General features: G+C 38.8%; 9 protein-coding genes across 21 annotated transcripts in view; 6 read left to right on the forward strand and 3 right to left on the reverse strand.

Annotated features, from left to right (window-relative positions):
• LOC108682505 (rab GTPase-activating protein eat-17) overlaps positions 1-1,964 on the forward strand; it is a gene marked incomplete at its 5' end in the record, with an annotated part of 7,205 nt that extends 5,241 nt beyond the window's left edge. The window contains 1 exon segment of the mRNA XM_018171680.2: positions 1-1,964. This exon segment is cut by the window's left edge and continues 384 nt beyond it. Within this exon segment, the coding sequence (XP_018027169.1) occupies positions 1-171 (171 nt within the window).
• Positions 1,965-12,690: 10,726 nt separating this feature from the next.
• On the forward strand, positions 12,691-43,710 carry LOC108682503 (probable phosphorylase b kinase regulatory subunit beta). 7 transcript variants are annotated; one of them, XM_047885100.1, is made up of 26 exons: positions 12,691-13,129; positions 13,728-13,863; positions 15,474-15,681; positions 16,112-16,308; positions 16,904-17,063; positions 17,673-17,759; positions 18,970-19,080; positions 19,472-19,563; positions 19,628-19,674; positions 20,838-20,911; positions 21,647-21,826; positions 23,819-23,863; positions 25,891-25,908; positions 29,456-29,548; positions 31,202-31,339; positions 32,336-32,523; positions 33,681-33,796; positions 35,539-35,681; positions 35,997-36,129; positions 37,115-37,257; positions 37,834-37,926; positions 38,829-38,938; positions 39,887-40,085; positions 40,390-40,560; positions 41,004-41,111; positions 41,829-43,710. In XM_047885100.1, exons 1-26 carry the CDS (start codon positions 13,051-13,053, stop codon positions 42,054-42,056), a joined length of 3,297 nt encoding a protein of 1,098 aa, XP_047741056.1. In that variant the 5' UTR covers positions 12,691-13,050; the 3' UTR covers positions 42,057-43,710. The 7 variants fall into 7 exon arrangements, with proteins under 7 accessions (XP_047741056.1, XP_018027164.1, XP_047741057.1 ...); XM_018171675.2 differs by lacking the exon at positions 19,628-19,674 and having other exon boundaries at positions 19,472-19,610; XM_047885101.1 differs by lacking the exons at positions 19,628-19,674; positions 25,891-25,908 and having other exon boundaries at positions 19,472-19,610.
• A 3,946-nt stretch (positions 43,711-47,656) lies between these two features.
• On the forward strand, positions 47,657-67,338 carry LOC108682504 (poly(A)-specific ribonuclease PARN-like). Of its 2 annotated transcripts, none has more exons than XM_018171679.2 (14): positions 47,657-47,734; positions 56,051-56,217; positions 56,365-56,500; positions 56,669-56,755; positions 57,489-57,625; positions 58,723-58,817; positions 59,267-59,725; positions 60,056-60,258; positions 60,505-60,692; positions 60,904-60,967; positions 61,837-61,892; positions 62,324-62,410; positions 62,652-63,672; positions 64,595-67,338. In XM_018171679.2, the coding sequence occupies exons 2-14, from the start codon at positions 56,199-56,201 to the stop codon at positions 64,971-64,973; spliced, it is 2,931 nt and encodes a 976-aa protein (XP_018027168.1). In that variant the 5' UTR covers positions 47,657-47,734; positions 56,051-56,198; the 3' UTR covers positions 64,974-67,338. The 2 variants fall into 2 exon arrangements, with proteins under 2 accessions (XP_018027168.1, XP_047741055.1); XM_047885099.1 differs by having other exon boundaries at positions 62,652-63,719; positions 64,595-64,656.
• A 713-nt stretch (positions 67,339-68,051) lies between these two features.
• On the reverse strand, positions 68,052-74,952 carry LOC108682507 (mitochondrial 2-oxodicarboxylate carrier). Its single transcript, XM_018171682.1, has 7 exons — positions 74,819-74,952; positions 74,180-74,388; positions 73,296-73,346; positions 72,511-72,602; positions 71,386-71,563; positions 70,175-70,356; positions 68,052-69,255 (listed from the first exon to the last, which is right to left on the reverse strand). The coding sequence occupies exons 1-7, from the start codon at positions 74,892-74,894 to the stop codon at positions 69,132-69,134; spliced, it is 912 nt and encodes a 303-aa protein (XP_018027171.1). The 5' UTR covers positions 74,895-74,952; the 3' UTR covers positions 68,052-69,131.
• Positions 74,953-78,919: 3,967 nt separating this feature from the next.
• Positions 78,920-87,001, reverse strand: LOC108682499 (UDP-glycosyltransferase UGT5). The gene is made up of 8 exons (XM_018171667.1): positions 86,945-87,001; positions 86,016-86,196; positions 83,480-83,740; positions 82,567-82,794; positions 81,757-81,921; positions 81,086-81,302; positions 80,593-80,812; positions 78,920-79,349 (listed from the first exon to the last, which is right to left on the reverse strand). The coding sequence occupies exons 2-8, from the start codon at positions 86,193-86,195 to the stop codon at positions 79,067-79,069; spliced, it is 1,554 nt and encodes a 517-aa protein (XP_018027156.1). The 5' UTR covers position 86,196; positions 86,945-87,001; the 3' UTR covers positions 78,920-79,066.
• Positions 87,002-89,111: 2,110 nt separating this feature from the next.
• Positions 89,112-96,406, forward strand: LOC108682500 (UDP-glycosyltransferase UGT5). Of its 6 annotated transcripts, XM_018171672.2 has the most exons (9): positions 89,112-89,207; positions 89,912-89,999; positions 90,679-90,859; positions 91,583-91,837; positions 92,951-93,181; positions 93,496-93,660; positions 94,185-94,401; positions 94,764-94,983; positions 95,776-96,406. In XM_018171672.2, the coding sequence occupies exons 3-9, from the start codon at positions 90,680-90,682 to the stop codon at positions 96,059-96,061; spliced, it is 1,554 nt and encodes a 517-aa protein (XP_018027161.1). In that variant the 5' UTR covers positions 89,112-89,207; positions 89,912-89,999; position 90,679; the 3' UTR covers positions 96,062-96,406. The 6 variants fall into 6 exon arrangements, with proteins under 6 accessions (XP_018027161.1, XP_018027159.1, XP_018027157.1 ...); XM_018171670.2 differs by lacking the exon at positions 89,912-89,999 and having other exon boundaries at positions 89,144-89,207; XM_018171668.2 differs by lacking the exon at positions 89,112-89,207 and having other exon boundaries at positions 89,790-90,156.
• Positions 96,407-100,141: 3,735 nt separating this feature from the next.
• Positions 100,142-107,724, reverse strand: LOC108682502 (UDP-glycosyltransferase UGT5). Its single transcript, XM_018171674.2, has 8 exons — positions 107,609-107,724; positions 106,904-107,084; positions 105,205-105,459; positions 104,383-104,613; positions 102,659-102,823; positions 101,267-101,483; positions 100,609-100,828; positions 100,142-100,291 (listed from the first exon to the last, which is right to left on the reverse strand). Exons 2-8 carry the CDS (start codon positions 107,081-107,083, stop codon positions 100,189-100,191), a joined length of 1,371 nt encoding a protein of 456 aa, XP_018027163.1. The 5' UTR covers position 107,084; positions 107,609-107,724; the 3' UTR covers positions 100,142-100,188.
• Positions 107,725-113,294: 5,570 nt separating this feature from the next.
• LOC108682506 (eukaryotic translation initiation factor 4E-binding protein 1-like) lies at positions 113,295-121,341 on the forward strand. The gene is made up of 3 exons (XM_018171681.2): positions 113,295-113,608; positions 119,484-119,624; positions 120,687-121,341. Exons 1-3 carry the CDS (start codon positions 113,467-113,469, stop codon positions 120,785-120,787), a joined length of 384 nt encoding a protein of 127 aa, XP_018027170.1. The 5' UTR covers positions 113,295-113,466; the 3' UTR covers positions 120,788-121,341.
• A 5,685-nt stretch (positions 121,342-127,026) lies between these two features.
• LOC108682498 (E3 ubiquitin-protein ligase TRIM33) lies at positions 127,027-142,218 on the forward strand (the record flags this gene model as incomplete). The annotated part of the gene is made up of 14 exons (XM_047885105.1): positions 127,027-128,758; positions 130,060-130,262; positions 131,751-131,870; positions 132,247-132,326; positions 132,996-133,175; positions 133,850-134,044; positions 134,426-134,562; positions 135,585-136,222; positions 136,460-136,749; positions 137,889-137,997; positions 138,037-138,825; positions 139,365-139,465; positions 140,093-140,196; positions 142,117-142,218. Coding segments are annotated over exons 1-14 (4,672 nt in total), but the record flags the coding sequence as incomplete, so codon positions are not given.
• Positions 142,219-144,179: the final 1,961 nt, after the last annotated feature.

The following is a 144,179-nucleotide window of genomic DNA, read 5'->3' on the forward strand; positions in this document are numbered from 1 at the left end:
AACCACAACAGAGAAATGACCATCAGCAGCCCTCTTAGGAAGCGCAGCAGCAGCAGCGAGTGCAGCATCGACAGCAATCCACGCGAGCCCATCTCCCGACGTACCTCTCATACGCTCGCTGAGGCATTCTTGGAACAGCTGCCTGAGGTCCGCAACTCTAATTCCACGTAGGTTTTGTCTACTGCCTCGGTCATTCAGATGAACGCACTCTCACAAAGTCAGATCATCAACCTAAACGTCCAGACGCCTACGTGTTTCATTGTTTTTACTGCTAAACAAACTAGACTTCAACTCAGTGGCTGCTGCAGAACGCTGGCGAGCGTGTCGACACTCGAGACAAGCTCACTAGCTCACTCCACTAACTGATGGTTGGACCAAATGCCCGTCGTACCTTCCCCTGCGACACGATGTTTTGAAGTGTTTCACATCTAACGTCTGGGATCTGATTTGATTTTACGTAGTTTTAGTTAAGTGCTACAGACCAAATGATGTTGGGGTCAGCGATGTGGACTGCCGGTTTCCTTGAAACTTGTTTGGACTTGAGGAGGAACGATTAACAGATCGTCCTGTGTTGTAGGAGTATAAAAGCCTCTGGGCTCACATGGCTCAGTAGCCTTTTTTCTACTCACTAAAAGAGTGTTCTGAAAATCAGTCTTGGAATTCTTCTTGGCTTGTGTCGCGCGTTGCCGTAAGAATGATCAAAGTGCATTGATACATCATGCTATGGCTCTCACCAAGTCGGTATTGTTCATCCCATGGAACGCTTCACCCAGCACACATCTCGTCCGTAAACGTTACCTGTGTGCTGCTGTTCTTCAGACTTTCTTCAAGATTTTTCGGACATCAATTACGTTTCATCCGTTGAGGCAAAATTTACTTGCTACATCTGTGAAATGCTCCTTTACAAAATGTTATGATTACTCACAACGAAGTTGATCAAAATGGTGTCTGTTGCATTAATGGTCTTTTTTAATGGCAGGAAGATTAAACAAAACCGCTTACTCGTTTTTGTGTCGCTTTCCAAAGTCTGGATTAGATGCGGTGCAACGTCAGCTTAGAATACCTACAGCAGCATCGTTCTAATGAACACGAGTCATAGAAGCTAATAAGTTATATGCACATATTGTGTTCTCGACTTAACTTTCTGCTTCTACTAAAAGTGAGATACATGCTGCAGCCAGGCTAGGAAAATCGGTTTATCATCTCCTGCTCTGATTTTTATTTATTCATTTGTTTTGGTGAGCCTCTTCAGTTATGATATCTTCTAATTTCATGTCTTTTCTCTCTTCTCACTCTGACTCCACGTATGCTTTTGTTCAATAATTATGATGGAATATGATGATTCGAGCCCTAATATTTAAGATTGCAATATAAGTTAGTTTTGTGCAATTTATGTTGAGAATTTATTCTTTGTTATTCTTTCAATGTATGAAACATGTTCTAAAAAGTATTAATTACTATGGATAAAATCTGGTGAAAAGGTTGTAGGTTTCCCTGTACACAAGCGGCAGAGGCTAGTCGCTGCTACAGGCGTCTCCTCCACTGCATCTCAATGCAATAAACCTTTAATTGTCTCAGACTACTTTATGAAATATTATGAAACGTGAAGAATATCTCTCTATTTTATATTATAACGTGCAAACAATCATGTTTACGAGTCAATGCTCCGCATAGCTACTCGTAGTCGGTCGGTTTCTCATGATGAATGACTAGCAACTATGGCCACTGAACTAACTCATGATGAATAAAATCGTGGGTGTCGTTCAAGTCAATTTCCATGTTTATGTCTTGTAAAATGATAACCGATGATGGCTGTGGGTTTTATTGTCTCATGCGGTGGCCATGCTCGTTTAAAATAACTATATGCCGATGTTTGGTGCTGTTTTGGCATATGTTGGCAAGGCATACCGTAGATAAATCAAACTCAGAAGCAGCTATCATGCTGGTCTGTATCTATTTTTCTGGAAACTAACTGTTGCCAATGGCGTGTATCTTACTTGCGGCATTCAAGAACATATCTACTTTCTATCATCTCCGATGACAAAATATCAATCATTCATCGGAATCGAGTTAGTAATCCCTGCGTTCGTCTTCTTTGTGGGGTATACGGCCGATTGCTGATCGAACTTCCATGAAGGAACAATTGCTACTTTTACCATGGAGGAACAATTGCTACTACTAAGTGGAAAGCGAATTAAAGCTTAAATTATAACGTCGTCAATGCTTATTTTTTATACCATCTTTCGATTTCATTTAGATTGTTCTTCTGCCTATTATTAATGACAACCCAATAGGCCGGAATGTCTGCCGGTATTATGTGGTTGATGTATGGCGACGTCGTAGCAAAGCTTCTCTGCGTCCATGAAAGCCATGCGTACGTTTCTTCGAATCTGGCATTTTTCAAGTACTTAATGTGAACTCGCAATTATTTGTTTACATAATTGTATTGCATGTAAAATATATTTTAGACAAATTATGTGTGAATCGCTCTACAGAAGCAAGTGAAGATGTCACTGCTGCAGCTGAACTGGATGAAGGCAGTTTCTCCGGTCGCGGTCACTCGTTATACGAATTTGCAGTTTGAAGTGTCGAGCCTGTAGCACTTTCAAATGATGTACTGTGACATTAAACTATGGTGGCTGTATTGAATTTGCACTACTACGGTACGGACTATGAAACTAGATTTCGTAATCGGATGTACGGAATCGTCTGGATAGATAAAGAATTTCTGCTCTTCTAAAATTCGTTACGCAAAATATGGTGCAATCAATCGGAGTTCAGGGGGCTAATGTTAAAACGTAGATATTTTCATCTGTATTAATAGTTAGTGCAGGCAAATTTCATACGTTTTATGCGTATACTTAGTATAATTTGTTGGTATGTATTTAGCGCAGCTATAGTAGAGTTGTTAGTCCATAGCTCTTTGATACTTCACCAGGTTTGTGAGAGTAGATAGCGTTATCCCAAAGTTCTACATCTCTCATGCCTGCTGCTGAACGTATCTAGTTTTTCAAGACGGTGACCAATAAATTCTGTAATTTACCAGACTGCTGGTTGCAATTGTAATATAATGACAATTATGATTTTATATCAGTTAAACTTTTGGTTCTCTTAATGTTAATTGTTACTAAAAATTACAAGTCGAACATGTTGGTTTCAAAGACTCAACGGGAATATTTTATTGCCTTCCCTCAAGCTTACATATTATTCATGTTTTATAGCAACTTATAAACATAATTACGCCGTAAACAATTGTGTCTTAATTAACGTTGCAGTTGAATTTTCTATTGTATGTTCCTTGTTAGGATCTTATGATGTCAAATTCCCGCTTGTCCCGTGAGATATCTGGCCTTAAATTCTATATTGAAGCAATAGACTTGAATGTCGCTGGCATTCAACCTTTGTTCTTTTCCATTGCCAGAAGTTAAATTCTAAATTAATTTTATATTGAAGCAATAGACTATAATGTCGCGCTGGCATTCCACCCTTGTTCTTATCCATTGCCAGAAGTTAAATTCTAAATTAATTCTAAATTGAAGCAATAGACTTGAATGTCCCGCTGGCATTCAACCCTTTTTCTTTTCCATTGCCAGAAGTTAAATTCTAAATTAATTCTATATTGAAGCAATAGACTTGAATGTCGCGCTGGTATACCATCTTTGTTCTTATCCATTGCCAGAAGTTAAATTCTAAATTAATTCTATATTGAAGCAATAGACTTGAATGTCGCGCTGGCATTCCACCCTTGTTCTTTTCCATTGCCAGAATTGTGATCTAATTATATCTTAGAATTCCCTTGTAATTCGCACATTGTTGAGGGAGTTTCTCAACGAACTCTCTTCCTGATCAGTTCATATGCAATTCTGCGAATTTTATTTGGTAAAGCGATAGCTCCATTAACCCTATTTTAACTACTGGCTTTAATCTCCATCATGCTGTCGCTATAAATATTTTCGTTAATAACAAACATTCATTGTCATGTTCACTTGTCCACGATTGTTTGTGACCGACATGGCGTCTCACGTCAAACAAACCCAGATTGCACGAAGCAATTTAATTACAAAATTAAAGCAATTCCTAGAAAAGATTGATAGTCCCCTTTTTCACTCAACTGTTACGTTGTAGTCTTCACTCACGGGCCAGGAGTTGCCCCTGCCACTTCACAACCCTGCTCTGAACCTCCTTTAATTTAACTTAACTAATACTTTGCTAACTTCGGTTGCAGTCAGACCCGCACGATGCTTCTCTTTTTCTGGCTGCTCTTCTCGTCACCAAAGTTACTAAGCTTATACTGTATTATAATATTTATTTTAATGTACATTGTTCCTTCTTGTAACTAAAATGTGTTGATTTATTTCAACAAGTTTGTAATGGATGTCATGGGCGGTGCTGCACGCCCGACACAGGTCACTTGTATCATGGTTGAACTAGTATAAGGTTGACCCATCAGAAGCCCATTACGGATGTAGTTCGTTGTTAGCCTGTGACGTCACTGATCTCAGTGACGTCACGGGCATTGACCAATCACCGAAATGCGATCAAACCAGTCAACCAATCCGTCATGGGAGTAACGGGATTGTTTACGTTTCTCGATTTCAGTGACGAAACTGAACTGAAAAACTGAACTGAAGAAAATTGAACTGATAGGCGGAACTTCTCGTGGGTCAACCTTGTATAGTTCAACCATGACTTGTATTGTCTGTCTGTGTTGTGCGCGTCCAACGCACAAATTACACGACGTTTCCTTCTTCAGTTTCAGTCCACCCATGATCCAGATTTATCTTTTATTAATCACTCTGAGAATTTTTAGCAGAAGCCCAAAGTCTTAGTAAAAATTTACGTCTCGCTTCTTCTATTCTTCGTTGGCAAAATATTATGCATATTTGGCCACGCTAGTAAGCTATGTTATTGATCGTTTTCGCAGATTGTGATTTAGTTCGTAATCCTTATAACGCTTGCAGAATATTTTTTTTTAATTCAATCAACGCGTTTGTCCACTTAACTACATGCAATTGTACATTCTTACCGTTAAGATATTTGAAAGTTTAATTACCAGCTTTAGTATCAATACTCTTTCCTATACGTTGTAGTAATATATTACTCAAAGATATTTCACCCCGAAACTGTAACTATAATTTGTCATTATTCTCATTTTGCCTAACCATTATTATGTTAGTAGTGGTAGAGATTGACAATCCCTCGTGCGGTGACTTCATTTCCCCATTGAATGTGATACTATGGTTAGCATTAGCCGTAACTCTTGTATATACTCCTACCGCACTTACCCTCTCGCATACAGCGTTATCTTACCACAGAGTTTTCTATTGAATTTTTAAGCATAAAATATCGGTTTGATAGTCCAACAATTTTTAACTAGATAAAAAATGTGAGACATTGTATCATTAAAGCTAAAATTGTTTCTTGCTTTATCCAGGGGATCCACTCGACGGTCAATGTTGTCAGCTATCGTCCACGTTATATTGCTCCCACATAGCTTATGTATCGTCCATATTTGGAATAAAATAAATATATGAATATATATGTTGCTGTGCTTACTGTAAAACGAACCTGTAAGATTTCTGTCGTCACAAACTGAAGTCTTTTTGGCTTCGAGTATTTTTCAAGAATGTGCTGGCACGTCAGACGTCGCGCGCGTTTATCCGATTGTCTGTCTAGCTTACGATAGCGGTGGATCATCTCTGTAGAGCTCACTTCCAGGAAATATTGTAATTGCATAATAGTAAACCACATTCCGTATTTGTTTTCTTTTCACCTCTTGCTGTCCTTTTTATCAGTTCTCGACGTTTCCCAGAAGCTTGATCACTAAGAATGTGTCTCAATTATCGGCTAATTGTACTAGCAATTGGAGTATCCGTTCACAGTTAGTTTGAACTAAAAAAAACACACTTCAACGACATGTTTCAAAACTAAAAATTAACCAAAGCATATCATTAAATATTGTGATATTCTAATTTTGACTCCTTTTCATATATCGTGAAGCAATGATTATGAATCCAAAGCAAATTGTTTGTGTTTGGTATCTTAGTGTAATAATGAATTAGATTTTTTAACCTATTTGAGTGCACTGATCGTTGCAATATAGACCCAGTATATGATGAATGTTCTGCTATACAACGAATTAGAGAAGATTTCATCAATTTAGATTCATTTTAAATATATTAATCAACTATATTGGAGACGTAGCCTATCGTCGAGATATTGATTCAATAAATAAGAGCAGCCTCCATCCGTTTACGTGAATGACGGAAATAAGGGGAATTTTATCTACTATGGGGACTTTCTGCAATGTAAACAAAAATAAATGCAGGTAGTGACATTCGAAAAGGACGACGGTGAAATGTCAAGGGCGAACCAAATTTGACAAATGAACGGCAATTTATTTGCTGAACTTAATTACCTTATAACTTATAAGGTATTTATACGTACACATTCCTATCCTTTAATACGTTTGCTTGATGCTAGACTGAAAATTTTAGAATAATCCACCAGCAAATGATCCAAAAACACTCATGGCTAGTGGCACTAGGCTACTAGCCATCTAGCCGAGACTAGCCCTAGGCACCATAGTGGCAAACCAGTGATTTTCTAGAATCAGTTCATTTTTAATTTCCTCATTTACTCAAGATTTTAACAGATTTCTTATGTATGATGATTCTGGTATCCAAGATACTTTACTGGTCTACTTATAGGACTCAAAAATGAACTTGAGGAAGAGTCTAAAAAACTCTCTGCTTTGCCACTATGCTAGGCACTGCGCTCTGGCGAGTACCTGTGATTTTTAGACTCGTCCTCAAGTACAATTTTTAGTCCTGTCAAGTAAACCAGCAAAGTACCATGGATACCAGCAATATTATATATGAGCTATTAGTATAAATCTTGGGTAAATGGGAAAATTTAAAATTAACTGATTCTAAATAATCTCTGGTTTGCCACTAACAGTCTAACACTAATTCTAATTTGACTAAAGGCCCACTTATTGCCCACTATATTTTGATCTTATACATGATAAATCAGAGACTTTATTACTATTAGACTCTTCCTCAAGTTTATTTTTGAGTACCATAAGTACACCAGGAAAGTACCGTCAAAGGGGTAAAAAGGGACGGGTCGGTTTTGAGCGTTTTTTGTTACTAACTTCTTACCATGAAATATTTCAGAAACAAGTTTAGGCTCATTTTATAGCTCTTTGCAAGGGCTATCTGCTATCCAATGGCATCTTCAAAAAAATTTCATATGCTATTTGACTATTCGTAAGGTGCCACACGCAAAATAAAACTGTCCCGATTTACCCCTGGGAACGGGGTAATCCGGGAGTGCCAGGACACTTGCAATAAAAGTTAATTTTAAAATGTTTGAAGCATGCAGAGTGTACTCATCTATTACCATGGTCCCACGGTCAGGAAGATGTGCCAGGTGCGCGGGAATTTGTATTATCGTTGCATCAATTTGCGCCGTGCGCCGTAATATGCCAGTAAAAAAGTGCACCGTGCGCCAGCCTGCGCCGTGCTACTAAAGTTGTTTAAAGATGAATGCGCCATACCCAGGATGGTGCCGTTTTCCGCGGATTAATCCGGCGTAAACGAGACTCCAAGCCCTTCTACTGGCGTACAACGCGGCGTACAAAGAGCTAAAATAACGTTATTGGCGCACACGCCCGGCGTACGTCCGCATCTGGCTTGTCTTGACCTCGACGTACGTCTGCATCTGGGCGATCTGGCTTGTCCTGACGTACCGTACGTCCGCATCTGGCTTGCCTTGGTGTACGTTTGCATCTGGCTTGCCTTGGTGTACGTTTGCATCTGGGTGATCTGGCTTGTCCTGACGTACCGTACGTCCGATTAGGCATCTTCCACTTTGATCGTAAAGAGCGCGCAATTCAGTATTGATCATTGGGCATCGGCTATATAGATCGTAAAGCACGTGTGTTTGTGACGATCGCCAGGCATCAATCGTAAAGTACATGTGCCTGTGTCAATCATGCAGCATTGGTGAGGGTTACACTTCCGTTTTTAGCAAGCATATTGGCAACTTTCTTTCCTGGCATACTGGCGTACATCCGAAAACGAACCTCCGGCGTACACGCTGCACCTTCCTGACCATGGTGAATGCGCGGCAACGCTATCACACACGAACAAATATCTGCATCACGTTGACTAGATTTCTAACGTGTTAACTCAGGTTCTAAGAGTTGGCAATGTTCTCAATAATTATTCATAGATCACAATTCGGTTGGAAATTAATTACAAAACTGAATAGAAGAAGGCAACAATCCACATGGCTTGAGATCAACTCCTTTTAACGAAGGACTTACTTACTTGGTTAAGATACGGCGCAGCACCGACGAAGGTATTGGCGCCCAACGAAGGACTGACTTTGGCAAATAGTACAAACCCGAATGTCAATGTCAGGAATACGTTGCGTTCCCGACATCCTCCCGGCTGGAGAAATGGGTTTGTGCGGTGCAAACCCATTGAAAACAAAAATACATGCACTGCACTTTTTTTATATTGTCAGTTCTCATTTTTCGCAACTTTGAAGGTTAATTATATAGACTAACAACAAACATTAATAAAATATGAATAGCTTCAAGGGACTCGTACGTCTCAGACAAATTTACGGCCAGACTTTGTACCTGAAATATCTCCCAAAGTACTGAACATAGCTTGATGAAACTTGGTTCACATATTCATTATGGCCTAACGGTGATGTCAAGCGCGTGACAATTCTTTTTAATATCGCCTACGTTCGTGAGTTCTATGACGAAACGTGCCGAAATTTGCAGTGTACCAGATATTTCTTCTCAAATACTGAACAGATTTGAACGAAACTTTGCATATAGAAACCTAACCTCCCAACGGTGTGATGTTTAGCTCGTGACAATTTTTTTACGTTTTGCCTTTGTTGGCGAGTATTTTTCTCTTTTCCCTCATTCGTGATTTAAAAAGTAAATTTGTATTTAAATTCGCAGTGTACCAGAGATTTCTTCTAAAATACTAAACATATTTGAATGAAACTTTGCATAGAGAAACCTAACTTCCCAACGGTGATGTTTAGCTCATGATAATTTTGTCAATTTTGCCCGTTTGCGAGTTATACGGCTTTATGTATATGGCTCTTGGTCAATGCAAGTTCAAAAATTGGCCTGAGAAATGCTGGTCGTTTCTCCATATAACTCGCAAATGAAGGCAAAATCGAAAAAATTGTCACAAGCTAAACATCACCGCTGGGAGGCTAGGTTTCTATATGCAAAGTTTCATTCAAATCTGTTCAGTATTTTAGAAGATATCTCTGGTACACTGCGAATTTAAACACAATTTTGCTGTTTAAATCACGAGTGAGGGAAAAGAGAAAAATACTCGCCAACGAAGGCAAAACGTAAAAAATTGTCACGAGTTAAACATCACACCGTTGGGAGGTTAGGTTTCTACATGCAAAGTTTCATTAAAATCTGTTCAGTATTTTAGAAGAAATGGCTGGTACACAGGTCTCAGACAAATTTACAGCCGGACTGGCAGCCGGTCTCGCGGCCAAAAGGTTTTCTTAGTGTTTTTATGAGTTTTTCTAGGTATTATGTGTTTTTAATGGAACCTGTTCCTAACTGGACCTAACCTGCAAGGTTTTCGTTGATTGGCTAGGTTTTTTCTATGTTTTTAGTCCAGCGGCCGCGAGACCGGCCGTAAATTTGTCCGAGACTTAGTGGTACACTGCAAATTTCGGTACGTTTCGTCATATAACTCATAAATGAAGGCGATATTAAAAATAATTGTCACAAGCTTGACATCACCGTTAGGCCATAATGAATATGTGTACCAAGTTTCATTGAACTATGTTCAGTACTATTGGAGAAATTTCAGGCAGAGTCCAGCCGCGAAACCGGCCGTAAATTTGTCCGAGACGTTATTACATGACGATGAAGCAGCATTGCGTAAAAGTATGTAAAGACAATGTTGGGAATTTCTGATGACAGTTACGTATGTCAGGACATATTTTATTTACAAAAGATTTCGCACTCAAAACTATTTTCCCATTAATTACAATGATTAAATTATTTCTGACTCCTTTCATTAACCGTAGAATCTCTAATAACCCTATCAGCGCAATAATAGTATATATAGAACGAGCAAAACCTGTCATTTAACACTAATATTTGTTTACTTCATATGTCCAATTTCTGAGGACTTGGTTATTCACCACTTGCCTCACGTCCGGACTGAATATTGCCTCACGTCCGGACCGGAGGGTCTACGGAAGGTAAACAAACACAAACGATGTTCACCAGTTCGTATAAGAAATTTGTAGAAAATTTCTTCGAAAATAAATTTCTAGATTTTTGCTTTTACAAAATTTCCATATCAAGGAAAATCATAGATTATTGATGGATAATTAGATGCATATTAATTATTAAGTATTATACATTTTCTGTCTCTTGTCCCTTGACAAAATGTATGTGCGCCCTACGCCGACGCTTGCACGCGCTGCGCCGACGCTTGCACGCTCTGCGCCAACGCTTGCGCGTGCAAGCAGGGATGGCCAGAAGTTGCACCAACTGTGCGCCGCAATAGCTTGAAAAAAGTCAAAATGCGCGGGAAAATTCCCTGAAAACATACATAATCCTGAGTGTGGCCATGGTCAGGAAGATGTGCCAGGTGCGCGGGAATTTATATTGTCATTTTAACGACCTGCGCGGTGCGCCATACTATGCCGGTAAAAAAAATGCGCCGTGCGCCAACAGCGCCGTACTTTTAGAAAGCTAAAATAGTTTAAATATGGACGCGCGGCAATGCAAATTACGTAATCACACTGTACCGTACACACAAACGTGTATCCGCACTGTGTTGTGGTTGGATACGAGTTAACTAGATTGCTACCGAATGAAAACTTGCGGTAAACTTGCGGTTCCAAAAATGGCGGGAAAGCTCTAATCGCGCCGCTCTGAAGGCAATTTATATAAATAATAATATAATCCACGCCTACGCTGGAGGAAGTTAAAACTTCAGAGGTGGAACTAAATGCAGTAAATTTGCAGTAAATCAGAAAATACCAGATTTAGGCATATATACCAGATCTAAAATATTCATACCAGACAGTCAGACACCTTTTGAAAATACCAGATTTGTGAAATCTGGTATAGAAATATACCATCTGGCAATGCTGGTTCAGCGTTACTTGAAATCATCTACAGACGATGTTGCCATTCCATTCAGATGCAAACTGTGTCTAAATCAGAACTGTGTCGCACGGCTCCGCGGCCCGCGCCGAGTGCTGCGCGGCGCGGAATCGATGACCGTTATTTGCACGAGTCTGCGCGAAAAAAATATAATTAGATTGATTTACGCGAGAAATTTCCCCGTTTATATACATCTTCCTGAGTGTGGATCTATTAGTATTACTAACAGTACTTTGAAGTCCTCCTCTTCCATTGTAGATGATGTAGATGTAAAATAAATGACATTTTCAGATTTTCTGTGATTTTTACTTGTTTTTCCTTTATTGTTATTGATATTATATAACCATATTCATTAATTACCGTATTATTAATGTGATATTACTATATCCATGGACATGCCATTGAGCATTGACAATGACCTTGTCCACTGCAAGCTTCTTGTCAGCAGCCATGTAGCATTTCTTCTGTATCTGTAAGCTTACACAGGTTGATTATGCCCCATTTTCTAGTCAGGTTTGCCACTATGCCATAGGGGATGGATTCGACTGCATTTTTCTGCATTTGCTCCATATTCAGGAAGAGCAGATTAGAGCATTGCAATGTTTCTGGGTTTATCTGTAAATAATGTTACAGAAAATTGACAGGAATTGAGTTTCATTGAGTGGAGAAGGAAAAATAGAACAAATTGATCAAATTAAATATTTATTACTTTAGAATTTCGTAACTTTACAAAGTTCAGAAAGAACTTATTTGTAACTTTAGAAAGTTTAGAATGATGGTAGTATTTTTTTTGGCTATTTTAGAATCTTAATTTAATATATTTCAACATTTAGCTTATTAGTACCTAGTTTTTTTTAACTTGTATTATTGAACTGTATGCTGGTCACCTTAATTTATATTATAGGTATATACCTTATGTGTGAGATTCATTTTGCCTATACATGACTTGCCTCGTGATCTGTTTGTGTACATGGTATTACATATCTATATAAATTAGCATTAGATGGCATTTTTTCTTATTGAAATATGTATAAATAATGACCAGTAAATGCAATCTATTCCAATTTGCAGGAAATCAAAATTCTTCAGATGACGTTAATAGATCAAATACTTATGTCCACCAAAATTTCCTTCTTCAATGCTTCTATTAACTTGAAAATGAATGTTGATACATTCGAAACCTTGTTAAACATACCGGTATTATAAATCCTTGCTGAGACCTGCGTTTTGATCTATTAACATTGTCGGAAGAATTTTGATTCCCTGCAAATTGGAATATAATGCATTCACTGGTCATTTTTTCTATGCGTGTCTATATAAATGTAAATGCTTGGTTGCATGGCTACATCTTTACCTGCATTGCTGTGCTCAAATGTTCAATTTCATTTGCTCATTGTATTTTTTTTAATGAACAGCTATCTATTTGAATTTTCATTGTCCTAAACTCTAGTCATCCTGTATCAGAGTTAAGTTTTTCTAACTTAATTATCTCAAAGTGCCAGGGCACAGGACAACTAAATAGCTGATTAGTCAGCTTGTTAAAAATATAAGTGTTATGCAAATTTGTATCTTCAAAAGAAAAACTCATAATTGACTAAATTAAGCTCTCAATCATTCATTATAGGTTTTGTAGGGAATCAGTGGTATGTGCTATAAAGAACATGAAAAATGTGTTGTATGGAGTATTTTTTGATAACATCAGCAAATTTTATGCACAAATTGTGATAGATTGGCTTCTGAATTAAATTTTCATCTTTAAATTGAAGTTTCCATGAGAACACTATCAAGTATTTTATTTCACTTAAAAAGTTTTTGTGATTGTTTGTATTGAATTAATGTCAGTATTGATTAAATAAAGAAAAATGGATGTCTCCTCCGTATTGGTTCATTCTACAAACTACAAGAACACAGTTCGGCAGCTTGACTACTACTATGGTGTTGGTGAGTCTTTTAATCCTTAACATTCTGAGATGGCAGCTCACAGAATTTGGAAATTGAAATAGAATTTATTCCATTACCTGATGATTGATTGTTGACAATTATTTCTATTGAGCTGTTTGTATAATCTTGAAAACATGTCAAAATAAAATAAGCTTAAGATAACTTCACTGGAGTAAAATGATTATGAATACATTACAGATTTATTGAAAAGAGAAGGAATAGATAGCATTAAATTTAATTTATTATAGTCATGATTTGTAACTTAATTATATACCTACCTATCCAAAATAATTCATGTGTTCTAGGTGTCAACTCAAATTAGCTAAGATTTTTTTGAAGAAAATTTAATCTGACCTTGATTGTAATGATGACTATGCATCAATTTTTTTCCTGTGTTGAACAGAAGTTCTTTTGCTAAATTAATCCCTCTTTTTAGCGCATTTTCTCATTTATGGAAAAAATGCATTATTGTAGCGCCATGTCCATCTGTCTGTCTGTCTGTCTGTCCGTCTGTCCGTGACCTCAAGTTTTTGTCAACAAGAAAATGCGCTCTCTGTCACTCACTGCAGTGAGTACTGAGTTATATTTTTTCCTACAGTTAAGCGGCAAATCCTCCACTACCAGAGCCCAACCAACGGTCTGTTCCCTGCCTGCTCTAGTGACACTCATGTCGCTGACCTCAGAACAAGCGTCTATTGCTCCATGGCCATCTGGAGCCTCTATCAGTCATACAGGTGTAATACTGAGCCTTCATATCAGTTGATAGCTTTAGTCATAACATTATGATATATTGTGCTAAATTGTTTAAAGTTGAGTCTTTATCAACCATACAGGTGTACTGAGCCTTCATATCATTTGATAGCTTTAGTCATTACATTATGACATACAGGTGTACTACTAATGTAGTACACCTGTGTACTACTAATGTACTACTAATGTAGTACACTACTCATACAGGTGTAATACTGAGCCTTCATACCATTTCATACCATTTCAGTCATAACATTATGATATATTGTGCTAAATTGTTTAAAGTTTTATGGTTCCTCTATCAGTCATACAGGTGTACTACTGAGCCTTCAAATCATTTAGTAGCTTTAGTGATAACATTCTCATATATTGTGCAGAATTGTTTAAAGTTGAGCCTCTATCAGTCATACAGGTGTAATACTGAGCCTTCATATCAGTTGATTGCTTTAGTGATAACATTCTGATATATTGTGCAAAATTGTTTAAAGTTGAGCCTCTATCAGTCATACAGGTGTACTGATCCTTCATATCAGTTGATAGCTTTAGTCATTACATTATGACATACAGGTGTACTACTAATATAGTACACCACCTGTAATAATAAAGTTAATAATTAAAGCTACAGGTGTACTACTAATGTAGTACACTACTCATACAGGTGTAATACTGAGCCTTCATATCAGTTGATAGCCTTAGTCATAACATTATGATATATTGTGCAAAATTGTTTAAATTTTTATGGTTCCTTGACAATTCTAATTAGTTTTGAGGGAGTAAATCAAATGCTGTAGGTAAGTCAAATGTTTGATGCCAATATTTTGCAGGATTAAAGTTAATGAATATAATTCTGTTCCAACTTGTAATAATATTAGAAGTACCGGTAAATAGTTTTAATATTAGAAGATTCATAACTTCGGGTATAAGACATATAGATTTAAGTTAATCTAGTGTAATTCATATACTGAGCAAGTTTAATTGAATACCAGAGAATTTGTTTTATTGACAATTTACTTATTAGTTTTTCAATATATTGAACAATATTTTTTGTTTGCACTGGTAAATCAATAATCAGGGAACCAATGGACATTATTCTTTTGAAAACAACATTTTGAATGTACGTATCCATCATTCATTATCAAGTTACAAGACGCATTGAGTGATGACATTTGTATCAACATAAGTAGGTACAAAATCATGTAAATAGGATACTACTCAGATCTTCATATTTTCATGATTTTGTGTTTATTTCTAACCAAATTGATAGTTAGGCAAATAAACAACTGTAGTCTAAGTGTCCAGCAATTATTACTTAATATTCAACTTATAACGACTTCATGTCAATCATCAGAACTTGAAAGAGCGATTGTGTGCCTGAAACAAATTTTTTAATAGTCCTCACCTAAATATAATTCACACTTCTACCTGCCTTCATGCTCACTATTTTCATCAAGTTAATTTCCTAAGGATACTATAATTCATATATCTACCTGCCTTCATGCTCACTATTTTCATCAAGTTAATTTCCTAAGGATACTATAATTCATATTTCTACCTGCTTTCATATTCAGTATTTACATCAATTTAATTTCCTAAGGCGCATTGACGACGACCATGGCAAAGCCTACGAACTGGGCGGATCGTGCGTGAAGTGCATGCGTGGCATCCTGAGCTGCTGGATGCGTCAGAGCGAGCGTGTTGAGCTCTTCAAACAAGGCCAGGCTGGCAAGTACGCTCTGCACAGCAAGTTCCATCTCATTACTGGTGAAGAAGTCTGCTCAACTGGCCAGTTTGAACATCTCCAGGTATTGCCAGAGTGATTCATAGGGGTTTCAAATTGAAATAAAATTGTCATTTCTTGCAAACATTGACTACACCCTATCACTTACTTGCCAGAGTGATGTCATCGTTGTTTCAATTTGAAATAATCTGCCTATGCAACTCTTGCAAACATTGAATTGTTTCAATTTAAAAATAATTTGCTCTTGCAAACATTGTCTATATGTACATATATACACCCTATCACTTACCTTTATATCTATTTGCATGCGCAGTGTAGGCCATGAATGACTCATTTAATCATATGCAACAGCTGGACGTGATAGCTGTGTACCTGATAGCGCTGGTGCATGCAAACATTGACTATACGTATATACACACTATCACTTACCTTTTTATCTGTATTTACATGCGCATTATTGGCCATAAAATAACTCATATAATCATGTGCAACAGCTGGACGTGATTGCTGTGTACCTGATAGCGCTGGTGCAGCTCACGGCGTCAGGTCTACACATCATCTACACGATGGACGAGGTCGCGTTCGTGCAGAACCTCGTCTACTACATCGAGCGCTCCTACCGCACCCCGGACTTTGGCATCTGGGAGCGCGGCAGCAAGAACAATGATGGCACCCCTGAGCTGCATGCCAGGTTAGAGGGGCGGCGATGGCACCCCTGAGCTGCACGCCAGGTAAGAGGGGCGGCGATGGCCTAGAGTGGCTGGCTTGTTTAGTGTTATTAATGTAATTTAAGATCTTGAGGAAGTCGAATAATTTAAGCTGAAATGAACGAATTGGATACGCTTTATGGTTAGCCCCTACAAGGAAAATTAAAAAATTATTAGGATTCAGTATGAGTAGCAAACCTTTAGTTGATCATTTAAACTGGCATCGTACAGTATCATTTAAAACACTTGTGACTCCATAACTTCGTCAGCCAATCGCCAACGATTTAACCTGCTAACCAAGACATCACGGATGGCATATCCGACCATACTTATCTTATCTCCCACAATTAACATATACATATTCATTAGCCTGTCTCACAGTATGTACATCGTACACTCTAAGACTGAAAAACCTTGTTCCAAGCGCGTGCACATTTTAGTCTCGCTCGTGTATTAAGTTCTCTACTCTGAATTGTCAACACCACCATAGCACTTGTATGTTTTCCTATTCAAAATACATATCATCAGAGCTCATAATTTTAGCCTAGCTGCATATTCTATGTCCAATTCTGTGAGCAGCTCCATAGGCATGGTGAAGGCTGCTCTTGAAGCCATCAACGGATGCAATCTGTTCGGTGACCGCGGCGCCTCGTGGTCCGTTATCTTCGTGGACATCGACGCGCACAACCGCAACCGCAGCATCTTTGAGACGCTGCTGCCCAAGGAGTCCAACTCAAAGGTGACGACACTAGCGGGCTCTTGGGGGACTTGTTTAAATGGTTCTCTTTAATGTTTGTGGACGCTGCTGCCCAAGGAGTCCAACTCGAAGGTGGTAGCGGGCTCTTGGGGGACTTGTTTTAAATGGTTCTCTTTTAAATGTTTAGAGACGCTGCTGCCCAAGGAGTCAAACTCGAAGGTGGCCACTGGCGGGCTCTTGGGGGACTTGTTTTAAATGGTTCTCTTTAATGTTTTGAGACGCTGCTGCCCAAGGAGTCAAACTCGAAGGTGGCGCGACTAGTGGGCTCTCGGGGGACTTGTTTTAAATGGTTTATTTTAAATGTTTTAATTTACGAGTATCTCACTGTCGGTTAATTATGTGTTTGAATTATATTGTTCATATGAATTTTTATATGATTTTATGTACTTATAATCTTCACGACTGGTAATAGTTTAGTGGGAAATCGATTCTATTATTCATGTTATTAAAACTTGATAAACTATTAGAAAAAATATCACCAATTTAATTAACTTCACACAGTGAAGTTAATGCCCTCAGTATGACCGAAAATATTGAAACACCTCTCAGCACCAGAACACTGCCGTACTAACGCGTTCCCTTTTATTCCAGAACGTGGATGCATCGCTGTTGTTTGCTCTCTCGTTCCCCTCGTTCGCGACGCACGACACCATGCTTTACTCCACCACCAAGGAGAGGGTTAGTCGGGCGCTGGGTCCTGACCAATATTGTTCGATTGCGACTGTTGTGATGTCAGTCGGGCGCTGGGTCCTGACCAATATAGTGTGTTGATTGTGGCTATTGTGATGTTAGTCAGGCGCTGGGTCCTGACCAATATAGTGTGTTGATTGTGACTATTGTGATGTCAGTCACACGCTGGGTCCTGACCAATATAGTGTGTTGATTGTGGCTATTGTGATGTTAGTCGGGCGCTGGGTCCTGACCAATATAGTTCGATTGTGGCTATTGTGATGTCAGTCTGGCGCTGGGTCCTGACCAATATAGTGTGTTGATTGTGACTATTGTGATGTCAGTCACACGCTGGGTCCTGACCAATATAGTGTGTTGATTGTGGCTATTGTGATGTTAGTCGGGCGCTGGGTCCTGACCAATATAGTTCGATTGTGGCTATTGTGATGTCAGTCTGGCGCTGGGTCCTGACCAATATAGTGTGTTGATTGTGACTATTGTGATGTCAGTCGGGCGCTGGGTCCTGATCAATATAGTGTGTTGATTGTGACCATTGTGATGCTAGTCGGGCGCTGGGTCCTGACCAATATAGTGCGCTGATTGTGTCTATTGTGATGTCAGCGAACCCTCTCATCCTCACGTCTATGTCAGCCTCCTGAACCAAGAGCAGGGGTCGGCTACTGTGCTACATGGCCAGCTTCGTTGCTGCATGAAATGCACTCGTCTTACTAGTGGCGCTATAGTATTAGCTTTAATTGTTGTGTAAGGAAAGATCGGAGTTAAGAACAGATAATTTGTACAATTGTTCAGTGCTGTTCATAAGAATCATAGGAGTCAGATTTGTGCTACAATACAACTATAGTTCTCAAATTTCCTGAGCCAGATTCACTGCGTTCGAAACAATGATCAATGCAAGGACCCAATCTTTTTGGAGGTTTTCCTTTATGGGTTTCTCATCAGGAATTTCCGAGCGTTAAACCTCCCTGATGTCACGTTGGTCTGGTACTTAGTTAAGTTTCCATTCTTAAGGACCCAATCTTTTAGGAGGTTTTCCTTTATGGGTTTCGCTACAGGAATTTACGAGCGTGAAACCTCCCTGATGTCACGTTGGTCTGGTACCTTGCTAAATTTCCATTCTTTCATCGAGACGAAAACCAACTTCTGCCTCACTACTTCTCAAGTTCGATGTTTGATCTTGCTAATTTATTCTGAACTACAGATCGTGAGGCTGCTAAAAGGCAGCTATGGCTTCAAGAGGTTCGAGAGAGATGGCTTTGGCTCGGTGCTGGAGGACAAAACCCGCCGCCACTACCACAAGGGAGAAACTAAGGTCTGTATTGCTCGAACAAAAATTACTATAACTAAGAACATCTGATGTACTTATCTCTTACAAGGTGATCGCAACGGCATCACTAACTTCTCTGAATTCCCAATTTCAATGTTGTGGCTAGCGAGTTTTGTGCAAAATCTATGAGTATCTGTGTATGAAAACTGCATTTGGCTAAAGTCTTCTAGATAACCTAATAAAAATTATAAGTAATCTTTACTCTAATGATGGTAACGACAGTAACTCGCGTTTCCAGACTACCAGACCTCTCGTTACCATCCTTGGCACCGGCCAACTCATTCGTAAACAAAATATTTTAGTCCTAAGAAATATTAAGCTTCTCTATTATTTGCCATGGTTTATTTTAGCCTTACTTACACTGCTCCCTCATCAGGAGTTCGAGGGCGTGGAGTGCGAGTGGCCGATGTTCCTGCTGCTCATGGTCATCGAGGGCGTCTTTAAGAACAACGAGAAGCAAATAGAGGAATACCGCAGCGCTCTCAAGCAGCTCTACAAGACCGACAAGAACGGAGGTGCGTCTATACTATATATACCGCAGCGCTCTCAAGCAGCTCTACAAGACTGACAAGAACGGAGGTGCATCAATGACTTCTATGCAAATCTTTATAAATAAACCTGTCGGGATAATTCAAGTTTTCATGAATAATTTCATTTAATGACGAAAATTTCAGTCTTAGCAATTGAACAGGACCAAAGAAAGCATTGACTCGTTAGAAGTGTACCGGCATGTTCCCTTGAAGTGATCACACACGTCACTGTGTGAGAGAAAGGTCTATTCTGACGCCAGTTAAGGTCCCTATTGTCAAGATTACCTTTATAAATTTTATTGCAATTAATGTTCTGGAGAACCATATCGCTATTCCTGTATGCATTGTCAGCACAACGTCTTCATTTATAGGCTTCATTTACACACTTCGGTAAAATACTTGAAGAAATATATCCTCCCATGAACAGTTATGCTGGCTTGTCATTTTGCTGTCCAATTAATTTTATTTGGGAGATGATTTCGGTGTAAAATTATTTTTAATTCGCATCTTTTATGTGGGATAATTGCCTTAGTTCTCCTATTATTATCTGCATTTGAAGGCTTTTAGTAATACTAGTTCTCTGTGCTGCAGCATCGATTTTTAGTTTTACGCTTAGTCCTGGGGAATAAAGTTCTAATATAGAATGATGTGTGGTCTGTATTGTGCAGACGTGGTGGTGCCCAAGTATTACTACGTGCCTAAAGACTATGATAAACATGTGTATTGTGTGTGGTCTGTATTGTGCAGACGTGGTGGTGCCCAAGTATTACTACGTGCCTAAAGACTATGATAAACATGTGTATTATGTGTGGTCTGTCTTGTGCAGACGTGGTGGTGCCCAAGTATTACTACGTACCTAAAGACTATGATAAACATGTGTATTGTGTGTGGTCTGTCTTGTGCAGACGTGGTGGTGCCCAAGTATTACTACGTACCTAAAGACTATGATAAACATGTGTATTATGTGTGGTCTGTCTTGTGCAGACGTGGTGGTGCCCAAGTATTACTACGTACCTAAAGACTATGATAAACATGTGTATTGTGTGTGGTCTGTCTTGTGCAGACGTGGTGGTGCCCAAGTATTACTACGTACCTAAAGACTATGATAAATATGTGTATTATGTGTGGTCTGTGTTGTGCAGACGTGGTGGTGCCCAAGTATTACTACGTACCTAAAGACTATGATAAACATGTGTGGTCTGTATTGTGCAGACGTGGTGGTGCCCAAGTATTACTACGTGCCTAAAGACTACATCGAGTTGGAGCGAGAACAGCCGGGCACTCAGGTGAGTATTACTTGTGCTCGAGGTCGTGGATGGCCTTATGGCCTTATGCAACACACCACACGGTATCATGTATACCCTTATGGCCTTATGCAACACACCACACGGTATCATGTATACCCTTATGGCCTTATGACTGCATGATGAGTTCGGGACTTCCTAGTCCCTGGTCACGCTGATGCGTCGCCTTGATAGCCATGATTGTCTACATCAAGTTGGAGCTGTATTTCCTAAAACAGGTCATAGGTCTAAACAAATTCTAAATTTCCTAAAAGAGGTCTAAAACAGGTTTTTCCCACGCGTTATCAAGTTAGTACTGCTTTCCTCAACGTTAATCCTGTTTTCCCGAAGTTAGGTGACTTCTCTTGTTACAACACCCAAAATCTTATGTTATAATTTCCATAAAACATACGGTAATGTTCTTAAAACAGAATATCTATCCCCTAGTATTCATAATACTTAACAACCTCCTTCAAGGTTATATCTTTACTACTTTTTTCTGCCTATTACAACTTATTACGATGTTGAGAGTACCTACCTTATTTAATGAGAACAATGTTACTGCCTATCACAACTTATTACGATGTTGAGAGTACCTTGTTTAATGAGAACAATGTTACTGCCTATTACAACTTATTACGATGTTGAGAGTACCTTATTTAATGAGAACAATGTTGCTGCCTATTACAACTTTTTACGATGTTGAGAGTACCTTATTTAATGAGAACAATGTTACAGTTACGCATGGCGAGCGTGCACGGCAGCGCCACGAACCTGTTCCTGATGGGACAGTCCCTGTTCCTGATCGCTGAGCTGCTCACGCACGACCTGCTGCACATCAACGAGCTCGACCCCATCAGGAGATACTTGCCCTCCTACAACCGCCCTAGGAAGGGAGGCCGCTACTCTGCCTTCCAGGTACTGCCGTGTTGTGGGGCGTGACCATAGTGTAGGGCAGGTGTTGTGGGTGCACAGGTGTTGTGGTGTAGGACAGGTGTTGTGGTGCAGCACAGGTGTTGTGGTGCAGGACAGGTGTTGTGGTGCATGACAGGTGTTGTGGTGCAGGACAGGTGTTGTGGTGCATGACAGGTGTTGTGGTGCAGGACAGGTGTTGTGGTGCAGGACAGGTGTTGTGGTGCACAGGTGTTGTGGTGCTGGACAGGTGTTGTGGTGCAGGACAGGTGTTGTTGTGGTGCAGCACAGGTGTTGTGGTGCAGGACAGGTGTTGTGGTGCAGGATTGTGGTGTACAGGTGTTGTGGTGTACAGGTGTTGTGGTGCAGGACAGGTGTTGTGGTGCAGGACAGGTGTTGTGGTGTACAGGTGTTGTGGTGCTGGTAGTTCAATCAACAAGTCTGTAGACATGGCTCTCTGCCACCTACCAGATGCCATTTAACACAACAATATCCAATATGCTTTGATCTTAAAATATTATTCCTGTACAGCGGACACTTGCTTGGTCCTTGACAGACAGATTTACCTGATCTTCCTCTTATTTATTCCTCAGTGCTAATGTTGTAAGTGGAGAAGTCGTCGGGTGCAAACGTCGCAGCAATTGTTCCTAAGGTTGTTCGTCCTAATTTTTTCCTCAGTCAGTCCATTCACAAAGAGGAGTGAAATAAATTACCTTCACTATTTCTAAAGACTTCTGTACTAACGTAGTGGGGAGACACGATGTTATAGGTTTTGTTATTCGGCGCTAACGTCAAGCTGCTATGCATTCTGTGATTTAGTACAGTAATGAAGATATTTAATTTCGTTGTTATTTTCTTTCTTAGCTGTGTACTGTTTGCGAAGCTGTTGTGTAAAGTTTTTGAAGATGATTCGGTCAAAAATTGAAACTGAACAGAAATTTTTTCGAGTTCCTTATACAAATTACGTTTCTACTGAATTCCAAGCTTTGCTATCGTCAATTGTCGGCAAGAGTTTTACCAATCCACCCGTGATTCTGCAGCAATTCTTGAGCTACGATTCAAATTCAGTAAAAAAGTAACTAATGAAATTAGAAGTAATTTGTCTAGTGGAAGCTGAAATTTTGTTATTAAGCTCGTTGAAGTCTTAAGAAGACCATAAAATGTTAAATAATCAAATGCCTTCATCACATTTGCTTGGTTTTGCTGAAATAAGTTCTGCACAGCTATTGTACAAACAAATTCATGCGAAAAATCTTATGAACTTTTATCTCCAGAAACATCAGCAATAAAAAATATTATTAAGTCTAAACATGTGGCCTAAGAACGAACTATGGCAGCTTCAGAGCGTTCACTTTTATACTCGATACTCGTTAATTTCAATTACGGCTAAATTGCTTCTACGTTCTGCTAATTTTAAGGAAATCTTGATATCACTACATTTTTTCCTAGAAAATTATTCCTCTAATTGCGCTTAAAAAAATTATATTGAAGATTGCCGTCAGCATTTGCAGCCTCGTTGCTATAAAGTTTCTACTGAGCCACGAAGTCTTAAAACGGCGTATTTAGCTCAATGCGTACCGTCAACTGGGGTGACTTCGGCCGCCGGGGTGACTTCGGCCGCCGGGATGACTTCGGCCGCGTTTTTTATTTTGTTGTGCAAACAAAAACGGGGTCGTAAACGCCGGGGTCATAAACGCCAGGGTCGTAAACGAGGTCATAAATGCCGGAGTGACTTTGGCCATCGTTTATGACCCCGCTTTTGTTTGCAAAACAAAATAAAAAACGCGGCCGAAGTCACTCCGGCGGCCGAATTCACCCCAGTTGACGGTATAGAACATTTTGCTGTTGTTCATTCTCCATGATCGAAGATTTCCAAAAAGTCTTTCTTTATAGTAATGACAAAAACGTCGTTGCTGACCTCAGTGAACTTTGTCGAATTTGTTAAGACTGGCGCTCGCTCGCTGCTCTAATTTTTGCTTCTGGTTTTATAATCTTCAGATGTTTAGTAGCGACGCTGCGTTCCGACCCAACGATGATAGGAAGGTAAAGTTTGTTAACACTAATAATATTGAACTTTCCTCGAATGAGTTCAGCTTCTTCACGCCATTTTGTGTAGCTCTTGTTAGGATATTTGCACTGCGATGCTTCTCATAATTAATAATAATAATTAATAATAATTATTATTATTAATAATTTGTTTAACTTGCCCATGGACATCGGAGCCGCTCACTGCGAGACATTTTGCGACGCGAGCGAGTGTGCCAGTACAAGTGTTTCAACAATGATCCCATGTTATGTTTAATGCCCTGTCTTGATAATTAATCGTTATAATGTCTTGATAATTAATCGTTATAATGTCTTGACAATTAATCGTTATAATGTCTTGACAATTAATATTTATAACACCGCTTCACTTGGACAACCCCAATCAACTCTCGCTTCTTCTGAGGTCGCAATTCATGTTCCTTGTTACAACTTACATATTACTTTCACTCGTGTGATGTATTAAAATAATTCTGCCTTTACTTTATGTTTTGCTACTATGGTGTAGCGGTCCAGGTATAGCGACCAGGTGAGCTTCAATATCAAATCTCACAATTGCAGCGTGTGGCACTCGATACCAGAGCTCCCTGTGTTCTTAATGACGCTCAATATCATTTATCATCACTCTTCACACCTGGGCCTATACTTTCAAAAAAAGTTAAGAGATCGTAAGTTCATCAGCCAATCATTGACGGCCTTTCAAGCAAAATCCACCAATCATAGACAAGAAAATATAGCGTTAGTACTTACGTTCACTATACACTATACTTTCAAAAAAAAGTAAAGAGATCGTAAGTTCATCAGCCAATCATTGACGGCCTTTCAAGCAAAATCCACCAATCATAGACAAGAAAATATAGCGTAAGTACTTACGTTCAATTAGCGAGTTTTGAAAGTATATGCCCTGCATTCTTAACTGCTCGCCATACTACGAGTTTTCGCGTTCTGATCACATTTTTTCCCTTTCGCTCCCCTGGACTTGTCCAATTCTTCCGCTGAAATGATTCTCGTCTTTGCTGCACTCGGTGTTGCTTTGTCGTTTACAGGTCACCGGTCTTTTGTTATTAATAATAATGGTCACTTTTATTTACGAACCACTTAATGTACCGAACATTTATTCAAGTTTCAGCATGTTGCTTGCTTTGTTGACGTCTTAACGTTCATTGCGTCCGTTCGTTATCTTCATGAATCCCTTGCAACGCTGATAGTTCGCTGATAGATTGCAACACTCGGTCGTCAACGATTACTAAGTCGTCAACGATTACTAAGTCATCAACGATTATTCAGTCGTCAACGATTACTAAGTCATCAACGATTATTCAGTCGTCAACGATTATTCAGTCGTCAACGATCAGTCTCAGTCAATGATCACTCGCTGCACACTGCGCTCTTAAACCACTCAGTTTCGCCCCCAATTTCGGTTGAACGAAATTTGCTCTGACTCTCCGAATCTGGAAAATGTGAAATGCTTTTAACTCTATTATGATCTTGTGGACAATTATCAACACGGCGATGTAGTCCTCAGTTCAGGGCAAGATTTTATTGGCGACAGTTTTACAAAGAAATTCGTTATTGATAGTCCTGTTCTGGCGACCCTCTTGGAAGTGATAAAAAATTACAAGTGTTGTTTGAACGGCGTGCTGAAAAAATGTTGATTTATCTCGTTGTTATGATACTAATGCTTCTTTATTCAAAACTAAAATTTTGAGAAGGAATTTTTACGCAACTGAGTTAATGATTTTAATTTTATTGATTCTTGTGTGGGGATATGTTCAGTTATTTGTCAGTATATATGTATATACGAGCTATTTGTCCTTTCTGTTAACTACTCTAGTATTTATAAAATATTGTTAGCTGGATTTCACTGAAATTTTTATATACATCTTTTAAATTTCCTACACGTGCGTTTAGTAAACGGGCGTATTTTTCGGGCATATTTTTGTTTATTTTGCTTACTTGTGGTTGAGGTTTTTATCAATTTTTACAATATTTTCGACTCTCCTTGCTTCCTGCCTCGCGCGGAGCAGTCCAAGTCAAACAAGAAGGTATGAAGTCTCCTGGAGTTTTGAGTCTCCCTCTTAGATGGTGACTTAAGAATGGTCGAACTCTTCTCTATTCTATCACTCGGTATTCCTTTCTCAGCAGTGCGTTGACATATCGTTCAGTGAACTATATAAATATATACACGATCTGCAGTTGTGCCTTGTAAAATTATTATCAAAAAGTCAAAATGTTTAGGATCATTGCTGTTTATCCTGCCAGATTGTAAAATAATTATAAAAAAGTTTAGGATCATTGCTGTTTATCCTGCCACATTGTAAAATTATTATCAAAAAGTTTAGAATCATTGGTTGTGCCTTGTAGAATTATTATCAAAAAGTCCAAAAAGTTTAGGATCATTGCTGTTTATCCCACCAGATTGTAAAATTATTTTCAAAAAGGTTTAGCAACATTGGTTGTGCCTTGTAAAATTATTATCAAAAAGTCAAAAAAGTTTAAGATCATTGGTTGTGCCTTGTAAAATTATTATCAAAAAGTTTAAGATCATTGATTGTGCCTTGTAAAATTATTATCAAAAAGTCAAAAAAGTTTAAGATCATTGGTTGTGCCTTGTAAAATTATTATCAAAAAGTTTAGAATCATTGGTTGTGCCTTGTAAAATTATATATAAAAAAGTCCAAAAAGTTTAGGATCATTGGTTGTGCCTTGTAAAATTATTATCAAAAAGTCAAAAAGGTTTAGCTTCATTGCTGTTTATCCCGCCATATTGTAAAATTATTATCAAAAAGTTTAAGATCATTGGTTGTGCCTTGCAAAATTATTATCAAAAAGTCAAAAAAGTTTAGAATCATTGCTGTTTATCCTGCCAGAGCTGGGATGCTGAGTGTAAGATTAGGGAAGGGTTGCCATTCATGTTAATTGCCCTGCTTGTTGCTGGCTCTCCGACTGCTTCCTTCCATCTATTTTATACTTGTGACAATCCAAACTACAATTTGTCCCTTTGACATTTGGTTAATCTATTTAAACCGTTCATTGTTTTGATTAAATTGTTGTTTTGGATCCGTTTGATAAATATTTTTTGTCCCTTTGACATTTGGTTAATCTATTCAAACCGTTCATTGTTTTGATTAAATTGTTGTTCTGGATCCGTTTGATAAACATTTTTTGTCCCTTTGACATTTGGTTAATCTATTCAAACCGTTCATTGTTTTTGATCTGTTTGATAAACATTTTTGGTCGTAGTAATGTTGAAGTGTATTGTTATACATTGTTTGGTGGGTGCAGTTTATCAGTGATCATCACTCCTAATATTGAATAGATCTTAGTAATATATAAAAAGCCTACATGCTTGGTGGTGTTTATGTTGCAAATAACGCTGCTACTTTGGTCATAACGTGTAATGTTGCAAAATAATATTAGTAGTTGAGTAGTTACACAAAATAACGCATAACTAGTATCGTACATTAGCTCAATATCTGCAAAATAATATTAGTAGTTGAGTAGTTACACAAAATAACGCATAACTAGTATCGTACATTAGCTCAATATCCTCGTGACTAGTCGTTTGGCGTCTAACTAACCTACTTACAAGTCCTGCTTGCATAACTCGCGCTCTGTTCATGGGCTGCATTCGGTGACTAATGGTATAGTTACTAATTATTATTAGCACTTATTTGATTTATTTAGTATATTATTAGCACTTATTTTTACCTGTCAGTTATCCCTCAATGAACATACGGTATTAAGTATGTCGCTTAAATGCTATTAAACGAAACCATCTCCACATGTTGTGAATCGTCTTGGCTGGCAAAGTTGAAAGCTTGTTTTTTAAGTTCGTTTATTAGCTAATTCACTTGTGATTTTTGTAATATATTGCCAATAATAATCTTTTTCAGAACTACCATTGCACATTAAATGCATCTTTGTTCATAATGCTTCTAACACTTCACTTGTCCTTGCGTCTGCCCACCGTTCTAACTCCCTTCACAACACCGCTCTATTTTTTATTACACGTTCAAGTATCGTATTCAATTCAAAGCTTGCCTAGGATCAGTGGGCCCATACTTTCAAAAAAAGTTAAGAGATCGTAAGTTCATCAGCCAATCATTGACGGCCTTTCAAGCAAAATCCTCCAATCATAGACAAGAAAATAGAGCGTAAGTACTTGCGTTCACTTAGCCACTTTTACAATTATTGATGGCCTATCAAGCAAAATCGACCAATCATAGACAAGAAAATTGAGCGTAAGTACTTACGTTCACTTAGCCACTTTTACAATTATTGATGGCCTATCAAGCAAAATCGACCAATCATAGACAAGAAAATAGAGCGTAAGTACTTACGTTCACTTAGCCAGTTTTGAAAGTATGACCCCTGCTCTCTGGTCCAAGATCTGCCTTCGCACTTTGGGGGAAAAAATTGCTTCTAATATAAGATTTTTTGTGTCCCTGTAGGCCTCTTTGTGTTCGTGTTCATTTTATTCGAGTGTGTTTTTTATTCGCTCGTAGTTCTAGGACGAAAAAATTGCGCAATTCAGTTATCCTTTAATTGAATGACACCGTATTTTCTTAGCCGTACTGATGTTGCAAAAAAAAATTAAATACACGGCTTCGTGGTTGTAGGTAATGTTTTATTTTGATTTATTTTGCACTGCAAGTTAGACCTACTGGATTTTGACGCTCATTCTTGGATACTGCTGATTGAATATTCTATGTTGTCTGAGTTATTGTTGTCTTAAACGATATTGTGAAACATCACCGGAGCGATGTCAAACTTTTAGCCGAAGAGTACTGAACGGATCATATCACTTAGATCATCCAGTGACAGTAGATCGCGTATCTTGAATTGAACAATTCACCGTCTTTACTGTGATATTGCCTTCAAAAATAATGGAGGACAAAGCACATCAAAATAAGAAATCCAGATTTATTACTAAGATTACGGTGGAAGCTGGTTTAACTCATCAATTTCATCTGCTACTATTTGGCTTGGCTTATTTCAAGTAACATTCCTCTTCAACATTTTCCATTTAATTCTCATTCACTGCGTTGTAATTTTTCATAGAAGAAAGTTAGTTGTCAATAGGAAGCTCCTTGTTCTATATCCTACCCAATTAATAATTGAAGCAGTGTTTGATCCGGACTAGCAGGCTATAAGCAGTGAAGGGTAGTATGTACGGTGTAGGCATGTCATTTTTGAGCTCTATATTAGGGCAGGCTGACGGGACAAAACTTAGTTCAAAGTAACCGAGTTGAATATTAGGGCTGGCTGAATGTACAAAACTTAGTTTAAAGTAACCGAGCTTAATATCAAGGCAGGCTGACTGAACAAACTTGGTGTATAGTAACCGAATTGAATATTAGGGCTGGCTGAATGTACAAAACTTAGTTTAAAGTAACCGAGCTTAATATCGGAGCAGTTTGACTGGGCCGAAGTTAGTTCAAAGTAACCGAGCTCAATATTATGGAAGGCTGACGGGACAAAACTTATGGTAAAGTAACCGAGCTCAATATCATAAAGCAGATTGAAAAGAACTTAGTACAAGGAAGCCATCTCTGGTTTGTGTTGATGCGTCTCCTAATTTGCGTGCAGGGCACAGCGAGCGACCTGGTGGTGCAGGTGGTGCTCATTGCGGAGTCCATGCGTCTCCAGGCCATGATGGCCACATATGGCATCCAGACACAGGTCAGTTGTTGCTTCTACTGCTGCTTTTGTTGTTGCTAGTGTTTTTATTGTTGCTGCCGCTGTTGTTGCCGCTACCTGTGTTGTTGCTGCCGCTGCTAGTGTTAGTGTTGCTGCGGCTCTGTTGAGGTGTCGTTGTTTCTAGGGCCGATAGTAATACGGGTGGGGAGAAAAGCAGTCCTTGTGATGGACGAAGTGGTGCCGCCGGAAGAAAGAAGAGTTTAGGAAAGGTGGAAAAAGAAAGGCCGCCGCCTACACGGGTCTGTGTCACAGTGAAGTTACTCTGAGGGTCGAGGGGAAGGAGGGCCTGACAAAAAGACTCTGAGTGGACTGGAGGGCAGGCAGCCCTTGTAGAGCGCCCCATATAACGTGTAGAATGCCTGGGCACTGTGGTAGTCTGAGCGGAGCTGATCTGAAGGGTGGAGGTAGAGAACGAGGTCTGTTCAGAGGCGGTCGGGGATTGGATTGCGTGGCATTCTTCAGGACTTTGCTGATCAGCTTTATCAGCAATGAAGGTGGAATTATCCCTGCAGTGAAACTGCCTTGCCTTCTTATAAGAGCTTGCGGGTGTAATGCCGGCCATTAGAGAAGGGCCAAACACAGACTTCAATGTAGCCTTCATTGGTCCGTGCGAAAGAAGGGGGCAACGATGGGAAAGGAAGTGTGGAGGGCGCTGACCGGGAAACACCATCATGCAAAGTCCAGGTGGGAGGACTGATGAAGGATTCCTTGTCTCAGTATGAATGTGGTCGATTAGAACCATTTTGATGCATTCTTTTGCTAACCTCAGAGTTGAGTTTTGAGTAGTTCTGTAGGCCTGAAAAGGCGATACGAGAAGCTATCTGGTACCAGGAAGGGACTGAGTATTGTTGAGGTCTGGGAGCGTGACACAAACGATGTCCTCTAAGAAGTCCCGCTTATTGCTTGCCGGGGCTTTAAGGATGCGTGGGGTGCCGAGGTGTTGAAGGCCTTAACATGAGGTGCAAACTAATATTGGCTGTCTAGCAAACTAGTCAAGTGACTCGTAGTATTTTTAGCATTCTGTCCGAGGCGATAGCAACTCAGGAGATCGTTACGGAAGGATACGGATGTGATTGAGCGTCGAGTTTTTCACCCCTGACACTTGTCAATCCTGCGGCTTTTGTTATTATTTTTTGTTACTGCTTGTGTTGCTGCCGACATGTATATATGTTAGCAGCAATTTATGTATATTTCGCTACGTCTGCTGTCGTCTACTGAATTTGACGACTGTGTTTAATCTGTTGCTGATTAGCATTCACATTTTACAAATTCGTTAGATTCGAAGTTGAAAATTTTCTGCATGATATTTTCTTTGGGGTGATGCATGGACATTTATGCTGATATGTTAAATAAAAGTCTTGTGTTATGATGTGGCTGCAAATGTGGCTATTCATCATTATTACAAATCACATGATCACGTAATTTCAGAGTAAATAAAACAAATTTCACGTTTTATATAACCATTTGCGTATCTACCTCCTAAAATATCTATACCGCACCTAACTAAAGGTGTTATGTGTCATATGATCACCTATTTTCAGAGTAAATAATAATAATTTAGAATCTTATTTAACCATTTGCGTGTCTTGCTCCTAACATGTCTATACGGCACCTAACTGAAGGTGTTGTGTGCAGACCCCACACGAGGTAGAGCCTGTACAGATCTGGCCCCCCAAGGAGCTCGTCAAAGTTTACTGTAACCTCGGCCTCAACAAGAAACTTGGCCTCAACGGCCGCCCCATGCGCCCCATCGGTGCACTCGGCACCAGCAAGGTGAACAGCTCAGAGATATATTTTTATTATCACCTATCACCTATACATTATATTTTTATCACCTAGCCACATAGAAACATATTGGCTTAATAATTCAATATATTTAGCACCTAGCCACATAGAAACATATTGGCTTAATAATTCAATATATTTACCACCTAGCCACATGGAAACATATTGGCTTAATAATTCAATATATTTCTTGCCCAGCCACATGGGAACATATTGGCTTAATAATTCAATATATTTCTTGCCCAGCCTCATAGAAACCTTCAATTCAATATCGTTCAAGAATTCGTTCCTGAACGAATTCCTGAATTCGTTCAATATAATTGAACCGTTAATAATTATAATATCATAATAATAATAATATAATAAACTGTTAATACTTTAATATTCTCATCCACTCAATTTAAAAGTGATATGCTTGATTAGGTAAATTACAAGGAAACTTATTTTATATATTTTTAGTATTTAATGTTGCTTATAATGTAGTGCATTTACCGTCTGTAGACAGAGAGATAAAGTTTCTAAAGCACTTGTAATACTGTAATAGATGAATACAAATATGGCAGGTATTCATGGCTTATCCTTATAATAAAGTGCATCTACCGTCAGTAGACAAAGAGATAAAATTTCTATTGTTATTAATGAAAACAAACATGGCAGTTGTACCGCTCTTCTTTATAATTTAGTGGATCTACCGTCTGTAGACAAAGAGATAAAGTTTCTAATATTGTTATTAATGAAGACAAACATGGCAGGTATTCAATTCATTCATGGCAGGTATTCATGGCTTTTTCTTATAATTTAATGCATCTACCGCCAGTAGACAAAGAGATAAAGTTTCTAAATTATTTCTAACATTGTAATTAATGAAGACAAACATGACAGCTGTACCGCTCTTATAATTTAATACATCTACCGCCAGAAAACAAAGAGATAAAGTTTCTAAAGTATTTCTAACATTGTAATTAATGAAGACAAACATGGCAGGTATACCGCATCTGTGGCCAGACGGTGCTGTGCTACCCGCTGGTGTTCGAGGTGAGCGACTTTTATCTGTCGCACGACATGGCGCTGCTCATTGACAACATTAAGACAGAACTGCACTTTGTCAGCAAATACTGGCGTCTGTCTGGCCGTCCTACTGTCTGTATACTCATCAGGGAGGAGCACATGAGGTTTGTCTTGTGTTAATAGACGTTATATCTTAATGGACGTTATAAGTAACTTATAACCTTCTAGTGATGAGCCCTACTGTCTGTATACTCATCAGGGAGGAACACATGAGGTTTGTCTTATCTTAATAGACGTTATAACCTTATGGTGATAAAGAAATTATCATTTTAAATAAAGATTATCCTTTGTAGTTGCAGACCAGTTTATACTCATTAGGGAGGAACACATGAGGTTTGTCTTATGTTAATAGACGTTATATCTTAATGGACGTTATAAGTAACTTATAACCTTCTAGTAATGAAAAAATTATGCTTTTAAAATAAAAATTGCCCTCTCTGGCCGTCCTACTGTCTGTATACTCATCAGGGAGGAACACATTAGGTTTGTCTAATCTTAATCCTGCAGTATAACCTTCTAGTGATGAAGAAATTATCCTGTTGAATAAAAATTATCCTTTTTAATTGCACACAAGCTTAAAGACTGTAAGAAATAATTAGAAATATAATAGCTTGATAAGAGACATTAAAAAATATGATTGGTTTTTAACTTTAGAAATTAGTCTAAGTTTTTCAAGTTAGCTAAAGAATTGAAATGCCATTGGCTCCGAACGTAATTTTGAGTCATGCTTGCAACTTAACATGAAAGAATAATAGTAAAACGTTGCGGGCGGCTCGACGGTGCGTTGCAGGGTCTTTTTCCCGGACAAATTCCGCGATTTAGTTTGTTTCAATTGCATCTGTCGAGGAAAATTTCTGATGACAGAACAAGCTCATTAAGTTTTAAAAAAGTAAGGAAAAATAAAAATTTAATTTTTGCACCAGACCTACTACTTTTGCCCTGAACATACTATTTTTATTCGAGGACTTGGCCGTTTTTAGGCCGTTAGGCAGCGCTGGTTGGTCGTGGCGCACTCGACGTGTTGACGCATCTCCAGGCAATAGCGGTTTCTGTGTATCATCGTCCAGCTTTTGACCCGCCTCGATCAAATGTAGACGTAAATATCAACTGAATTATTCGCGATCGGATGAGCGAGACGCTGTCATTAGGCTTTACGTTAATAACTTGAAATATTAATTGATATCTAGCAGTCTACGGTGCTGGGTTATCACTAATCACTTCAGTCTTAGCAGTTTTATTAATTAAAGAGCTTCTCTCATAGGGACATCCACTTCCGCGAGCTGCTGGACCTGCTGGCGTCCCTCAAGTCCGGCCACTGCGACGGCCTCAAGGTGCGCACCGGACGCCTGCAGAACCTCATCTCCTCCTCCTGTGTTGGTGAGCCTGTCTGTGTTGGTGAGACTGTCTGTGTTGGTGAGACTGTCTGTGTTGGTGAGACTACTGCCGTCCTGTTGGTGGTATGTCTGTGTTGGTGAGCCTGCCGTCCTGTTGGTGGTATGTCTGTGTTGGTGAGCCTGCCGTCCTGTTGGTGGTAAGTCCGTTACTATGTGTTGTGACGAGACTCGCACTAGACTACCATATATCATATTGATATCCATGTAGGTGGTATACTCTAAGGACCAGATGTTAAAAAGACTACAGCGTACTTTCGGCGCGCCAGTTCACTTTGAAACTTATGCTCATTTGCAAGCTTTGCACGGGCTCGCTCACGGCCACGCTCATGCGCTGCCTACAATCCATTTTTCCATGCCAGTAATCAGACCTGAGCTTCCTGTTTCGGGTTCGGTGATTATTTTTTTATCTCGTTGTTATCTAAGCTGGTGGCATCACCGCAGTGCTGTAATGTCAGATAGGCCGCGTCTTGCTCATTGGCTACCACTTTGTTACTCAGTAACATGTTATAAGGGGCCCAAGCTTTTTGTAATTTCGGTACTTACGGTTCAGGTGATAGCAGCATTCTAAAGAACCCACGTTGCTTACAAAGTTTTATCGTTTCATGTTCTTCAATTTTGTCATAACCTTTGTGATTGCGATGCAATAGACTCGGGAGTTACCTGTCTTTTTTTTGTCATATAAAGTGCATAAATTCTATTGAAACTGAGATCTTCATCAATTTGATGTAGGTATTCATTTTTGTGTAAACCATTAAACCGATCTCTAATTCTACGGACATGTAATTTAGAAATAATAATTAATAATAATTTTAATGAAGCATCTGTCCTAAGTATTGCAGATCGACTAGTTTTTTAATGTGCCTTGCCTAATGCGCCTTTGGTCCATCATATGCCGATCATTTGGGTCACTGAATTAGATCAACTTGGCGTGGTAAAGCGCATTATTAGCGTCACCAACTGTACGTTGCACATCACTTGCTATTAAGATTAGTAATTACCTTTTACAGTAGAGCAAGCGGGAATACCGAAAAGACTCGCGCTGTTGCAGAGCACCTCTAGGAACAATAACACCCATGCCGTTGCAGAGCACCTGCAGGAGCAATAACACCCATGCCGTTGCAGACAATAACACCCATGCCGTTGCAGACAATAACACCCATGCCGTTGCAGACAATAACACCCATGCCGTTGCAGAACACCTGCAGGAGCAATAACACCCATGCCGTTGCAGACAATAACACCCATGCCGTTGCAGAACACCTGCAGGAGCAATAACACCCATGCCGTTGCAGACAATAACACCTGTCTCTTATACACATCTAGATGTGTATAAGAGACAGNCAGGAACAATAACACTCATGCCGTTACAGAACACCTGCAGGAACAATAACACTCATGCCGTTGCAGAACACCTGCAGGAACAATAACACTCATGCCGTTACAGAACACCTGCAGGAACAATAACACTCATGCCGTTGCAGAACACCTGCAGGAACAATAACACTCATGCCGTTACAGAACACCTGCAGGAACAATAACACTCATGCCGTTGCAGAACACCTGCAGGAACAATAACACTCATGCCGTTACAGAACACCTGCAGGAACAATAACACTCATGCCGTTACAGACAATAACACCCATGCTGTTACGGACAATAACACCCATGCTGTTACGGACAATAACACCCATGCCGTTACAGACAATAACACCCATGCCGTTGCAGAGCACCTGGACTTCATGAGCAACAGCGACGTGGACTGGGACGTGCAGGCGTTCGAGCAGCTGCAGCACGCGTCTATAGGCTACCAGTCCCTCACTGACGTGCCTCAGGCCATCGCCTACGCTGAGAATAAGACCGACTTCAGGGTTAGTGCTGCCCTATCTAATTAGCAAATATCTTATTATCTTGCTTGCTATTTGATCTATAGGATCAAATTGATAATATAGCCTATAGATGCTGCAGCATACAAGAATTTCTTTATCTAAATATTATCACCTGAGAGACACACGTAATGTTTGTTTCTAATGCCAACTTTGCTGTTACGAGAATTCCTTTATCCAAATATTAGCACTTAAGAGATACACGTAATGTTTATTTTTAATGCCATCGTTGCTGTACAAGAATTCCTTTATTTAAATATTGTATTATCACTTAACTTCAACACGTAATATTTATGCCAGGACATGGAGCACAGCGACACTTGGACGCTGAAGGAGACGTTGCGCTCCGTGACATCGCTGCGTGGCCGCACGCAGCTCCTCGGCATGATCCTCGCCAGGGAGGGACCTGACCACCAGCTCGATGGACAGTCCGGTGCGTTGGTGGCAGAGGCCGGTGTCCTGTGGTGGCAGAGGCCGGTGTCCTGTGGTGGCAGAGGCCGGTGTCCTGTGGTGGCAGAGGCCGGTGTCCTGTGGTGGCAGAGGCCAGTGTCCTGTGGCTGTCTCTTATACACATCTAGATGTGTATAAGAGACAGGGCCAGTGTCCTGTGATGGCAGAGGCCGGTGTCCTGTGGTGGCAGAGGCCAGTGTCCTGTGGTGGCAGAGGCCGGTGTCCTGTGGTGATAGAGGCTGGTGTCCTGTGGTGGCAGAGGCCGGTGTCCTGTGGTGGCAGAGGCCGGTGTCCTGTGGTGGCAGAGGCCGGTGTCCTGTGGTGGCAGAGGCCGCTGTCCTGTGGTGGCAGAGGCCGGTGTCCTGTGGTGGCAGAGGCCGCTGTCCTGTGATGGCAGAGGCCGCTGTCCTGTGATGGCAGAGGCCGGTGTCCTGTGGTGGCAGAGGCCAGTGTCCTGTGGTGGCCGAGGCCGGTGTCCTGTGGTGGCAGAGGCCAGTGTCCTGTGGTGGCAGAGGCCAGTGTCCTGTGGTGGCAGAGGCCGGTGTCCTATGGTGGCAGAGGCCGCTGTCCTGTGGTGGCAGAGGCCGCTGTCCTGTGGTGGTCGCCGTGTGGTCGAGTGCCGTGTGCTGCTGTCTTTCGTGCGTTCGAATGTTGAGTCACTTAAGTGTTCTGTGCTCCAGATATGCCGTCATGAGGAGCTTGAATGTTTTGAGTTAGTCTGCGAAAGTGAGAATGCTTAATTGTACCGGATAATTGTTCAGAAGCGTTCCCATACTGACTCTTGAATAAACAATGCAGCCAATGGTACACTCCATGACTAATATGATCTCTCCCCGGCAGTGGCAGAGAAGTGGCAATAAACAATGCAGTCAATAATTGTACCGGATAATTGTTCAGAAGTGTTCCCACACCGACTATTGAACATAAACAATGCAGTCAATGGTACTGATATGATCTCTCCCCGACAGTGGCAGAGAAGATCACCGAGGTGCTGGGCAGCGCGTCGTCGCTGCGACTATGGAGCGTCGTACGCACCTGCACGGCGCTGCTCTCCAAGGAAGTCGAGTCCATCTCACCCTACATCACCACCGTGCTGGTCTACGGCAAGCAGGTGATGCTACATCACCACCGTGCTGGTCTACGGCAAGCAGGTGATACTTGATACCTTATGGTTGCTGCCTAACTTTATGGTTGTTCTTATAAATAATTTTATGGTTGCTCTTAGTTCGTTGACATCATCACTCTGCCTCGTACCTCAGATTGTCTTCACTTCACTCCTAATGGTGGCTTATTCCAATGTGTACTGCACCTATTCCTCCAATTTATTTTCAATGGTTTCTTTCTCTCAGATTATTTTTTCCTTAATTATCACTCATGTTTTGACTAAAAATTATTCCAATTGTCTGACTGTTTAATCGTTTTATTCAACACATTTGAGCCTTCGGGTGTAGAATTTTCTTTCATCAATGCCTTTATATTGTTCATTCTCACATATTTGCAAATCTGTCTTTTTTTTGTCGAAAAGCTTCTATAAATTTTTCTATGAATGCCTGGGTTTTCCCAAGGATTTAGTTTTGTTCCTTGATGAGTTATTGGAAGTGAAAGCTTCCCATGTTTTAGTTTTGTTCTTTGATGAGTTATTTGAAGTGAAAGATTAGTTTTATTCTATTGTTTCTATTTCTATCAGGTGACGCTTGGGTCTGGCAACAACGTCGTGGTGCTCGACAAGCCCGTGCAGCCTGGGGAAGTGCACGATCTGTTCTACACCAAGGATCTCAAGGTTTCTATTGTAACCAGCTCTCAAATTAGGGAACAAATTTTCATTGTGTAATGTTACATATTTTACACTTTCAGTTTCAAGTTTTTTTTTTTTTGGGCATTTATTATTTTGCTTTTCATGACGACTGAGCATTTATAAGGATCTCAAGGACTTGTTCTACACCAAGGATCTCAAGGTTTGCACAGCGTTACCAGCTCTATATTTAAGGGAACACATTTTCATTGTGTAATGTTAAATATTTTCCACTTTGATTTTCAAGTCCTTCTATGGCAATTATTATTTTGCTTTTCATGACGACTGAGCATTTGTAGCTCGACCATTTGCGCAATAATCTCTCGCTACCATATTTGCTCTCTTTGTTTCTTCTCCTTCGTCTACCACAATTTTACGAATTATGTACCACACAAGCATCCATTCGATTCAAATGCAGTGATAGTAGATTCATGTTGTTGTTCAATGGTCTGGCGGACATAAACTGTAATCAAGGCGTCAATAATAAAGTTTCTTTGTCTTGGCTTAACATCAACAACTAATTTGTAGCAAAGAAACATGATTTCGACAAGAATAAATTTCGTACACAAGCAATGGAAAGTTGTATTACTAAACGTTTGCTACGTAGTCTCCCTTCAGTAGAGCACAACACGGCACATTTGTGGAACAGACCTCATCACACGGAGCATGCAAAAGATCCAAACTCAAGAAATATGTTATGTTTTTAGCGCATTTGCTCATTTATGGAAAAAAATGCACTATTGTGCTCGCCATATCCGTCCGTCCGTCTGTCTGTCTGTCTGTCTGTCCGTCCGGGACTTCACGTTTTCGTCGACGGGAAAATACGCTCTCTGTCACTCACTGCAGTGAGTACTGAGTTATATTTTTTTAATAATATTTCTGTGTTGCAGCCGTCGATGATGGTGCACGCGGTGCTGCAGCAGGAGGTGATGCTGTACTGCGGTAAACTCATGGGCGCGCACCCTCATCTCTTCAAGGGCATCCTCAACATCCGTGTCGCGTGGGTAGCATTTTATGAGCAATCCGTCTATCAAAGTTTGACTTGATAACTTATAACCTCTTCCCCTTTATTGACATTTCTTACTTTAATTATTTGTGTTGTAGCTTATTTTATGAGCAATCCGTCTATCAAAGTTTGTCTTGATAGCTTATAACCTCTTCTCCTTTATTGACATTTCTTACTTTAACACGTTGACTACGATTGCTTCATCTTGTACTATTATTTCATTTTTTGTACTTTTTCTTAAGCAGGGTTGCCAGACGGTCATTTTTTCCGGACAAATTCCGTGATTTAGTTTTTCTCAATTGCGTTGGCCGGCTAAAATTTATGATAGGGGTACTTCCTAATTAAATTTTAAATACTGCAAAAAGAAAATAAATGGAATTTTTATAGCGGAACCTACAAATAAACTAGTATATATTGAGTTATCGGCCTTTTTTGTTCTCGGATTTGGCCGATTTTGGGCAATCTGAATTATATACCACTACCTCCTGGAGAAATACATTTCGTGGGACGCATATGTACCAATACGTAGTCAACGTGTTAAGTATATGTGTTGTATCTTCCTCTTTAATGAAATTTCTTACTTTAAGTATATGTGTTGTATCTTCCTCTTTAATGAAATTTCTTACTTTAAGGTATCTTCCTCTTTAATGAAATTTCTTACTTTAAGTATATGTGTTGTATCTTCCTCTTTAATGAAATTTCTTACTTTAAGGTATATGTGTTATATCTTCCTCTTTGAAAGTCCCTTTGTTGTTGATAGCTTATAACCATTTCCCCTTTACTCAAATTTCTTACTTGAATTATTTGTGTTGTATCTTTCCCTTCGAAAGTCGTGCTTGAAAATACTTTAGTAATGTTCTTTATTACAAATCTACATGGAATGTCTTCGGAATGTGCGAACCTACAAATGTGGCGTCAGTTATTTTATGCACTTGTCTTCAGATGGCTGGTGCAAGCGATGGAATATTATCACCAGTCGGTGCTGGGCAAGAACGAAGTTGCTCTTGAGGAACTCTCGCCCAACGAGGTCTTCAGGCTGCTGGTGGCTGTGCTGTCCATGGAGCAGGAAGACCTATCGCCTAGACAAATGCGCTTCATTAATGGATGTCTTGGCAGGACCCCAGCAAACTTCTATGACAAGGTATTGAGGTATTAAATGTAATCAGAAAACTCTGATATTACATGGAAATTATTTGTCTGTTAAGCAACGAGAGCATTCTTTTCTGTAGTGACCGGAAACTAGGATGACCTTCTGATCGTACGAACAACCCAGCAATGTTTTTCCATGTAGTTTCTTTTATGTGAGCCGTTGCGATAGCCAATTAGCATAGTGATGTTTAATTTGGTATAATTTATCAACCAGTTGTTACATTAATTAAAGTATTGAGTATCTGAATAAGTGTGGTGGTATATGTATATGAATTAATGTTTTACTCGTTGTGCAGGTTTGGCTGGTGCTGCAAAAGACCCCAGGAGGTCTGTCGCTGCTAGACCGCACGCTGCCGCAGCAACCGACCATTAGTGAGCTCTCCCCCACGGAGATGTCCTTCGCCAAGGCCGTACAGGAGCTCCTCGGCGCCGTCCAAGTGCCCGAGTACAACCAAGTTGTGGCCGAGGTACGCCGTCTAATTCAACTCCCCCTGCAGGCATATCTTCTTAAACTGCAGTGGCTTAGCATGAGTGAAGAACGTGTAATTTTGAACTGCAGTGGCGATTAGCAGGAGTGAAGTACGTGTAATTTTGAAAATACTGTAATAATAAGCCAACCGACAGTTTAAATCGCTCCGATCCCTGCCTCATCTACGTTGTAGGGATATTTTGACTTCACCACAATCCGGGTTTCTGGCGAGCGTCGATTTAACTATCGCAACACTCACGGAATACTTCCACAATAAAACAATATGTGACGGAAGTCATAAATTTACAAATGACCATATGATATCATTATTTTTATCTGTAGGTTGTCTACTGAGAAGCTTGTGTAGTTCACAGAGGTGTTCAATTATGAAGAGCAACTTTTCTATTGCATGAGGCAGGTAAAATGTGTTGACTGTTACAGGCGCTGAGGATCATCGCGACAATCTTACAGCGCAACCCCGAGCTGCAGTTCTCCCAGGCCGTCAAGCTCGAGAGCCTCGTCAGGGACGCAGCCCACATCATGAGAGTGGTGAGTGCAGTACATCATGAGTGGTGAGTGCAGTACATCATGAGAGTGGTGAGTGCAGTACACAGTACATAATGAGTGCAGTACATCATGAGTGCAGTACATAATGAGTGCAGTACATAATGAGTGCAGTACATAATGAGTGCAGTACATAATGAGTGCAGTACATCATGAGTACAGTACATCATGAGAGTGGTGAGTGCAGTAAATCATGAGAGTGAAGAGTGCAGTAAATCATAAGAGTGGTGAGTACAGTACATCATGAGAAAGGTGAGTACAGTACATAAGGAGTGCAGTACATCATGAGTGCAGTACATCATGAGTGCAGTACATCATGAGTGCAGTACATCATGAGTGCAGTACATAATGAGTGCAGTACATAATGAGTGCAGTACATAATGAGTACAGTACATCATGAGAAAGGTGAGTACAGTACATAACGAGTACAGTACATCATGAGAAAGGTGAGTACAGTAACCGTAACTTGGCACGTGTACCGAGCGTCAATGCTGTTAGTATTGAGTTAACTAAATTAACTGAAACTTTCTCCGCTCTCCAAACGACATAAGTAGTTCCTTATTATTATGGCGTCTTATCATGAATAGCTAGTTTACCCTGTGACAATTTAGTGTTCATAATTATAATGCACTAATGTGTGTTTCTTGTGGCAATTTAGCTTCACTCTTTCTTTCACTTACCTTTCTTGCTCGACGTTCTCAGGAACAACGCGACGAAGACTACACTACAGCGAGCTACTTCAACACCGGCGACGCCAAAGCCACGTGTCCGGAATGCAAGTGCGTCGAGTCGTCGTGTGTGTGCATCGTCTACCACGCCAGCAGCCCCGCCCTCAACAGCTGCCTCGCCAGGGCCATCGTCAACCTCCTCCTTGCCAAGGACACCAGGACCGGCGTCGAGCGTGCGGTCGCCGGCTGCAAAGTCTCATAAATTGATTCTTTATGAGGCTTGATGGTTTTAATGTGCTTTGAAACATGAAGTAAAATATGCTGGATTCATCGTGTTGAGAGCTACCGTACGATCGCGTGAAAAGCTACTCGGTACATTCAGCGTTGGAGCAAAATTATTGCCACTGTCTTCTTCTTTGACACCCTGCCTGTATGTCACAAGCTTGACTTTAATACTAAATCTTAGACGTTCTCAAATCCGGTGATTAATAATAACCGAGTTCACTTTAGAATTTATTGTTGCCGGCTGTGAAGTATTCTTATGGAATGCGGCTTTGATGTCACTTGAGGCAATTGTCGAGAATGCTGCACTTTTTCAATCGAGTAAATATTATCTTGAAACTCGTCTCGGAGTTAACCAAGTTCTCACTAATGTTCATACGTTTACTTTCATACCATCTGACTCTCAACGTATGAGAAAATATTTTCATAGAAAAAATGTTTCTATTTCATTAGATTTTAACATAGAAGTTATTTTCCCTCGAACTTGAATAGCCTAAAGCCATTGTACACTGAGACGTACGAGTTTCAGGAGAACAAAGTTTCCTTCAAGTCCCTTCGCTGCTCGTGTCACTAGAATATATAGAATATATATACATGAATACGAGGCTGCTCGGCCTCACAGTTTGTCCCTGGCTTGCATCCTGCCTAACTCCGCTTTAGACTATATCTTCTGTGTTCAACAGTGCGAGATGATTTTATTTCTTCTTATTTTAGTTGTTGATTCATGAACCGGTGTGTAGTTAGATTTAAAAATCTTATCTATGAAGTTGTGACATCTTACAAGAGCTTTATTGACAGCTGCTCATATCAAAACTAAATATTCGCTTTAATTTCTTTATCTGTTTGACATTGGAGCAAGTCGTTAAGCTACGTACGACGAACTTGTGAATGCAGAGCCTCGCAAAGCCCGCATTCATCTGCAGTGCGTCGTGTCTGTTGTGCTAGTCATTGTATAGGTGCTACTCTAAGTTGACCTTCACATAATTTATCCCTGGTACCTCTTGTTTTCGAGCCTGCCGCTAAGCTGTCAGAAGTTCTTCATAATGCCCGAGAATTTCACAGTAACGATCATTATCTGAGGTATCTATTTAATAGTTAGATCGCTCATCGGTCGAGAATGTATCTTACAATAGAAGCTCTGAGACCTGCTGTGCTGCCTCCTCCAATTGTTTGGCGCTGCCAGTGACTCGGAGCTTGGGCTGCTCGGCCATCTTTTAAGACTTGAGGTGTTCAATGTGCCATTTGTCGAGGATTGATACCGAGTTATTTAATAATCGTCTTTTATCAATTTAACTATCGAATTAGATTATTGAGTGCGTGCGTTGTTATTGTTGCCAATTTATGATTATGATGTTTATTACTTACTCTGCGACAATCCAGCTACTACAATTTTCACTGCAAATGCTCTCTCTCTCTCTCTCTGCTTAATTTCAATTAAGTGTGTGAATATAGTGAAAGACCGAGCTTTGTCACTGACAAAAATAGCCCGTGAAAGTCAGTTATGTATGAGGGAATTTTTCCTCTTAATCTTGAACCCTTTATTTAGATTTGAGTTTTCGACAATAGTGTTAAGAAGTAAGCTGATTATAGTGATGGTTATGTAGTATATATGAAATATTTCTTGCGCCTGAGAATTTGAACTTTCATTTTACCTCATGTAGTTACATTTAACCATTCATTTATTTTATACTCCATTTCGGAGCTACAAAGAGATCCCCAAGATCGGTTAATTTAAGTTTCAATCCGCCATCCTCTTGACTGCCGCATTTTTAGCGCATTTTCTCATTTATGGTAAAAATGCACTATTGTGCTCGCCATGTCCGTCTGTCTGTCTGTCCGTCCGTCTGTCCGTGACCTCAAGTTTTCGTCGACGAGAAAATGCGCTCTCTGTCACTCACTGCAGTGAGTACTGAGTTATCTTTTTTCTTTCTTTCAAATGCCGTATCTTCGAACGTTTCAATACTTTTCGCTTTGAGTGGATGGCGTTTATATTTATATTCATTTTCCTAGTGATTGCTTGAGTGAAATTTATTCTTCCGTGGGTTTTTTTATTGTTGCTTGGTTGCCGCCAAGCCTCACAAGAGTCATCGCCAGGAATCATTTGCGTAGTTCGACCGCTGAGGACATTCTTCATAGTCACCAAAACTGTTGTTCCGTGTTTCTGCAATGAATAAGAACTCACACCAGCAGTTAAATAAGAAAAAGTAGTTTGCCTTCTCTACTGAAATCTTTCGGAATGCATCTTCCTCAATCTGGTTTAAGCCTAATGAATTTTAATATAGCCGTTTGACCGTTTCCTCTTTGCCCTACTGCAATTTTTTCAGACACCAACTATTTTCTATGTTAATGACAGTTTCTGTTTATTGATTTTTTACAAGTGAAACAAACAGAACGCATTCTCGTCGAACACATTTTCTATCATCGCTGGTCATTTCTTGTCATCTATCATCTTTTTAAAGCAACAAATTTCTACGCGCATCTTCTAAACGAGGAGAACGTATCACCCCCAGATCATTTTAATCTTAGCCTATAGTTTCTTCAATCAATGGATCCCATGCAGTAGTTGAAAAAATGTGTCGGTGCCCTGAAGGGTGATGGTCCCTTCAGGGCTTTGAAAAACAGCGTTTGCTTTGAAAAACAGCGTTGATAGAAGGAAACGTTCCTAGTTACCTAAAATCTGTACTAGGAACCCTATCTACAGAAAACAGACTTCCAAATTATAGACAAGAGACAGACTACAAAATTACTGGCCGGGTGACATCAACGTCGCATATCATCAAGGATTTGAGAAGGTCTTTGCCAGGAGGTTGGTGCATTACGTGGAGGAAGCTGATCTATTCAACTGAAGACAATATGATACCTGGCAAAATCGCTTCAGTTTGTCCAAGTTACTGGGGGCATCACCACCGAATTGTGGCCAAGCTGGAAGAAAGGGTTGGTGTGAACATGGCGTATTTAGACAACGAAAGCGTTTAACAAAGTTTACAATGGAGTGTTACTCAGACGACTGAGGGTCGGAGGTGAATTGGCGTTGATCCACAACTTCTTACGTGATTGATTACAAACTGTCGTTGTCGGAGGCTCGAGATCAATCGGCGCGAGGGTGAAAAGCGGAGTACCCCAGGAAACGGTACTTGACCTATCCTCTTTCTTCATCATCCACATCGCCGACACAGCCACGCCCCGACATCGGCATTCGCCGAAGTCACCAGGGTACTCATGACTATTACGTACAGGACAGACTGCGAGAGGTTGCTAGAACATTTTTCTGCAATATACGACTGGACCATGGTGAAAAACATGCAATTCAATTGAACCAAGTTTGAGGTTCTGAGATACAGAGGCAGCGGAAGAATTGGTATGGAGCACTGCTACCTAACCAAGTACCCGACGGAATGAAACTCGAAGAGTAGCAACTCGTGCGCGATCTCGGAATTTGAGATGAGTGAGTACCCGGACCAAGTTTTACCCGGACCAAGTTGCTACTCATTAATTCTGACACACTGTCGCGTCCTCATGCCAGAGGCCGCAGATGGTTTGCGGAGAATGAAATACAGATTTTTTGGTATCTTACTGTACATTTCTTCTCGCTTCGAGTCACCGACATGTGGAACAGCCTCCCTGATAGCATCGTTGACGCTCCGAGTATGAACATCTTCAAAAACAGACTAGACGAAGCTATGCAGGAGCATATGTTCAGTCTTAAAATGCCTAGCAAATTACGGACCAGGCAATAAGTCCAGACGAAGCTATGCAGGAGCATATGTTCAGTCTTAAAATGCCTAGCAAATTACGGACCAGGCAATAACTCCAGCAGCTATCTCAATCAATCGTCAGCTATGGAAAGATCGGGTTCCAAAGGCCGGATCCCTTGTGAATCAAGTCACGAAAAGTTCAAGAATCGGCAACAGGCCATGGCCTATTTCTTCAACGCCGACACTTCTATTCTATTCTTGTGATCTCATATCGGCGAAAACCGCAAGAAGCAGGTGACAGATTTGGAGGATCTGGCGAACGTTAAGAACCTGAGAAGTGGAACCGATAATCACACTCTTCAGAGCCCTTGTGATCCTTATCCTTGAATACTGCTGCCAGCTCTAAACGCAATTCACACTCGGCGCAATGCGGGAATTTGAAGCGGTCCAGCGAACCTTCACGTCCAGAATCAGTGGGATGTAGGAGCGAGACTACTGGGGCAGGCTGCAGCGCCTGGGTGCAGGATACCCCATTACGATACTCATCTGCGGTCAGATTTTAATCTCTGCGAGCAGGTTCCTATCGGTGGCGGGACCGAGGCTGTTTATCGTCTTGACAAAGGATTTTAAGAGAGGGGGAGTTCACACTGGAGACCTTCAACAGGAGCTCTTGGGCTCACTTCCTAATCGTCCGCCCCTGCACCACTTCCGGCAGTCAGAAGCAAACAAAAGTATCGTGCATCAGCAGAGCCAATAAATCGCATCAGCTGGCCCAACAAAGGGCATCAGCTGTCCCAACAAAGGGCATCAGCAGGCCAAACTGAGGAAAAATGCTCGGTAGTCCTATACTGGCGCCCGAGATCTCGACGGCGAGGACGACTTGCCAATCAGGCTGAAGGGGGCGGAATATTGAGGCGGCGTTCCAACGAAGCCTGTGACTGCCACGTCCGAAACACATATCAAGTACTGTATAGTGACAAATATGGCAACGTCTGCCAGGAGCAACGAATGACTTATTCAACATATGCACAGCAGTGCGTGAGGGTCAAGATTTTTTATACGGGTTAAGATAATTTTTACCCATTTTCCAGTCTCAGTAGTCGACAGAATCTATCCTAACGCTTTCGTTAAATTAGTTTTGAGCACATACCTTGTGTCGATCTGCGTCGTTTAGCAACAGATGGCTGCTAGGGCATGGACAGCCAGACAGAAACATATTTAGGACTGTGACAGAAAAAATTTGTAAAGAAAATTGCATCTAATGCCAGCAAAAATAAGTGGAGAAAATCTTTGCAGACCCAGATATATTATGGCAGATATTGAAGTAATTGAAATAAATACACTTTAACTAATTAGCCTACTAATTCTATAACTTTACAGCGAAACCATTTTGGTTTAAAAAAGAAACGACATGATTCCATGTACATCTGGTAATTAGTATGAAGCTCAAATTGCAGATTAGTATAAAACATGAATCTATACATATAGCAAGTTGCGATCAGGTATTTTCTCAAGATTTATTCAATTTAGAAGAAATTAATCTTCATTTGTGACTCGTCACTTGTTCATTGTGGCTCATAAGACGTATTTGTACACTATCGAGCACACAAAACAATATTTCTTACTGCAACCTTTAACGCTAATTTGTGTACCACTATGCAAAAAATATTACTTAATCCGAATTTCAAATAGTCTTGGAATTGCGAACTACATCTTGAATTTGTAGTATTATCTCGAACCAATCTGAAACATATGATGAATAAAAGAATGGACATGTTTTGAAGCTCATGATTAAATATTTGCACGATGTCGTCATAAAATTTAAATCTGAATAGCATTCTAAACTGGCATTCTCTTGAAAAACAAATCAAAATGTGCAGTTGTCCGCATTATTATGAGTCCGCGTGATTACGTCCTTTGCACTCGTTTCAACAAGTCTCAGCGGTGAAACAATGGTCGAAAGGTGAGCTACAATTGGTATTTAAGAATAACACCAAATTTTCGTTCTCATCATTCGTTTAATGCTAGTTATTAAAACAACTGAAGTCCCTATAATGGGATGAACTTCCGGTAAGCGATGGAAGGAATACCTTAAAACTATCAACTGGGTTATCGGCGTTGTTGTCCGAGACTTTCATTTGTTTCTTGACTTTCATCCTTATCTTCCCGGACCCGACGAAGAATTTCAATCTGAACATTCATCACCACATCAACTGTTTATAACGATTTTGTCTCTAACTCCTGACTGAGTGGCAATAGTTAAAAATGAAATGTATTATTTATACCCATAGTAGGCAGCGTAGGCTAATAAGGCTATGATAGTGGCAAATGACCAATCGCCAATGCCAATCAAAGTTTTTGTTTTCTTGGGTCACCATAAAATTTCTGTATGCAAATTAAGCCATAAGCCCATAGTGGCAAACCAGAGCTTTTTTGGAATCGGTTCATTTTTAATTTCCTCAATAACTCTAGATTTATACCAATTTCTTATGTATGATAATGCAGGTTTCGAGGATACTTTACTGGTCTGGTCTACATATAAAACTCAAAAATGAACTTGAAAGAGAGCAGGATGGAATTCTAATATTGACTGTTCATATATTATTCCCGATACACCTACACTAGTTTAATCGAACTACTGAAGAAACCTATCGACTATCGACTGCATAAATCCTATCGACTATCGACTGGCATGCGGTTGTTCAACGACCAGATGACCTTGAGATAAATTTTACAACGACTCTTGTGCCACACTATGAGACCTGGACCAAAACAAGGTGTCTGACACCGTCTTGTCTAATGTCAACAGTCAACACAATGTTGCCATACGCCGTGAAAGATTATCAGTTTATCCCATCATTCCGTGTGGATTCGAGATCTTTGTTGGTATTGGTGAAATCGTGAGAATTTTCTGCGAAAGTTTACGTAATTTTTATTCTTTATTTTGGAACATATTCATTACAAATTTGTCGATACGGATACACGACTAGTGATGTATTGGAGGGAAGAGTCACCTACTTTTTATCGGTTTTCGAACCACACGCAAGCGAGTTAGAGGAAGTGCAGCTGTCCGGGTGTCCGCACCCGCAGTTTCTGATGAGCTCAGTGTAAGAGTATGAGTAATTGAGTATCAATTGTCACTTTGGTGGAAGGTGTAAGGTGGTAAATTTTTCTATACATTTTCTTTTGTTAACATGATAATATATTACCTATACAGAATTCCATACTGAAAGAGAGTCTAAAAAACTTTCTGCTTTGCCACTATGCATAAGCCTACCCAATACCCATTTGCCATTGCAGATTTGCAACACAATATCATGAATGCCAATGGTAAACTTTCAAAATACAACTCAATTCACAAGTAAATTTACATTGAATAAGCTAGTTTTTACGCACCTCTGGCAGTCTGGCTGCAATGTTATTAGGCTAGGTCCTAGGCAGCATACTGTCAAATGGGGTCAATGGGCTAATATTAATAAGGGACAAGTGGGGTAAATTGGAACAGTCCTCTGGCTCTGCCATGGCCTAAAAATGTTATAGCAGCAAAAATAATTGAAATATTGCATACTCTGGACATGGACAATAATATTGCAAAAAAGCTTTTAAAATTTGGTAAAATCAGTGATTTTTTTACCATAATGAGTGATTTATCTCATTCTTGATTGTTTATACCTAATCACACTGACCGTACACACAAACGTGTATCTGTATTGTGTTGTGGTTGGATATGAGTTGCCTAGATTGCTAACGCGTCAACTCAGGACTCGGGTTCTAAGAGTCAGCACAGTAATGAATATTCATTCATATATCACAATTCAATCGGACATGAATTACAGAACTAAAGAAGGCAACATGGCTTTAGATGTGCCATCGGTGCCTTCTAATGAATGACTGGACTGGTGGATGCAAGTAGGGTATGAACCTGTACGTCAACAGTACGATCCTGCATGCCAATGTTGGGACTACATTACCGACATCCTCCCGGCCGGCAAAATCGACACAATCAATACCTAATAACAATGCGCGTAAATGGACTATACAAATTAGGTCAATATGGCATAATTACTGAGCTTAATTATGCTACGTGATACAAAATATGAATATATATATTTGCAAGATAAGTCAATGGTCTGTTGTTTATTTTTGCTTCATTTGAGCAATTATGGTTTCCAAATCTGGGTGTGTTATGTTATGTCATGCATACTTTGAATGTGCAAAAATTATAAATATCATGTGAAAATTGTTACGTAGGTTATCATAGCACGAATCGCAATTGAGTATCACAATTGCAGTTCTGCCACCACCCTTCATTGAATTATCCCGCCTTTTTTCTAAAATTCAATAATCTCTCTTCCAGCAAAGTTTGCAAGATTCATTAGCTGCATAAAATACTCTCTGCTGTGGTGTTCGAGTTCTGGTTGACATGACATCCGTTTGCTTGTTTGACACTAATTTTGTAAAGGTTGCTTCAGATAAATTAATCATTGCCATTCCCATGTTCCACCCTCAATTTAATGTAGCTAACAATATTGAATGGACTTATTAATACAAATCTGTATCTATTAAACTTTTACATTTTAAGATCTGATGGAAGCGGCGAGCGTCCCTAACAATATGAGGATGTAAATAAAAACATTAATTATCTAGGAGCGGGCTTCACAAAAAAAAATTTCAACATGGCTATAATTAAATAAAGATCATTACTTGTAGTATAATAAACATGAAGTTTCCCTTTTAAAAAGTTATATTTCGTTGGTCATCAAAGTTTATATCAACTAGACAACTACGCAAGTCGAACTAACAATAATAAAATGTAAGAAATGTCCGGGACTCCGGGTTACTTCTGACTCTTCGGCTGGCTTGTCGGATACGGAACATACGGTAATCGTAAACTGCGGCTATTAAACATACGAAATGTAAAAATACAGTGTTCAGTGTTGCCATATGACTTTGGAGATAATTTCTTCCACAATAAAGCTCGAGATTTCTCGTTCACCAAATTTCCGTATCAAGGAAAATCATATATTATTGAAGGATAATTAAAGGCATACTGTACTGAGTATTGCGTCTGTTCCTCCACAAACTGCTCTTGTGCGGCGTAGAATTGATGACCGGGATTGCACAAACTGCAGAAGTCAAGATTAAAGAACCACACCGCAAATCATTCATTCACTAATAAGTGCTAATTGCATAAAAAAACACAGGCACCGGAAGAAATCTATCTTATAAATTTTCATTTTTATTACAACGATGAAGGTAAATTCTAGAGGCGAACAACGAACATTAATAAAAATGAGAATAGCTTCAGAGGGACGCATCACACTTGAAGTCGAAGATCGTTCAGCGTTACTTGAAATCTACAGACTATGTTGCCATTCCATTCAGATGAAAACTGTGTCTAAATCAGAACTGTGTCGGACGGCTCCGCGGCCCGCGCCAAGTGCTGCACGCTGTGGAATTGATGACCGTGATTTGCGCAAACGCATGCGCGAAGAAAATATAAAAAACTAAAAGTGCGTGGGAAATTTCCCCGTTTATATACATCTTCCTGAGTGTGGAGATAGTGCACCTTTCTTAACAATTGATAGAAGATAATTCATCTGGCGGGAATCTCGTGGTTCTAGAAATGTGTAGAAGATAATTCATCTGGCGGGAAACTCGCGGTTCCAGAAATGGCGGAAAAGCTCTAGTTGTGGCCCTAAAGGGAGATGTTTTCCAAGCTTGCATACAATTACAATTAATGATCAGAAAATGCATTACTATTTTTGAGAATTTGACATTAGTAGATCAAAAGGCAGGTTAAGAATAATATATCAAAAACATTTCAAATGTAATGACATTCATTTCCAAGTTGAAAGAAGCATTGAATAATAAAACTTTGTTGGACTGCAAATAGAATACATCATGAAAAATTTTGAGCCAGAAAGTCCCTCCACAAACAACTTAAAAATTTAGATAAATCCTGTATGGTATAGTTTAGAAATAGATAGATGGGATTTAATCCAAAATGACAAGGGTTCCAGCCAGAATGCAGAGGCCAAGAGGGTGCAAGCAGCATTGCCAAGATATGGATTTTTAGCCCAAAGCATTGCCAGCCATCTTCAAGATGCATTACTGGGTAATTTTCAATAAGGAAAGGCTGCTAACAATGTTGGTAGAATATCCCTTACTCTTCATGCATTGAAACCCTCGCACTCATTGCAACTAATTTCTGGACAAGCTTCATCCTGATCCATCCAACGGACCAGAAACCTTACTGTGTGCGCTTGCGGTCTTACATATTTGCAATAATTTCAAAGTAATTTCTAAAATTCAATAATTTCAATCCAAATGTGTCGGCAAGATCTTCTGAAGCTCTAAATTTTGCTACTGATGTGTCACCAAAGATCTTTTGATTTTCGCCCACTTTCTGGACTCCAGCAATCATTGGGTTAATGTTGTGCACCTCTGCATGATGACAAAGCTGGTAGGTTTCTCCAGCTCTAGCATGGTGCCAGAAACAGTCTTGTGAGTTTGTCTCTGGGTGTTACTCTGCTCTCCAGACCAAAGATAGCAGGTGAGACGGTCTTGCTGTCATGGTTGTTAGTCCCATTACTCCAATGTACCGTAAACTGGGGTAACTTAGACTCCCGGGGTAACTTAGACCACTTTTCGTTTTTTTAACAAAAACCCCCAAAACTCAAAAACTATTTGACATAGAAAAATTCTGTCAGTGGGCATTAAAGGCCTAATACTGAGGCTACGTAACACAATAGAAAGATTTAAAAAGCTTGCATATCTAATAGGTTAAAAAATTAAAAATGTGACCCATGAAAAAAAGCTATTATTTAAAGCCTGTCAGAGTACCCCCTCCAATTTTTTTTTTTTTTTTTGGCAAAATAACTCCAGTTTTTGATGCATTGTAGTTTAACTCTTCTAGTTACATATGCAACAAACAAATTTTAGGAAAGTCTCATAGTTTGCAAATGGGGGGTGCCGTCCCTCAATGGGGGAACTTAGACCACCTAATGTCAGCCCTGACGGGGTAACATAGACCGGCTTGGAAATTAATTTAAAATTACCATATATAACATTTCATGTTTGATACACTTATTAATGTTTTTTCTTTAGGTTTCAGACTCTACAGAGTCTTATATTTGGTAATTTAACTTAATTTCCAAGCCGGTCTATGTTAACCCTGTCAGGGCTGCCATTAGGTGGTCAGAGTTCTCCCGTTTGGGGGAACTTAGACCACCTGGGGGGCGGGACCCCCATTTGCAAACTATGACACTTTCCTCAAATTTGTCATTTGCATATGTAACTAGAAGAGTTCTACTACAATGCACCAAAACCTGGAGTTATTTTACCAAAAAATATAATTGATTTTACCAGACAGTCTAAGATACCCCCAGAGCTGGGGTAAAAAAGACCATCAATTTTTTTTAAATTACATCAAAACTATGAGAGGCAGGAGCCAGCAATTTATGGTGAGTGAAGCTAGAGTATAGACCTGTATTTTGCATGTTTCATTTCAAGTTTAACTTATCTAGTAAAAAAATGGCATCATTTAAAAAAAAAGTGGTCTAAGTTACCCCAGTTTATGGTAGTCAAAATGATGATGGCTAGAACCTTCTTTGAAGCAAAATTTATCAACTATGTTGGCCTTTTGGAGAATTCTTACTCATTGGCAGAGGCCATTGTTATCTATAGTCCAGAGTTTGAGGTTGTTGTCAAGAGTGTTACCAAGCTTAATTATAAAGAGCAAATCATAGACTGAAATATAACTTATAAATTGAATGAAACATTGAATAACAGATTTGGTTTCCAATGGAAAAATACTGGAAATAACCAATCTGGCTGCAGCATAGGATTCAAAGGCTAAACCAAAAAATTCCATCTTCAAGCATCAACAAAACACTGGCAAAACAAGAGCTGATGTTACAAAAGCCCATGGGTTATTCCAGGTTCTGGTGGCGGTAACTGGGAACTGGCCGTTGCCAATGGTTGAGCACCTCCAGAAGGACCCCATGAGACACCACCTGATGCTACAAATTTGTTGCAGTGCACCAAAAAAGTGGCAGTAACTTTGGCAATATGATTGTTCATGGAAAGTTCCAAGCCTAGATGAATGCCGAGGTTGTAAATTGAAGATGCAGGCAAGACAAACTCATTGCCCAGGCAAACTGGGTTGATGGAAAATGATGCTGGTGCCAAGTAGTTGCAAATAAAATCTGTTTTAATGCATTGAGCAGGAGCCAATTATAATGCATCCAGTCTGAGACAGCATCCATGCAGAGAGACATCTGGTCCTGCAACACTGCAGCCTTAGCTGGCGCACAGTAGCCATAAATTTAGGTTTTGTCAGAGAACATAAGGCAATTCAAACTATGTGGAATTATCTGCAACATGTTAACAGTTTATAACGAATAGGATCAAGCCAATAAGTATTAAAATCATTTGTTTGCTTGAATCGCAAGTTAACCAGGAATTTAAAAGCGAAGAAAATACCACAAAAATTCACCATATCCTTATAAGAGAAAACGTTTTGGAGTCCAGCTGCATCGTCAGTTCAAACCACAAAATTCTGTTCAGAAAAAGTTCAGTCCTAGAAACACAAATAAATCAATTAGTAAAGTAAATGCACTAAAAATAAATAGATAAGACATGAAAATAATGCTAGTAAACGTAAACGGCCTATCTATTTACTATTTCAAGAGGAAAGGAGCTAAAAGCGGCATTCAGACTAGGCTTCTGTTTGAATATATACAGGGATTCTAAAATTCGTAGATCACTAACACCGGATGTGGAAGCTAGAATTTTGAAATCACTATCAGATACAGAGGTGTTGCACTGCTCGGCATGAACACGTACAGCAGAATGAGGTGGATGTGCAAGTAGGTTCCCTGTTCTATAACTCCTGCCCTTATGCTCAGCCAGCCTAGTATAGAAATTGCGTGCCGTCATACCGACGTACGCTGATGCGCACTGCGCACAACTATATCTGTAAACTAGTGACGATCGCATAAGAACAGGTAGGGTATCCTTATACCTGAAAAAAGAGCCGATTCTAAAATTGTTAACCAGCAACACATGAAGATTTACATCCGGAAGATATTTGGCAAATAAAACTTTTAATTCCTTTGACATAGTCTCAGATGCGGGTCCAAAGTAGGGAAAAGAACAGTAAACAACTTTCCTATTGTCACACTTAGGAACGACTGCAGTATATTGCTTGGACATAAACTTTTTAATTTGGGTGAGCACCAGGTGTGATGGAAAGCCATTTTGTGAAAAGATATTGCGCAACAATTCAAATTCAGAGTGCATGGCTAGGAAAGTAGAACAAATGCGATAGCCGCGGTTTATCAATGTTTGGACCCCATTTAACTTGAAACGAAAGGAGCAAAAGCTAAAAAAGCTGGTGCTTAAGCCGGTAAATGTCGATTTTCTAAAAACAGAAGTTTGGAAACGGCCATTAGATTTGGTAACTTTGCAATCAAGGAAAGACAAGCTATTGTCTGATTCCAGCTCCATGGTGAATTTGATAGACTTATGTTGGAGATTAAGATAGTCAAAGAAAAGGCCCACATGAGAGGGGTGCTTAAAAATCAAAAAGGTATCGTCAACATATCGGTTATAGAAAATTGGCTTAAAATCAAGAGGGCAATTGGCCAACCATGTAGCCTCGTGAAAACACATGAATATATTGGCAAAGGTAGGGCCGAGTGGAAGTCCCATGCCCAAACCGTCAATTTGTCTGTAAAACTTGCCAGCAAATACGAAAATTGAGTTTAGCACAGATAATTCAAGAAGAGATTTGAAAAGCTTGCGGTTAAAACCCATGACAAGGTCATTGACATCTTTAAACAATGAATTGAGACAAATATCGATGGTTTCAGAAAGAGGTATATTAGTAAATAAATTTTCTACATCAAAAGAGGCCATAGTCAATTCGTGAACATTGGTAAAACTCTTCAGGCGATCTACGAACATATAAGTGTTATCCACAGTATATTGGTTTGTCGTAAGACAGTTCAGAAGCGGAACCAAAAATTTTGCAAGTTTGACTTGCAAAGGACTAGGACTGAACTTTTTCTGAACAGAATTTTGTGATTTGAACTGACAATGGAGCTGGACTTTTTTCTTATAAGGATATGGTGAATTTTTGTGGTATTTTCTTTGCTTTTAAATTCCTGGATCAAGCCAAGGACTGACCCCTGTGGTACACCACAATGGGCCAGTCCTCATCAAAATTTTAGTTGCCTTTGCTTTGTTCTGATTTATTTTCATTTTCTTACAGATATCAAATTTTGAACTGTTACCTTGACCAAGTTTTAGCAAACTTTGAAATCCCAAAAAAATGAACTGATTTATTCACCCTGAACTGATACTCCTGTAGCTCACGAGCTCCTTCTTTTTGCTGCCATCTTCTGCCCAGACTTCTCATTATGGATGTCACTGCAACTAGTAAGTTGGAAATTATTTCATTATTGAGAATAAGCAATTTGACACCTGAAGAATAAATGTGTATTTCTCAATATATTCAATTCTAACCAAATTTCCTTAACTTTGTAGTCAATACCATTTCATATTTGAAAATTACTTTGTTTTCAGATTTCAGGGAAGTTCTTCCAAAGGTGTTTGATGCCATCAACAAGGCAGACTTTGTTGCAGTGGATGCAGAATTCTCAGGGTTGCGTCGAAGCACAGCCGATCAAGAATTTTCAATCATGGACACATTAGAAGAAAGGTATTTTTTCAAAGTTTTATTTTAGGTTCAAATCTAGCTAGGTACTGATTTGCCTGAAAGTTACATGCTTTGAGCTCTGTTCTTCTATGCACAATTTAATTAAGGAAATGTTCCAGTTTTACTTTATGCTAGATTAGAAATTTTTATTGTAGGTATGTCTGTTTGCAGATACACCAAAGTTGCATCAAGTGTCAAGGAATTTGGGATGATCCAGTTTGGCATGAGCTGCTTCCACTCTGATGCTAACAAAAAATCGTGAGTAATTTATTTTACATTTTATTAATTTTTCACATTGTTCATTGCATTATTTTACTCTCACTAACCTGATGCTGGGTGCTATAAAAAGAAAAAACAACTTTTGATTGAAGTTGAAATTGTGGAGACAAGTTTCATTCAATTGTATTTATTATCCCGTTTTCTGATTCCTTTGTGTCTTACAGTTCATCTGCAAGCTCAAATCACTCTATGCCGCCTCATTGTTTATACAATGTGTTAACAATGGCATTTTTATGTACCTATAGTTATGTATAGGTACATAGTTGTATATACATGACCAAAGACCCCTTTTCTGAAACCTTTATGCAAATTACTAAATTGTATTTTACTACGGTATTTATGTTAATAAACTTCAAATATTCAGGTTGGCTGCCTTAAATATATTTCTAGATTATGAATATCCTTGGTAGCATGATCAATATAAATTTCAACCTTATTTTTAGACTTCCTAGCAATGTTGATTCTGAAGTAAACACTCATATCTGTAATAATTAAGAAAGATATTGTAAAAGCTTTCAAAACTAAATGCTTTATGGTATAGTAGATGGTATCGTACTTCAACTTGGATGAGGTTTTTATATCAGAGTCATATAGTATATAGCTGACATTTTTTATATAATTCTGATTAGAATGACTGCATTTACATGAAATACCATACCCATGGAAGCCATAACGCCTGCTTTGAATTCATGCTTGTCCAATAATTTTGCAGGTATGAAACTGCCACCTTCAGCTTCTACTTGCTGAAAAAGATGACATCACTATTCTCCCCAAACACATTCACAGTTTGCAGTAACAGCCTGAGATTTTTAGCTGCAAATAAGTTTGATTTCAACAAATTATTTAGTGGTAAGTGCAAAAGTAAAGATTAATCTAATGCTCAAATGACAGAAAAAAAACAATAACTGCTATAATGCTCATCCACTCTAGGTGTTTTTGTATAATGTCCATCTCCGCCTGTATTATTTCAACATAAGAGACAAAATATTTATCAGATATCACAAGTGACTTCATCCAAGCCATTTATCATACCTGATGAATATTTGATAGCCTATAAATTTTTACAACTTGAAAACAACGTTCAATGACGACCGTCATATTTACAAATCATTTCTCATAATACAGAACCCCTGAACAGGGTCAAAATTCCTATAAATATTGTTAGTATATTTAATAATGTGCAATATGACTGATAAATGATGTAAATAACTTAGTTATTGTGAATATGCACTCAAACAAAGAATAATTTCTACATAACTTTCAAAGAGTCAATAGTTGAGCTTGGCAGCTCATGCATTTGATAACTTGGAGCAGCCACCGTGCAGCTTTACTTGTGTGGTGTTTCCTGAATGTCAAATTTTTATACACCTTGAGTGCTGCTGATACAAACTTGAGTTAAAATTTGAGTGGTAACTTCATTTCAGAAGTCATCCATTGTTAGATAATACAATATAATTCACTATCCAATGGAATAAAATTGACATGCAGGTTTTATAGCAACTTTGGTTGCATTTGCACTTATGATTTATTTATAATGGCAATATCAATATCAAGTCGGCACGTAACTACAGGTGACTTGATTCCTGACCACTTTTATCTACCCATACGCATGCATTCCTTGCTACTGCGCTAGAGCCATGACGTGTGTGACTGGTCAGCGTAGGTAGACCCATTCTAACTCAACACTTACACTCAACTTATGAATGCCATTGATCCTACCAATGAATAATTGGAAGACTGAGGTCCTTTTGTTAATTTGGGAGAAAATTTTATTCATTTCTAGAAACCGTAATTATGGTTTAACGTGAGCTAGTAAAAAAATCGCCAATTTCAGGCAATAATCTTTTGATAAAAACTGTTTAATGTCTTCTCTTTGAATAACTCTATAAACCTTCCATCTTGTGTTTGAGTCAATAATATCATTATAATTTCTTTGCAATATGCAGATGGCCTACCGTACCTGAACCAGGTAGAAGCTCATCATAATAGAAGTCGTCTTCCTGACCAGATAACCAAACGACTTGGGATTACATCTGAAAAGGTCAGCCCTTTGTTAGAGAACCGCGTTAATGAAACCATGAGATCCTGAATAACATTCAATGACCATGCATTTCTTTAGCTTAAATTTCTAGAGCAGTATATGCTTCAAGAATATCATTGTTGTAACTATATTTATCGGAGACAATAACACCGTTATCTTTAAATAATCTTGAAGTTCTGCACTTTGCGTTCCACTAGCAAGATATTTTTTAATAATCATTAGAGGGCTTCTTGGTGAAGAGTAATTTTTTGTTGTGCTGATCTCTAATTTTACTTCACCTTCTCAATCAATTTTTTTCATTCAATTGCTACGTTTTTTTAAACTGACATACGAGCCTATAAATATGGTTAAATTATGCATCAAATTTTCCTTTACTACATAAAATATCATTTTATTTGGCACTTGATACTGTTCAGACTCACTTAGCTTTATTTCCTTCTCTACTTCAGCCTTCAGTTCAAGACCCTATCAGCAGCCTGTTTAAAGTAATCAAAGATTACGTTGCCACGGAGAGCGCCAAGTTACTAAGGCAAGCAAATAACGCCTCGCCATCAACAACCAGCAAAACAGAAGGACCATCCAGCCCTAAAGACGAGCGTAACGGTATCAGCAACGGCCTCATCTTAGATTCTAAGTTCAAAGCAGAAGATATTTTAGAGGTTCCCGTGGATCAGCTTCATAGTCCTGCTAACTACACGCCTCCTTTTCACTCCTTACGAAAGTTCTGCTTGAAGGAAGTCAAGCGCAGCTTCTGGAAACTTCTGCGTTTACTGGTCGCCTGCGAGTGCAGTAATGTGGACGCAACACTGGATTATGACGAACAGGCTCTCTTTGTTAGGGTGTTTCTTAACACTGAAGATCGTGATAAGTTCGTCTATTACGATGAGGTTGACAAATTCTACAACACGGTGAGTTGTGGTTAGCAAATAAAATGTATTTCTTACTATTTAAACTGTTGATATTGTAGTCAATATCCAACAATTGTCAATCATGTCTTTTGTAGACATGAGTTGAATATTTTTGTTTATTTTCCCTAAAAATGATCGCTACCATTAATGTTTGTCATTTTCTCTTTGCCTCATTCCCACGTTCGTCAACTTATATATAAGTTGGAGAAGCATTTATTTTTAATTCTAGTGTACAGATGTTTATTCATAATTACTGATGGGAATGCACGCTTAATATATTCACATGCATTTAACTTTATCTCACTAATTATAACTGGAAATTTTTCCCAGATTGGTTTCAGTCACATCGTCTTCCACCTTCTGAAGACTGGGAAGCCAATAGTTGGACACAACTGCATCTTAGATGTGATGCACCTTGTCGACAAGTGTTTGCAGCCCGTGCCTCTAGATTTAAATTCCTTCAAAGAATTGTACAAGGCAAACTTCACTCTTCTCTATGACACCAAACTTCTCACCGTTGGAGCCCCTTTTGCGTGAGTTTTTGCTTACGTGATGAAACTTCAGGCATAATAATGAATCTTCAATCTTTGCCTTCCGCATCAACACTTGATTAGTATAGTATAGAATCTTCGGCATTGAAGAATATGCCTGGATAGGCCTGTCGCCGATTCTTGTATTTTTCTTGACTAGACTGGCCTTGTTATCAAATCTTTTCAACGGACCGTAGGTTTAAAATCGTTTCTAGATTACTGCCATCAAATGCGTTATTATGATTTCAGACACCAGATGGAGAACACCTCTCTGGAGCGGGTTTACAAGTTTGCTTCCTCTTCATGTCCGAAGTTGACAACCTTGAAGGGGTGCCGCTCATACAACCTCAAGTCCCAAGAGGGCACCAAGGAGCACGATGCTGGCTTTGATGCCTTTATGACGGCTGTTGCATTCGTTGGAGTTGTTCGAAAACTCGGTGTGTTCAAGACTTCTGTTATCTGACTGTCCTGACTGTTGATTGAGTTTTCGTTTTAAAATAGATGACAACCTCCTACTTGTCTTCTGTAACTGCCGATTTTGTTGACCTTAATACAAAAATGCCTTTCAGACTTTCAATAAAGATAATATGCTAATAAGGTAGTATATTAGAGTAAGGGTATTAATGTAATCATGAATTGTTTCACCAGGTGGCCCTCGGAAACGAGAGAAAAGCCTCCTTGACTCGCCTCACCTGAAGAACGTCGCTAATAGGTGAGAGTCTTGACGAAACTTGAGTGGTCTTTGTGTTTCGCAATCCCAGGCCGAGCCTAGGAGGTCAACCTAGGTCTTTCGAAGACCAAGTTAATAGCCTAACCTATTGCCTTTCTTGCATTAAAATTTGTTAAAAGACCTCTATGCAATTCTGATTGAAACTACAAAAGAGACGGATGCACCAGCTTAGTAAACTTGACTTTTATAAACTAAATGACCATTTCGGCATTCGTTTACTCTTTCCATGCTGTATTTGGACCAAAAATCGATAAATCCCACCGAAGTTTGAGTCTGCCTTAGAAAACTTGTGTTGACGGATCTACCTGTTGAAAACCTGACAATTGTGAAGCTTAGGTATTGGAAGGAATACTGATGGAACCTTTCCAGGTAACTCGCACTGGTCCGCACATGTGTCTGGAAAAGCGTTTTAACGCCGCCTCTTGTTCCCTGTCATAAAATTGTCTGAAAACATTTCTTCTCCTCAATAACTCGTTTCTTTTGATCGAAATAAATGGCGTGTGCACTATGGTAGCGCGTGCAATCGTGTATTTTTGAGGTGTTAGTACAAGAACTTCGTTAATGGTCCTAGGACGCGTTTTAGGCTGGAGCCTCAAGATTGGCCGTTTTTTATGTCGATTATCTCTTTTCTATGAAGAAGGCTTATCTCGGCTTTCTTTTTTGTGACAATTCATATTATGGATCTGCCTTTTAGTTTGGTTTTGCACTGTTTGCTTCCGTGTTTTTTTTTTAGAAATCTATGCGAATTTGAACTAAAACTTTTTCCTGTTTTTTCATTATCAATAGACTTTTCACATATTCATCTCAGAAGTAATTCGGTTATTTATCCCATTGCATTTCCTTTCTTGCAGAACTTACCTCATGCAAATCTGTGACATGAATGCACTTCATCTAGCAGGAGATGATGGTAATGTAACGAGTTACAATGTTATAGTAATGAATGAACATATCTAGCCGAGGAGATTAATGTTAATATAATGAGTTACTATGGTATTGTAATGAATGAACATTTCTAGCCGCGGGGATTAATGTTAATTTGTTGAGTTACAATTGTATTGTTATGAATGAACATATCTAGCCGAGGAGATTAATGCTAATTTAACTAGCTACAATAGTATTGTAATGAATGAAAATATCTAAACGTAATTAAGATTTTGTGTTCATTCTTCTTATTCGGCAGTCAATTTCATTTTAAAAAATGTGTGATTAAAGAGTGGTTATTTATGTTATCGGTGCAGTAATATATTGTTTGTTCTTGAAATTTTGTTACTAAAGAAACCCTCTCTCTTTCCAACCAAGTTTAATGACGGTTTTGTAAATTTTAAATTTTGTTAACAGGCGTTGTTGACCGGACTGGTGTGTTCGTTGTAACGTCTTCGTTTGAGCTGCGATTTAGCCAGGTCAAGACTTTCTTTCCTGATCTTGGTGAGTCTCTCCGCGTCTGATCTCACACCGTGCTTTACCTCGCTGTCATCAAGTATTGAGCTTTCTCTTATTGAAATAAAAGTCGACGATAAAATTATTAGTTTCGTTTTTAGTTTACTTAACAGTTTTGCTGTGTTCACTCCTGCAATGTATTGTCTTCGAGCTTCTGGTAGGTTAGTTTAATCTCTTGTGTAATGCTCTCTCAACTAATACCGATGTTAATACCGATTGTGTGTTACAGCTTCCCCGACAATTGTCTCGGACCACACACCGGACCACAGGCACTTTGTACTGCCATCCACAGACGCCGAACGCAAAAAGGCTCCAGTGCTTCTACGGAAAGCTTTAACCCTGTGCCCTTCCAGCGTTCACATCATCCTCTACTCTTCTAATTTGAACTCGCCTGAAAGCATGGATACATCAGACTCGACTAGCGGTGAGGCTTGCTGCTATTCGGTTCAAAATAAGGCCATTCCTCCTCCACTGCCCTCTCACAGCTCCCCTGACGTGAACAACTCTGACGTTGGTGATGTTCATTTGAGTGTGCCTCTAACTCCTCGCACTGCTCACCTCGCTAGAAACTCCAAACTTAACGCCAAGTCGCCCGAATTTACTCCTGCTTCTACCTCTGGAAAATCTCGCAGAAGCAGTGGCAATCCAAAATCTAATCAACAAACTCGGCCTACCTTGACTGGTTATAGAACCCTTGAAGAGTTTAATGCTACTAATCAAACTGTAATGGAAGACCTAGGCGTTGAACTTCGTCGTGAAGATAAAACATCAATTATTGACTCAGGCGCTGGTACAATTCATTTAAAAAGAGGAGAAAAACGGAAATCCGGCCAACAATTTGAAGAAGTTGAAATGACAGAAGTTGAAGAACAAGCTCCTCTGATATCTAATAACAGCAAGAACGATTCCGAAGAATGGAAAACTGTTCGTAACCGCAACAGAAACCACAAATGGGGCGGCAGTGCTGCTTCTTGCAATGTTGCTAACCGATTCCAGCCGGACGACCAAGAACCTGAGAAGATTGAAGTGAAAGAGGAAGCACCTATTAGAAGACTTCGCAAGAGAAGTTGTACTGGCGACGTGAGGGCGCACAACAGAGGCGGCGCAGGCCATAGTCTCACTGCGCGAGACGATGTCGCTCACAGCGTCAACGTAAATGACGACATGAGCAACGTTGTTGCTGAAGGCGAGAATGACGGAGCAGAAGCTACGGCCGAAGGGAAGGAACTCAAGAGACTCAAGAGTGTCGGGTCAGTTATGGCGCTTATACTTCAGCTTACCGACTGTGTTATTCTTTGTGAGTTTTTAGCTATAATGCCTGCCTCGTAGCTTGTGCCCAAGATGGCTTCATACTATCTTGGATGTAGCGGATTGCTTTTACACGTTGAGCTTGATCAAGCTATGGTATGGTGTATAAATAGTCTTCGTCATTAAGATTGTGAATAATGTAGTAAATTTATATAATTTAGTAAATTAGCATAATTTAATAAATTAATAAAATTTGGTAAATTAATGACACTTGCCCTGCTTGATTCTTATTTATGCAAATTTGTTGTTTCTTTATCGCGGTAAGAAAAATGTCATTTTGTAGAATAAAGAAAATAATGAGGTAAGTACCTTATAGTTCAGTTTTAATTGCTTTTTTATTGTACTCGTATGATTGTCAATCTACTGTGACATAATTCGTTCTCGTTTCATTTGCTTTAATCATAGTAACTCATTTGCATTGCTAAAAATCCTTTGAATCGTTACAAACTAACAATAACCTTAGTTTAAGTATATGTGGTACATTTGCTTGTGATATTAATTGATACTGTGTTAAAAAAAATGTTTCTCGATCTCCTGCTCATAACTGATTAGATCGAACAATAATGAACTCATTTCTCAATCTTCTTGTTGATAATAATCGTTGTGTTAAATGATAATCTTTATAAAACTTCTTATTGTGGTGAGAAAACTAATATACGGAAATAACGTCTGCGTTCACTTGTCTTGTTCTTCTTAACTAACTATATACGTGATGCTTGCACGTTTTCTCGTTTCTTTGTGCTTTGCTATATGCTATATCTCGCGTTTCTTTTGTTATTCGTTGGGCTTGATACGATGGGTGTTTCTTAGCTCATTTATTTAAATTCAAAGATACTGACATTTGAGCAGACCTTTCTCTTACAGAGCGGAACAATTCTCCTCACTGTCCCTGGAGTCGCCAACATGCGACCGAGCTTTCTCTGCTGCAGTGGAAGTCGGTCCTGGTGGGCCTTCTAGCCGCGGTGTTGCTGGTGGTGGTGGTGTCGTGGAGCAGGATGCTTCTACCTGCTGGGGAGCTGTAACAGGTGCTGCAGGCGCCGCACTTGAGCACGAGGACCGCGGCAGCAGACCACAAGCGCAGCCAGAGGATCTAGAGACCCTTCTGCAGCAGAGACTCGTTGCAGACCAGACGACGGATGATGCGAACAAGAAATTTTCAAGAACAAAACGTGGTGCTGAAAATTCTGAAGGCGATGAGTGTTTTGCTGATGAAGAGTGTTTTACTGTGCCTAATGACTGGTAATTACCTTTGAATGATTCAATCTATCAAAATCTATCACAAAGGCGCGATCAACTTAACATAGTAAACGACTTGGGCTTGTGAGAGTCACATTTACTGGTGAACAAGTATATTATAGTTCTCCGTAAGCTCAATTTGATACGATCTTAGATCATTTGGCTCCGAAATGATTAGAATATTAATCATGTTTGAACCCGTGAGTTAACAAACACTAGACATGCAAACATCAAGCGATAATTTTATTCAGGAGCGTCAAAATCATCTTCATGTTTTAGAGTATTTAAGTTTTTGAATTTAAACCCCATTTCATTTTATTTAGAGATCCCAGTGCTTAAGAGTTAGCGTGAGGAAGCGTCTACAATTCGCAGACCTGATCTATTTGTCAGGACTTTGGTGCTGCTGCGCTCGTTGCTTGTCTTTGCATTTCTGCCCGAATTTACTAGGCGGAAATTTTAATGAAATCTTTTTATTAGAATGGGTTGTGTGGGATTAATTCAGGAGCTGTTAAACATAGTTGTGTTAGCGTAAGATTGCCCCAGTGCCTGGCAAATCGATGTCAGTATAAACTTGCTCACCAAGATCTTGAAAGTTTGCTTTATTTTCCATTCTTTAAAAATTGGACGATTTTTTCGCATTGAAAATTCTTTTTTGATTTGATCTTGAATTTTATTTATTACTTTGATATCCCATTGCTTTCTTCAGTATTTCCTTATCTGTAAATTCTAATTACATTCTCTGCTTGCTTACAGCTTTGCATTGTCTCATTTAGCTTTGCAGTTGCAACTGTTCGGCTTTTCTACATTATTAGGGACTAAGAATGTTCTACGTAGAATTCAAGAGGATGTTGATCAATACAAGGTGTGATCGTTATGACCGTCGTACCTGATTTTGTACCACAAAGTTTCGAGTTGTGTGATGGCTGTGCTTGTGATGTACCGTCGTGACCAAATTATCGAGGTCTTAGCCTGGCGTTGATACAAGAAGCTTTTCTTGGCTTGGGAAGGTTCTCAGAGCAGGATTTATTCGTGTTCTTAGTTTGTGTGTGTAATATTGCCTCGAGTCGCGTATTTGATGTGATTCACACTTTTCGCCGTGCCATTTTCGCTGTGTGCATTTCGAGTGATGAGAAGATATTTTTTTACTTCCGTCGCAACAATGTAAATCTATGGACCAGTGATGAGACATATCTAATTTTACAAGATTTCGAATGAATCTCATCATGTGCACTCTGAACTCTCACTTCAAGTGGACATTGCTCAAGTCTGTTTATTTTGATAATTGTTGTTCTGGCTAGGCTATTCATGCTCACTTTTGAAGAAATGGAAAATGAATCGACCCGAAGTTGTGGGCAACATAATGAATCATCGATAGAAATATTGGTTCAATAGTGCAGTTCTACTCGGGTCTCGGGAAAAATTATCCATCTATGTAAATGAGTTGTTGCGATATTTTTTTAGAGCGTCAAACTTTTAAAGAGTTCATCATTCTTCAGGTATTGATTAGTAGTATCCACATTCAAACGGTTCCTCCAATTATGAGGGAAGTTGTTAATTACTTAAGATTTATGTTTTTCCTAATACCCTCTGCAGATTAGCCTGCAGGCTTAATCGTTATTATTTTTTTTTTGTAAGCAATGGTCGTAAGTTGTTTCTCTTCCAGATTATTCTTCGTTAAGACCACCGAGACTTTCCTCCAGGCACCTTTTGCGTGCCTCTAAAAACACTTGAAAACCATCCGCTTTTTTAAACAATAATTTTAATATTTTATTCAGTGAGGAATTTCGGGGTAATACCAATTTAATTTACTGGGTGTTTGTTAATTGTCTGTGATTTTTTCATCCAAGCGTTTACAATGAACGAACAACAAAGTAAGTACATGCACTTGAGCTTGTTTCGGTTGTAGTATCTTTATTTTGGTATAATTGCTACGATTAACATTTTTCAGGATAGTGATTTTAAGTTCAACGAACATAGATATCATGCGCATTAGAGTGATCGGAGCTTCTGTTAAGAGTCTTGTTATTCACAGCCAGATATTTGTTGACACGTGTTGCCTCATTTCTACTGTGATGAAATAAGAGGTCTCATCTGCATAATTAATTTCGGTTTATTCAGTTGTAATTAATTTAGCATTTAATGCATGTTTAAGGGCAGTACGTCTATTTTCGGTATTAACTAATCTTGACAATATAAGGCATTAGTGCCATATCGCATTACATTCCAAATTCATATCTTGAATGCGTCATAAATTCGACTAACATTAAAACGCCAGTGTTCGTTGGTGTATTGCTCTTTATTCCGCAGGGGTATTCCGTGCTACTTCAAGGTATTGATTTAAAAAGCCTACGGAATTAAATTTACCAACTGGCTCACGTTTTTTCTTCCATTATAATTCTTATCAATAAGCTTTCATTTTGGACCTCCGCCATTTTTTTGTCGAACATTGATGAAGCCACTGACGTCGAATTGAACTATTAATGGTTGTTTGTGGGGAAAGAATTGAACAGAGTTTATGCTTGCAACATTGCTGATGATTTTCAGAGACCGAAATACGGCAGAGTCTTCAAATTGGTTCTCAGTTTTACCATGCAGTCTTATGCGATATGCTTGTGTGACGAACGATAAAAATAAGCCCAAGTGTATTCTTAAATCAATTCACAATAAAAAAAACTTGACTCCTCGGTGCAAGGCCGAAGAATTGCAGAAGTGTTGCCAGAATATATGTATATTTTTACACTAGGACAGGATGTGTCTTAACCCTCTACCGCCGTATGTTACTCTCCGGGAACACAACTTCCAACTTAAATTATACGTAAACTATTGAGTGTAGCAACCTGAGGACGTTTGTACGCAACAGAGAACATTTTAAAGTTAAACTTCCAACTTAAATTATACGTAAACTATTGAGTGTAGCAACCTGAGGACGTTTGTACGCAACCGAGAACATTTTAAAGTTATACGTGGCGGCAACCATCAATGCAAGTCATTTTGCGCTCACTAGAAGGTATCCTTTTTGGGAAGTAGGCATGTGACAATATAGCTCCGGTTACTCGTGTCAGGTGGTAGAGGGTTAAAGTTGTCATTAACTGATTATTAGTTATATTTGTAGCTCAGTTTTTGAATTACAAAAAAGTAAGTTGACTACAAAATTATGGTATTGATTCTAGCCATACCAACGTCCCCCAATGCGGGAGCATCGACCATCATTTTACTGTGAAGTTCCGGAGCTTCACGCGCACAATTCAGCGTTTCACAGCACAAGATCAACTCTGAAAACTACTAAAGCACACGAGTGAGAACAAGTATTTAGTACGTCTAAGAAAAGTAGAACTGAGCTTACAAACCTTCCACTTTTACATAGAAACTTGTCAATATAAATAACCAGTTTTCATCACGTTCCAGTAATGAAATTTCAAACATTCTGATCAATAAAAGAACAAATCTTTGCCACAGTCATCACGCGTCAAATATGCTAGTCAATTCAGCATATCAATACCAACTCTTATAAACTCTTCTAATTTAGTACTTTTCTTACTTCAACACAGAAAATAAATCTTAGTCATCACGAACACTAAAACGTAAGAAATGTTACGTCACGCTAAACTGTCATGCGGTCACTAAGCACTCCTTGAGTATTACTTACAGTAATTGCGAACTTAGAATTGCACGTTGCACGCCATATAAATTCGTACTATGTCGCTGGAAAATTTTTCGTGCATTTAGATCTTCTGATGCCATTTCAAATGAGCCAGAAAGATAACTTAAGAGCTGCTCTTTGAAATCATTCACGAAATTCAATAAATTATCTCTTCTATTGATAACAGACAAATTACACTAAATCCGGATTTTTCCAGAAAGGAATGTAACCATAAATCTAATACCAACTATTGAATTCCTATTTATAACAAACCCAGTACAATAACATTATTATTCTAAAACCACCTAACTGTGCTAAATTACATAGCGTTGTCATAAACATTAAATATTACTATTTTTTTCATTATGGAAATATTTTTCAATGGCACAATCTGGTTAAATGACAGGGCATTAATTATAGTCCTTTTTGCCGTTGTCGAACGTTGCTCCACCAAACAGCAAGAGGCCAACCGTAGCACTGATGCAGGCTGTTACGTTATTTTCTCGCATCTGTCTCGTGTTGACATCAGTGTTGCGGGTACCGCTGCACGAGGAAGTTGTAGACGCTCTCGTACACGATCATCATGATCCCAGCACCGGGGCCAAGGCGCAGAACTTTCGGGACGAGGCCTTTGTACAGCGCCATGAACCTGTCGTGAAAATAGCGTGATGAGAGTTGCAAATCTGATGTTGGGAACAGCTGATCACATATAATAAAAGAAGAAAGTATGAGGTCGAATATGATGAGAATAAGTTGATAAAATCTCTAAAGGTGTAAGATAACGGTTATAGATGAAAAAATACATGAAACAAGTATGTACGGAAAATAATTTATCAGCATAATACTAAAAGAATATGACATCTGGAAATGAAACTAAAAACAATCAATTTTGATACAATAGAAAATCTCGAGTTGAAAAAAAAAATTGAAGTGAATAGTGAAACGCAGTAAACTTTAGATAAAAGTTCAATTTCGATATTTCAAAGAAGCAAATGTTGGGACAAGTGTTGGATTTCAAAAAGTTCAAGTCGCTTATGCTAAATGCTCATTTCTACCAAATTAATTTCTGTACTTTGGAAATATGCTTCTAGACAACCCAGACTTGTTGATCTCCCGAATAAGAAACGCTGACTTTCACCAGAAAACTCAAACAAAATCTCGCTGGAGCATGTGACATAGTCCAGACGGAAATTTCAAAATTTTATAAACGTTATAATCGTACAATCGTAATTGTTATGATTGATGATACTCATGAAAACTACAAACCCAAATAAAGCGTTTCGCCACGACGTTTAAAAATAGTATCACTCGAAAGCTTCAGTGTTGACCAGATCAATTGACAAATTTTTCCAGACTTCGGTAAACTTAAAATATAACTACACCAAAAATATACGTTTCATACCGTAAGCCAGCAATAATTTAGAAACAGAGCTCTCCTCACCCCTCCTCCCTGTAGACAATGGCGATGGAAATTTTTGCTAGACTTCGGTAAACTTAAAATATAACTACACCAAAAATACATGTTTCATACCGTAAGCTTTCAATAATTTAGAAACAGCTCTCCTCACCCCTCCTCCTTGTAGACAATGGCGATGGATGAGAGCGTGCCTCTGTACTTGGGATTGCGCGGGTCAGCCTGCGGTCCTTGTATTCTGCTCTTGGCGACGTCGAAGGGGATGTTCAAGATGCACGCCAGCACGCCTGTGCCGAAACCCACGAAGAACTTTTGCAGGTTGTTCTGCCAGTTTTCCTGCATCATTCATGGATAGGATTCAATGAAGAAGCAAACGCAAATGTGATGCATCCTGTATCATTCATGGATAGGAGAATTCAATAAAGAAGCAAACGCAAATGTGATGCAATTTTTGTCCCAGACGCGTGAGAAGAATCTATCAGTAAACATACAGCGAGCACGTTAAGAATAAAATATGGCGATTATCGTTCCGTCGCTTCAATTCAGCAGATGCAGTCATCGCCATACACAGCCAAAATCCAATTTTAAAGACAAAAATCCTCCTGAACTCAGGTACTTGTAAATACAAGGCAAACATGGATGGTTTTCTATCCTTATTTTTCTTGGAATTATATACTTGAAATATGCCATGCTTCGCTCCACGAATCTTTCTGACATGATATTTGTATGCATTTCCCCCCTCACCAAGAGAAGGAGGTACAACGAAAAAGATAATTTATTGTACTTGAGACCAATTATTAACCGCCGTAGCTTCTAAAAAGTGAATTTTTTATTAAAACTGCCAGCTTCTGTTCAATGCGTAAATGAGCTTATCAAGAACGTGTAGCTATGAAAAGGGACTCAATTGTACATTTGTAACAGCCATCTTGGTAACAGACTTTTTACCTCAAGCCCCCTCTAATGGTATCCAAATATAAATTAACAAATCATAAGTTCGTAAGGAATTAACAATCATAAGTTCGTAAGGAAAAAATCACATGCAGCTGAGTTTATTTTAATTTTGCTCTCATTAAAAGAGGATGAAAAACCAATTGGACAGGATGCGACATTTTAGATGACTTGAATCTGAGTAACGATCGCATGCAACTAAGCAAGACGTCCGAGAAAAATCAAATGTAGAACATTTTCCTGCTCATCAGCCTGCACTTCACGAGTTCGTTACAATTAGGTAGGTTGGACATGAACAAACCTATTCTGTACGTATACATGTTTTAAGTTGTACATTTCATTCTTCTTGTATTGTAAACACCACAACCTTCAGCATAAGTAAATTATCATGCGTGCACAACACGGTGGGAACCACACCTGGCGAGGAGAGAGCACTTCAGTGTTGATGGTGTGAAAGAGGCCGAAGTAGACCATGTTGAAGGTACCATTACGGCCGATGGTGGCAGTCATGCCCTTGTTCAGGCCTAGGATGCCTTCACGTGCGATGATCTCCCGCGCTACAACGAAGGGCCCTGGCGTCGCCGAGTGCTTTGCTCTGCACAAATATCAGCATCACTGTCAGGGTAGGCAGGCAACTGTAACGAGTTACCGCAATAGGTATGTGGCGGCCAGTCATAGTATAGTATAGTAACTTCGGCATTGAAGAATAGGCCTGGATAGGCCTGTCGCCGATTCTTGTACTTTTCTTGATTAGACTGGCCTTTTGATCAAATTTTTTCACGGACGGTAGTCATGCACGAATGCAGTCATACATGAATGTACAGGACCGTGATGACAGCATGCAAAGCTCTCAGTCAGCTGTGGGGATATGGCAAGTTTTGTAACTAAGCTGTAAGAAGATGCTGATCACCTGTCAATTTATATTTTTCAATAATTGGGCGTGGTGACAACTTGACAGGTTTCATTCTGTATTGGTAGGAACATGTTGACAATTTGGCAAATTTCACTATTCAGCTGTGGAAACTTTGTGAATAATTTCAATGCAGCCTATGAAGCGTTTTGTCAACTTCCTGTTAGTTCAATCCAAGAAGACAAATGAAAGTAATAGCATCTTCAGTTGAATTCTGTATCATTGCTACAGAACTAGCAGCCTTTTGGTTAGTATTTTACTTATTTTGTTATATTTAAAAACTTTTAAAACATATGCTATTTAAGAATTCAAAACGGTCAAGTTACTTGATGTACGTACATAATAAGGCGAGAAAAATTGTAAAAAAAATAAAATAATAATTATTAGGAGACTATCAAGAGAATTACCATGCAGATTGACATACTCCACACCTTGGCATAATATGCTGTTAAGAGTACCTCGTATATTAGAGGGCAAATCTCTCACAACATTCATGCACTCTTATGAGAAGAAGTGAACTCATTCATGCACTCTTATGAGAAGAAGTGAACTCATTCACGCACTCTTATGAGAAGAAGTGAACTCATTCATGCACTCTTATGAGAAGTAAGACATGCAAGAACTGAACTCACTTGTTTGCCTGCTGAGCCACTTTGACAACCTCAAAAGGGTTGACAAGGATTGCCTCAGTGACTCCTGACCCAAGGCCAGCCACAAAATAAGTCTGACACACCATGCAATAAAAAATTATCATCCTTAGTCAAAACGAAGACAAATTTATTATTTACTACAAAATTATTGGGTTCACAACAATAAACAAACAAAATAACCGGGCAAATAATACTCAAACAAAATATAAATGAAAAATTTTAATGGGTAGGATAAAGAAGAGGATGTATATTAATAGAAAAATTTTATTCTAAATTGCTGTCAAACAAAAAATACAGTTTCTTCTAGCTTCTGAAAATCTAAAAATATCTCAATCCAGAAAAAAAAAAACAATAGACATCCACTCTCAAGAACTACTAAGAAAAAATCTTTTCTGCGATAAGCAAGGATACCCCTGAATGTCAACTTTTACTAAGGAAAATTCAAAATGCATGAATCGGGTCAAGTCCAGGGCTTTGGCATGACCTGGACTTTTTTGGTGGAAATCCCACAATACTGTTGGAAGAATGCTTGTTCCTCAGAAACTTACCAAAACAGACCTTTTTTTTACTAAAATCCAGAACTAGTTCAATTCTAAAATCCAAGAAATAACAATCACACAGTAAAATTTCCAAAAATCAAATGAAACGTGGGAGAAAATGCAGTTAAAAAATTTTTTTCACTCGCTATAAATGTTTTTGATGTTGTAATTTCTATGGCATAAGCAAATGCTACAAGCAAAACAATGAAACTATTCTCATAAACTTACCACAGGGTTCGAAGCTCCCATAAGCTCCTTATACATTTGGAATGTCAGGAACTGGAAACGTATGGAATCATAATTAAAGATCCAACGTGAAAATTTTTCTTGTTCATCATCAAAAGGCTAACCAAATGATAATTCTTTACAGAGACAACATTGGGAATATGTACTTTGCTGGGTAAATATTCGTTTAATTGAACAAATTTAAATTGTATGATCAAGTTTCTCTGAGAACATATTTCAGTGTAACATGTAACAGTTGGAAAACTTATAGAATCCAGATTGTGCTTAAATAGTTTGATCTCTCAAAACTTAGGCCAACATTGAACAGATTCATTGAACCAAATGACTACAGTTAAGGAATCAAGAGCGAGACCCACTCTTAACCAAAGTGAAATAGAGTAAAAACTAAAAAGTATGTTAATTAACTAACAATATACAAAGTATACAAAACAATCCTGCAGTGAAGGTTGAAGCTGCAGAAGTAAATTCTCAGGCAATTGTGGGTAATCATTGAATGTTTGTAATGTGATAATTATCAATGAAGCCAATGAAGTGAAGTCTCCATTATATGGGAACAATAAAATTTGAATTGGTAAAGAAAAATTAACTTAATTTTTTAAGTATGATATTACGTTCATAATATATATTTAATGGTGAATGATCAAAATGGTGGTTAATGACCAAAATTCTTAAATTCCTTAAAAAAAATGTGCATAACAATGAGAAAAATTGTGCGTACAGAAATACATTTTTAACAAATTTCAATACAACATTTTAAACAATGAAAATCAGTCAGGATGTCAGAAAAATAACCTAATTAGTAAGAGAAGGGGCTATCAAGCACAGCCAGTGATGAAGAATGTAATACAATACCAGAAGTTACTCACCTTAACAGCTCGCTTAGGAGTTTCCACCAGCACTGGAGGGATGACTCCTTTATACAAGGCAGTGAGGCCCTCATGTCGAGCTGTCTTCCTCAAACAATCAAAAACTGATGTGTAAAAGTGAGGGTCAGCAGGATTACCCCCAGATTTCTGCAGTTGAAGACGGGTTTTGACAACATCAAGTGGATGCATGATGCAGATCTCGCAGAATCCTGAAAAGAATCAGAATAGATTTAGCTGAAAATTAGCATGAGATGTGTGACTATGAACTAGGTACATGGCTGGAATAGATTTGAATTATGGGAACATTAAGTTTCAGGCATACATATGCAATTGCTGAGAGACAGAGAGAGAGAGGATATACTACAATAAAAACTTTATAAGGACATTTTATTTATGTATAATTCAAAGCAGAATCTGTATTTAACTTAACTAAGACTAAATACTTTGGCTGATGAGTCTTCGAAAGTAACCAAATCATAACGAATGGCTGTAATATTATACACTTCCATAAAATGGCCAACATAATGATCTCGTGGCTGTAAAATGCAAGCAAGCGAGTAAGAAAATAATTTTATCTCAAGCTTCATTGCATGCAAGTCAGGCTCTATTTGCTTTACTTAATGGATGGACAATACTCACCAGCGGAGCCTCCGGCAGCCAGGTTGATAGCCACATTTCGTAGCGCAAAGGGGCTATTTTTAGTTTGAGACGTCATTGAATGCTATTAATTAGAACTGACATTACCAGGAAACCTTATGACTGCTAGAAGAACTTTTAAAAATAAATATTTATTATTAGTAATAGTTGGCATACTTGGCAATGCTAGACTGCTAATAGTAGTAGATATTAATTGTATGATTTCTTAATTCTTAGTAACATCACTAGGGTAAACGCAGTATATTCCGACATCGTAGGTAATTCCGTCACCTCTCCAGCTTTTCCTTTATATTAAGCTTTGTTTTAGTTCCATGCGTTCATTGATGGTTGAAATGGTGACGTCATACATTTGCGTGTCGAAATACTGCAAAAACACTAGGTCTTGGCCATATAGTGGGAAAATATTGAGATCCAAAGAGAGACAATGCATGCCACGTGGTGAGATCATCGAAAAATGTGTCAAATTTGACAGTTGAAGACTTTCGTTATTCCCTTCCTACCCCCCCCCCCCGCTGAGCCGGACCGGTCGATGCTCTTGCAAACGCATAAGTACTCACAATAATTCCCTGCCACCATGCATGATAACATCAATACCTATTAAATACTATATTATGTAATATATTATTAATGAAATTAGAAAACATTGTCATTTGTCAGTGCAGACAGTGCAGCAAACTTCATGTTTTGATAAATTTTCAAGTTAAGAACAATTCAGATATGAAAAATAGTACTACTACATTATTAGTCTACATAGCCTATAGGTATATGACTATATGTATATAGGTATCATATCCTATATGACATATGTGCAGATGATAAAAATTAGGATCCATTATATATAAAAAAATATATAATGGATTAAATGCCAGTTCAGTTCAAAGACAAAGAGGAGTTTTTCACTTTCATGTCAAGTATGACATTATTAGATTGTGAGCACAAATAATAAAACAAAATCTTTGTAGCCTACCTAGTTAAAGCTAGTTTGCGTTTGTGAAAAAGGCATGGCACCGTGGCACGTTGAATTCTCTTTTCTCTGGCAGAGTGGCAGTGACATTGCCTTGTGCCTTTCATCAGTTTGACAGTTTCATGTAAAATATTGCTGTAGCTACCTAGGCTAACACAATAAAAATCATATTTTATGAGCAAACAATAGATCAAGACACAACAGAGCAAGTAAGCAAGTTGCAGTTCAATTTTTGTTTTCTCATATTTCATTGACACTTCACACTTGTAGCCTAGGTACTATGATAACTTGTAGGTAGTAGGTACCGTATAGGTACTAGCCTATACACAAACACTTGTGAAGCCGTGCCCGAAATTATTCTTTGCTGGACTGCTGGTAGCCTAGGTGGTAATGGTAGCAATGATAGCTACTTTATTATAGGGCCTAGCCTATATCACTTAGTCTTCACTTATAGTGAAGTTATATAGGTAGCCTAGGTACTCGTACTCCATACTCGTTATTAGGTACTAGGTAGCTACTCGTGCTAAGTTGCTAACTGCCTGGTATATATTCCTAGTTATATTCCAAGTTATTGGAAATTTATAAAAGTTTTTGCAAGTTAACTCTACGCCATGAAAGACAAAACACAGTTAACACAATAGCCTAGTCACAAGGTAGGAGGTAGATTACGTAGATAGATGTTTAGTCGACGAACGCAGTTGCCTGCAGAAACACCATGGGCCACTTCAACCGGCCGCGCATCTGGGAAGTGAAACAACTCAACAGCCTTTGTGCAGCACGCGAGTTAGTGCTAAGTGTTTTCCGATCGAAGAAAAAATGCTCTCATATCTGTTCTTCTTCTTCTTCTCCGGGTATCCACGCTGACGCTGGGTGGACTTAAAGCCGCAGGACAACCGCAAGGATGATCGCTGGGCCTGAGAGCTTCTGCAGTCATGTCTGTTCGAAGGCCTATCTTGTACAGTGATGATTCTTCAGCGGATTGGCAGAAATTTATTATTTGTTGAAATGTAAAGAATATAGCTGGAATAGGCCGTGGGCTTATTTCTTCAATGTCGACACTTCTATTCTATTATATTCTAAGTTGCTCTAAGGAAATTTTCGACAATCGACCGGTTCGAGTGCTGACAGAATAATGAACGGTTGCATCTGCACGGTGGTAGTGGTGTAAAAGAGTTATTACGCAGTTTCGATCCCTCTTGAGAGAATGGGTTGACGACAACGTAGTTTACCAGTTTACGGGATCATTGGAAGACGGCCTACGAGAACCACGTCTAGGCACCACGTAGTAAGCTCTTAGAACATATACTCGTCAGTGAGATTATGGTAAGCTGAAAAGAGCACAAACTTCTTTATACAAAATAACTTGACTTGCGGATAGGCTCTCTCACGATAAACAGTTGCTTGGCGTAGTGAACGAAGTATTGAAGGCTCTCGAGAATGAATACTATGAGGACTTAATGTCCGCCTTTTTGACGTTAAATTGGAACTCCATTTTGAGTCTATCACTCACAAGCAAGATTTGCCCGGGTCCCGGCTGATAACACCAGAAGCCACAAGACCGTAAAAGCCCCCTGACATTTGATATCTCCTGCAAGCTGACGTAAACATCCTTGCAGTCTAGAAATAGTTAAAAAATATCTTCCAACGCTCTCAAATTCTTCACAGTTGACAAAACTTATCGCATTACGACTCAGCAGCATGTATGTGTACCTGCGAGACTCTTGGAAAGTATCTCGAAGTAACGCTAATGAAGTCTGGGTCTCAATGAAGTGGAGAGCCAGTCTCCAACATCTCCAGCACGGCAAACTCACTTCACAGCGCTCGCCCATCACAGCCGATTGAGCCGATACTACGCCAGTTGCGGGGTGAATCTTCACCTAGCAGGGGATTTTCACCCAGCAGGGGATCTTCGCCCAGCAGGCGATCTTCGCCCAGCAGGTGATCATCATCCTGAAGGGTGGAGACAACCTAACCTTTGAAAAAACAGCGTAGAGCACTGCGGTATGTCTTTTACCGCTTTCAATAGACCTTCAGAGGGTACAACATGCTTAGTGGCCTAGATTAGCCAACGTTGCAAGCCATGCTGAAGCGTGCTAGGTTAGTCATACACTACATACAGGGTTTGCAATAACCCAGCCAATATCAAATCGACAGCTTCCTGACGAAAACTGCCACATTCAGAAACCATAAATTTAACCCTAACCCAACAGCATGTTATCCCCTATAGCAGGTTTTGTGATCGCCAGATGACATTTTTCACCCAGAAACTTCCTCGGGTATAACCGCCTGCTTGTTGGTGGCAGCCTGAAACTGTTGGTTTCGGAGATTTGTGATGAAGGACGGCGAGACGAGGCAAGGCTGAGTTTTTGCGGCTTCGTGAACTGAAAGAGTGGAGGAGTTGCATAGAAGTACGAGACTACGAATTCTTGAAAAAGAAATATTTAAAACCCAAGAATAAATACATGACCAAGAGAGTTCGATTTGTGAGCACGGATCGAGGCTTATACAGAATTAAATTATTTAGATTTTTCTTTTCCTTCAGATTTTAGAAATGTAATAATGAAGAAATTCTACAGTAAAATGTATATATATAGTTATACCGACACGAGCAGAATAATTGATAATAATGAATGTCTAAGGTCAAGCAAAAAGGGCTTAGCTGGATCGCATACGCGCAAAATTGTCAACCGAGATATTTCTATAGGCTGAATTTCGCATTTTTAATTACTGTCTACACTCTACACTCTACACTTTACATGTTCGGTAGCTCTCACGCGAGTTACAGACACTCAATGTTACGCCTCATGAGTCAACTCTGCTAGGATAGATAGTTAAAATGCTTAACAGCATACAAAAACAGTTTGTTTTTGCACTCAATTTCGCTTATCTAGATGATAACAAGCAAAAATATTAACCAATTTATATTAGAATTACAAGTAAGAGATCGAGCTGAGAATCTTTGCAGTAAGTTACATGATCACAAAAACGTTGCCAGAATGCGAGAACGTTTTTCAAATTTATCGTGGATAACTTAAGACTTTTATGGAATTCGTTCTCTGTTCAAATTCCGCTGCAAAATTTTCCCTGTCTCGAGGAAGGTGCCGAATAAAAATCGCGACAAAATCACGTTAACGTTTATTTCACCTTCTAATATTAAGGATAAGTCGTAAATAATGCCCGTGTGCAATTAGTGCCTTTGAAATATTTTTCTTCGCCACATCAGATAAAATGATTAAGCAATCGCTCCAAAGAGCCCAATTTTAGCTCTATTCATTTTTGCGTTTCGATTTATTTCCACGATCTTTTCTGCCAAAGCAAAACGACACAAATTTCCAGATGGCTACATAGATAAGAAGAAGAGCGACATGCAAGAGAAGCAGGAGGTCGAGATGAAGCAATTGCACCCAGGTGAGGTCACGCTCAGGGGAGCGCAGGTGCACCGCCCCCTGGTGGCGGATGACGTACTCTGTCCAGTACACGGCCGTCTCCACGGCGCTCATCGGACGGTCCTTCATCGCCGCTGAAATTGATTTTATGTTTTCCTGGTACCTGAAGTATAAATTTTTATCTATGAAAAATTTTATTTCGCTTCTTCTTTTCTCTTACTACCACCTCTCAACCCTGATACCTTAAGCAGCTGTAGCCAGTAACTCGAGTCAACTCAACATTTCTTTCAGGCTTCAGCTACATGAAGATGCAAAAAAAATTCACACGCTCGCTGAATTCATTTGACAGGTTTGATGAAGTGGCTACTTAGCATTTATTCCACTTCATTCCCTCATGAGCTGGTGAAAATTTTATTCATGAAACCAGCTGCATTGGAACTAGCGAATATCATGCTGGAAAAAGATGTTGAAATTTCGTTATCCCAAATTCCTCTTTCACATATTTTGGTTCATGTAGCAGAAGATTTTATTTCAAGCCTGAAAAATATTCAGGTTAATTTCGCGCAACTTCTTTTATTTCTTCTTATATTAGCACTGGAAACTGGTCCATGCAGCCCCGCGCACCTTCCCTTATTGAACGATTGATTGTAAATGTGGCATCCACGATAATTAAAGGGCAGTCTTTCGATGGATACTTTCCTTCTTATGTAGCGGCACATCCTACATGTATGAGGCAGCGGTTCACGTTTAGTGTTGAGACTAACATGCATATGATTCTCTTCTATTTTTTTTATAAGCACAACGCTCTCAACGTCTTGTTTTCAACAAATGGCAGCGAACTCCGTATTTCGGCTCAAAAAAGCTCTGAACATTTTCATGCTGTTTGTTACAAAATTTTCTACTGGCTACCCATTTATCTACTGTCTATGTGTTAAATTTATGGCATGGGAAAACTTCGTGGCAATAACCGCATGAAGGTAGCACATGTCTAAGGAAGGCAGCGGATTCCCGAATTCGTCTAACAACACCAACAGCGTCTTACACGGCTACGGCAGAAGCCACTAAAATATGACGTAAAAATTAATTTATATGTTATCATGTGAAAGTATTCAATTGCTTGAATACATTGATTTTTATGCAATGTAAATTTTAGCGTTTATAATCATTCGTCATTGGACTCAACGAAAACCTAAAAAAGTCATCGGATCTTGGCATAACATTAAAACCTTAACTACTTTTAGCGCATTTTCTCATTTATGGAAAAAATGCACTATTGTGCTCGCCATGTCCGTCTGTCCGTCCGTCTGTCCGTCCTTCCGTGACTTCACGTTTTCGTCGACGAGAAAATGCGCTCTCTGTCACTCACTGCAGTGAGTACTGCGTTATATTTTTTCAGTCGCACTTACATGGGATTTGTGATGAGCTCCTCTATGGTGTCGATAAGCAGCTGCTCGGTGAGGTCTGGCCAAGATATCTTTCGTCCAATTCCCATAACCTCGTGCAATTTAGCATTTTTGGGCTGATCGGCGAACACGGGCAAGCCCAAAATCGGTGTGCCTAAATGCAGTGCTTCCAGAGATCCCAGCAGCCCACAGTGCGAGATGAAAACTTTAACGTTCGGGTGAGCTGAGGAAATTATTGCATCAATCCAGTATTCCCTTTTTAAACATTAGCAGTTCGTTAAAAAATTGGCATCTGCGAGAGTCTATGTTTTTAATGGTAAATTATATTTTCATTAACCTATCCTCTCTAGGATATGACTGCCGTCTCATGACTGCCGTCGAGGTATTACCCACTCAAAATTTCGTGCCATGAGTCTTTTTTCCGATGTGCAACTACCTCGCAATACGAATAATCCTGGTGACCACATCCACCTCGAACGCTGTTAAAGGCACTTACCCAATATATCCTGTTGAGGCATCCACTTTTGTACGAATACATTTTTCAATTTTTGCTGAGGCTCTTCTTCGAACTTCCAGAGGACTTTGTAGGGGAGCTTGGCGAAGGCGCTGAAGAAGATGTCTTTGTACTCCTGGGGCATGGCGCTGCTGCGCGCTACGGAACCCAGACTCATGTACACCACCGGCGTAGTGCCAGACAAGAAGTCCGATAGGTCCTGGAAAGTATAATAAATTAAATATCTTAGCAGTATGAAACCATTAGTTTGTTTGATACAACTATAGGACAACGATTTTAATTTTTTTCGATTGTGAGTCTCGGGGATCAATTGAAAAATAACCGCATTCGATACATCGTACAACATTCATCCTCTATTTAAATGCATGTGATACAAATTGAACGATTATACATGAAGCCGGTATTAGAAATATGAGGTAATAAAATTCTATGAGTTACAATTATAATTATATTACTTGAAATTCAGCAAACGATTCGTTAGAACGATTTTCAATTGACGATTCTTTGGGATTTCTTTTTCGAGTTTGATGAATAGCTGAAATAACTTCAAAGTCGATATAAATTCATGGGATTCTTATAATTATACATGTTTCTAAAATATAGAGTATATTATATATAGCCAACACTTTCGACTATATGAATAAGTTCTGTACCTTTGGCAATCGTTTAGTTGGTTCAATGTGCAGGCCGCCAACTTCAACCTGGTTTGGTAGTAGAGGAACTACCAGACTGGTGCTGAAGTGGGAGTTCATCAAAGTAAGACTTACATTGCGGGCCATTTCTCTGAACGAGGGCAAGTCGGGAAAACGTTTTGTAATCTGAAAAATCCAAATCCAGGATTAAGGTCCTATTGGGCTCTTCAGTAGACTACTTCTGAAAACCTTAAATGATACGTAAGTGCCCCATTGGTAGACTAAACTATAAAGAAATATGAGTTTTTATCTCTCGAGTAAACTAGGTTCAAGAAGGTTAAACGTTCAAAAAAGCATCTCAAATGCAACACAAGTATTCGGATGAGAGAAAGATAAAATATGAAGGAAATGGTACATTATTTATTTCACATATTACTTTTTTAAAGTTGCAAACAGACCAACTTGATGCAGAATGACTGATTAAAAGTACTTATATCAATCTGATTATATGTCAAGTTCACTAAGAATTTAGAATTAAAGAAAATACTAAGTAAATTCATCACATATCTTCTTTTAAAACATATCTTCACAAACACCAAATTTTCTTCAAAAGCCACACCCGGTCATTGGGGAAAGTTTATATCAACCCTTCTAACATTCAGCAGACCTGGGCCATACTTTCAAAACTCGCGAAGTGAACGTAAGTACTTACGCTCTATTTTCTTGTCTATGATTGGTGGATTTTGCTTGAAAGGCCGTCAATGATTGGCTGATGTACTTACGATCTCTTAACTTTTTTTGAAAGTATAGGCCCTGTTGGGAGTTCAATACCTCGTCTTGAATGGGAGCCTGAACGGAATATTCCCAAGAAATGGGGAAAAAGATACTGAGCGCCAAGTTCTTCCAGCGGCCCAGAGTAGATAAAGGCTTCGGTACTTCCAAGAAATTCGGTACGTATGCAGGGTTGAGCGTGTTGCCCATGATTGAACTCATCGTAGGATCTAACCCTCCAGTACTGACGGCGATGAACGTGTGGTTGAACGTGAATGGGTACATCACCTGCATGCGCAAAACATATGGTATAAAATGTAAAATATTTTGCAAGAAATCACTATTTCATTGTTCATATCACCTAAAGTTCTGGACATGTATGAAATTGTTTGGCATTTATTTTCAGGTTTGTTACCAAATTCAATCAACTATACCCATAAAAAAATTTGAACTTCATTGTTAGGAGGAGTAAAAAACTTTGTATGGCGTATAACTAAAACAATTCGAGATTTTCGCAATAAGAGAATTTGCGAGATTACCCGTTGAATTTTGCAGCAGTGCCTATATTTTGAGCTATGCTGACAAATATCTTTTGTGTAACGTTCATGCCATTTGCATATTGGTCAATATTAAGAGCATTACACAATAAAATGATAATAGTCCCTGTTTAGCATCTATTCTAAAGCAATAACCGGGAATATATGGTATCTGCGATGTCACAATATAAAATCAAAAAAGAGAATTTTACATGTGTGTCAATTAATGCCGGTACAAAAAATGTTGCATATTAAATCACTGCAAATTGAAAATTTGTAGTTCAAGCGCGGAATTATAATCCACAATTCTTCACTGAGCTCAAAAATATCATGAGTAATTAGTTTAAAAGTTACCTTAAAAGTTATAACAGTGTATACTTTTCTGAGCACACAAATTTTCCGAATCTAAATTACTCACTCCCATTATTTCGCCTCACCTCGTTGAAGATAGAATCAAGAAGAATCACATCAAATTCCTTTCTTCTGTTATACAAATTTTTGACGATAGGAACGTCGTAGATGTCTCTCGCCATAAGAGGTAAACGCTCGTTGAACATCTTGAACATTTTTTCATGGTCGTCCATCATATCAAATGTGTTAATGGTGTCTATTTTAAAATGAACAAGTGGATTTTCATAATGAGTCAATCCAGGAATTTCTTCAGCTTCAGAGAGAGGACTGTTGCTCAGCATTGTTACCTGAAAGAATTTATGATTGTATGAGTCATGATCTCCAATCATTAAAAATAATGAAAACATGTTTAAAAAGCGATAATTGCAATTACAGTCATTATTCAAGTGTACATGAAAACTGTCTATCTCTATATTTGAACATTTCTGGTGGAATCGTTACTATTTATAGATATTTTTCACTATATATATGACAATATATGACCACATACAACTAACTTTTCATACTTCGTTACAATGCTAAGTACAAAAGAAATTATTACAAATATTCATTGACTAGAAATAATATAAATAAAATGTCCCACTGCTTCCTCTTTCAGCAAAGGTTTGGCGGCAAGCGGTCTATTTCTTCTTCATATTTTCCTGGCTTGGGCTTAGGCAGCTAAATCATCTTTGACTGAATCATGCTACAGGGCTTCTCGCGACTGCGTCCTTGTTCTCTAGGCTGCGTATCGGAGTATATCCTTACTTCTTCTGGTGAAAGAATATTCTGTAACATGTATTTTGGGGAGCATATTCGTTGTTATTATTGCCTATTCTGGTAGTGATCACTATATAGGTAAGGGAGGGTGATAGGTCATAGTCGTCGGTTATACTGAACCCTTTATAATCCGCTTGTTAATTGAATTACATTTTGGTCCAGTTGAAAGATCTTTTAGCTGAAAAATCTTTCGTCTCTCGAAAACCTAATGTAATATCTTTTGATAATATTTTTCTCTGAACTGCAGTTTTTATTAGTTTTCAACGTCATTTATTTGTAACGGGCAGTCCGGCCTAGAGAAGGATGTTCCGAATACTGAAACATCCAACGACTGCCATTTATCACTGCAATGTGTTATTTACTGCTTAACAATTGAATATTCACCCCTCCTGAGGGTGCTCTGAATCCCATTAAGTTCCAAGAGGTGCATCATTTATCATATGAGGTTAGAATTATACTCTAGGAAAGGTAGCACTTTTTCCTGAGAGTTCGGTGTCAATCAGGCATCTCATTCTATTCATTATAATTATATTCTAAGAGATATAGATTGATGGAAAAGTACTAGACCTGAGTCAGCATGGACAACATTACGTGACAGATCACGCGATCAAGAACACAGTAGTGAGCAAAAGTCATAAGTCTATTAAAGGGCTGGGAACCTTAGTAAGGTCCCCCAGTAGCAAATAGCACGACGCCATGTGACATTCGTTAGAGTTACACCGATCTAACATTCGACGTCTTAGTACCGACTGTACTGTTCTCTTATGTTTATCCAACCCGTATCAGAATACGTTCGGTGACAGATCTTGTCTTACTTATCCCTCGCGTACTTAGTCAAGGAATAAGTGTTCTCAGGTAAACATACTCGTAAATATATTATTCATCAGGTTGCGCCTAATCGTTCCGCCTGACATGTGTTTCCCGAAAAGGGATGCAACAGGTCGTTGCATGAGTGCCCCGTTCTGAACTTAATTGATATCATAGACATTTGTCCAATTCACTTATAAGTTACAACTTCATGAGGTTTCTGCACAATGGATGATGAAGTCTCATCCAAGATCTAAACTCGCGAGCTGTCGCGAAAGCTCGAAAACGATTGTAAACTTTTTTAAGTTTACCAAAGTATTTTATTGTTATTCTTTAAAGTAATCTTATATGCGATTGGTTGTATTTTAATTTTTAACAAGGCAGTTCATTACTGAACATTCAACAGTGTATTCTTATTGTCGACTCTTCCACTTCGAGTGAAAACGATCGATTCACCTTGTATTAAGGTTGCTACTTGTCTTAAAAAATTTATTTTGAGCGCACTATGTAATTGCACAGCAAAGCTCCAATTCGCTATATATGCAATTTTTTGCATTTAATAAACATAGAAAAAATATGTAATTGGCTTAACTTAAAAAAACTTTTGCCCATTAAAGAGGTGCATGACAGAGCAACACGCCTCTCTGCCACGTGAATCAATACCGAAACTTGTGTGCCGTTGCTACCCTAACCTGTTCTACAATATTTATTTATATATAAAGTAATTGATGGCCCCACTTCTCCCTACTTATGAACACGTGATACAGGTCCGAACAATTTGAACTTCGGCGGATTTCGTCTTGATTCAATAAAAAATCTGATAGAGCTGTCGATATCGTAAAAGCTCTGCAGGGACCATCCTGAGTGCTCGATGCATAAAACACAGAAATGTTAAATAGTTTCCAGCAGCCGTGCGTAAGAGAAACAGTCAAATTTACAAGATGTTTTAAACATGCACGCAACCATCATTTACATATAAAAATTCATTGAATTCACCTTATGACCGCGCTGCGTGAGGGCCTTGGCAAGGGGCATGAAGACGTTGCGGTGGCTCTTGGAGGACACGGGCAGCAGCATAAGGATGTTGTAGGAGCGCTCAGGCGGTGGCAGCGCCGCGCCAACTGCCTGTAGCGCGCCTGCCAGCACTACGAGCACCAGCACTCGGAGGCCAACCATTCTGTGGGTGGCAAACGTGTCATTTAGTGGACGTGATTTGGCCATAAGCAGTTCAGTGATATTATATGCTTGCTTCATCATAGACTTTCATGCAAAGCACATTTCAATTCCTCAAAGAGATTTTGACTATTTCTGTTGAACGGCTAGCAAACTTAAGGCCAAAATTTAGAACGCAGAGATCTATATTCAGAGAGACCTTCTGAAATGACCCAGATAATTATCCCATTACAACAATGAGCTGTTATAATTCTTCGCAAAATGAATAATAGTTTCGTTTGAAAAGTTACTTTCACGGCATTTAAGCGCTTTCAGGTTCTCCTACATTGAAACTTTTTAATAATTTCTACAATTAAACTGCAACATAATTTTATAAGACTACTTACTAAAAACCCTTCAGAAAAATTGCCAGCATATCAAGAGGGAAATATTACTTTCTGCAGCGTATCCGGAACAAAATTTATAAATTTTATCTTCACACTCAAACGCAGTAGTATTTATCGGCGACTGATAAGCCTCTTATGATTAACGTTGCCCATCTTGACATGGTAATTGTGCGAGATAATTCGAAAGAAATAACCAATAATTGTGTCTGAAAACCCGTTAGGCTTAAATAATTAATTAGCGAGAATATCAAATACTTTATTTTTTCCAAACCGCATTTAACTAATATGTTACTAAAATCAGTGTTCACAAATATATTAAAAAGTACATATTATGAAATGTAACAAAGCAATTAAGAAGAGCTGTACCTTCACCAGATGAGAACCACCCAACACGCTGGTCAGACCAACTCTGATAGAGGCGCTTGCCGGCTAACAACCTGCGACTCGTTCTATATACGTAGGCGCATCGCGCGACTACGTACGAAGTCTATTAGATAATGCGAGATTTAGATTAGCATTTCATTGATAATTGTGTACATGTGAATATTGCGTACTGTGTTTTTGTTGTATATGCCAAGTTCAATGTGTGTCAGAGCATTGAAATTCAGGCCAGAGACGCCGATTGAGCTAGAAAAGTCTGAAGCAGAAGATATGCCAATTCAGAGTCTGAGATTAAAATTAAACGAAAAAATTGGTACGTGATGTTTGCATTTCTTATTTTTGGGTCAATGTTGTGTTTACTTCACAATTTCGTCTTAATTCGCGATTTTTTAATTAGAAAAAAAAACTTTTTGCAAAATTTTTACACTTCTCTTTGACTTCACTTCTTGTTTGTTTGTCTGTCTGTCTGTCTGCTACAAATCTCATAATCGATATTTAACACATTTCTACCTCTCCAATCGATCTGAAAGTTCGCACGCTAGCTTAAAGTCGGAGACAATGCGTGAATCAATTGACAGAATAATCAATTTTAAAAATTAAATTTTTTTCAATATTAAGAAAAATTTTTAAATAATTTTGTCTGCTACAAATCTTATAATCGATATTTAACACACTTCTAGCATTCCAATCTATCTGAAATTGGGATAATCAATTATAATTAATCAATTGACACAATAAATAATTTTGAAAATTTAATTTATTTTATGTATTAAAATAATATAAAAATTAATTTTTTTAATATTCGAAATTAAAATTAGAAATTCGTTGTACATGTTTTACATTGGAGAAACTGGATTTTTTAGAAGTGTTGACTTAAAAAAGTAATTTTTAAACGTATATTTTTTTTTCTTTAACTTCACTTCTTGTTTGTTTGACCGTCTGCTACAAATCTTAGAATCGTTATTTAACACATTTCTACCTCTCCGATCGATCTGAAATTTTGCACACTTGCGTAAAGTCGGAGACAATACATGAATCAATCCACAAAATGAAAAAATAAAAAAGTAAAAAAATTTAAATATTCAAAATAATTTAGAAAAAATATGATTTTTTATGTTTAAAAATAAAATGAGAAATTCATTGTACATGTGTAACATCGGAGAATCCGGCCTCTTTATAAGTGTGGTATTTAAAAAGTTATTTTTGAAGGCATATTTTATTATACAAGTGATCTTAAGTTCCGCACCTTAAACTTTCGATTCCGTGTGTCCATGCGGATTATTTTATATGTACCTATATATATATGTATATGTACATATATGCTTGTAAGCATATAGGTACAATAGGAGGCGTGTATCTAAAATGCGATGGAATCCATCGCACCAAGTTCCTTGATCATATTTCATTGAAGATTTTCCCAGTAGTGCACCTTTTTAATTATTTTACAGCTTATCGTGCTACAGTTTATACATATATAAAGAAGTAAGATAAGAGCCTTAATCAACGTCAACCTTAACAATCGGTACTCTCATCTTCTTGTTGGTACACTATTTCCAAATAACTTTAATTAGCGCGCATTATTAGAATTAAGGAACAATATAAATTTCGTTGCTAGCTCTCTTCAGACAATTTTTGCCCGACATTTATTTATCTTTTGTGGAGCGAAATTAAATTGAGGTCATTGGCTCTTCTCATTGAAAATTTTCTCGAGACTGGATGATTAAATCTTAAAAATAAGTAAGTATCAATATAAAGGCGTGCTTCGCAAACATAACGACTTAAATAATATCATAGCACATATTCATCGAAATATAATTAAACTCGTGAAGATCGAGAGTGTGTGATGACCAATGAATGCCCCATCACTGTTACATGATGCATCAATGTTAGCTTCAATGTGTTCTGTTTCTCACTGATTAAGTAGAAAATAACCTATGGAAATTATTTAGAAACTAAAATTGGAATCACTTTGAAATTCCATTCTTTTTCTGCAGCCGTCTTGGTTGCAGAAAATCCATCTTGGATGCATTCCACCATCTTGGAAATAACTAACTTCTCATAAAACATTTGAAGAGTTTAACTATAAGGCTCAGTCGTTCTGCTGTCTCCTTATCTCGCTATGGCCGCAGATGTAGACAACACACCGGCCGGCTTGGTCGGCCACAGTCTTGCGATATCAGCGGCTTCCTCAAGAGAGCTTCATGTGAACTAGAAAAGCCTGCACCTAGCAGGGCTCCGTTGACTCAAGGTCAGTGCAGTAGTGAGTGGACTAGTATCCTGAGTAGGCTGATTGAGTGTACGTACTATTGTCTCGCTATTGCTAATTTTTACGGGAGATTTGTAAATAACATCAACGTTCTCAAGAGGTAGACTTTCATTATTTTTATCGAAAGGTCTTCTGTACATCAAACTAAGTCAAGTGTAATGTTGAATATGAATTGAAATTATGTTAATGCTCTATTTTTTTACTTAGGTTCCTATTCTTCAATTGTTCTCTAAAGTGTCTCAATAAAATATTGCAATAAACTCTTAGATTCTAGCAAGCAGGATGAGATTATTTTATTGAGAAATAATTCATTAGCATTTTCGAGAGCCTTGCAAGTAACTGAGTGAAGACTGCTTCACGTACGAGAGATGAGGGAGAAAAAAAAACATGCGCTATATAGCTGAAAAATTCTGCCAGGCCTGTGCAGGATTAGATTGTCATGCTTTGCGAGCGTTGATGGGGGCGAACAGTCGTACTAGGGTAGAAGAATTGTTTGGTTCCCACTTAAAATTAGGACTTGTTGAACCAAGCAACGACGATTTATAACAACGCTTTTTGTTCACAGATAAAAGGAAAGGTGTTGTACTGGTCACGTATAGCCCTTGTGTTCCTACTACGTTAGATGCAGATTCGTAAATTGATGGTTTTCAATTTACTTTGTTAATATTCACCTGTTACCGACACAGCACTCTGCACGAAACACGAAAGGGGCAGTTGCAGCGCAGACTGCGTTAGAACCGGTGCTCTACGCCGCACCTGCTCTTGCAAATTCGAGTACGAAGCTTTCATAGTCGTAGTTACTTTTTTGTTTTCATGAAAGGTGAATAATGCCCAGTATTTATCTCATGTTTTATATGTTCTTAGTCAATTTCTTGAATCAATTTTAGAGACATCAACACGTTTGACCTTGAACTTGAACGCTGCCGGCGGAGTGAGTGTGATGAGTTCGGACGATTCGTTGGGATTGAGCATATTTTATTCAATAGATGTGACTGGCAGGCGCTGGTTATTCACTAATATAGAATATTTCATCTTGCTTGCTTATATGAAGATTAACTAAAGAAGTTTTGACTAGAATACTTTCAGATCCTTCTCTCAACTCTGACAATATATAATTTACAGCGCAATAATTTGCTTTAGCTATTGGTTAATTTTTTATTTACCTCTGCGCTCACACTTTGTAGGCATTATTAAATTTCCTGAAGAACATATATCCTAAAATATTCATTATATATCTGAGGTCAGAAGCGTCTCTTGATTTTATAATGCTTGCTGATATTAATGCATCTAAAGTGCAAATAAAAACGATTACAGAGTCGGTGTCGATTGTGCGATCACAAGTCTGAAATTCTTGGTTTTATATTAAGAATTTCGACTTTGAATAAGTGCCACCCTATAATTGACATTCCTCGGGCTACATCGTGTTTACTAATAACACGTTTGCCACCCACAGGATGGCTGGCCTCCGAGTGCTGGTGCTCGTAGTGCTGGCAGGCGCGCTACAGGCAGTTGGCGCGGCGCTGCCACCGCCTGAGCGCTCCTACAACATCCTTATGCTGCTGCCCGTGTCCTCCAAGAGCCACCGCAACGTCTTCATGCCCCTTGCCAAGGCCCTCACGCAGCGCGGCCATAAGGTGAATTGTATTAATTTATAACCTGTATAAATTATGGTCGTGTTTATGTTTAAAACTTTATGTACATTCGGCAGACTTCGAAGCCCGGTAGCGGGAAAATATACAAAATTTGTTTGCTATTTGTATTAAACACTCTGAATGGCTCCTTGCTGGGCTTTTACGTTATTGAAAGTTCTGTCTGAGTTTTTATTGAATCATAACGTAATCAGCCAAAATTCAAACGAGTCACACGAATTCGTAATTTGAGCTGGTCAAAGAAGTCATACGAGTTTATAAGTCGAATTGTTCAAACAAGTCGCACGAGTTCAGAAGTCAAATTGATGAAACCAGTCAGAGTTTTGCGGACATTAGATGAAATTCTGATAATCTATTAATAGAATGATCATAATATGCGCAAGGAGGCAGTGTCCATTTCTGTATTTCAAATTCTTGCATTTGCCATCATATTTCATGCAACTGACTCGGAACGTTTTGTACATCAAATTACCTTCAACTATTAATTAAATAATACAATTGAATATTCAAGATACTAGTAATGACACTTCATGTTCCATCGATTTAGATTTTTAGCCCTGGTTTGATATATCACTTCCGAGTGAAGTAAACACGAAAGTTCCTTTCAAATGTTTCATCGATTTCGATTTTTAGCCCTGTTTAAATACCGCGATTACGAGTGAAGTAAAAACGAAAGTTCCTTTCAATTATCATCTTACTCTTGTTCAGATAACGATGCTGAGTAACCAACCTGCGCCGGACAATAATCCGAATATTCGATACATTGAGAATCCATCCAAGCACGTTGACACCGACAAGGTTAATGCCTTCGAAATTTTGGGTTCACCCGAGAAAATGTTCAAAACATTCACCGAGTTGATCCCAAAAGTGGCTCAAGAGATCTATAAAGTCGCCGAGGTGGCAGACCTCTACGAGAAGAGGAGAGAATTTGATCTCATTGTGATTGATGCATTATTCAATGAGGTTCGTATGAAACAATGATTGATTCCTTCCAATTATAAGCGAATTTACACTTACTTCCAGTTCACAGACTTAATTACTGTAATTTTATCTTACTTGAGCGGGAAATGTTCGATTTAGAGATGGCCTATGTCTTCAACGCCGACACTTCTATTCTATTCTAGAGACAGCATTATAATTTGTTATAGCATTATAATTCGTTGTAATTATAGGCTTGATACCTCCATTTATCGTATTAATTAATTTAATGATGTTTTTTTCTTATTAAAAGTGCATTTTTACCAACGAGATCAAAATGTAGGAATTTCAGTTGCTGTAGTTCAACATAATAAATTGATTTTTAACAGATCATGTTTGAGGTCTTGCGTTAATCAGTTGACTATAAATTAAACAAAATTATCTGCATACAATCAATTACTGTTAGTAGTTCCCACCCCCAAATGTTATGCGTTCAAGTTATATTCCTGAAAAATAATTACCAAATAAATTCTGGGGTGTAAATCTGCAATACGCATTACGCATGCTTAAAATACATGGATACAATAATTGAGAAATTATCGACACAAACCTTAACATAAAAGACACCAAAAATTGTTGGAACTTCTTAAGCAATTCTTCTTCATCGTAATTTATTGGATTTTGAACCTTTTCAGGTATGGAGAATCAATTTGACCGAATCACTAGGTAAACTACTTCTATTCACTAAGTAAATTCATTCATTCGGTGACTCATTTGAACATAATTTTCTATATACACAGGCAATTGAAGCAACAATTTCCTGTGCTACAATTGCTACAATATTACGTGAATTCTATTTAGATGACAACTTATTTGGAATAACTCACTCATAATTCACATTTAGAATGAACTCGGTTGTATATTTTCTTGAAAACTAAGTAAATTAAAAAAAGAGTGAAAATATTTCTGTATAAAGCCTGTCTAAGGAAAACTTCTGCTGTTGCACGCGGAACCACAAGCAAAGTAATTTATTTTTAGAATATGCAATAAAACAGTAAACACTAGACCCTAATGGGGTCTAATTTTACATGAAATCAAAGTGTATGAATAGTGTTAATTAAATTTCAATTTATCGACTTACTTCTACGAGTTGTGCAGGTGATGTATCCGTTCACCCACAACCACACTTTCATGACGATCAACCCTGGTGAACTGCACCCATCATTTAGCGCGTCGATGGGAAACTTTCTGAACCCAGCCTACGTCTCCAACATGCTAGAAAACTACCAACATCCATTTTCCCTGCTGGATCGGTGGAAAAATCTGATCATGAGCGTTATCTTGCCATTTCATTGGGAGCGTGCAATCGTTACGCCTGTTCAAGCTGAGGTTAGAGTTGACGTTCAATAGGTAGTTTCTAAAACATCGATGTGAAGAACTTCCTTCAGACAAGTGGCTTATAATTATTAACTTTCTAATGTCTAACAACGTCCTATTTATTTTCTAATACATGCGAGCAAAATAATAAAACTAAAACAAGTTAATTTTACAAAATATTTCCAACGTAACATGTTCAATTTGGATTTAATTAGCGTAATCAATAGTCAGAATTCATTGCCCTTGTCGTGAGAATAAAACTGTTTGATATATTATGATTTTCCAATTATCAATTTTCCAATAATTTTGAAGGTGTGATCTTTCAGATTTCGAAGCAATTCCCTGATTTGCCACGTCTTGATGATCTGAAACGCAACCAAAGCCTGACGCTCATCAACTCTCACTTCAGCGTCGGCCAGCCTCTGCCTCTTCTGCCCAACCAGGTCGAAGTTGGTGGCCTACACATAGGTCCTCCTGCAGCGCTCCCTAAGGTGAAAATTTCGATACATGCATTAAAGTTATTAAAGTTACTGGTACAGTGGTACTTTTTCCGATTTGAAAGAAATTCGAAACAACAGTCAGATAGATGAAAGTTACTATTTGTTACTCGATCTGTATTCCTTGAACATTTGAGCGTGAGTGGATAGTTCGCCAAAAGTATTGGCTGTTCAATGTATGTTTTATCCGATAAGCTACACGTATGGCAAGCCACGGGGAGGTTTTATCAAACTTCGTGAACTTACTTAACAATTTCATCGAAATGTTTAATATTTTAAAGCCCAATTTACGATTATCATTAACACGGGCACAACGTCAAAGCATTTCTCTCTAAAGCTCCACAAGCGACAAAAAATAATTAAATAAGTCATGTATTAATATTGTCAATTACACCAAGTAGCGACGTTAACCGATGATATCAACCTGGATCATAAGTTCAAATTCTAACACTACTGATAACCTTTCCTCTATAAGAAATAATCTAATATTACGAACATTATACTTATTTTATTCTCAGGACCTATCGGACTTCTTGTCTGGCACGACGCCGGTGGTGTACATGAGTCTGGGCTCTATTGCGCGCAGCAGCGCCATGCCCCAGGAGTACAAAGACATCTTCTTCAGCGCCTTCGCCAAGCTCCCCTACAAAGTCCTCTGGAAGTTCGAGGAAAAACCACCCAAAAAGGCCAAAAATCTTTTCGTTCAAAGTTGGATGCCTCAACAGGACGTACTGGGTAGAAATAAGAGAATAAATTTGCATTAACAGTTCGCAAAATGATGATGGAATATTTAAACTTTGAGGTTTTGAAAATAACATTCAAGTAAAATGTATGTATGCAAAGTGGGAAAAGTTTCTTGCAAGTTAGCAGTGAGTTTACTGAAACATTGCTTGATGCTTTGAAGTTCAGAAACACCAAAAAGACCCATTGCCAAAAAGGGGAGGTGACCAAAATGCCAAACACCAAAAGACCCCCAATAAATGATCGTCTATGTATGTGTATTAGTTTTTGAGATCAAGACATTATCAGGCTCTGTTACGAATTTAATTGAAAATTGCACCAACATGCATTGTAGCCCCTAACATTTTTCCCCTCAGCGCATCCTAATGTGAAGGTTTTCATATCACACTGCGGCTGGCTGGGGTCTCAGGAATCCCTGTACTTTGGTACGCCGATTCTTGGTCTACCGATTTTTGGTGACCAGCCTAAGAACGCCCTGGCTTTGGAGCACGCAGGGGTGGCTCGATCACTTGCCTGGGCTGACTTGAACGAGCAGCGACTGATGGATTCCATCACGGAGCTCATAGAGAACCCAAAGTAAACGAAAAAAGTAGTAACAATAGTCATCTTATCACGTTTCTGGTTGATACAGTTTCACTTGCGTCTTTGACAGGGCAGGGTGGCCTAGTGGTTACAGTTCAGAGTACCAAGATTGGAGCAGAGAGGCGGGGTTCGATCCCAGCTCTGTGCGCCAGTTTCTGGTCAGAATCAGCAAGGAGGCCGGGCGGTTAAGCACAGCAGAATTGTAGCAGTGAGTAGCGAGTTTGAGACCGCAAAATGCTGTGAATGTTCTGCGATGTTAAGAATCGGCGACAGGCCTACGGCCTACTAAACGCTGAAACCACTATTATTATTTATTATTATTATTTTTATAATATTATTCTGGTTATAGAACACTTTTTGCACACATAATTCCTTAAAGCCGCTCCATGCCACGAAGAGAACCCTATGAGAACTAATGTGATTTTATAGCGATTTTTCCATTACTTGCCCGAATACTCGATGTTACCGCTATTATAATTCTTTTCTTAACGATGGTAATTTTTCAAGTACAGAAATAAGACGGCGAACAATTTTAGAGATGAAAGTTACTATTAATAACTTTAGAGGATGCTTATAAAGCTTTTAATAAATAAACCATCATTCATTCATTTCGATTCAGGTATCGGGAGAAGGCTGAGAAAATTTCAGCGGCGATGAAGGACCGTCCGCTGAGCGCCGTGGAGACGGCCGTGTACTATTTTGGATATAAAAGTTATTATTAATGACACTAGATGATGCCAATAAAGCTGTTCATACAGGAACCATCATTCATTCATTTCGATTCAGGTACCGGGAGAAGGCTGAGAAAATTTCAGCAGCGATGAAGGACCGTCCGCTGAGCGCCGTGGAGACGGCCGTGTACTGGACAGAGTACGTCATCCGCCACCAGGGGGCGGTGCACCTGCGCTCCCCTGAGCGTGACCTCACCTGGGTGCAATTGCTTCATCTCGACCTCCTGCTTCTCTTGCATGTCGCTCTTTATCTCGTCTATTTAATTATAAGCAAGTTATTGGCATTCTTCTGTGGAGGTAGTCGTAGCAAGGCCAAGAGGATGAAGGGGAAGAGGGACTGAGGCTTGAAAGGTTAATATGTTCATTCTGAGCTTGTATCATTGCATTTTCAAGTGCACGTCAAGTGCTTCATAATTAAGAAGAAGAGTAGAAATTCCCTTATATATCAGCAGTACTTTTATTATTTATTACATTTCAGCAGTATCCATTGAATTTTTGATCGGCCTCGCAATCGTATCTCAGCTGATGTTTTGTTTAGAAATCGAAATCTTCTCATGTGCATTTCTTCTTCTCTTAATTGCATGTCGCCTCCTTCCTTTTTACTATCGTGCTATTATTAGGATTTCAATTTTGCTTCAGAGAAAAAGGCTAACCGGTGCATTCCAAGAAGAAAAATGAGAAGTGAATGTCTTTGAATTAATATCCTTGTTAAATAATTTTTATTCTTGTTCGAAAAGAGAGACAAACAAAATAAAATAATTGGATGTTCGAATAATTGATTGGATAATAACTGGATAAAAAATCATTTAGATAATAATAATTATTTTTTATTCAATTTGGAAATAATTGGATAAAAAAATAATTTGGATGCTCGGTTCATAAACAGGAGCATATGTTCAGTCTTAAAATGCCTAGCAAATTACGGACCAGGCAATAAGTCCAGCAGCTATCTCAATCAATCGTCAGTTATGGAAAGATCGGGTTCCAAAGGCCGGATCCCTTGTGAATCAAGTCACGAAAAGTTCAAGAATCGGCAACAGGCCATGGGCCTATGTCTTCAACGCCGACACTTCTATTCTATTCTATTGACTACTCCCTACGCTGTGGGCTTTCAAACTGCCGCGGCGTTACCTGGACTCGTGTTGAAGAAAATATTGTGAGCTATAACAGGAAGCGCTCTCTTGATTAATTGAATTCTTGTTATGGTTAGTGGAAATGAAATAAATTATAGAATATTTTTCAGTCGTCAGCTCGCTGGTTCACCGCAGAGATTTTTTTTAAATTGTCTGTAAAATTAATTACTTCTTTTCGCTGAGTGAAAGCAGTGGATGTTCCAGGCATTTTATTTTTAAATAATTTCATAACATTTGTTCGAACATCAGTTCATGTTCTTACAGCAATAGAGTATTGAGACAAATTAGATCTTAGATATTGAAAAAATTATACTAGTACGCGTGCACACACTAAGATTTTTGCTCATCAGATAGGAAATTTTCCCCCTGATTTTTTCATGCAACTCATCGATTAGCAAAAATTTGACCTGTCGAGAAGAGAGCTGCAAGGTTCTGATAAAATTCTGGTCGGAATGGAGTCGCAAATGGTTCCGTCAGAAGACAGAACTGTCATGTGATCAAAACTTTGCCAGACACACTCGGGACGATTCAAACCTTTCGTGCATCAAACGACCTAGAGTCCTAGACCTTCTGAGGATTCGGTATGTGTTATGTACCATACTCGTACCTTGGTTTCACCACATCTGTATTCGATCATAGATGTTTACATATTTTTTATAGAGACTGCCATTGATTCATTACTAATTTTGGATTTTCTAATAGATAAAGTAAGCCAAAACCCTCATTTTAACGTAAATTTAATAATAATTTATGAAAACCCAAATGTTAGGCGGCTATTCTAAGCGCCACCTGGCTGATTACACATTTCTACATCAGGACAGGGATTCGTTGAGTAAGTACGTGAGGGATAAGTAAGATACTTCTTTCTATAGAACTTATCTTAATATGGGATGGTTTTACATGCGAGATACTCTACGGGTATAGGCTAAGACGACGACAGTTAGGTCGGAGAAGCTTTAACGCGAACTACATGGCGGCGTACTTGTCAGTTACTGGGGGCCTTAGTAAGGTTCACAGCCTTTTTATAGAATCACGACTTCCGCCCACTACTGTGGTCTTGATCGCGTGATGTGTCACATGGTGCTGTTCATGATGACACAGGTTTAGTACTTTTCCATCAATCTCTTCCAGGTCTAGTGAAAATTACGTCTCGATTACAGATGATTTATTTATAGAATATCATTATAATTAATAGAATGAGACGCCTGATTGACGCCGGACACAAAAATTTCAATAAAACAGTTCAATGGATCCCTTCATTTTCAGACATCATTGAAGAGAACTTCGTAATTAAATTCTGTTGGTGCGAGTATTCATCCTATTTGTATCAGTATTTTACTTAAACCAGTTAACCAAAAATTTAAAAGCAGAGACACGCCGAATAATTTCAACTAATCTTCATTCAAGAGGTATCTGATTGTGTTTTTCAATTGGAGCTGATGAAGAAGCTCAGGTGGTCTCAGAAGAATTTCCGATGAATATAAAGTGGATTTACTTGGCATTTTCGTTGCTTTTAAATTCTTGGTATTTAACTTCTTATTGTAAAAATTACCGCAACATAAAACTATATTTACTACAACAGCTATCTTCAAACACGGGCATTGCAATGTTACGAAACTTTTCAAGCCTCGAAAGTCGAACGCTGTTGAGAAGCCTTCACCGCCTTCGTTTGTTATTGAAAATGCAGGTTATTTCGAGCAGTGTTATCAACACATTTGTAGCACTGAATGTTGTCAGCATAAGCATGAATTCTTTTATTTTTTATTTTGGGAATTCATCTCATGATGAGAATTGTAATGCAATTTTTTTACATTTCATCGACTAATTATATTTAGCCTGATTGCTTCACATTCAGAATAAGGATCTTGCTTTATCAAGTGAAGCAAAATTTAGATCTCAGTCTCAGAGAGTGCAAGTAAATAAGTAGTTAATATAATATTAAAAAGATAAGAATAAAGTATTAGGAGCCACTACTACTACTAGCCACTAGAAGGGAGGAGTGGAATGAGCTAACTGTATCCTAAAGTAACTCATTTACCTCCCCATCATCATTATCGGCCCTCATCGGCAAGACCTCTTGGGTGGAAAACCTGGCTATTATATTGACCAAGAATATTCCAATCCACCGCAAACAGAAATTTAGTTACAGAAGAAAAATATTCTTAAAGAAGTTGAAAGTAAATCATCGAGGAGGTTCAAACTAGCGATTGTATATTTTTAGCATAGGACATTAGTCCTCGATTGCACAGAGTGGAAACAAATAATTAGCAACGTGACAAATCATTAAAAACCCAGATATCATTCTTAGCATTACTAGTCTCACTAATCTGAAACTAATCTACGTCCTTCATCAAGAAATGCTGAGTAACAAATTACATATTTTCGAACATTCGAGTAATTTACTTACTTTTCAAACAATCACTTCAAACAGCGAGAGGCACATTTGCAATTATGCAGTTAATGAATATTGAATAATCATTAACTGGAACATGAAATCAGCTGTCTGCAGGACAAGACTTTCAAAGACTACGTGCTGGTCCTAACCGGTTAAAATTTATTAGAATAACTAACATAATCACCTGATTTTATTTAGTGGTGGAAAATTTCTAGAACTGCGAGACAATAAAATACCACAACACATACTAACTTAAATTTTATAAAGATAAAGAATAGCGAATTGGTACACAAAAATATTTTGATTTCCAAACAAAACATCAGCGGCAAGATATTCCGATGGCGATCATAAATAACAATCAATGGATTCTGCTGAAGTCGCGGAAAAGTATCTTTATGAAAATTTAACTTGCCAAACAAAAACTTCTTAATTTTATCACAATAAAGGGGAATTTTTCCTTTTCTTCTTACTTAATTAATTAAGAAACACTTGACGTGCACTTAAAAATTGCAATGATGCAAGCTCAGAATGAACATATTACTTAAATGGCAACGATTCATATTATTTGATACTGTGAGAATGGTCAAGCCTCAGTCCATCTTCCCCTTCATCTTCTTGGCCTTGCTACGACTACCTCCACAGAAGAATGCAAATAACTTGCTTATAATTAAATAGACGAGATAAAGAGCGACATGCAAGAGAAGCAGGAGGTCGAGATGAAGCAATTGCACCCAGGTGAGGTCACGCTCAGGGGAGCGCAGGTGCACCGCCCCCTGGTGGCGGATGACGTACTCTGTCCAGTACACGGCCGTCTCCACGGCGCTCAGCGGACGGTCCTTCATCGCTGCTGAAATTTTCTCAGCCTTCTCCCGGTACCTGAATCGAAATGAATGAATGATGGTTCCTGTATGAACAGCTTTATTGGCATCATCTAGTGTCATTAATAATAACTTTTATATCCAAAATAGTACACGGCCGTCTCCACGGCGCTCAGCGGACGGTCCTTCATCGCTGCTGAAATTTTCTCAGCCTTCTCCCGGTACCTGAACAGAATATTATAAATGATATTTTATTAAGGTACACAAAACCGGGAATAAATAAGTTGTGAGGAATGGGAACTGGACAAACCTGCTTTAGCACTTCTAACCAATTTTGACAAATTTCGTAACGTTAATGAAATTTTGACAGGATGTTCTCGGTACATGTCCCACAACATAATCTCAGACCTGAAACTTTAAAATAAAATCTAGAAATGAGTCATGAATGTATCATACATTGCGCCGAGGTTTCATTAACTATTGCTTATCATCAGCATCAACTCTTCACAGGCAACGGCACGTTAGTCCCTTCAAGCTCTTACGTTGACGTCTCGATGAGATCCCTGATGGTGTCGATAAGAAGCTGCTCGTTCAACTCAAGCCAGGAAAGTTTACGTGCAACTCCCGCACTCTCGAGCTCAACTGCGTTCTTGGGCTGGTCGCCAAACAACGGCAAGCCAATGATTGGTGTCCCGAAGTGCAGGGCCTCTTGAGCACCAAGCAGGCCGCAGTGCGAGATGAACACCTTCACGTTCGGGTGCGCTGTAAAATAAAATACATCTTTCCGTGAAATTGAACTTGTGATGTATCAAGTTGCCTACAAATCCAACGGTGGGGAAATGCTCAAATACAATGAGATAAAATTCCCTATACTATCACACCGTAATACCTAAGGTTCCTGCCAAGGGAAATCCGGTGAGAAAATCCCTTACAAAACATGATTAGAAAATGATCGGAATCCCATTACAACAAGAATTTAAATGAATCAGATCGTAAAACACTTATGCAAAACATACTAAATGACATAAGGCGATAACTCATGCTTTGAAGAACATGAAAATAAGACCGTGAAACACGTGAGAAGAGATCTAACTTGATAACTTTTGAAATCAACTCAGTGTTTGATCGTTCCAGAGTGATTAAAATTTCTATTCCATGTGACTACACCAAAATTGTTTTAACAAATTTCTCGCTGCAAACCTAAGATGTCCTGTTGAGGCATCCAACTTTGAACTAGGAGATTTTTCGCCGTTTTGGGTGGTTTTTCCTCAAACTTCCAGAGGACTTTGTAGGGGAGCTTGGCGAAGGCGCTGAAGAAGATGTCTTTGTACTCCTGGGGCATGGCGCTGCTGCGCGCCACGGAACCCAGACTCATGTACACCACCGGCGTCGTACCAGACAAGAAGTCCGATAGGTCCTGGAAATACGACGGAAACGTTGAACGTTCCATGCAAAAAATCTGTGGGGACATCTATGATGGACCTTTTATTATTATCAAAACGATTTATACTTAGTCATTACATCTTAAATAATAATAAGCTAGTAGGTAGCAAAAATCCAAACTGCTTCTGAATTCGCTTCTTTCTTCTTCCCTAGTTTATTTACCTGTAACCTTACTTCAGCCTTGTCTGCCAATATTTGGGGTAAGATCCTAAAAGCTCCTATTATATTCATCTTATTTGTAATGTTTCATTTAATCCTGTAATTCTTATTAATTAGTCCTCAATATCATTTAGGCTGTTATTTCTTGAGGTGTGACAATTCCATTAAAACTCAAATATATTCCACACTTGTGTTCAATTCCTGTATAAGAACCTTTCGCGTTTGACATTGCTGGTGGCGTTTCTAACTTAGCTAGTTATTAGTACCAATCGCGCTGCTAGAAATCCATGAACAGCAGAGCTCGTTTTGAGAAATGCAACCACAATTAATATCATTAAAACTTTTACATAAATCAAATTTTACTATAAAGTATTGGATGTTATTTGTTGTAACAGTTGCACACACCTGCTTATTTTAAAATGGATTAAAATTAGATTAAGACTGCTTGTAAAGGCTCTCCTCTCTGTTCCATTAATTCACGTTGATATTCACATCTACTGCCATAGGTGAAAACATGATGAGGGAGTCTGGCCACGAACGAGAAGACACTGAGGAATTTCATCCCGACTAGAGGCTCAGTACGAATAACCAATTATTTTTAAAAATCAAAAATTTTTTTGCCGATCGAAAAATCCTTGTGACGCGCGTATCAACAGAACGAGAATACAGAGGCTCAGTAGTGATTAAATAAAAATAGATACAGAATAATTGTTTAGAAAAATGTTTGGTTTGCTAAGAAATGCAATTTAAAGATTGTATTAAATTAATTAGCCATTTCATCGAGCGCAATTCACCTTAATGTTCACTTTTAGAATATTATCATGATAAATAATATAGAATAGAAGTGTCGGCACTGAAGAAATAGGCCCATGGCCTGTTGCCGATTCTTGTTCATAGAATATAATAGAAGTGTCGGCACTGAAGAAATAGGCCCATGGCCTGTTGCCGATTCTTGTAATTTTCGTGACTTGCCAAAAAAACAACACTCACTTTTGGCAGAGGCTTCGGCTCGACAATGTGCATCCCTCCAACCTCGACTTGATTGGGCAGCAGCGGTATAGGGAAGGGTGCGCTGAAGTGCGAGTTGATGAGAGTCAGGCTCAGATTGCGATGGATCTCCCGAATTGGAGGCAAGCTCGGGAAACGCTGGGAAATCTGGAAAGTTCCTGCTATTTATGCTTTGAACCGATATCACAACTATACAACCAGAGTTTAGAAGAAAAAATATGAATTAAATCCAACAAATTATTTAAAGCTAACAACAAATAATAATTCATTAAACTCAATGAATTAAAAAATATAACCCAGTACTCACTGCAGTGAGTGACAGAGAGCGCATTTTCTCGTCGACGAAAACGTGAAGTCACGGACGGACATACGGACATGGCGAGCACAATAGTGCATTTTTTCCATAAATGAGAAAATGCGCTAAAAATAATTTGTGTTACAATTTTAGATCGAAAAATGGCAGGATGGCCCAGGGTGATTCACGGATACTCCCCATTTTAAAGCCCCCCCCAAAAAATATAACTCAGTACTCACTGCAGTGAGTGACAGAGAGCGCATTTTTTCGTCGACGAAAACTTGAGGTCACGAACAGACGGACGGACAGACAGACAGACAGACAGACGGACGGACGGACGGACATGGCGAGCAAAATAGTGCATTTTTTCCATAAATGAGAAAATGCGCTAATAACTAGCAAAGATATCATTACTATATGAATGTTATTGAAGAAGACATTGCCTTAATTCTTGTATCACTTAGTTTTAAAAATAATATCTGACAAATGACGGCCTTCACTGTCAATGCATTCAGTTAGTCGATTTTTAAAGTTCCGTTCAACTCGCTGAAGCATACATTGACGGGTATGTTGGAGATAGCTTGGCGTATGTTGTTCTTCAAATTAGGTAGGGTCCTTGGACAATCATTGTAAGCAATTGAGTTAAGATAACCCAATAAATAATCGCACGGAGATAAATCGGGGATTGAAGCCGGCCAAAAAAGGTCACCTATCAAGGAGATGAGGCGCTCTGCAAAATGTTGTCTCAGAAGACGTGGAGAGCGCAGGAAAGGCCTTGCTAATTTTACGTTTTCGGGTGTCGTGGCAGTCCGCTGACCTCCTCTTACATTCATACTTTCACTTGCCTAAATGTGTTTATCCACGTAAAAATCGATTTCCGATCAGGAACGTGACCGGGAGGATGAATACGGAACCGAGTACGGAATGCTCGTGAGTAGCGATAATGGAACGGTCATAAGAAAGTACGCCTCGAAAGCAAACGCACGCTGCTCACTTGTTCAATGCATAGTGGTAATTGACTAGGCGGGACACAAATTCATGATCTAGCCTATCATATGAAATGCTGCCCACCCTTTTAATTTAACATCTGGCTGCTGGGCGCAAAATACAAAACAGGAAGTTTCGGCGAATCATCCTGTATTATAGGCCGAATTATTTTCTTGGGCAATCTGAAATAAAGTAGTTAGCTCTAGGAAACTGTACAATGACCCTTAACCCTGAACATGACCTCGGAATTTATACACGAATCAGTCTTCATTACGAAGATTATTATTTTCAAGCGTCGGATCGTATTGGCAATGCCATTACACACAAGTTTAACGGTAGCCGTACACAGCAAAACAAATACTACCGACTTTCTTTATAGAAACAAGAAGTTTCATCAAGCTAAACCTTGTGCTTATCAACTCACCTCAACCTGAGTTGGGTTTACAATATTTTTTCGCCATATTACGTCGGTGGCGATGTTCATGAAGACACTCTTGGCGCGATGGTACAGTGAGAATGGTCGTGGGTAGTCCTGCATCGCGCTCGCCACGTACGCAGGATTCTGCAAGTTACCCATCGTGGCGCTCAGCCGCGGGTCCAGCGCGCCCGTGGTTATCGTGATGAAGGTGCGCTCGTGTACGAACGGCAGCAGAGCCTGTACAAGTTAGGGAGAAGTACAAATTATTTTAATACGGCATTCGCCATGATCGTCAGCGTAATTTTTGGTTGTTGATTCAGAGTGTTAATTTGCTGAAGTTGATCATCATAGAAGTCGGATAAGGAACGGTTAGGGAGTAGTACAAATTATTCTAATACGGTATTCGCCATGATCGTCAACGTGATTTTTGGTTGTTGATTCACAGGGCTAATTTGCTGAAGTTTACCATTACAGAAGTCGAATACGGAGTGAGGTAGGTATAGAAGAGGTTTGTGCAAAAGCCCGATTTGAACGCCATTTTATTACGGATAATTTGGAAAAGTGATCTGGAAAATGAATTTTTCTTCTAAGACAAACTTGGCAAGTAAAACAAACATTCAAACCTGTTTTGAGCGATAGAAATGTAGAAAGCACGATAGAGCAGGTGAGGCAAGTTGCTTCTGAACAGGATTCTTATTCATATGGGCAGAATATCAGTAACAAATTCAACATCAACACTGCAGTAAAATTGTACGATACGTGCACACCAAGCAAGACTTCATGCCTTTTATAAGAATAAACTAGCGAAATAATTGTTAAGCTACTCACGTCGTTGAACATGTTATTCAATATTATCAAGTCGAATTCTTTCCGTTTCTCGAAGAGCTCTTTAACAACAGGAACGTCGTAAATTTCTCGCGCAATCAACGGGAATATTGTGCGGAATTGGTTGAACATGATACTGGGATCTTTCATGATCGCGAACGTGTCCAGGGCGTCGGGGTCAAAATGTTTGAGTCCGTGCTCTAGGAAGAGAATCTTGCTATTCTTCTCGGGCGGGGGATGATTACTCAGCATTGTTACCTGCAGGGATACAGAGAGCTGTCAGATATTTGCATTAATTCATACTTATCTTAGTCAATATTGCACTGAACTGAAGTAAGAATAAACGAATGAATTTAAACAAGTCAACCCACAAGAATCACGGCAGCAAACACGGGTAAGCTCGCTCTGGAGTTCAGGCGGTTCTCAATACAATAGCTTTAAGAACCTTCAGTCAAGTGTCAGCTAGGTAACGTTTTAAGGCAAAATTCAAATTCAGAAACAAAAATTTGTTCGGATATCCTTTAGGTTTAATTGTACAAGTTATTTACAGAAATTAATTAGCTCACCTGCTATATACCTCCTATATAGCTTACCTGCTATATATCTCCGAAAAAGTACCGTATTCGTTTTATGAATTAGGATTTTGCCTTGAAAAGTTCACTGAAAGAAATCTAGAGATTCTAAGACAGAAATTCCTAAATTACATTGGCATAAATGGCACATCAACATAAATGACAAGTCCATTTCATAAATATCGTCAGTCATGCCTCTTCCCCCCCCCCCCAAAAAAAAATTATTCGTATTTCATATGTTTAAATTTGGGTACGATTTCTATTTATTTCGCTGTTATTGAATTTTGAAAAATTACTACGAAACCATGAAGACTGAACTATGGAATTCCAACATGCAGTACCATCACCATCGCGATCCTCAGTCACGTCCTTATCGTTATAACCAAGGAACATTTGTTTATTAAATGAACACAATTCTCCTAGTCACGTCATGGAAAACAAGTCGTTTGAATTTGAATTGTCATGCCATGATTGCTGAATCATCGGGGGCTCTATCGCAGACGTAAAGCTTTGCGCAAAAATCACAAAGATGGCTCTGTAAAGATCGCAACGAACTCTACAATTCTGAAACATCTACAGAAATTTGTTTGGAAACTCTGAAAATATTTGAGAGTTAAAAATACCCGAAAATACATACGAGTCGTCGGGAGATCAATTATAACACCGCAGAGATCGAGTTGAGGGACAGATAACACCAGATAATGTCAGACGGATAACGTCAAGGCAGAGAGAATAAACGATAACGAAAATGTGTACAGCCAAAGACTTCTTCCACATTTTTATTCGAGTGATTTTCATTTTGCAACTATTAGATCTGAACAAATTTAAAATTATTACATTCCCTATATATAGGCTATATCCAAGTAAGGCATGCATGCTAGTAGAAATGAAATATTGTGCATGCCAACATAAAAATGAAATAGTATGATAGTGTTAGTCGTGTTTCAGGTGTTATAATTCTGCAATTAGAGGATCAACAGAGATCTCTATAAAAATCTTTCAATTGTTCTATGTTTCTATCTATGATCTATGTTTCTATAAAATCCCTATTGATGGCATAGACACGTGTAAATCCTAATGATGATTATGCATAAAATACCTAAAAAGAGCGCATTCATAAGACTTTCAACCTTATGGCCGCGCTGCGTGAGGGCCGTGGCAAGGGGCATGAAGACGTTGCGGTGGCTCTTGGAGGACACGGGCAGCAGCATAAGGATGTTGTAGGAGCGCTCAGGCGGTGGCAGCGCCGCGCCAACTGCCTGTAGCGCGCCTGCCAGCACTACGAGCACCAGCACTCGGAGGCCCACCATTCTATGGGTGGCAAACGTGTTATTAGTAAACATGATGCAGCCAGAGGAATGTCGAGAACATTGTTCACCTATTACTAATACTGCGTATCTTTTAATCAAGATGTGAGATTTGTGCGGTAAATAAGCCAGCAAGGAGTCAATGCGTTATGTCCGGCCCGCATTGCAACTGTCTGCAACTTCTGAACCGAAAAGTTACGAGGCTATTTTTCGTGAGAAATAATACATCAGTGCTGCCGCTTCAAATCGAAGTCGAAGCTCGAAACTTCCCGCTTTACAGAGCTTTGAAACAATTTTTTAAAATCAAATCGATATTTCTTCAAATATGAATAACTCAGCGCTAATTTATAACTTGGTCAAATGTTTATCACAATGATCAACGGATACGTTCTGCTTACTTATTAAACTAACCAGCTTCTAAAACCCAGCACGCGTTTTTGTTTTGATTCAAAAACTGAAATGTATGATTCAATGGTTCACATATATATATTCAACATTACAATCTGGTTAAAATTGAATCAATCTTACATTCAAGCAGGCTGTTGCTTCTTCTTTCACATAAACTCCGCACACGCTGGAATTCCAACTAATTAATTGCACACGCGAACTACGTTAACCTTCTACAACCTAGTCCACCCGGTTACTGTTGTGACTTGTGAAGTTGTGAAGTTGTGAGTGTGACGGAGTACGGAGACTACGGACTGACGGCGCTCGGCAGTGGCTAGCAGGGTTGCCAGATGGAGCCATGAGAAAATTTAGCTCATAAAAAGGCCAATAACGGACCATTTAAATTTGATATTTTTAAATGTTAAAAATAGCACAACATTTTAAGTTCAATGTAGTTAAGATTATTTACAATGCGTACGGCAACTCCTCATGTTTTCAGACAACAAAAATTACACAAAGTTCACTAAGTTTACGACTCACAAAACCTTCAATGCCACAAAAAACGCCAGCGTTGTAACCACAAAAATTACAAATGAATTTGCTACTCTTTAGAAAGCGGATGACTATATGCACTCGCAGCTCTGCCATGCATGGTTATTAATATGAGTGGGCAACTGTATATTTTGTATATAACTGTATATAAATAACCATGAACCCCATGGTTCAACCATGGTGTCACCGTGTACGGTAGGCCCAATTAAACGGCACACGGCCAGTTACGCAACTTACGTGTCTAAATTTAAATGTATTCATCTTGAGCAAAAAAAGGTAAATTTGAGAGATGGAAAAAATTAATAAAAAAACTTGCGAGTAACATATTTTTTTTTATTGCGAGTAAAAGATCCCAAACGGACAAAAAAGGTCAAATAAATCTTATCAGGCCAACGCATCCAAAAAATACCACCATTTCTTAATTTGTCCAGAAAAAGGCTTTTCTGGCAACCCTGGCTGGGTAGTCCGCGTCCTCGACATGATTGTTATGTAGTGTCGGATAAACCTGTCAACTCAGCTCGCGAACGAAATTTTTTTGGCGAAAAAATTATATTGGCCCTCCAATATACTTTATAGAATATATAGACATAGAACTAAGAACAGTACTTTGAGTTCATCATGGTTTCGGGAGGGCTGCTCGCAACCATGATTGCGAGCAAGATCAACCATGCTCGCAACCCTCAATTCGCCACACAGAGTAGTGGATATTTTCTCTAATGGAGGTCCTTATGGAACCAATTCATGCCAAAATAGAAGACCAAAATCTAAGGATCCTTAATAGAGAGACTAGCTAATCTGGTCCTAAAAAAAGTGTAAATTATGGGTCTTTAACCACAAACAAAGCATAAATAAAATGTAAAACATCCTGAACGGATGAAAGGGCACCCTGCATTTTCGTCGTTCAAATCCTGTGGAAAAATATCCATATTTGATTAGTTTACCTGAAGAAAGGCCTATCTGGCAACGAGCGTCATGCCTGGCGGTATCTGATGCCGAGAATTGCCCGAGGCGGGTGACAACATTGGTGATGCATCTTCTCCTTGCAGGGTTGAGCAGCTCGAATTGTTTGCCAGTTAATATAGCATTTAACTGAAAGGAAACTAAGAGCTACATTTACTTTTAGTTTATTTGATCCAGTAAGTTAAGATCAATCCAGAATCACACTTGAGGATTTGGTGGGTAATGTTATTGTTAGTAGGGGATTTTCATCGATAACACTAGAAAAAAAAAACAATTTGGTAACAATTTTTCAGAAACTTCATTGAAAGACGTTAATTGAATACTAAAGCAAGGGACCCATAGAAATAAAAGCTATTTATTTCCGCAGCGTGCAAGAAGCTAAACGAAGTACAGTAATCCATAGCCTATCGAGGGTGTCGCGTTCAAGACTCCAGCCGCGATAGGTAAAATACGCGATTGGGAATTGATCGACTGATAGTTTTGACGTGCTTATTTACGCATTAATATTGTGATTGTTTAGTAAATTTTCACTACAAATGTTCGCAAACCCTTCCCACACTCTTACTGCCGATCGAGTTCCGCGGACTGTTTTCATTGGCCGCATGTCTCCTTCAAAAACTTCAGAAAATTAGTTATCGACGTCTGCGTGGGGACCTCATTGAAGTATACAAGTATACTCATGGTCTATACAAGGTCCCTGAAGGGTTACTAGAATTTGAAACAAGAACCAACACCAGGGGCCACGGCTATAAGCTAAAAAAATTGATCTTCAAACTATCGCCAGTCATGAAAAGATCCGGTCAAATGACACGAGTTTAGATCTATGAACAAGGCACGAAATGGAAAAGAATCGGCGACAGGCCACATCAGGCCTACACTTCAGAGCCGACATCACTATGTTATGTTATGTTATGAATGATTCTTCTCATCAATATTTCTTTAAAAACCCGCGATGAAGTAGAGTGAGGCAGGATATAGCGAGATATTACTGTCCTTAAAAATTCAATAATAAAAAAGAATTTAATTTTATGAAGCTATCATTCGTGCCAATTGTCTACCTCTTTAACAACTTAACGCAGCTGAAGCAAAACGCGATTATAGGAAACCTCAATTTACAAACACGTAAAGTTTTATTTTAAGAGCGAAATCTCGTGAAATGTTGCTGTAGTGAGTGTAGTCCCACCTTCGTTGCGCCTGCGTCGGCCGCTCACCTAATCATTCTCAGGTGCATCTATTATTACACCGTTACCAGCAGGATTACGTTACATCACTTATGAGCGTTGCAGTCCACGAATTGGATTGAGAAGCAAGCGTGTTAAACATTGGGCTTACTCCAAAAACAAAGTTTTTCAATAGTTTGCAAATTGTCAATTCTGTTTGAGTAGTCTTGACTCTTGATTTATCTTAACTTGTGTAGTGTGTTTAGGCAGTGATAGATTTACCAAAAGTAAAGTTTGTAAAAAGCGGTGGGTAGAAACTAGGACGTTAGGAATAGGATAGTTCAACCATTATCAATCTGAAATTTATTTCTGTAGGGCTGTATGCAAGCATTATTTATACTATACTTTGCATTGGACAGATATGTTACCTTCATAATGCACTAGGTAAACTTTTATTCAGCTTGATTCATCTCTCAGCTGGATAAAATTATATAATTTGGACTTATTTAACTTCAATTTAGTAATGCAGAAAGTATTCTATGAACAACGAGACAATTTTCTTCAATGAAATTATTAAATGACGTTATAAAGGGCGAATTGAATACTAGTGATTTTGCGTAGAATTTTATAGGTTTGGCTTCCTCTGAAATCGAGTTTCTGAAGAACGTGCAGTCTTGCCAATTCGGGAATTTCTCAATTGTGGAACGTCATTTTTGCCATCAAATCTAACTCTTCACCACTGCGCCATTGAGCTGGCCACATTTGGCAAGATTGTATGACTCATTTTATAGTACGGATAATGTAGCTAATTTAGTACGATCGAAAAAACAGTCCGACGAATGCTCATTGGAAATCACTGGAAAGGTAACGAAATCTATTCACAAACGGGTGAATCATGCAGCAATACGTAGAAATACTATAGAATTTGTATGCACAAATATGTGTGCGCGTGTAGGATATAGAGCTTAAAAGAATTTAAAAGCGAACAAAACGACAAGTAAATTCATTGTATCTTCGCCTAAAACGTTTCAAAGACCAGCTTCATCATCAGTTCAAAAATTTAGAAAACACACGGATATTCAATAGAAAAAAAAATTAAATTTACGCCAAAGAGATTAAAACAAGTACCACAACAACTGACCAAATAGAAAATATCAGTCGATTAATAGTTTAAAGTTCAAGACACTCGTGGTACTAGTATTCGAGATACGTAGTACTATATATTATGTATTAGTGTGAGATAAGAACTATAAGCGTTGCGAGCGCAAAATTTCCGCTTAAAAATATGCAGAAATTCCAAAATCCTTACATCCGAAGCACCAACTGAGGTGGAACCAAAAATCTTGTAAAAAGGATCACTGTCCTGCGTGGCAGGGCACAACCGAGTGAGAAGGATGGGCAAAAGACAGTTCAGAATGATAACTCCTGTCGCGGTGTTTGGTATCAGCGAAATCGACGGTTCATGCTCAATTTAATTGACGTTTTCTTTGCTTTTAAATTAATAGGCGACTTTCGATTTGATCAGACTAATGATATAAGTACTAGGGATGGAGGTATTGTGGTATATGCCACATTGCTATATATTTGTGTGTTAAATATTTTCTGTAACCTTGTGCCTGAGGTTTTTAGAGTGGTTCGTTATGGTATGCACTTTTCGATGTACGACTCTGTGCGTGGAAATTGGGGGATGCGTGTGTGCGTTTGCAGTGCGTTGGTAATTGCTATTTTTAGATATAGTTTACAATGTTTCACTAATCTCGACAACATATACGCGAATATACCTGCATATGATATTAGTGATGTACAAATATATACATTTAGATTATGGATGCATTTATCCTTGTTTTGTATTGTTCGCTTGATCTCACTTAGTGCGAGCATATATGAATTTCAAAATGTATTTTGCGAGTGAGAGTGCGTGCCTAAATAAGCGTATAAACAAGCGAGTCAGCGTATTATTTTATTACGTTGGCGTTAATTAGATAATGAGCGTACTAGGGGTTATCGCTGTGCGTATGTCATGTTCTTAGTAAATTACAACTAATTTTCTATACAACATAGTAGTGTTGTCGGCGCTGAAGAACAGACATGATGTGGCCTGTCGCCGATTCATGTACTTTTCGTGAATTGTTCACAGCCTCACAGGAGATCTAAAAACAGGTCGGATATTCGACGGTTCGACCGGATCTTTTCCGAACGGACGATGGTTTGAAATAGCTATGAGACATCCACTGTACAAAAATAAATTAGGTTTTTTAAACCTATAACGTATAAATTTATAACGGAAAGAGGTAGATAAATGTTTCATTTAATTTTTTTATTTCAGGCAAACTGACTATGTTTCTTCGATTTTAAACCTGTGATCCAAACTGACGTTGACGAAATTGTCACATCATCCACGTTTGGAATAGTGATGATGCATTTGAAGATAGTCACAATATAATGTCAGCTGACTCATCATACCGTATGTCAGAATCGTGAAAATTGTTCATAGTCACTCACGGCTTTATTGTGTAGCATCAAACCTATTATGAAAATGAAGTTCACTACAACCTCGCAGTAGTTTCAGGAGTATCTTTACATAGAATTGCTGCTGAAAAATGTTCTGAAGCGATAGAGCAGCTCATAAACAGCATGTTAAACGATACGGCCTTGGCAAATTAGCGCAGGCGAACTATATACTATGACACGAGCCTTGTAAATCTGTCGAGTCAGTCAGAGTCAGACAAATATTTGTCATATTTTACATTATCGTACCCAAGGAAGGTAGGAAAATTATGATTTATTCAGTACAAGCAGAGCTAGCAAAATTTACGCTAGGAATCGAGTCTGCTCATTTAGGTCGTGTTGCATGGAGCGAAAAATTATTATCTGAATCGTGTGATCTTACTTTTGAGCTCACTATAAATGTATTGACGGTCGTTGTAGGTGTTTCTTTGACAAAGTAGAAAAACTTGATTCCTGATCTTTCATAAATTATCAAATCGATTAACAATTCTTTTCCGTTTGCAGAAACTGGGCCTTGCAGGTTGCTGGGCTCTGCCTAGCAAGTTGAGTTGAAAAACGTCGTAGTAGCTACGGCACCGCTGGCATGCGCGCCAACCTTACCGCCTCACCGCGGTCAGCCAGTCAGACCAGTCAGTGCGTTTCAAGTGTTGCTTCGGTAAGGAGTGTGGGTTGTTGTTTCGGAAAGAGTCGCTCAGTTACGCGCCGAATTTTGATCTCGTGAGAGGTTTTCCTGAGACGGTCACAATCATAATTGTTGTGCTCAACTTTTTTGCGGTGACTTTTACGAGTTAGAAACAACAAGAACTTAATCAAGGTAGAATGTCTGCCTCTCCTGCAGCTCGTCAGGCTGTGTCACAAGGGATTCCTATGTCAAGACGCATTAATATCAACCATGAAAGTGAACTTCCCAACGACTTATCAAGCACTCCTGGTGGATCTTTGTTCTCTACAACTCCTGGAGGTTTGTCTAATAGGCCTAATGTAAAATATGCACAATATAAAACAATTTTTCCTGCTTGCATCCTGAATTAGGTTCACCTAATAATGTTCTGTACTACCTTCAAATGGCTTCAATAACGAATATTAAGTCGTGACAGTAATTTATGTCGCCGCATTCACTTTGTTGCTCGTCGGTAAAACCATTTAATAACGAACTTAAGTGCAATTTACTGTATTCACTTGAATTTAAGCCGATTAAGCGTATTCTAAAATCTAAATAATTGTGAAAAAGTCTGAATGTATATTTTTACTAAAGCAAATATTCACTAGTAAAATTAAGTGTGAAGTCACCTCCTGTTTCAGCTCTATTGTAAATATTACGCCTTTCTTCCTGAAGTACGTAGTAAGCAAGACGTGTATATGAGTCACAAGAACTGTTTAGTCAGCAGCTGCACAACACTAGAGTTGTGCTGAACACACTTGTGCGCGTAGTGTTTAGTCACAGACTCACAGGTGGTAGAAGCATTAGCATTTGTAAAAAACTCTTCTCATACGTGTGAAATTTTCTACATTGACTGCATGCCGAGCTATCTCATAATTATATATAATTTGAACGACTGCAAAGTGCAAACTAACAAATGCGTTTATCTACAATATCGTGCGACAACCTTGAAACATCTACGCATCTGCCCCGAACCTACCTGCTACACATGAGCCATGTACGCACAACTGGCAGGTACACATGAGCCATGTACGCACAACTGGCAGGTACACACGAGCCATGTACGCACAACTGGCAGGTACACATGAGCCATNCATTACTGCTAAATCGGAGATTTCACATTTTCTTTGGAAGCCGCAGTTCTCATGAAGGAGTTGGGGAAAAAATGAGGGGAAACACACCTCGTAAATTACCCGCCTGTCACTCTTGTGGTGAAGGGGAGCACAATAAGGGGCGAGTAATAATGGTTGGCCAGTGGTCTGGCCTCGGCCAGTTAGTTTTAGTCACCGCAGGCCATTCCTCGGCCACCTAAGAGACGGCCGCAGCCCCTTAGATGGGTGCTGGCTCAGGTATCATATTACAAAGGCAACAAGCTCGAGCGCAGCAACTTGCCGATCTGAACACAGAACAAGGGTTCCACATCCTTGTCGCGAATTTCTCGCTCACGGACTTCGCCGCACTGTGACTACAGGCCTTAATGGTGCACAAAATTTGTGGTGCCCGGCGGCGCTCCCCCATTGTTAACTTATGATCGAATATTTGCAACGGAAAAATACAGAACTGCCCCTTAATTGTCTCCATTAACAAATACGAATCATGAATATGTCTTTGATTATCAAACAAAGATAGAGAATAGTAATATACATGGGAATACTCAAAGAATCATATTTATAAAATAACATTTTATAAATGTTATTATTCAGATAAGAATTTGAAAGGGACAGTATTAACCCTCTACCTCCTGACACGAGTAACCGGAGCAATATTGTCACAAGCCTACTTCCCAAAAAGGATACGTTCTAGTGAGCGTAAAATGACTTTCCACTGATGGTTGCCGCCACGTACGACAAATTTAAAATGTTCTCTGTTGCGTGCAACCGTTTTCAGGTTGCTACACTCAATAGTTTACGTATAATTTAAGTTGAAAGTTATGTTCCCGGAGAGTGACATACGCGGCGGTAGAGGGCTAAAATGCACATGGTGTCAGATGGAAGCTGAATCCCGATACCCGATGGCTGCGTGTTGTTGAACTGTAGCGGCAACCCGTACAGGGGTAGTCCTGTATAATTAGCGTTTGTGCTTTGCTTTGTTGGACATACAACTTGGTTATTTATAGTACCCGTTATTACTTCAGAATAATATTTGGCAACATCTCTTACTTTACATTTGTAAACTCTATCCTAGCATTATTTTAATTCGACTCTAAATTTGTATTTTTAGCGCATTTTCTCATTTATGGAAAAAATACACTATTGTGCTCGCCATGTCCGTCTGTCCGTGACCTCAAGTTTTCGTCGACGAGAAAATGCGCTCTCTGTCACTCACTGCAGTGAGTACTGAGTTATATTTTTTATCACTAGCTGTACTGGACAATATTACAATTTCTCATATCCAAATGATTAAAAAAATTTCTGGCAATTACGATGGACTCTTAGCACCCAAAGCAAGATTACTGAAGTTCTTCATAGTGTTAGGTTTGAATCTCACCAACTCCCAGCAAACCTAGTTTTTTATCCAATTCATTTTCAGAAAAACGGTTCATTCTACACCGATTACTCTTATCTGAAGTGAATCTGTTAATCCTTGAACCATATGTACGAACAGGTTCTTAATTTAAAAATTAAGTTGCAACCTCTGCATCTCTTCTCTGCTCTCATTAGAATAACTGAATATGCAAAAAAACATTTAGAAATTAGTATACTAAAATGATAACATGGCTCGATCTATTAATTATTAGGTCGCATATAAGCAACCACATATGCTCATACTTCTACCTACGTGAACGAATTAATTACAACTTTGCGTTATTACTAAATTAATTCTCATCACGAATAATGTACTCGTTAGTTACATAAGCATTAAAATTTCATGCGCTGTTGACACTAATGTTTGAAAATACTTCTCATTAGCATAGCACGAGGACTCTTAGCTGCTCCTGATATCTCTTGAAGCGACAAGCTATCGTTTTTTTTTCCAAAAATAATATTCACTTAACACGATTCAAATCCGATGCCCTGTAAAGATAACTCATCTCACTTACCAGTACGTCTGATGAAAACACAACCGATGGTTTCTATGTATGTAAATATCTGCGTGTGCGTTTAAACTGTAGGTGTACAAAGGTATACGCGTGTGTCAGAGGAGTAGACTGTCTGCCAAACTACACTGCCAGACTTGGCTCTGACCTGCATATATAGAAACTGCACCTCTACATCTAGACGCGAGCGTGTTTCTGTAGGAACCTCCTAGTGGATAGCATTCGACTCATTTTCTTTGCACTTAATTTATGTCTGCGATAAAAATTTATTCTCTAACATTATTGATTAAAAAATTAAAAAACGGTCGAATTCCGATGACGGTTGTGAAACAAATTATTTTATAACTTTTAAATGCGCATTGAGCACTCGATGCTCATTGAGCGCATACAAAATGTAGGTACTCTTTAAAAATAAAATTAAAAACAATAAAATTGATGAAGTTGCATTCCATGGATATTATGTTCGGGCTGTTAAAGAATAGAATGAAACTTTGTTGCGATTAAATTCTTTACCTACAGAACAAGAGCTACTCGTTCCTCGTGCCTAGATGTGAAGCTTAACTGCTGCTTATGTCGTGAACGGCACATCCAGTCGAAGGCTCTCAAGGCTACGAGGATGTTTACGACGGGCAATATATGATGCAAATTTGCAATGTTTTTCCCGGAGCAATTTGAAGTATAAATACTATGTATAAAAAAATCCTTGCCATGGTACATGCTAAGAAGTATTAAGTAAAATAAAATGAATCAGTGGCCATTGAAAATTTGGACGCTGTGCCTGTTGACTCTTATGTTTAAACAACATACTGTCTAAACAACAGACAGACATCAAACGTAACGAAAACCGCACAGGGCCAAGAAAAAACTAATAATTCGAACTAGTCGAAAATACAAAAAAATTTATTTAATAAGGAGCAAAACTGGCACACAAATGTCTGAAATTGGAGATGACTTTGGCCCTCGCTCGAATAAGGTCCGTGTCGCACCCGTGCAGTCCGACGATTGGGAAGCTACTGGAATAAGACAGAAGTTTCACCTTTCGTTTCAGTTATGGATTTAAAGTAATAGTTGTAGTATTAGTTATATAGCTAAAGCCATATAGTTATAGAATTTGGTATAGTAATGTTATTGTTGCAGTTATAAGGTAATAGTTTTAGTTATAAGGTAATAGTTTATAAGGTAATAGTTAGACATACCGTCTAAACAGCAGACAGACATCAAACGTATGGCTTGGTTATTCCTTATTATTTTTGATCGCGTCGGCAATTCTGATCTCAAAGTTTGTCTTCAATGTCGTAATTATGGAATTATATCGCTACATTGCTTCATTGGTGCTTAAAAAGCTGCATAATTAATTTCGAAAAGGGTAAGCGAGTTTAGATTGAAGAATATCCTGAGTTTGACTGATTACGTAGATATGTGTTTTATATAAGAGAAATGCTGGGAACTTTTTGGATAGCTATGCATTCGACGAATGTAACTTGTGCTTGTCGAGCCGTATTTATTTTGGGTACAAGGCTTTAGTATCTAATTTATCTAACTGAATATTACATAATGTGTTCTATAGGCTTCCAAAACGTCACCTATCAGGCATTGAGTGTCTTATGCGCAGATAACGAATAGGTATCGATATGCCACCTACATCTCATTTAAAAGTAGGTATTATAGACGAACTACAGCTATCAGGGACGAAAACTTGTGATTGGATGAGGCGTCTGCGTTTTGGTCAGTATTTACGAACCTAAATATTAAGTTCTCCAATGTAGTTTTCTGAAAATGATTCAAGTTTGTAACGAAAGAGAATTAAATTTACACGCCTTTAAATATTCTTGCTCATTCTTGAGGTCAACGGTACTGCGCAACAACACATAAGCGATCTCTATTTCATCAAATACAAAACGCTTTTCATACTTCTCAAGAAATGCCTCTCATGTGCACAATTTCAGCCAGGCAGTCATACGGCCTTCAAACGACTTCTGCCCTTCCTCCGCAGTTAGACCGTCCTTAGATCTGCTTTATCAAACGTCTTTTATTGCTCTTATTCAATTCTTACTTCATCGACACATTTTCTAATATCACATAATGCAAGAAATTATTAAGATTTTAATCAAGCAATCACTATATTACTTCAATTGGTTGATTCATACAAGGCATAAATAAGTTCGGCCTTGCTGGCTGCTATTGCGCTGCATATAAGATAGGTGGGGCAACGACCTTGGCAACGCATATCTTGTCTACGAGTGCTGCTGATATGCTGCTGCCGAGGCTCTCATAGAATACAATAGAATAGAAGTGTCGGCACTGAAGAAATAGGCCCATGACTTGTTGCCGATTCTTGAATTTTTCGTGACTTGATTCACAAGGGGCCTTTGGAACCCGATCTTTCATGCCATACTACAGTCTTCCTACTCCTGAACAATGCAGTGCACCTCTAACAAACCGGTTTACTGCATGGTAATTCTAATAGCTGCCTGGCAATACAAGAGCTATGTGAGTTAGTCATGTGCCAAGGGAACCAGGAGTAAATCGTATGATTCCATTGTGAACCTTAGTATTTAGTTTCATTGGTATTTGTTTGGGACGTGTCAGTCCCAGGCCACGATGGTTCGCCGCCTCTGATTATCGTTCATCCGCCCTCATTTGGGCCACCTGATGCACGATGCTGTTGCTTGCTTCTCGCCGCTGGTAGTGTTGCAGGGGAGGTCGATCTGGAATTGTGCTCAGGAACACGTCCAGTCATCTCTTGAAGGTCACCAGGGTGAACTCCCCCTCTCTTAGATCCTTTGGTAGGACGTTAAACAGCCTCGGCCCGGCCACGGAGAGTGATCCTTCCCGCAGGGATTGAAATCTGACCGCCGATCTGTTACGTAGTGGGGGGATCTTGCACAGTCTCCCCCTTCTTTCGTTCTGGTGTGTCTCAATCTTGAAGGTCTCGCTTTCGAAGTTTGGTGCCATTCCGGCTATCATTTTCTATGTGTACAGAATGACATACCTCTCCCTTTTCCTCTGCAATGAGTACAGACCCAGTCGCTGTACGGAGTACGTTATGAAACTTGTAAACGAATGTGCACTATCTTAGAAATCATACTCAAGTACAATTCATGTATATTTGTTCTGATTTATATTATTGATGTGCAGGTACACGCGTGTATTATGACCGGAACTTTATGTTGTCGATGAGAAACTCGCCATTGGCTCGGACGCCTCCAACCAACCTGCCATCCATCCCTGGAGTTACTGTCCCTGACAACCGGCCTGCGAAACCCGACTCACGCAAAAGTAAGGGTGCACCGCAACTATTGTGTTTATTGTCACTAAAATTACAAACATGGAACTTGCCGTGCTTATAAAAACGTTTTTATAATTGCCAGACAATTATTTATTTGCGTTGATGTTGGATTATTACTTTATGTTGTTCGATGAATGTGTCCATGGAATAACAATGATTTAGTATAATCCAAAAGCTTAAAATAATTTTTTAAGCTTTTGAATTATACTAGATGATTGTTATGTTATCTTAAATTGGCTTTAGAACTTATATTTTGCCTATTGAAGTTTAGTGACTAAAGAGAGTGTAACGCCGATAAATCTCTCTTTATTAAATTTTAAGGAAATTTTAAATTTGTTCATCCAGTAATAAAGCAAATAATTTCGATTATTCAATCCCTCCTCTTGCTTTATACTAATAAGTAATTTCACCATTAAAAATGAAATTTCTGATCCAGGTGGTATCCCGAGATGATGGGTACTGTAGATATGCTGTCGAATAGTCCATCTATATATATTTACGAGGCCAGTCTTCAAACATACTGTGCAACAACGTACACAAATAAATATAGATTCTGAAATATAAAATGATTATTCAATCAGCTTGCTTCTAAAAGAACCTGTTTGCTGATTTACTGTCCTCAAATTCTTAAACGCTATATATCCTTCGCATGAACGATGTTGACGATACATATAGGCAGAAGACGCTCCTAGCGTTATGTTACGTGTTTACGTATTATGATCAAATTCAAATAGAACTACTATACTGTCAATATAGTATGTCAATGTAAGGCCAGCAAGCCTTTGTCCTTCAGTTGTATACCAGATTCTACCGAATACAGTTCCCCAAATCTCTAGTCTCGTTTTTGCCCTTCTTCCTCCTTAGCTGGGACTCTTAAGTTATACGACCAGCGAACGTAACACGTTCTGCCTATCTTCCTCATTAGCTGGGACTCTTAAGTTATACGAAAATACGACCAGCGAACGCAACACGTTACATATCGAGGCGAGAATGTTCGATGTCCTCTATATAGCAAGCGGAACATTTGTATGAAGTTGTTCTCTGTTTTTCAGGCCGAGATTCCGACGAAGATGCTAAGAGGCTGTCTGCCATTGATGCAACTGCCGCAGCTCCGGCCAAAGATGAAGACGAACAATTCCAGATAGAGCTTTAGAGAATACGTCTTGTTGCATGCCTGCTGAGATCTGTTGTAGTAAATATGATTTGTTATGGATGCGTCGGCTACACCTATTATATTATAAGGCCAGTGTTTTTATTTAATGGAAGCATTTGCCACTAGGATCACTTGTAAAATTCGAATATTTTCTGGTTGTGGCTAATGGTTGTCACGATTTTGTCCACACTGCATCAAACGCTGAATGTTTTCTCTGAAAATTTATACGATTTGAATTCACCAATCGGTACTTTTCTGTCCGCTCATTAACTTATAAAATTTCAGAACAAAGTTGCGAAAACTGAATGTGTTTTCAGAGCCTATGTGGCCACATAAGAGATATAATAATACCATAAGGGTATTATTATAAGATATAAATACAATTTTTTGCTTCTGTGCAAAAAATAAATATTAACTTTCTTAAGTCACACTAAAAAACTAAGCTCACATGAAAATAATAATTTGATGTGATTGATGCATTGAGAAATTCAGTCTTAACAGGTTGTAATTTGTGAAAATTTCATAATTATTATTATAATTATTACGGATGATTCCGAGATTGAAATTTGAACTTTAAAGGAGTTTAAAATAATATAATCATTATCATTTCAGTTATGGCGTTTCGATAGTTGTTTTTAGATTAAGATTGCATGAAAGAACTGCTAGATAAGATCATTCCTTCGTATGACTTTAATCCACGCGTCTGCATATTTCATTTCACGATGGTTGAAAAAAATCTTGCCTAATTCAAATTCAATTTCCTGCCTCTGCTGTTGGGTTGTAGTCACATCAGACTTCGCCTTTCACTAGACGGGAATATTTTTCATAACAATAAACGTTTGCGCCAATTTTTCTAGACTTTCCCGGTTTTTTTTTGCGCAAATTTTTCTAGACTTTCCCGCTTTCATTGTAATTTGTTTTTTCATTGTTCACGTTGCTTTGAGGTAACGACAATAATATCTGTAAATGCTCCTATTCGATAACAGTAGCAATTTAAAATTTATTATTTTTGTATTTGTTGAAATTTCATGCCCATTTCAACATGCTGACTTGAATTGGGCACGTAAGCTTCTATAATTAAGTTTATTGTACACAGACTTCACTGCCATGTTGGGGAGTGCCGTTGGATGAGTGATATTTGCGATTGTTGTGTTTTTATAACTCACTTATAAAAGTGATGAAGACTAAAATGTATATTTTTTCTATCTTGAACTCAATGGAACCCAAAGCGTTCAACTCGCCTTAATTTCCACCATCTGTCATAACGCGGCTTCATGCTGTTCATTTATTAAAAAATGACGTTTCTAATTGAAACTGATCGATAATATGGGAAATGCTGGGACTTAAACTTCGTTAATAAGTGAAATGCTAAAACTTATTATCACAAACTTGCATTGATAGTTATGTATTTAGCAGGAGTTTACTAAAGAAATATTCGATCGGTCTGTGGACGGAATGCATTTGTTACTACATTATATTCCGGCAGTAAATTTTCATTCAAAGTACAGGGGTTGGACAGAATAAGGGTAACGCTTGACATTTTGATATCGTAATTTTTGAACAATGAAAATATTACATATTTTTATGTTTTATTGTTTATTGTTGCTTCTAATTGATATTTTATCCGTGCCCAGATATTTTTAGTGAATTCTTGTGTCTATAACCTGAACATTTCTTCCCGCTTCGAGTCACCGACATGTGGAACAGCCTCCCTGATAGCATCGTTGACGCTCCGAGTATGAACGCTTTCAAGAACAGACTAGACGAAGCTATGCAGGAGCATATGTTCAGTCTTAAAATGCCTAGCAAATTACGGACCAGGCAATAAGACTAGACGAAGCTATGCAGGAGCATATGTTCAGTCTTAAAATGCCTAGCAAATTACGAACCAGGCTATAAGTCCAGCAGCTATCTCAATCAATCGTTAGCGTCCAGCAGCTATCTCAATCAATCGTCAGCTATGGAAAGATCGGGTTCCAAAGGCCGGATCCCTTGTGAATCAAGTCGCGAAAAGTTCAAGAATCGGCAACAGGCCATGGGCCTATTTCTTCAACGCCGACACTTCTATTCTATTCTATAACCTATGAATGGCAAATCTCGCTGACTTTCAAAGAGATCAAATTGTTGGTGCCTGTATGGCAGGTGCTAGTGTGACAAAATCTTCCCGAAAGCTTGACGTTTTTAGAGGTACTGTCTCAAAAGTAACGACTGCTCTTCGAAGAAAAGGAAAAACATCCTCAGCAAAGCACAGGTCTGCCGAAAATCGAAGTTGTCTACGAGAGACCGTCGCTACCTAAATCCAATTGTGAGGGACAATACAAAAGACCACGGCTGTTGAAAATTACTGAAGACCTCAATGGACAACTACATACATAAGTAACATAACCCAGTTTCCATAAAGAATGTCCGCCGAGAGCTGCACAGATCTGAATTCTATGGAAGAGCTGCAATTCGAAAACCTTGTTCAAAACGTTTAGAATGGCGTAAAAACCTCCAAAATTGGTTCCTCAAGCAGTGAAAAAAATTGATTTTTTTTGACGACTCATTGTTTACTTTATTGCCAACCTCTGTCCGAGTGTGGAAACGGCCAAAAGAGTCATTTAATCAGAGAGATGGCGGTTCCTGCCGCCATCGTCTTTAAAAGAGCTGGAGGAAATTTCAACTGAAGAATGGGTTAATATTCCTTTGGAAACAATTCGCAATTTGCATGAATCAATACCTCGCAGAATTGAGGCTGTAATTTCTGCAAAAGGTTGACCTACACCATAATAAAATATATTTTGTGGATTTCTAATGTGCGATCTTATTTTATCTAACACCTGTATGCCATTACCTTCGATTCTTTCATATTAAACAACATAATGAAAAAATATAACTCAGTACTCACTGCAGTGAGTGACAGAGAGCGCATTTTCTCGCCGCCGAAAACTTGAGGTCACGGACGGACGGACAGACAGACGGACGGACATGGCGAGAACAATAGTGCATTTTTTCCATAAATGAGAAAATGCGCCAAAAAACGCATCAAAACGATGCACAAAAATGCTGATTGGTTCATTTAATTGACAATTGACAAACTTGTAGGTATATGTTGGTGAAATTGAATTTGACAATTTCATACACGATAATATTAGATGTGAGAACTATAGGGGTATTTTCAAGGTAAAAATCTCCTTATTTGGGATGAAAGTTTTTACAACTTGATCAGTATAATTCGATGTATTCAGACATTTTTAGCCACCATGCCACAGCACCGGTGCGCGTGTTCGTTCAACGATGTTTCATTTGCATTTGGTTGTTACTTTTACATCGGGAAAGTCGTAAGGTTTAATAAAAAGTGTTTTTAATTTGTCGATTCGTATTTTTGGCCTCCTGGAAAGAGGTCGCGAACATGTACAAGAACCAGCTTGCTTTACACTTGACATTAATTTCGACGAAAGTATCTGGGCTACCGGTACAGCTTAGGCCATTCCGGTTTGGCACGCTCATTCATTCATTCAATTCGTAGTCAATCATAATGAAATTAAATAAACTGTTTTTAATGCTCATTGCGCTGTGGCAAGAATTTTTTTTTTTTTTTTGCATTTTACCTGCTACCGTTTTCAATTAAGGTAAAACGGTAACTATAATAATTAAACTGTTTCTAATGCTCATTGCGCTGCAGCGAGAATTTTTTTACATTTTACCTCCTACTGTTTTCAATTAAGGTAAAACGGACAAATTCAGCCGTTTCGGCACGCTTTTTTAAAATTTGTTGAAAATAATTTTAATATTATATTATTATTAATATATTTCTACATGTTCTGAATTATGGTCACGCTGAATACGCAACTTGTGTACTGAAAACCACGATCGGCCGCTCAGCTACACTCCTGGCAGTTGGATAACAAATTCAACTATTACAACTCCCTCCTTGCGGTAATATATATAAATATTAGTAAAAACATCAAGATGTTTTACTTGCAAGGATTTTACAAAGTTAGCGCTAATAAATAATTTAGCGAGTTGACAGTGAAGCACAATCACATTCGGCATTGAGAGGTACAGTTCAACCGAGTTTATGATAATTGGGAATGACAATGTAAGAAATTGTCTTGCGAATAAATCTCTCTCTTTATTAATGAAGTTTCATACTATATATATTTATAGAATGAACTTTCATGCGCTTCGCCACATTATTCATGTCCGTGATTAACACCGATTGAATGAGTAGAGGAAAATCTCGGATTCGAGCGATTGATTAATGAGTTGCATGCTTCGATCAGCTGCATGCTACGATCAGCTGCATGCTACGATCAGCTGCATGCTACGATCAGCTGCATGCTACGATCAGCTGCATGATACCATCAGGTGCCGTACAACGATCAGCTGCATGCTATGATCAGCTGCATGCTGCGATCAGCTGCACTCTACGACCAGATGATCGTAAGTCATGTTATGACGTACTGTTGAACGTTACAAAGTTGACAGTCCCAAACGTTACAGTTGACTGAAGCAGTCCCAAGGAAAAAATCGTTGTGACAAGGCTTATGCTGAGACGGTCATCAGACGTTGCGAGGCAACGAATTAAAGGCCGTCCAGAGCCCACACCAGGCGCCATACTTTCAAAAAAAGTTAAGAGATCGTAAGTTCAACAGCCAATCATTGACGGCCTTTCAAGAGCAAAATCCACCAATCTTAGACAAGAAAATAGAGCGTAAGTACTTATGTTCACTTAGCGAGTTTTGAAAGTATGGCCCCAGGAAAAGAGCTTCATGAACCCACTTCAGAAAATAGCAAGATGAGCAATTTTATGGCAAAATTGTACAATTTGGTTTTTTAAAATTGAATTGGCAGGTAATGTACAAAAAATACTGATAAATAGTTAATTGTGGCCGGTTTTGGCCTTTTTGTAAGCAGATTTGGCCGTTTCCATAAGCTTCCATCAGGCAATCCTCTGATTCAACATTGTTTCAAGAGAACTACTACAGACAGAAATTTCCCTCACGTCCCCTGTTATTTGGTGGCTGCTGAGCGCTCTGCGGTGACTTATAATAATAATAATAGCGGTTTCAGTATTTAGTAGGCCGTAGGCCTGTCGCCGATTCTTAATTAACATCGCAGAACATTCGTGCAGTGGTTACGGCAGGGTGGCCCAGTGGTTCCAGTCTGAGTACCATGAGTGGCGCAGAGAGGCGCTTGGTCCATGTTTAAATTAGGCGCTCCCAAATAAGACTGATTGTTAATTGAGAATCAAGAAAGTGAGAAATATTGGCAGAACGAAGAGATTACAGTATAAAAAAGGTTTGGATTACCATTAATTGACAAGTAATTAACGAGTCGGAGGTCTAACAAAAACTACAGGCCTTCTCAACAGTCCCAATTTTTAAGCTTTGAAGAAATAATTTTTTTAAGCTAAGAAATGATCAGCCCGTGACCTGGTGCTCGTGACCTGGTGCTCGTGACCCGGGGCTCGTGACCCGGTGCTCGTGACCCGGTGCTCGTGACCCGGGGCTCGTGACCCGGTGCTCGTGACCCGGTGCTCGTGACCCGGTGCTCGTGACCCGGTGCTCGTGACCCGGTGCTCGTAAATATAAAGAAATAATATAAATCTTCCCTGCAGAGCGGAATTCTGCGGGTTCATGTGTGAAAACTTTTTCTGTAAAATTTGCGCAATTTTTCACGAATAGAAGTAAGGGAGTTCCTCAAAATTATCGCATGCTAACTTGCTCCCAAACTTACTCTCAATATTTGCGGACTTGGTATATTATTTCAAAATGATAATGGCAAAACGTCAACCTGAGGGGTAATTCATGTATATTATTTTTCAGGGTTTATCCTAAAGTTGGCGTGTGGTATTAAATACATCCCCAAAATATTAAACAAAAACTAGTCAACACTATTACTCTTGAAAGTAATCAAGAGCCAAGATTTATGCAAGACGAAAAATTGCATTGCAATACATTTTGTACATAATTTTTATAAGTTGAGTTGGTGCGTTCAACTTCGTGAAACCCGCGAAACGCTTCCAACCTCTTTCTCTGTGGGAATTCCCTTGACAGGTAGAGAAATAATAAAAGCCCTACTTGTCATATATATAAGGAATGCGTTCAGCAGAGACAAATAAAAATATAAAAAATACAGTAAAAATTTAAATTTACCGTATGTGAAAACAAATTTTATTAAACCTGAGCTCAATGGATTGAATTCGGAATGATTAAAAAATTCCCATCTCAGAGCGTACAGTTTCCCACAGCTACAACAACAAGAAACATGTCGGGTGGGCTTACGGCATTTTTCACCTAGAAAACGCTATAAAAAACGTTTGTTCCTTTCAATGTCAAAAGTTTAAATATGTTATTGTGATAATGGCGGAAGCTTCTCTTAATTTTGAGCCTCTTACAACGCTTGAAACCCTGGTGTTAGACAAAACAGGTGCGCAAACTGACGAATATCAGCAGGATAATGGAGTGTATGAAAATGCAAATGAAACAACTCCGTCAAACGAAGCTAAAACCACTTCTGAATTTTCCCAGGACGGTATGCCTGAAGATCACGAGCGAGATAATGGATTTCCTAATAGCAGTTTAGATGAAAATGATTTCCACTTGCCTCTTTCTGATGCTGATACCAGCATGAACGATCTTCCGTTTCCCGATACATCAGACGATCCCATTGCTGCGAGAAATGAAATGGATGAAAACCATCAACTTGAAGATGCATCTGAAGAAACAGAAGAATTTTCACTAAGACTTAGAGATGATTCAGAGCTTGAAGACAGAGGAGATGAAGAAATAGATGAAAATAATGTCAGAGATGATTCAAATGACGAAAAATTCATGAACACTCTTCCTGAAGAATGCAATGAGAGTGAAGTTTTGGAAAATGATCTTCAAAATAATCTAGAACTTCAATATGATGATACAAATTTGAATGTAGGTAACAATGTTGAATCAGAGCTGAAAGACTCTGATTCTGAAACTGCCAACTTGACAATTGATGACCACACTGATGGTGTTTTACAAAAATGTACCCTAGAAAACAATAATAAAACATTTGGTCAGTCTAATAGCATTATTACTAGTCTTGAAACAATAAATGATAGTTCAAATTTATTGTTTGCTACTTCAAATTTAGAATCAACTGAGCCTGAGATGGCCAATCTGGATTCAAATATTTCACCGAAGCAAAGTTTCCCAGTAGAAGAAAATGTTTACAATCATTCAGAATCCAGTTCCAATCATCTGGATGACAATCTTGGTATGGATATTATTGAAAATATTGATGATGCTCTGAAGATTGAACATAGTGCAGGCAAGGAAGAAAATCTTAATAGTGAAACATTTTCCATTTCAAATGGCTATGATGAAATGAATCATGAAGTTGTTGATGGACCTTATGTGTCCAGAGTTGACAAATGCGGTTCTAGAGATGAATCTTCTGAGCAGCATGAATCACCACCTACAAATGCTGATATTGATAACTCAATGCCTCATGATGCAACTGATAGCCTAATATTGCCAAGTGAAGTTCCATCTCAACTAAATATTGAAGAAGCAAGCACAATGGATGAAGCTATGGAGACAGATTTTCAAGTTTCAGCATCTGGTCAAACTGTCGAAGATGAGCATGAGAGCAACACTGCTAGTGAAAGTCCACCCCTACCTGCACCTTCATCAGGAGCTGCCCCTGCTGCGGTTACTCCACCAATTGTTCCTACTTCATCATCAAATGGATCGGAGTATCCTGAAGGAACTATCAATGGTGATTGCAGCAGTGGTGAGAGTAGCAATGGTGAAGGCAAAGTTACAGTTGGACAAGGGGATGTGGGAGTCTCGGAGTTCAACTGGGAGGTTGTGAAGTGCGTTTACTGCAATGCACTTGTTCTCGATCAAGAGCCAAAGCTACTTCCTTGCCTGCACTCAGCTTGCAACAAGTGTGTTGGCCATGAAGCCATGCAGCCTGCAATGAAAGATGATGACATTTTACCAAGTAAGATCTGTATTCTTGAATATTATCAATCAGTTATATATAAATTAAGCATTAAATAATTATGAACATGTATGTGGGAATCAATTGCCTTGAAGAAGTTACATGCAAATTGATCATTTGCAAAATTAAATTGCAATTTTTTATTTATTTATTTTATGTTAGGTTTGCAATATCTCAATATTTTTCCAAGTAAGAATGAGATTTCAGGGCTTCAGGCACAAGTAAAATCCCCACATGTAAAGTATTGTGCCACCCAAAACAAAGCCACACACAAACTTCAACTAATATATTTATATACATTTCTCATTTCTTGACCATACACAATCCAGTGTGTTGTTATGAAACTGTGAAAAAAATGGACTTCCCGCAAAAGAAATTTCATTTTTTTTTTCGTAACTGATGACATTAGTTGCCATCTCTTTTTATTTGAATAATTTAAGTTACAGCTTTTCCATACCTGCATAGTGCAATGCATTTAAATACTTTTCCCCATTTTACAACATATCAGTGGTCTGGGGTTAGGGGTCATGCTTTCAAAAAAGCAAACAGTTGTAATTCCATCAGTCAATCACAGGCCATGTTCTAAAACCACCAATGACCTGCAAAAAATCAGCCTCTATATGTGCATGGGCTGCTGAGTGTAACTCTAGCAAGTTTTTAAAGAATGGACCCTGGCATTTATAACATCTTTGTTCTTAGGAAAAGTTTTGATTATTGACTTGAGCTTGCAATCCTGGAGAGCAAGATTGGTGATGCGCACTGATATAGATATAAACACTTTCTTTTTTTTAATACGAATTCTTTCTTTAAATAATATGTATGTAGTTGTTCTCACAGTTCTTAATTTTTAGATTCTCAATTACTGCTAACTTTGTGCTGATATGGATGTGTTGGGCAAAAAAAATGAGTTTTTCATTATTCATGTCAAAGGTTTCATAGAAAGACTAGCATAAAACAGCAGAATTGTTTAAAAAATTTTGAAAGCAAATTTTTCTTCTGTTTCTGTATCAAATACTGATTTTTTCTTGGCTGATTAACACATTGAGTGCAGTATGACCCTCCAGTGGGCTGTACTACCAGTATGAAATGTGCCGAGTACAACATAGCCACACTTAACAAGTTTAAAGATATATTAGGCAGGATTGCCTAAATGGCTTATAAAAAAAGACTTGCCTGTGGGCTGATGTGAATAGGAGCACTCACAAATTGGCCAATAAGCGATATAGAACTGGATAGCATAATCTTATCTATTTTTATATAATCTTCATTTATACGCAGATTAATTAAATCTTTTTGCCCAGTGGATCCTCTGCTGCACTGCCCTGTGTGCAAGAAAGGCTTCACCCAGGAGAACATAATTGACAACATGTTCATCTGTGAGGCTGTTCCCGTCACTGGAGCATCGTCAGCTCAGGTCTACACATGCACCTCTTGCTCCGATGAGGCCCCGGGCAGCCTCTTCTGCATTGACTGCGCTGAGTGGCTCTGTGATGCCTGCCTACAGGTGATGCAATCTAGTCTTACTGAACCATTGTTAGTTAGCTTCCTACTATGAACTCTCTTGATAAACAAATTTGGGTATCAACAACTGTTTTATCAAATGCATTATACTTTCTGATCAAATAGCCAGCATGTATAAATTTGACTAATGGAAAGTTGTTTCATGTTGTTGTTGTTGTTGACCCTCCCCGCCTCGCTTCATGGCGCGAGGCGGGGCCTAGACCCAGTTCTGGGGCCAGCCAAGTCGGTCGCCCCAGAGACCAAGGACTACTACACACATTGTAATACTATTGTATGAAACAATTATGGGCATATCATTTGTTGATGCCACTAAAACACCAGCATTTTCATAGTGTAGGCGATCGCCTCTGCTAGCAGAGGCTGGACATAGGCTATGCATGTCCTGTGTGTAGTAGTCCTTGATAAAAATCAAAACCCTAAATTATCTTCATGAATTATGACACCTCAATTGTTATCTTATGATGACATTTGTATTTCAGGCTAAACTGATCATTTCTTTGTTTGGTGAGGGGTAAATGTTGATTTAATAATAAGAAATAATGAATATTCAATATCAAGACCAAAAATACTTAACAATAACTATAATCTTTATTGAAGTGAATCCAAATATAGGTAGGTAGATATTAAAAGAGAATCCAAATTGAATTTGTCAGCTACTCAAATTCAATTTTGTGTAGCTCAACAAGAAGTACGTATACATACATTTGCTTGTAATATGAGGTGTGCTGATGCTTTGAGTCTCTTGAGTTTTTGTAATAATATCTTACAATTATGTATAATAATATATTACTATTATCTAGTGAATATAGTGTTTATTGACATCATGCTATAATAGGACATAGTTAAAAATAATCAGCTCCCAGGTGTATGTTAATTAATTGTTAATTTATACTACCGGCACAGAAGCTAAATATATTTATATGAAATGCATTAGTGCCCTGCAATACAAGTGCTCTGTTTTCGTTTCTATCTGGTTTCAATAATTGGTTTGAAGATCTTTAGCTCCACATAATCTTCCCTTGCATATATTCAACTCTTGCTTTAAATATCCATCCAACATTGTAATGTTATCAGTGATAATTTCCATCTTTATATATTTGTTTTGGCTTAGGTTCCATGTATTCCAAATCAATCATTTTAAGAACAACTTCCCATTATTTGTGTCATCTGATCAAAATGTTATTGTAGTAACTTGGCATAATATATTAAGATGCCATATACCTAGAGTATACATACTGCAAGTGTTGCTGACTAAGCCCTTTGTCGTTTAATGTGTATATTATGTTTTATAGATGCCATGTTTGTGAAAAAAATTGAAACCCTGTTAGGACAGCCAAATGGAAAATTCAGGGATCCTTGTTGTTATTCAATGTTAAATAATTAAATTAATTGATTAAATTAAATTGCTGAATATCTATGAAACAGATGAAACAGTTCATAACTTACGGTATTTTGTACTCTGCTTGTGCAGGCCCACAAGCGAGTGAAGGTAACCAAGGACCACAGTTTAAGGAGCAAAGAAGAGGTGGAGGAGGCTGATAATGTTGGAAAACTTGTGACAAAATCAATTAACTGCACAGCTCATCCAAAGGTTTGTCTTTCATTGTTATGACCTCTCTTAGTACACTCTTTTTATTTACACAAATGCGCTCTGCTTTGTTGACCCATGTTGACGCTGCCAATATTTGCTTGCTAAAAGAGCACACATATTATTTTTCACTGAATTGGATGTAATATTTAAGCCTTCTAGAGATATATCTTATATTTAAGCCAAATAGATATAATCTTTTAGCTGTTAATAATCTTTCAATAATATAATCCTTTGGCTGTTAATAATCTTTCAATAATATAATCTTTTAGCTGGTAATAATATAATCTTTTAGCTCTTAATAATCTTTTCATAATATAGTCTTTTAGCTGTTTGTAGTATTTAGTGTCATAAAGTAAAGTACGTGTCCTGCCTCCAGGAGAAGCTGCACCTCTACTGCACCACCTGCGAGCAGCTCACATGCCGCGACTGCCAGCTCATGGAGCACCGTGAGCACAGGTCTTTAAATTTATAATTTTAATATTTAATAATTTAGTTTAATAATTAAAGCATTCAGTTAAATGCCAATTTAACCCACTAACTCTCAAGCTAGATATATTTTCAATCATATTTCCTCTTTAAATTATTAAACAATTCTAAGATTTTGATAGTGGTAGATGTTATTTTAAACTTAGTTTCGTTCATCTGTAACAGTTGCGATCAATACTTCGAGAGAGTATTCATATACCTTGCTTGATCATGTTGAATTACTGACACGACAGTCTACGGTACTTTAAATTATCTGCAACTGCATGTCACATGCATTTGCACCCACTAGGGTATGCTTCTCTCATTCAAGATTTGTGATGGCTTGCTGATCTTGCATACAGCATCATCTCCATATCATTTACCGAGCCGTATTTGAAATCATCTCTGGAGTGAAAGCTAGTTATCTTCACTTTATTTTTGAAGAAAAAGATAGATATTTATTCATTTTATTTATCATAATATTATTATTAATATTTTCCTATCTTCCTAATGATATATCCTCTTAATTGCTGTTCAAGTCCATTCTACTGAAGCACAATTGATTCTATATTTTGATTGGTACACATTTTTTTGATGGCTTCATTATGGCTTCAAACATTTTATATCTGTTGGTTCATAATGACTTGCAATTGTGTCCAGGTACAAGTTTGCGGAGGAAATGGCCGGACAAACTAGAGACAAATTAAGGAAGCATTTGCGGGATATTCAAGTGAAGAGAAGCTACATAGAAAGTGCTAAAGAGTTGGTCGGCAAACGGCGCCGTCAAATCAACAAGAAGGAAGAAAGCGTCAGGACAGATATCAACAGACTTGTAGAAACGTGAGTGAAGAGTGACTTGCCACAGCGCCATCATTACCATTACCAACTATGGCTGCTTATGCTGCTGAAATCTTAATCATTTCATAGCAAGTGCTCTCTTCAATTGTGTTCTCAATTGTCAAATGTCTTTGCTTTTGGGTTGCAGTGAAATGTTTGATTTAATTTGCAAGAAAATGTTGACTATCCTTGTGTTTGTTCTGTTGAGATAACTGAAGAATTATAATGGATCGATCGTTAGTCATTCTGACGCGTGCTCAAATTTATTTTCTGATCAGCATTGGTACCTTGTTAGAAAAATCACCGTTAAACGATCTCCCCGGCGTTCTAGTGGCCGGCCGGCACGTGAAAAGAAACACCGTGTGACCGTTTTTATTTTAATTTAACACTGAAAACCCGTACAATATCTGAAAATAAAAACGGAGAAACCGTTTCTTTTCACTTGGCAGCAGGCAACTAGAACGCCGACGAGACCGTTTTTAGCGCATTTTCTCATTTATGAAAAAAATGCACTATTGTGCTCGCCATGTCCGTCTGTCCGTCCGTCTGTCTGTCCGTCCGTGACTTCACGTTTTCGTCGACGAGAAAATGCGCTCTCTGTCACTCACTGCAGTGAGTACCCACGGAGTTATATTTTTTTACAGTTTTTCTAGCAGTATAAACGAATTGTTGCGCAGGTTTGTGGAAATTATTCGTAACCGGGGCAATGCTCTCATCATGATGCTGTCGGAGGTGTGCAACAGCAAGCAGGAGCAGCTGGACAAGAAACAAGAAGTCCTGCAGCATCTTGGCGGCCAGGCTGACCATTGCACACAGGTCCTCAATACTGTGCTTGACACCAGCAGCGACACTGCGTTGCTCTACAGCAAAAAGTGAGTGAGACCATCAAGGCAGTAGAATTTTTTTTCATAATGACTGTTATACACTATAAAATACTGAGCAGGGAGAAGGGCTGTCTGATGCGATTGTCAATTCGTGAATATGAACATTTCACCTTGAGGCGGCTCTATATACAACCTTTCATAACTTTGTTTGTCCTGAAATCCCGAAATTTTCAATAATCGAAGCTCACAGTAGTAAACCTGGCCAATTTTCAAGCTAATAAAATAGTAGAATAACATTTAGGCATAACTTCTAAAATACTTACCGGTATATCTGTGACGTTGATTGCCCAGAAATACACGGTGTATTATGGTCATGGTCGTATCATGGGCTCATGGCTACTTGTTTATTAATTTATCTTGAGTTTGCAGGCTCCTGATGGAACAAGTACTGAAAGTTGATAAAGATTCTCCTGATCGACATCTTTTTGATCGCTTCCGCGCCAAGCTCAACTCGAGCGATGAAATTTCTCTGCGCATCTCCAGCGAATCTCGTGGACTGGGGAAAGGTACGATCACTTGGAGCACATGAAATTCACTGTCTCCTATATTTTACGTTGTTGTTTTTCAATTTATACGGGAGAAATTTTCAGGAACAATTTGAATGTCGCTATTGATTTGCGATAGGTTTACAACATTACTCAGACAAGGACGTTATTTATTTTTTAGAAGTGTGTTAAATGCGTCATTGGAATTCATCATTGTTCTCTACTGAGATGATGTTGTAATGTTAAAATAATCTTTCTGCTACTCTTTTTTTCAGTCCTTGCCGGTAAAATGTTTTTCTGTAGAATTTCAGCTTCTCTCTGGTAAATTTTTGTCTTTGCTCTTTGGTCTTGTAGCTCAGTTTGATTGCTTTAAGACAAAGGTTGTAAAAATCTGGGTGTGGGCTAAATATTGTGTAGAAAAATGGAAAAAAGCACAGTATATACCGAGAATATCACTAAACAAAGGATCAATGTGTAAGCTCTGTGCTGAAATGTGATTTAAATGTTTTCAGAGCGTTTGCATCTTAATTTCAATCGTTCATGAAGGTTTTCAAAGGCTTGTGAGTTACTCACCTGCTATTATATGTTCGGTGCAAAGTTAGAGACAGCTTAAAAATTTGGGGACCTGCTCTGACGGTAGGAACGTCCTTAATAGCCTTAATAGCAAACCAAGACCTCCTCCAAATCTGTCTGCATTTGGGTTTGGTCCGTGACGCCTTTGGATTTGGCATTCATGATAAATAGGCAAGCAGTTTTCATCTTGCGTGATCATCCGGCCGGCTTTTCAAGCAGTGTACATTTACTCAAAATGAAGCTGTATCTCGTATAGTGTTACCTCATCTGGCCGATATGTAGTTCATTGGCAAAAATGTATTATTTGAGAGACAAATCCGCGCGTTGGCTTTGAAACTCTCATTATTTAGTAATTAAATTGGGTGTGCCTTGTTTTTGTCAGTTGGTTAGAGGAAAAAAAATCCTTTTTTTTTGAGAAATTGAATCACATTTTTGTCATCTACAATACTCACTGGAGGATTTTTGTGCAGCTCTGAAGGATGTTGGCTACTTGTTGGTGGACAATAAGATTTATCCTCCAAGTTCCAGCAGCGACTCGTCAGCCACTTCCAGCTCCTCTACAACCACGGTTACGACGTCGACCTCATCCAGTACCTCCACCACGTCCACCACGTCTGCTTCCTCCACCGCCTCGTGTTCAGCCTCCACTAATTCATCAGCTGCTGGCGATTCTTCTGTAGCTGCCAACAACAACGGCAGCTCTGTGTCCTCCTGCCTCAATGCAAGCAGCAACAATACCGGACAAATGATGAACAACGCCAATAATATTTCAGTAAACAATAACCTGAGCTCCTGTATGAACAGCGGCAAAAACGGTGTTGCGGGCACAGGTGTTCTAAGTAGTTGTGCGGGCAACATTACGGCCAGTTTGCTTCCCTCATGTAGCAAGACAAGCGCCTTGTCATGCCAACAGTCTACTGTAGACCCCACTTGTTCCTCCATGCCCATCAACCAGCAACTTATTCAACAGCAGCAGCAGCATGGCATGCACAGCGGCTTGCAAGCACCGATCGCAGGACCGACTATGATGTACAACCCTCCTCAGCCTCCTGCCCTCACTCCCATGCATTCACACGTGCAGCAGCAACAGCAGCAGCATCTCATGCAGGTCATACTGCTTATTAATTAAGAGCATTTCCTCATTATTTTTATTGTCTCTTAGAATGTACCTCCACTTAATGAGATAATTTAACCTGTTATATAGATTTAAAACATTCAGATCCTCCTTATTTTTCTTGGCTATGCATATTGACCTCGACTTGATATATTTACTTATTCTTTAATTTCAAACTCTTAAGATCCTCCAGCTCATAACCATTTCTAATGCTAATTATTTATACTGCAGGGAGTCGTTGGCTCTGGACCTCCTGCCATGCATTCAAAGTACGCAAATTACGGACACGGCGCTAGCAATCCTCCTGGCCTGGTGCGGATCCAGCCAAAGCCTGGGGCAGGGATGCCCCCATCGGGCGGTCTGGGAACGTCACACCCCCATCAGCAGCAGCAACAACAGCAGCACAGCACTCCCCCGCCGTACCATCGCATGCCTCCTCACTTGCCTGCTCCGAATCGTGCGTCCTCCGATGTTGCCCCTTCAGTCTCGTCGTCCACTCATCCCATCGGTTTAGATTCAAGGTCAGTCAATTGTGGCTACATCGCCAAACAGTAAAATTTTGTTAAGATTTTGGGCTCTTTGATTAACTTTACACTATGCGTGTAACAAACAGTTCACAAGGAACCCTAGTCTAACTGAAGCGTCAACCGACTCAATGCCTACAAACTTGACTAATAAACAAATAGCTTTCCAAATTGTGCATCAACTTGAAAAATTGTCATATTCCCAGATTACATCTGTACTGATTTCCATGCAAGTAACTCAAAGCAGCCCTGGCACCTGCTCTGAATGTAATCTCGTCGCAACTTAATCGAATATAAGTGTTCATGAGTTGTTGGAGTGGCAACTAGAAAACATTACAAAGCTTGTGACCTTTGAAGCAAACGATGTCATATACATTATTGCATTAATCTAGAAACTAGATGTTGGAGTCACTGAAATCAGAGTTTGAACCTTTCCGTTGAACTCGATAATTTTTATGTTGTCCCAATCCTTAACGTCCATCTTCAGTTTAAACACAAGTATAAGGAGTGCCTGAACCTTCTGTTTCACAACTCAAGTCGCGTCCATTTACTCAGCATGTCTCATTTTGTGTCTTAATTCTCACTCTGCATTTTTGACTTGCTCGTGTGACCTCACAACGTGAGGCAGAATGCAAGGTGCAAAGTCTTGAATAATGAACCAATGGAAATTTCTGTGGGTTCAGTTGAATATCTTTAGGCATTACTGTACATATACCTTGGTGCTTCAGATCAAAACCTAGATATCTTCCCCAATTTCTCCACGTTTAAAAGAACAGGCGATTGTGAGATTTGAACTTACTTCCATGTGTTAGACCAAAAAGAGAAAACGATAGACGTTCCAGAATCACCTATGACCATTGTTAATCTTATTGCTAACTCATTTGATTATTGAAACCTAGTGAGCTTTTTTATATATTAAGTATAACGTGTATATGTTGTTACATTTGATTTAACGGATTCTAGTATTAATTTTTCTAGGATTAAAGGCTGTTTCTTGGATTAATTTTGATTTTTCATCAACTCAAAATCAATTGCGAATCGAACTTGGATTATTGTGTCACTCGTGTGGTGTTCAACTTTTGTGGGTGCTATAAATTTCAGTAAAATATTTTTTTGACAACTTGCTGCTTTTGCAGCCACCTCAGAGGACTGCTGGCGCCTGGAGGCTCCTACAAGTCCAACTACAACTCCCACCTTGCCCGCATGCAGCAACTGCAGCAGCAGCATCAACAGCAACACCAACAGCAGCAACACCAACAGCAGCAACACCAACATATGCAGCAGCAGCATCATATGCAACAACAACAGCAGCAGCATCAACATCACCAGCAACAACACCATCAGCAGCAGCAGCAGCAACAACAGCAGCAGCGACGATTAAATGCTGCTGCTTACAGCGCCTGCAACCAGGCAGCGGCGGCGGCAGCGGCGGTGATGGCCGCCGCAAGCGCCTCCATGACCCCCGCCATGGCCGCCGCCGCCGCAGCTGGGGCTGCACCAGCGCCCCCCAACTTGAGCCTGATGGCGGGGCAGCTTCCAGGAGCGTCAGGCATCAGCATCACTCCCCTGCCGCCCCCACAACAGCAGCCCAAAGTTACCGCCTTGGTGGGCAGTGTTGGCATTCTCAGGAACTCTCTAACTAAGGACTGCTCGGGATATCCTCAGCAGCTGAGACCTCAACAAGCGTCACCTCACAGCAGCAGCACTACGCACGGTCCTGCAGTTCCACATCAACAACAACCTCAGCAACAACTGCAACAACAACAGCAGCAGCAACAGTATGGCGTTAACGTCAAGAAAGAGCGCAGCAGTCCCTCCCCTTCGTCGTGGCACACGCCCCACGCGCCTGACGTGAAGCCCATGGTCTCCATATCATCGCAAGCATTCGACAACTCCTTCAAGATTATGCTCACCTCGAACAAGACGGCCCCGCTCGTCCCCAGCGCCCCGACCAGTCAGCCTGGGGCGGGGGGAGTCTCTTCCTCATCGGCACAGTCCAACCTGCCTTCTCTCACTAAACTCTTCAGACAAATCCTGCCTAAAGTGCCCGCCGACCTCAAAGACTCCAGCGCCGTGAGTTCCTCTCTAGCAATTTGAATGCAAATACTATCTTCTATGTTCCAGTTTCATTAGTGTTGGTGTTTCTGATCTATATGAATTGAAGGTTCAGCGGCATCAGTGTTGAAGATGAAGTTTCATCAGTGTTGCTACTTCAATTGCATCCGTGTTGATGCTTCCGCTTTTTCAATGCTGCTGTTTTAGTTATATCTGTGTTGATGCTTCAGTTTCATTAGTATTGATGATTCAATTCCATCTGTATTGATGCTTCACTCTCGTCAGTGTTGATCATTCATTTCCATCAGTTTTGGTGCTTCAGTGTAATGGATTCATTCATTTCCATCAGTTTTGGTGCTTCAGTGTTTTGCAGTTTCATTTTCATCAGTGTTTATGTTCCAGGTTCATCAGTATTCTCATTTCAACACTTAAGCTCAGCAACTCTTGTCCTATGTGTTTTAGCATAATCTTGATTTTGGCACTTTACGTTGGCCTCAAATAATGAAGTTTCAGCTGGTATGTTCTATAATATTCTTATATAATATTTATGTTGCCAGAGCGAAGGCAAGAGCGGCGGCGAGAGCTCTTCGAACGCCTTCCCTTCCTTCAGCAGCCTCACCGAGGGCGGCTCAGCCTCGACATCGACTTCTAAGAGCAGGTGCCTTGTAACGAACTTTGCATCCGTTCTGTTTTTTCATAACGTGTGGCTTATTTATTCCTAAGACAGTTCCTATTCTACTAACATTTTGATATTCAAGATCTGGAGTTGTCTACAAGTGAACGTTCCCACGACAAAGTTTCCGAAATTCAATACAAGAGTGAAATTTTCATGAATTACTTGAATCATCGTCCAACAATCTATTATCTTGTAAGACTGCTTTACTGGCCTGTCATAAAGTATTTCAGCGGCTTCAATATATACAATTTAAAGCCTTCTTTTAAAAGCTGAGGGAGTGCTGGAACTCGTTCTTTAATTTTATTTAAAACAAATTAAATCAATCAGGGCCAATTATAAATAACAATATTATTTCCATTAAAAGGACTTAGAAATTGAAGAAATTTCTCATACTACCGACATTTTTTCCACTCGGCACTAATGAAAACTTGCAAGCACTTCATCTGCAAGTCAGTTTTCATTGCTCCTCATTCCCGCTTGGTCGTATATTTTTGCCCAGAAAACAAGAGGCTCATTTCCTTAGAAGCACAATAGTGTTTCAGAGGCGTTGACTTCGAATATTGTAGATGAAATTATTATTGTTTTATTTATTGTGTTAATAATGTGCAGGACGACGCCGGACAGTAACGCGGCTGACAGCTCATGTAGTCCTTCAGCCATCTTCGGGGACAAGAGCAGCGCTAGTTCTGTTGACAGCGCTCCTTCACTAGCAGGTTCTTAATATTTACCATCACTAGTGTTGTTTATTATTAAATTACTAGTGTTGTTTCTTATAATAAATTACTAGTGTTGTTTCTTATTATATTACTAGTGATGTTTCTTATATTAAATTACTAATGATGTTTCTTATTAAATTACTAGTGTTGTTTATTATCAATTATTAGTGATGTTTCTTATAATAAATTACTAGTGGTGTTTTCTTATATTAAATTACTAGTGCTTATTAAATTATTATTAATTATAATTAAAATTAAATTATTTATTGAGAAAGTAGTCAACCTTAGGAGATATCAAGTCAAAACAGCTTGCCAGACGTAAATACTTCCTTCCCTTGTTGTGCTGATTACTCGTTCATTTAGATAGAAATATTTTTGAATCATTGCCATTTAATACCAACGCTGCTAAGGGCGAGTATTGAAAAAGTTTGTGTCTAGATCGATGACAAGAAACCACGATTGATGAGGAACTTCTTGAAGCTCTGGCATTGTTAAATACATCAACTCTTGATGTTTGTTAAATCATGCACCCAATGCATTGTTCTCATCGATCTTATTAATATTATTATAATATTAAAGTCTCTATTTGCTTCTCTTCTTATTTACTGCTCGTGTATCATTAGAATTTAAGTTACATACTATTTTTTAGATATTTATTTTGTTGAACATTGCTTAATTTTCTTTCAGCTTCAATTTAATTTAATAATTCTAATAATTTAATTCTAGACTGTTTAATTTGGGCTTTCTAATTATTATTTAATATATTGGGCTTTCGTGGTTCCAGCTTCGTATCCTGTGTCTTCATTGTCTCGGGTTCAGTTTGGGGACGAAATATCCCAACTTCAACCCCGAAAATTTAATAAAAATATTAACCTTTTAATTTTGTGCACCAGGGCAATCCATTCTGTCCACGTCGCTTGGCATAACATATTTACCATTTATTAAAGTGTCTCTTCTGCCAAACTCTCTGCACTGGGATCTGGTAGTTCATGCAGTAATCTCATGGCAGATTACGAAGAATATACCTGCTTTACTGCCTCAATCATTCGTTATTGTTATAATAATTCTTGAGTCTCGAGCACGATATTAACATTTTTTTTTTTCATTGCCGTGCACTTGCACGCTCATCAACGCTGGGATTATGTATAACTTTGCTTCTGGAATTTAATACACATTTCAAAACAATTTCTAACAACGCTGCACGTTATTCCAGTGAAACAGAGTTTGCTGCTGCTTGGCCTATTATTTTCTTACTTGGTCTACTACGTTTTGTTGCTCTTACTTTCTTCGCTATTGTGGGGGGCTTCTATATCTCTGATTTTTTAAGTTATCCCTTGAATTAGCTTACTAATTATTAATTTTTACTCTGCATCGAGATTTGATTACTGCGTGGTGTATTTTTTATATACTTGCATTGCTTGATTACAAATGCTTTCGTTTTGCTCAATTAAACTCCTAATCTCTTATACTCTCACATTATTGTAAATTATTATCTAAAATTGTAACTGATTAGCTAACGAAACCCCAATTAATGATTTTCTTTAAATTTAACTAACCTACTTGCAGCGAATTTCAGCTAAACAGATTATTAGACTTGGCTTATGGATTTGATATTGTTTTCCTTCAATGATTGCCTCTCTGATCAATGAGAAAAAAATTCACATTAGTTCGGCATAACCATGTCCACTATATCTTTTTCACTCGGATATTGTTTTATTTTCTTGCCGTCGTTAGCACTTATTTAGTAAACAACATTAACTAATTCTTTCATTGAACAACTTCCGTTAATCAGTCTCATAGAAGTTCCATTTTCCTGTTCTGTCGTAATGTACGAACCTATTTCATGGCTAAATTAAGCATTGCCTGCCCTGGTGTATTTGTGTGGGTTATGATTGGGTGCTCGTCCCGTCCCTGTAGGCCCTCAGGAGCCTGCACCTCCAGGCACAGTCGCCGTCAAAGCCTCGCCCATTACCAGCCCTAACGCCGACCCTGCCAAACTCTTCGCTAGGAGACGTTCAGGTAAACAAGTCTTTGCGACGCTTAGCTTAACCGGTCCTGGGTTGACCTAAGTCCGGCATTGACAAACCAGCACTGGAGACGATAGGCAAAGGTTAGGTTAACCAGTCAATGACATACCTGACTAGGTAAGGCAAACCATCCCTGGTCCCGCTTCAGCTTACGGCCGTAAGGTCCCTCCAGGAAACAAGTTGCCAAGCTTAGTATAGGCGTCTCCCACGACCACGCTAGTGTGGTACCTGTTGTGCTATCCTGCGTCAACCACTTTCGACACGGAGCAGTTACCTGAGCTCAAGCCATTACTCCATGTCCACGCCAATGTCTGCAACTTCTTGCGTGCCAATGTGGCTCAGAAATATCGATAATAATGTGGTCCATAGTTGGAGAGGGTTACTGATGTTGTCCAAAGCTATGGATGTTGATGTGGACCATAGCTGAAGAGATCCCCATATCCGGGGATGTGGTGTGTACCTGGTTTGGTTCATGTTTATTCCTTGTCGGGAGGTGCTTATGTGGCCATAAGCACGTAAGAGACCTATTGATACATTATTGGGTGTTGTCAGTTGACTTAATGACATGACACAACACATTGCTGGGAACTTTGAATCGCTGCAAGGTTAAATACTCCATCGCGTTGCCTCCATCCGAAAGAATGACATTCACTACTCTGTCTTGTCTTGGCTCTCTTGAAGTAACTGTTCAGTGAATATAATATGCAGCGGGTGCTTTTTCTTACATTTCTGCTGTAATATGCTGGTAATTTCGCGTATAATATTAATATAACTAACATTTATATTGCATCGTCGTCTTACTTTGAGAATGTGTAGTTCACGTATGGACTTACTGATTGAAGATTTGACTTGCTTGGGGAAATGTACGAAACTTCATTTGAACTGTTTTAGTTATCAATGGTGCGTACGTATGGTGTTGTATCTTTTTCTTCAGTAGTTTTTGTTATGACTGATATCAATATTACAGCCTTTCTTTTATATCAATATTACAGCCTTACGATGTTGGCTTATGGTCCTGGTTTTTGTTGGTAGACAGTATCGGTCCTCGAAGATACTCTTTGCAAACTTAGATAATTAATCAATGCAGCTAATTCTTCATCAAAATGCTCAGTATAAATTGATCAGTAACCGTGGGAACATTAAAGTCGAACTTAATCTCACAACCCCTCAGAGGGGATTCCTGACGCGTGTCTGTGCGCGTTAGAAGTCCTATGGGATTTCGCGCTCCTAAGAGATTGTTCCTGAGCGCCCCACCGCTGAGCTCGCGGTGTCTGACTGCAGGTCTCAGTTGTGGGGTTGACTTATTATGTAGGTAGGATTCCTTACATTAAGTTATTATGTAGGTAGGATTCCTTACATTTCCCTTCTCTGTCTCTCTCGTGCGGGTGGCCGACGTCCCGTGTAAGCGACCTCTTGTTAGAGTGTCTTCGTTTCTGTTGCTTTTCACCTGTCCCTCCATGTCACTTCGTCTCTTAGAGATGCTAGCGCTGCTTCTTTCGAGCCAGCTTCAGCGGGCTGGACATCTGAGACCTTCCGCCCCTTGTGGGTGATGAACGATTTTTGATTAAAGTAACTTTCAACAATTGAAACCTCCCATCTTGTTGATGATGTTCATCTCGACTTCTGATGCGAGATAGCTAAATAGCTGAAGCGCTAGTAAACATCTGGCCACTAAATTTACTTAATCTCACCCAGGATTGCTGACTATTGAAACGGTCGACTTCTGACTCACTTGAACCAAAAGCGCACAATATCTTGTGAAATCGACTGAAGAATAGTCTGTAAGCGTTCTTTAACGTACGGAATAACGCCCTGGGGCTACCTGACTGTACTGTATCATATTCTATAACCGCCAGTTTTAATGCATTGTCTAAATTTTTTCACCCTCCCGCATTTTCTAATAACTCGCGCTGCTTGGTTAGGTGGCGCACAGCATGTGCCTAATTCGTGGTC

This window comes from Hyalella azteca, unplaced genomic scaffold, assembly GCF_000764305.2.
Source record: "Hyalella azteca isolate HAZT.00-mixed unplaced genomic scaffold, Hazt_2.0.2 contig16906, whole genome shotgun sequence".
NCBI classification, from domain to species: Eukaryota; Metazoa; Arthropoda; class Malacostraca; order Amphipoda; family Hyalellidae; genus Hyalella; species Hyalella azteca.

Excerpts from the sequence above, each read along its gene's own strand:
- LOC108682503 (XM_018171675.2), top strand. The coding sequence starts at position 13,051 with ATGGATGTCTCCTCCGTATTGGTTCATTCTACAAACTACAAGAACACA. Across the intron at positions 16,309-16,903 it reads ACCCCTGAGCTGCATGCCAG|CTCCATAGGCATGGTGAAGG; the intron begins GTTAGAGGGGCG and ends TTCTGTGAGCAG. Across the intron at positions 29,549-31,201 it reads CATATGGCATCCAGACACAG|ACCCCACACGAGGTAGAGCC; the intron begins GTCAGTTGTTGC and ends TGTTGTGTGCAG.
- LOC108682504 (XM_018171679.2), top strand. Across the intron at positions 56,501-56,668 it reads ATGGACACATTAGAAGAAAG|ATACACCAAAGTTGCATCAA; the intron begins GTATTTTTTCAA and ends GTCTGTTTGCAG. Across the intron at positions 62,411-62,651 it reads GACTTTCTTTCCTGATCTTG|CTTCCCCGACAATTGTCTCG; the intron begins GTGAGTCTCTCC and ends TGTGTGTTACAG.
- LOC108682507 (XM_018171682.1), bottom strand. The coding sequence starts at position 74,894 with ATGACGTCTCAAACTAAAAATAGCCCCTTTGCGCTACGAAATGTGGCT. Across the intron at positions 71,564-72,510 it reads GTGGCTCAGCAGGCAAACAA|AGCAAAGCACTCGGCGACGC; the intron begins GTGAGTTCAGTT and ends ATATTTGTGCAG. Across the intron at positions 69,256-70,174 it reads ATTGTCTACAAGGAGGAGGG|GTTCATGGCGCTGTACAAAG; the intron begins GTGAGGAGAGCT and ends TTTTCACGACAG.
- LOC108682499 (XM_018171667.1), bottom strand. The coding sequence starts at position 86,195 with ATGGTTGGCCTCCGAGTGCTGGTGCTCGTAGTGCTGGCAGGCGCGCTA. Across the intron at positions 82,795-83,479 it reads TTGATTCTATCTTCAACGAG|GTGATGTACCCATTCACGTT; the intron begins GTGAGGCGAAAT and ends TTGCGCATGCAG. Across the intron at positions 79,350-80,592 it reads GAGCTCATCACAAATCCCAT|GTACCAGGAAAACATAAAAT; the intron begins GTAAGTGCGACT and ends TTTATACTTCAG.
- LOC108682500 (XM_018171672.2), top strand. The coding sequence starts at position 90,680 with ATGGCTGGCCTCCGAGTGCTGGTGCTCGTAGTGCTGGCAGGCGCGCTA. Across the intron at positions 90,860-91,582 it reads TCACGCAGCGCGGCCATAAG|ATAACGATGCTGAGTAACCA; the intron begins GTGAATTGTATT and ends ACTCTTGTTCAG. Across the intron at positions 94,402-94,763 it reads GCCTCAACAGGACGTACTGG|CGCATCCTAATGTGAAGGTT; the intron begins GTAGAAATAAGA and ends TTTTCCCCTCAG.
- LOC108682502 (XM_018171674.2), bottom strand. The coding sequence starts at position 107,083 with ATGGTGGGCCTCCGAGTGCTGGTGCTCGTAGTGCTGGCAGGCGCGCTA. Across the intron at positions 104,614-105,204 it reads TGAATAACATGTTCAACGAC|GCTCTGCTGCCGTTCGTACA; the intron begins GTGAGTAGCTTA and ends TAACTTGTACAG. Across the intron at positions 100,292-100,608 it reads GATCTCATCGAGACGTCAAC|GTACCGGGAGAAGGCTGAGA; the intron begins GTAAGAGCTTGA and ends TATTCTGTTCAG.
- LOC108682506 (XM_018171681.2), top strand. The coding sequence starts at position 113,467 with ATGTCTGCCTCTCCTGCAGCTCGTCAGGCTGTGTCACAAGGGATTCCT. Across the intron at positions 113,609-119,483 it reads GTTCTCTACAACTCCTGGAG|GTACACGCGTGTATTATGAC; the intron begins GTTTGTCTAATA and ends ATTGATGTGCAG. Across the intron at positions 119,625-120,686 it reads GAAACCCGACTCACGCAAAA|GCCGAGATTCCGACGAAGAT; the intron begins GTAAGGGTGCAC and ends TCTGTTTTTCAG.